Source organism: Leptinotarsa decemlineata, unplaced genomic scaffold (genome assembly GCF_025532065.1).
Source record: "Leptinotarsa decemlineata unplaced genomic scaffold, Ldec_3_MD MMD2_tig00000199_RagTag_RagTag, whole genome shotgun sequence".
Classification (NCBI taxonomy): domain Eukaryota; kingdom Metazoa; phylum Arthropoda; class Insecta; order Coleoptera; family Chrysomelidae; genus Leptinotarsa; species Leptinotarsa decemlineata.
Genome location: NW_027412544.1, coordinates 7,006,197 through 7,150,375, shown reverse-complemented (window position 1 = coordinate 7,150,375; position 144,179 = coordinate 7,006,197). Strand labels below are relative to the sequence as shown.

At 34.5% G+C, this 144,179-nt stretch overlaps 2 protein-coding genes and 1 long non-coding RNA gene across 3 annotated transcripts; 1 reads left to right on the top strand and 2 right to left on the bottom strand.

Annotated features, from left to right (window-relative positions):
- Nucleotides 1–76,515: 76,515 nt before the first annotated feature.
- LOC141481399 (zinc finger MYM-type protein 1-like) lies at nucleotides 76,516–80,548 on the bottom strand. The gene is made up of 2 exons (XM_074172866.1): nucleotides 80,038–80,548; nucleotides 76,516–79,621 (listed from the first exon to the last, which is right to left on the bottom strand). Exon 2 carries the CDS (start codon nucleotides 79,606–79,608, stop codon nucleotides 76,684–76,686), a length of 2,925 nt encoding a protein of 974 aa, XP_074028967.1. The 5' UTR covers nucleotides 79,609–79,621; nucleotides 80,038–80,548; the 3' UTR covers nucleotides 76,516–76,683.
- Nucleotides 80,549–99,450: 18,902 nt separating this feature from the next.
- Nucleotides 99,451–137,963, top strand: LOC141481401 (uncharacterized). Its single transcript, XR_012464937.1, has 4 exons — nucleotides 99,451–99,594; nucleotides 112,464–112,614; nucleotides 137,688–137,801; nucleotides 137,863–137,963. It is a non-coding gene; the product is annotated as an uncharacterized lncRNA (long non-coding RNA).
- Nucleotides 102,346–108,099, bottom strand: LOC141481507 (uncharacterized). Its single transcript, XM_074173130.1, has 2 exons — nucleotides 107,886–108,099; nucleotides 102,346–107,827 (listed from the first exon to the last, which is right to left on the bottom strand). The coding sequence occupies exon 2, from the start codon at nucleotides 107,779–107,781 to the stop codon at nucleotides 102,346–102,348; it is 5,436 nt and encodes a 1,811-aa protein (XP_074029231.1). The 5' UTR covers nucleotides 107,782–107,827; nucleotides 107,886–108,099.
- Nucleotides 137,964–144,179: the final 6,216 nt, after the last annotated feature.

The window sequence follows — 144,179 nt, the reverse complement described above, 5'->3', positions numbered from 1 at the left end:
ATATATAGCCTACTATTAGCAAAATTTAAGCGCGCCACTCTTTCATTAATGTTTTTGGCAAAATTATCAATTATAAATAAATTCAGTCTGTTGACGTATCAATTTTCTAGTCTCAAACTCAACTCAGTTTTTATTAAATAATTCAATCGCATAATATATATGTACTTTCCAGCTGTAAATATCATTATCAGTATTTCATATTTTCAATTCATCCAATGTCAATTTTCTGAATTGCTATCATTTTAAAATGGCGTCGTTCTATAAAATGATTTGGTATAAGTAGCAAGCATTTGAACGTATTTCAGCTACTGTTACTCCTATAAAACTGTTAAAATACACTTAGTCCGATAGGTTTTCTTACGTTTTGGTTGAATAAATATTATCTGGCGACATGTTTTGTCTAAGAAGATTCTTCCATCGATTATAAAACACTTTAGTTTTACAGTTGTAAGTTAGTTGTAATAAGTTAGTTGTATAAACGTTTCTGTGATGATTTCTCGTTTCTGTGATGATTTCTCAACTATTTAATAATGGTTTCTGATTTTATTTTATAAATGTTTCTATGCCAAATTTATAAAATACTTTCATTGCCTATTTATTTGTGTTAACGGCTCGTCTAAAATAATCAATCATAATTTCCAAAGTAATTATAAAATACCAAGAACATGAAACTGAAAAACAAAGAAATTGAAAAACGATTTTGCTGGTTGGGCATTATCTGTGTGTCTGAACTCAAAAATTATCATAGGGATTTTCATACGGTTTTCATCATGGCGGAGTGATTAAAAAAAAGGCAGATTCATGTGTACATTTTGATTATATTATTTGTGAATTGGTTGAAATATGACGATGTTATCTGTGCGAAGTAGAGGCGGTGATGCTTTCCATGCAAATCCGGGAGCTTTCATCGAGAACGCTGCTAAATCTTTTCAGATATAATTCTACAGGAAAGTCTGCGATAGTATATATGTCTGTCTTTCATTTAGATGTTTGAAAAAATGGTCACTTATGATGAAGTATTTGGAACGCTATTTAGACGGATACGATAATAATTCCTATCAAATCAAATACTTACGTTACCTTGAACATTCTATGCACATGATAATTAACGTTTCTGTCTTCCTGATATTTCATGAATAAATGAAAACACACATTGTATTTGGTAGTTCAAATAATAGTACCAATTATAGAAAATTTTCAATTAGGAGGTTATTCTACAGTTTTCTGATATTTTTCATCAACTGAAACTGGTAGAAACATATATTTTACAAGTAGAAATACCTGAAGATTATTGATAGATATCAATAGATGTGAGGTCTGAAAAAATCAAAATTACCAATTTGACTTGAACTCATCGGCCGTAAATGAGTTACGGCCATTTTGTCCTGTGAATTGATTCACAGGACAAAATGCCATAAAGTACATTTACATAACGATGTGACACGCGTTATGAAAAAAATTCGCAATAGCGTTAATTTGGTTCCATGTATTGCATAATTTCTGTGGACAATTTTTCGATTTATCTTGATGGTATTGAACATATTTATTCGCTAATGGATTTCATCACAGATAATTATTATCAGTTATAGGTGGATTTACTATGACAGTAAAATTAATGAAGATACATAAGCTTCTCTACCCCTGCGAACCAAGGCATATATTGTTATAACGGAATATATAATTACACACAATTAGTCCGCAGTCGACCCCTGATGATGAATGCACTCGTTTTTTTTATCCTCTTTGGCAACCAAATGATGCTTATCCTTCACACTTGGCTGTACCGTACTGACGAAGGCTAAATAGCGAGAAACACGTGTCTGTGGTTTGCTCACATTCCTACGAGTGCTAGTCCAATAGTTACTTTCCATCGATTTATAACATATCACTCAATATCCACCATCTATATTTGTTTAATGTTGGACCTGGATATCATGCACCCGTGGCTGAGTTGGGAGTTGTCCTAGTAGTCACAATGTCTTTCGACGATGTCCCTCTTTCTATTTGGTAGATTCGTCTCAAATAATTTCTTATATAAAATAGCTGAAATTAATTTCTTTTGGTCGGGACGACCAAATGAAACGACGAGAACCGACAGGTTCTCCACTCTTTCAATTCCGTCACGTTAATTTCATCGAAGAAGATGAGATAAAAAGTAGTAACAAGAATAGGAATCGAAAAGCATAAAAACGAAATTAGTCAATCGGAATCACATAAAAAAACTACTAGAATTCATTCGCTTGATGGCTTTGTTAGCTTCCTCATGAGCATTAATTTAGGTTACATTCAGGTTCGCTTTCATTCAGTAGTTGAATCTGTACTTTGTGTGGATTGTGCTTTTCTGCTTGTAAAAAGTATCTAGTGAAGAGATATGTTATTGTCTGCTGCAGTTTATCGTGATTATTATCTACAATCTACGCATCTACAAATGAATAAATCATTTCTTCGTAATTTCCTGGGTTGAATTCTACTTTTATATTTAATGAAAATGAAATATTTATGAACTGTTTTTCATTTATAGCAGCTTCAATCAACTTTCGAATCCTGTTTCATTTGAAATATATTTCGGAAAATGTCTCTTGCCGATACTCAGTCTACATACTTATTTTACGATACTAATTCTATACAAATGTCTTGAATGAATTGCTATTGTGTTTTTCTCTCATTATTTTGTTTCGCTTGGCATATTTTTAGAAAAATGCTCGGATTACCAAGTATCTGGGAACCGTTCTGAATATTGTAACAAAGTGAGTAGTAGTACTTATAATTATATAACTCATATTTCAATTTGGAAAAAAAAAAACATTGATCAGGTCACACCACGTTAGAAGCTGTAGGTATATTCAAATATACAGTTTGTAAAAGCCAAATCGTAACTGTACATATGTAAAAAAAACGAGACACTCCAAATGTAAATTATAAATTGACATTTCTCAACGTGAAAATGCAAGCCCATTCAACCCTCTTCGAATGACAGGTACAAGGTGATATATCGTTTGGAATGTATCTTCATTCTCTATTCAAAAATGTTATCGCTTTCGAATTGATTGCAACAATTAAGATAAAATACACTCAAAACTTATTGCAATGTACTCTAAACTTATTTCATGTTGGGGTATTGATAATAAGAAAGAAAGCAAAAACCATACCAATGTTTTTTTAGATGGTATCCTTCAAAAAACTAAATAATTTCCGTGACAATGGTTAGATTAACGGAAATGCATAAAATAACAGTTTTACAAATGATGGGTTACGGAGAAATTTTCTAATTTACCGCCCATATCTCGAAGAACAATAAGCAAAATAGAGAAGCAGTTTCGCGAGCTTGTTCATGTGGGGCAGACAAAAAGAGCAGCTGCCAATGCAATGAGTGATGAACTCAAATTAGATGTGATGTTTGAGTTTGAAGAAAACTCACATACATCGAGTAAACAGGCATACACTACATTCAATATAAGCCATACATCGATAGTAAACATATTAAAAGAGAATAAAATGTATCCCTATAAAATGGTACCTACTCAGGGGCTCATGGAAACGATTTTTAAAGAAGAACTTACTTTTGTCAGAAAATAATGGACATGTTGGATAACAGTATCATCCAATTAGAAAACGTTTTGTTTTCTGATGACTGTACTTTGTCTCTTAACGGTCATGCTAATCGGAAAAATTGCCGCTGCTGGTCAACGGAAAATCCTCACTGGTTGAGAGAAGAACACACGCAATACCCTCGAAAAGTTGATGTTTGAACAGGGATTGTAGGATACCATATCAGTGGTCCTTTTTATTGAGGGCAACTCAAATGGCTATAATTATTTGGCACTACTTCAGAATGATGTTATTTCAAGTTTAGCAAATTTATATCCTGATCCAGGAAACTCTCAGGTTCCAGTGAATACGATATGGTTTCAGCAGACTGGAACCACCACATCACCAAGTTAATGTCCGGCAATACCTCGATACGACATTTCCCAATCGGTGGATAGGGGAGCGAGGATTGATTGAATGGTTGGCGCGATCACCTGATCTTTCATCATTAGATTTCTTTTTATGGGGATTTGTAGAGAATGTGTACAAAACTGAACCTTCGGATTTGAATGACTTAAAAGAACGAATAACGTTTGCGATTAGGTCGGTCACGCCTGATATGTTAAATACTGTTAGAAGGCAGTTTTATTTGAGATAAGGATGTTGCCAAGACGTTCGCGGTGAAAATTTTGATCATCTACTTCGTTAACATACATAGTTCTTTTTTGTATTCTATATTTCATTGCGTTTTGTATTACATTTCAGTTTTTGAATGTATTTTATCAAATTTCGGTAATCATATGATTTCAATTTATTTTATCCTAATTGTAGTAAAAAATTTGAAAGCGATAACATTTTTTAATAGGGAATGAAGAGATCTTTCAAACGAAATACATGATAATATAGAATATTTGTGGGTCGAAATTAAATACAACTCATCTGTTTATATTATTGGTGTTATATATAGGCCTCCAAACACGAATATTTCTGACTTCATAAATGACCTTGAAGAGAACCTAACCATAGTCGCGCCGCAGCCTGACAATATAATTTGCATGGGAGACATTACAGATAGAAATTATATCCATCTCACAGACATCTTAGATACTTACGAATTGAAACAAATTATAAATTCGCCAACAAGAGTAACACAATCATCATGTTCTCTGTTGGACTACATTATCGTTCACGTTAATTTCAAATGGTCTGATTGTGGCACAATGGACTCACATCACGTTTCAGATCATTTTCTAGTTTATTGTTATGCTCCTGAAATCATTGTAAAACACAACCCTGTTACGCGAGCTTTCGAAATTTTAAAAATTTCAACTATGTTCATTTTACAAATGAGTTAGAATCAATCTGCTGGAATCCCTTGTATATTTCAGAAAACATTGATGAAAGAATCAGTTTTTTTTGTTTTCAAATCCACACGTTGTTCAATAATCATGCACCATATGTCACAAGAATTTTTACCAAACCTTATACACTTCTCATTATCTGTAAGTTTATGATGAAAATGAGAGATAAAGCCATAAACAAATTCAAAAAAAACCGGTAAAGCTGAAGATTGGAATTATTATAAAACTCTTAGAAACTTCACTAAATCTTCTATTGAGCGAGAAAATAACTCTAGAGACCTATGGTTGAAGCTAAAAAAACTCGATATTCATAATAAAAAACCTATATTGAATCTTCCCTCCCATTTATGTGATCCTAACAACATGAATGATTTTTTTATTGCTTCGCAACAACGGTGTAATAAGGTTGACCCAAATCTAGAACAATTTCACAGTAATAATGTGAATGATTCTATCACATCATTTCTTGAATTGGCATTGATTACCGGAAATGAACTGTTAACCTTCATGTCACAAATAAAAAGTAGATCAAAAGGAATAGATGATCTCGATAATTCTCTCTTAAATCTCTGTTGTCCACCTATAGTGCCCGTTATTTAACATATTATAAACTTTTGCTTGGCGAAGAAAGTTTTCCCAAGTATGTGGAAGCAGTCTATCGTGGTACCAATACCCAAAATTAAAGAACCTAAGGAATTCAAAGACTTGCGTCCTATAAGTCTTCTTCCATTTCTTTCCAAAATTTTGGAAAAGGCTATTGCTCAACAGCTGAGAAACCACCTTCACAACAACAATGTACTTCCAATTATGCAATCTGGTTTCAGACCAAACTATAGCTGTGCTACAGCAGTAGTAGATTTGAGCCGGTTCTAAGCCTCCCCCCACCACTATGACGTCACGTGGGGTGGATGACCTAGACCGACTCATGTGACCCTGAGAAATATGTCGGTGCATGCCACCTTGAAAAATATGTATGGTGTATATGACCTTGAAAAATATGTCTGGTGCATAGGTGGTATGTGTACATCACAGATTACAGCAGGTTCTGGGCCTCCCCCCACCACTATGACGTATTAATTGTTTTTTTTTGTTGTTATTTAGTAACATCAAGGCGATGTGACCTTGAAGGGTCTGGTGCATGGATCGTTCAGAATTTTTTTCATATGAGATTTTGTGTGTGTGTGTGTGTGTGTGACATAGTGACGTAATTACATTTGATTGGTGTGTGTGTGAGAATGCACGGTACAGGCTTTCATCATGTGCTTGTCTATGTACAAACATACGTCTGCATACTTCGAAGATCCTTCAAGTAATAAATGTTCCATCGATGTGATCCCACCAAGTTAGTAGTGGTGTGACGTCACAGCATCAACCGTTCAACGGTAAGAGAGCGAGATGTTCACTCCACGACGTGCGGCTGAGTAATGCGTATTCATCGGCGTGCCCTCACCCCTATCGCTGCAGTGAAAGATGTGACGTAACGCATCGCTCTAGCCTCGCTATCGATGGTGACACGCAGACGGCCGAGGACTGTGCTAACATCTGCCCTCTCCGAGAGCGGAACGATCACTGCCTGTTGGTATGGACATTCAGTTGGGAGGTGGGCTTGGCTGTGACGTCAGGCATCTCTAGTGGGTAGCGAAGTAGGGTGAACTGAAGAGAGTTAAATAACGTGCATTTGTATAGATAATATTGTAGAATCTCGTGAAGTATTAATCTGAAAATTTCTCGTGAAGTAATAATCTGAAAATTATCAACTTGAGCTGTGCCAAGGTATGGTTAGGGCGAATTGGATACATATAACAATTGACAGAAATTCTCTCTATTATAGCAAAATTTGATCTCACATTTTCGCTTTGAAACCTCATTGAACTATTGAGGCCCGCGTCGGACTGCAAAGTTAAAGGTTATAAAATAATTGGAGATAAGTAATGAGAAGAGTTCATTGCATGTATTCAAATGATTCAACATGGAACAAACCAATGAAGCACAAGTGATAAGAAATGAGAGTTCAGAGAGTGGATTCTTGTTCCTTGTAACTATCCAATGGAATTTAAGATCTGAATCTTGTGCAATGTTATATTCATGATGACGAATGAAAGAACAGTTATTATTTAGGTCTATTTTATGTACGGAAAACACTGAAGAGAGTGAAATTGAATTACAGAATACATATTCGGAAGAGAAATAAATATAGTAGGATTTGGAAAAATCTTGAGGTTTAGTTAGAATTTAAAAATTGTCGAAAGAGATAACTGCTTTGATGAGCCGATTTTCTATAGTTTGTGCCTGTATTTCTTGGTCCCGCATGACAAAAACTTGTCGATTTTGATATTGCACGTAGCTTTTGCATTCTGTTTCGACCTTCACAGCATATGACATCAGCGTAACTATAACTGAAAAGTAGGCTGTGCCATCACTTTGATCGAAAATAAATTCATTCACCTGTCATTGCCAGATTTACCCGGCAAGTTTGGTTTGACTTTGAAATGAATTCAAGGTTATTATCTGCCCCAAAACAGATGCGTAGACTCAACACATAACATTTTACAGGAGAACAGACTGCCATTTCTCACGCATATGCATGTCTAACATGAACTAGGTACCGCATACTTAATGATGATTCAAAATGCTACACTATATTTTTTCTTGAAATATGATTACATTACAATTTGAACCAACATAGTGGATGATATTGACGTAACTTCAACTGAAACGTGGGTACCGCCTCACTTTGGTCTCTTTTTTTCCACACATTGGCAAATCTGATGGTGAAGTTTGGTTTAACTTCGAAACTAAATACTAGAATTTTCTCGAGGGTCGAGTTTTCATGTATGCCGATGACACAACATTGTGACGTCCCCAGATCTGAATGAAATTGAAAATGAAACGAAACTAGTAATCAATGAATTCGAATGTTGGTATAGAAACAATCATTTAATAAATAATGGAAATAAAAAGACATTTATCCAGTTCTCAAGTAAGTATCAGCGCCCTTTCCCAATAAATCTAAGTTTCGAAACTGAATTGTCTTTCAATAATCACATCGAATACTTGTGCACTTCTCTGAAGAACGTATTTTGCCTTCCTAACAATGAAATTAAATTGTTTGAGACATAATCTCTTGGATATATACTATGGTCTCGTGTATTCTAAGCTTAATATAGATATTACCATTTGGGGACACTCATCAGAAATAAATAGAATCTTTATAAGGCAAAAACGCTTCATTAGACTAATTTTTGATCTCAAATACAGAGAATCTTGTAAGGAAACATTCCAAGACACAAATTTTTTTCACATTACCATGCATTTATCGTTACAAAATATTGAGCTACGTTCATGTACATTCCCATTTGCTAACAAGAAATGAGGAAACTCACTGTCATTAAACGAGACGGAGAAACGATTTCCATCGGGAAAAATAAACCATATTGAAAGAAATTTTCTCATATTCAAGACAAAAGTCAAAGACTTCTTGGTAACAAGTTGTTTTTACTTCCTGATAGAGTATGAAAATAATACTTTTGTGTAACATGTGCTGTTATTGATATAAGTGCTATAAGATGAAATATCTTTTGTAAAATGTGACGTGTCATATATACATCCATGTATCAAAAAAGATGACTGAAATTTGTCTTTGACTTCTCCGTCAATGTCATGCTAGACGGAGATTTGTAGACATGTAGTGTCAACACTTGACATTTTACAGGAGAACAGACTGATATTTCTCACACATATGCATGCCTACATGAACTTCCGCATGCTTAAAAATGATGTAATAATTTAAAATGTCACACTACGTTTTTCTTTTCGAAACATGATTGATTACAAATCTGAAGTCATACAGTAGATGATTATGATATGATTTCCACTGAAAAGCAGGTTTGTTCTCACTTTGGTCTGTTTCTCCCCCACCATGTCAAGATCTGACAGAGCAGTTTAATTCACTGTCATTAAACGAGACGGAGACACGATTTCCATCAGGAAAAAATAAACCATAATGAAAGAAATTTTCTCATATTCAAGACAAAAGTCAAAGACTTTTTGGTAACAAGTTGTTTTTACTTCCTGATAGAGTATGAAAATAATATTTTTGTGTAACATGTGCTGTTATTGATATAAGTGCTAAAAGATAAAATATCTTTTGTAAAATGTGACGTGTCATATTTACATTCATGTATCAAAAATGATGACTAAAATTTGACTTTGACTTCTCCGTCAATGTCATGCTAGACGGAGATTTGTAGACATGTAGTGTCAACACTTGACATTTTACAGGAGAACAGACTGATATTTCTCACATATATGCATGCCCTACATGAACTTCCGCATGCTTAAAAATGATGTAATAATTTAAAATGTCACACTACGTTTTTCTTTTCGAAACATGATTGATTACAAATCTGAAGCCATACAGTAGATGATTATGATATGATTTCCACTGAAAAGCAGGTTTGTTCTCACTTTGATCTGTTTCTCCCCCACCATGTCAAGATCTGACAGAGCAGTTTAATTCACTGTCATTAAACGAGACGGAGACACGATTTCCATCAGGAAAAAATAAACCATAATGGAAGAAATTTTCTCATAATCAAGAAAAAAGTGAAAGACTTTTTGGTAACAAGTTGTTTTTACTTTCTGATAAAGTATGAAAATAATATTTTTGTCTAACATGTGCTGTTATTGATTTTAGTGCTATAAGATAAAATATCTTTTGTAAAATGTGACGTGTCATATATACATTCATGTATCAAAAATGATGACTAAAATTTGACTTTGACTTCTCCGTCAATGTCATGCTAGACGGAGATTTGTAGACATGTAGTGTCAACACTTGACATTTTACAGGAGAACAGACTGATATTTCTCACATATATGCATGCCCTACATGAACTTCCGCATGCTTAAAAATGATGTAATAATTTAAAATGTCACACTACGTTTTTCTTTTCGAAACATGATTGATTACATATCTGAAGCCATACAGTAGATGATTTTGATATGATTTCCACTGAAAAACAGGTTTGTTCTCACTTTCATCTGTTTCTCCCCCACCATGTCAAGATCTGACAAAGCAGTTTGGTTTGAGCTTGAAACTGAACGCCCAGGTTATGCTAGCAGGAGATTTGCGGAGTTTTCAAAAGAGATGCGTAGGGTCATGCCGTTTTGCAGTAGAATTGATTGATTTTTCTCACACATGCATATGCTCGCCTAACAAGAACTTTCACGTATTGCAGTACAATCTAATCATTTGAAATTCAACACTATATTGCAGTATCTGACGGTGGAGTGTGGTTTGACTGTGAAAATGAATACAAAGTTCATTCTTAGCGAAAATCATGCTAAACGGGGTTTGGAAGTTCTTCAAAACAATGTATACAGTCACAACACACCATTTTGCAGCGAAAAAGACATATTTTTCCCACCTAAATATATTCTCGACATGAACTTTTACATGTCGCAATACACATGTTTCAATTTGAAATGTATTACTATCTTCTTCTTAAAACCCAATATTATCCAAGATTCAAGCCAATATACCATATGACGTAAGCGTGTATTCAACTGAAAAGGAGGTATTTCCACACTTCAACCTGAAAACTGATTCCTCCCCTCCACCATTTCATGATCTGACCTTGAAGTTGAGTTTGATCTTCAACTTGACTACGTGGTCATTTTCTGTCGATGTCCTGCTATACTGGTTTGTGAGTCCCCAAATATTACATAATGCACACATTTTTCGTACATACACACGCATGCTTCACACCATGCATCCTTATGTTTATGTTGTAGTATTTTTCTCGAGAGAATTTATATGGTTCAAGCTGCGATGATTCTGCAACCGTATTAGGAATCACACGTTAAAAGGTAAGACCTCGTTAGTCCTTAGCTCGCAACTTCTCAACTTCTGAGAGTTGTCGTTCGTATGGGGGCGACAACTGATTAACGGAAAAACAGACTTTAAACAGAAACAGAACATTTACTTGCTGCATGATAAAGATACAGTAATGCAACTTGTCGCTATCGATTTGGGTACTGTAATAGCGGTATCAACATTTTTGTCAACATTTTTACTGTTGTTCCTGTGAATATAGTGTTTAAGACTAATATATCATCATAGAAATTCAGTTTTCTGATATACTATGATTCCATAAGACATGTGTCTCAATAGCAGATTTTATTCATATTCATATTTGGTCACATTACTTCTACCGCAAAGTTTTCCCCGCTAGGTAGTGCTGTTTCTAATTTACTGTTCGAGGAATATTTTCTGGCTCTCCATTTCGGTCAATCAGTTATTGTTGAACCTGCTTCTGCAATTTTGAACAATGTTTGTGCTGATTTGATGAAATATATCGCATCTATCTTGAGCCTCATAATAGATGAATACAAGGAGAAAACGGTGAAGGATAGACTTGAAGAGTGTTATAAGGCTTCTAAACGAATGAAAAAAGATCTGAAAAATACTACTACTATGGGTGGGAAACAAAATCTACTAGCATTCTTAATCAGATGAAATTTTAGATGAAGAAAGGAGCAGGCCTGATTAGCCGGAAAGGGACATCCTCTAATCGAGGACATCGGCTTTTAATTCGCGTATCCGGACTGAAGTGATTAGTAATCCCAAGCATAAGAACCCTACCTCATTTTTGATCGACTATAAGACCCTTTTTGTGAGTATAATTCAAAATGCATTGAAAAAGGATGCATTTTTAAAGGTTAATATTGTGGAGAATTTGAGGTTGTCAAAGGCGATCGAATCTTCAACGAATATAAGTATTTCTCAATATTTAACGCATCCATCCATAGTAACACTGAAATGAATATGTGGTTTGAGGATCATGTTATGGAGTCAATCATGATAAAGTTGGAAGAGTTTCAGGAACGTGACAGAGGTTAGACGTTGAAAGCAGTAGTGAATTTGGGGGTTACCGTAAACAAATTTGTGCCGCAGAGAGGTTCATCATACATTGAACTGCCTTCTCAAATCAAACGAAAAATCATGATAATGCCTGCTTCGCTTGGGCCATTGTTTCGGCGTTGTATCCAGTTCCCCATGAACAACATTCAGATCACATTCTATCTTATCCTGACTATTCAAAAGTTCTGAAGTTGTGAGGTATTCACTTTCCGATGAAAATTATTCAGATAAATAGTTTCGAAGAGCAGAATGATCTCTCAGTCAATGTTTACACGTTGAAACTTTTTAAATCCAAGTATACTGTAATATCGCTAAGATTGAGCATAGCAAAAAATAAAAGCAAACATCTGAATCTACTCATGATTCAAGACATGTATTACGATGAAAGATGTAAGGATTCAATAAATGTCTATGATGTTAGGTCACCAACCAGAAAACACTTTGTTTGAATGAAAGATCTATCTAGTTTGGTGAGTAATCAACTCGACAACAATAATAGAAAAAAATATTTTTGCCATAGGTGTTTTCACTGTTTTTCCATGCAAGCAATGTTAGATAAACACCTTGAAGACTGCTCGAAGACACTTTTTGTTATAGAAAATATTGCATTGGATCTCAATGGAAGTGAAGATCTATCTAGTTTGGTGAGTAATCAACTCGACAACCATAATTGAAAAAAATATTTTTGCCATAGGTGTTTTCACTGTTTTTCCACACATGCAATGTTAGATAAACACCTTGAAGACTGCTCGAAGACACTTTTTGTTATAGAAAATATTGCATTAGATCTCAATGGAAGTGTCGCCGTAAGGCCGATAACAAAGAAAAAGTATATCTCCTTCATTAAAAATATTTCTGGTAGCAAGAGCCACTTCAGATTTTTTTACTCATTCAGATTCATGAGTTTTTCGCTGGATACGTTAGTATCATATCTATCAGATTTCCAAATCTCATATCACAGTTCTTCAACCGCTCGAATGATGAAGAGTAGATTTTGACAAAAAAGGGTGTAATGCGGTATGACTATATCGATTCTTTCAAAAAATTCAATGAAGATTGTTTACCCCCTATCGAAACCTTTTACAACATATTGGAGGAAAAACCTTGTCCTAGGAGATCTTACTTACGTGCCAAGCTGATATGGGCTACTTTTAATATAAACACATCGGGAAAATATACGAATCTGTATTTGAAGACGAATGTTATGCTTCTGGCTATGTATTCGAGCAGTTCCGCTCAAGTTTTCATAAAACTTACGGTTTGGATCCTGCCCATTATTTCACTCTGCCTGGCTATACATGGAATGCTATGTTATTCAAAACGAAACAGCAACTTGAACTTCTCACCGATGTAGATCAGTTGATGTTTTTCGAAAAGGGAACAAGAGGTGGACTGAGTCAAGTTTGCTCCAAGCGAAGAGTCACAGCTAATAACAAATACATGGGTGATATCTTATGATAAAGCCAAAGCTGACTCATTCCTAATGTATTTCGATGTTAATAATCAATATGGTTGGGCAATGTCTCAATATCTACCATACGGCTGGTTTGAGTAGATGGACACCACCATTGATATCACAACTGTACCTGATGATGCCTCGGAAGGTTATATACTAGAAGTTGATATGGAGTATCCAAATAACCTTCACGATATGCATAAGGATTTACCGTTTTGCCCCGATCATGTGGATCCTAAGACAAAAAAATTTCGAACCGAAAGTACATCGGATGTGAAACAATTTAAATTGATGGCTACTCTACAGTCGAAGAAATAGTATGTGAATCATTACAGAAATCTCAAGCAGGCCTTAGAAAATGGTCTCATTTTGAACAAGATTCATCGTGTTCTAAAGTTCAAGCAGTCCACACGTGGCTGAAGCCCTACAAAGGCTTGAACACACGTTTGCGAACTGCTGCCTCGAATGATATTGAAAAGAACCTATTCAAACTAATGCCGTATTTGATATGTACTGCTATCTTCAAAACTCAATTTTTGTCCCATATATATAAATATTTGTTTCAGGGAAAACTATGGAAAATCTGAGAAAGCACTCTGATGTTCGCCTTGTAACGAGTTGGGATGGGCGATATGGTGCCGAAGCCAGAATCTCCAATCCTCGGTTCAAGAGTTTGACTGTTTTCGATGAAAACTTGACTGCCATTGAATTGGGAAAATCCAAAATATTCTTCAACAAACCTATATATGTTGGAATCGTAGTACTGGATTTGGCAAAGTTGACCACATATAATTTCCATTATGAATACATGGCTCCTAGGTATAGAGAAATTTTTTGCGTAGTTTATACTGACACGGACAGTTTGATTTATGAAATTATAAATTATGATCTATATGAGATGATAAAAAAATTATTGTCATCAGTATTTCGATACTAGCGATTATCAATCAGATATCATTTATAATATTCCCCGAGCGAATAAGAAAGTGATTGGATTGATGAAGGATGAGAACAACAGAAAGCTTATGTTCGACTTTATTGGACTCAGTTCTAAATTATACTCAACTAAAACTGCAACGTCAGAAGATCAAATCACTGATCTGAAAAAAAAATTGAAGCAGGAGAATTATGAAAATGATGAAATGAAACAAATTGTGGCCAATTTCGGAGTATCCAAGAAAGCGAAGGGCGTTAAACATAATGTTGTCAAAAAAAATCGCTTTCGAAGGTTACGTGGCCAGTTTGGAAAATTATACCGAAAAAGCAATCACACAAAAAAAAAATTATAAAATCCTATAAGCATAGGGTGTATTCAACAGAACAAATGAAGATTGCTCTGAATGCTAACGATGATAAACGCTATCTAATTCCTGAAACCTACCATACTCTTCGATGGGAACATTACTCAATTCAAAATCTATGAATATTGATTAATAACAATATCAACTACAAATTATTCTCGTCTCACATGAACGGTTCTATGTACGAGTGAAAATCACATATCACATTGAAAGTTTTTGTTAACATATTATCTTGTTGCTGATATACAGGTGTATTTTTGTGAGTCAAAGCAAAACTATTGGAAAAATGAACCCTAATGTCATTTATTTCGAATTGAACCACACACCTATTTTCTTTCGAAAGAGGTTTATATAGGGCTATTGGCATAAAAATTCAGTTTTGATCAAATTGCAGTATATTTCATAGCAAAGCACTCCATTAATTATGAATCTCGATATTATAGAAAATGCCAAATCGAACAAACATGTTATTATCAGCATATACCCTTTTCAATATTAGTCCTTATTGAGATTAAAATCTTTCATAATTACCAATCAACCACATCTATCCTTCCGCTATTCTAGACAAATATCTGCAATTTCATCAAAAGTCAAATATGGAGCTACATAATCGAAAATTGGTATGATGGAGATTGCGATCATACTGTTGGAATGGAACAATCACATTACAATTGTAGCGAATCAATTGTTTTGCTATTCGTCTGTAGTTTTGATCTAAATACATAACATCGATATCTTTATGTCTACACATTGAAAACATTTTCTCAAATTTGTACCAATATATTTCAAATACGCACTTGGTGTTATGAGAGTTTACTTGATTTTGAGATTTACTGGTGTGTAATTTTTCTGCGTATCAGTAGAATGGCATTCAGTTTCAACCATTCTTAGCTGGAAATGAAGCCCAAACATAACGCATTTATGGTTCAATACCGGACAGCCCTGTTTCGACCCGCCATAGCTCTCATCAGTGGTGTTACGCTGAACCACAAATTCATTGCTAGAATCAACTGTAATTGAAGAACAAGCTATAGTAGAGAAGCGGGTTTACATCTCTGCCCACGGCGGGGGTGGAGTTTGCAGACCGGTTTCGAGTCTATAATGAACGTAAAGTCGAGTGGCCAAACTGCCCGAAACCGGTCTGCAAACTCCACCCCCGCCGTGGGCAGAGATGTAAACCCGCTTCTTTACTATAGCTTGTTCTTCAATTACAGTTGATTCTAGCAATGAATTTGTGGTTCAGCGTAACACCACTGATGAGAGCTATGGCGGGTCGAAACAGGGCTGTCCGGTATTGAATCATAAATGCGTTATGTTTGGGCTTCATTTCCAGCTAAGAATGGTTGAAACTGAATGCCATTCTACTGATACGCAGAAAAATTACACACCAGTAAATCTCAAAATCAAGTAAACTCTCATAACACCAAGTGCGTATTTGAAATATATTGGTACAAATTTGAGAAAATGTTTTCAATGTGTAGACATAAAGATATCGATGTTATGTATTTAGATCAAAACTACAGACGAATAGCAAAACAATTGATTCGCTACAATTGTAATGTGATTGTTCCATTCCAACAGTATGATCGCAATCTCCATCATACCAATTTTCGACTATGTAGCTCCATATTTGACTTTTGATGAAATTGCAGATATTTGTCTAGAATAGCGGAAGGATAGATGTGGTTGATTGGTAATTATGAAAGATTTTAATCTCAATAAGGACTAATATTGAAAAGGGTATATGCTGATAATAACATGTTTGTTCGACTTGGCATTTTCTATAATATCGAGATTCATAATTAATGGAGTGCTTTGCTATGAAATATACTGCAATTTGATCAAAACTGAATTTTTATGCCAATAGCCCTATATAAACCTCTTTCGAAAGAAAATAGGTGTGTGGTTCAATTCGAAATAAATGACATTAGGGTTCATTTTTCCAATAGTTTTGCTTTGACTCACAAAAATACACCTGTATATCAGCAACAAGATAATATGTTAACAAAAACTTTCAATGTGATATGTGATTTTCACTCGTACATAGAACCGTTCATGTGAGACGAGAATAATTTGTAGTTGATATTGTTATTAATCAATATTCATAGATTTTGAATTGAGTAATGTTCCCATCGAAGAGTATGGTAGGTTTCAGGAATTAGATAGCGTTTATCATCGTTAGCATTCAGAGCAATCTTCATTTGTTCTGTTGAATACACCCTAAGCTTATAGGATTTTATAATTTTTTTTTTGTGTGATTGCTTTTTCGGTATAATTTTCCAAACTGGCCACGTAACCTTCGAAAGCGATTTTTTTTGACAACATTATGTTTAACGCCCTTCGCTTTCTTGGATACTCCGAAATTGGCCACAATTTGTTTCATTTCATCATTTTCATAATTCTCCTGCTTCAATTTTTTTTTCAGATCAGTGATTTGATCTTCTGACGTTGCAGTTTTAGTTGAGTATAATTTAGAACTGAGTCCAATAAAGTCGAACATAAGCTTTCTGTTGTTCTCATCCTTCATCAATCCAATCACTTTCTTATTCGCTCGGGGAATATTATAAATGATATCTGATTGATAATCGCTAGTATCGAAATACTGATGACAATAATTTTTTTATCATCTCATATAGATCATAATTTATAATTTCATAAATCAAACTGTCCGTGTCAGTATAAACTACGCAAAAAATTTCTCTATACCTAGGAGCCATGTATTCATAATGGAAATTATATGTGGTCAACTTTGCCAAATCCAGTACTACGATTCCAACATATATAGGTTTGTTGAAGAATATTTTGGATTTTCCCAATTCAATGGCAGTCAAGTTTTCATCGAAAACAGTCAAACTCTTGAACCGAGGATTGGAGATTCTGGCTTCGGCACCATATCGCCCATCCCAACTCGTTACAAGGCGAACATCAGAGTGCTTTCTCAGATTTTCCATAGTTTTCCCTGAAACAAATATTTATATATATGGGACAAAAATTGAGTTTTGAAGATAGCAGTACATATCAAATACGGCATTAGTTTGAATAGGTTCTTTTCAATATCATTCGAGGCAGCAGTTCGCAAACGTGTGTTCAAGCCTTTGTAGGGCTTCAGCCACGTGTGGACTGCTTGAACTTTAGAACACGATGAATCTTGTTCAAAATGAGACCATTTTCTAAGGCCTGCTTGAGATTTCTGTAATGATTCACATACTATTTCTTCGACTGTAGAGTAGCCATCAATTTAAATTGTTTCACATCCGATGTACTTTCGGTTCGAAATTTTTTTGTCTTAGGATCCACATGATCGGGGCAAAACGGTAAATCCTTATGCATATCGTGAAGGTTATTTGGATACTCCATATCAACTTCTAGTATATAACCTTCCGAGGCATCATCAGGTACAGTTGTGATATCAATGTTGGTGTCCATCTACTCAAACCAGCCGTATGGTAGATATTGAGACATTGCCCAACCATATTGATTATTAACATCGAAATACATTAGGAATGAGTCAGCTTTGGCTTTATCATAAGATATCACCCATGTATTTGTTATTAGCTGTGACTCTTCGCTTGGAGCAAACTTGACTCAGTCCACCTCTTGTTCCCTTTTCGAAAAACATCAACTGATCTACATCGGTGAGAAGTTCAAGTTGCTGTTTCGTTTTGAATAACATAGCATTCCATGTATAGCCAGGCAGAGTGAAATAATGGGCAGGATCCAAACCGTAAGTTTTATGAAAACTTGAGCGGAACTGCTCGAATACATAGCCAGAAGCATAACATTCGTCTTCAAATACAGATTCGTATATTTTCCCGATGTGTTTATATTAAAAGTAGCCCATATCAGCTTGGCACGTAAGTAAGATCTCCTAGGACAAGGTTTTTCCTCCAATATGTTGTAAAAGGTTTCGATAGGGGGTAAACAATCTTCATTGAATTTTTTGAAAGAATCGATATAGTCATACCGCATTACACCCTTTTTTGTCAAAATCTACTCTTCATCATTCGAGCGGTTGAAGAACTGTGATATGAGATTTGGAAATCTGATAGATATGATACTAACGTATCCAGCGAAAAACTCATGAATCTGAATGAGTAAAAAAATCTGAAGTGGCTCTTGCTACCAGAAATATTTTTAATGAAGGAGATATACTTTTTCTTTGTTATCGGCCTTACGGCGACACTTCCATTGAGATCTAATGCAATATTTTCTATAACAAAAAGTGTCTTCGAGCAGTCTTCAAGGTGTTTATCTAACATTGCATGTGTGGAAAAACAGTGAAAACACCTATGGCAAAATATTTTTTTCAATTATGGTTGTCGAGTTGATTACTCACCAAACTAGATAGATCTTCACTTCCATTGAGATCCAATGCAATATTTTCTATAACAAAAAGTGTCTTCGAGCAGTCTTCAAGGTGTTTATCTAACATTGCTTGCATGGAAAAACAGTGAAAACACCTATGGCAAAAATATTTTTTTCTATTATTGTTGTCGAGTTGATTACTCACCAAACTAGATAGATCTTTCATTCAAACAAAGTGTTTTCTGGTTGGTGACCTAACATCATAGACATTTATTGAATCCTTACATCTTTCATCGTAATACATGTCTTGAATCATGAGTAGATTCAGATGTTTGCTTTTATTTTTTGCTATGCTCAATCTTAGCGATATTACAGTATACTTGGATTTAAAAAGTTTCAACGTGTAAACATTGACTGAGAGATCATTCTGCTCTTCGAAACTATTTATCTGAATAATTTTCATCGGAAAGTGAATACCTCACAACTTCAGAACTTTTGAATAGTCAGGATAAGATAGAATGTGATCTGAATGTTGTTCATGGGGAACTGGATACAACGCCGAAACAATGGCCCAAGCGAAGCAGGCATTATCATGATTTTTCGTTTGATTTGAGAAGGCAGTTCAATGTATGATGAACCTCTCTGCGGCACAAATTTGTTTACGGTAACCCCCAAATTCACTACTGCTTTCAACGTCTAACCTCTGTCACGTTCCTGAAACTCTTCCAACTTTATCATGATTGACTCCATAACATGATCCTCAAACCACATATTCATTTCAGTGTTACTATGGATGGATGCGTTAAATATTGAGAAATACTTATATTCGTTGAAGATTCGATCGCCTTTGACAACCTCAAATTCTCCACAATATTAACCTTTAAAAATGCATCCTTTTTCAATGCATTTTGAATTATACTCACAAAAAGGGTCTTATAGTCGATCAAAAATGAGGTAGGGTTCTTATGCTTGGGATTACTAATCACTTCAGTCCGGATACGCGAATTAAAAGCCGATGTCCTCGATTAGAGGATGTCCCTTTCCGGCTAATCAGGCCTGCTCCTTTCTTCATCTAAAATTTCATCTGATTAAGAATGCTAGTAGATTTTGTTTCCCACCCATAGTAGTAGTATTTTTCAGATCTTTTTTCATTCGTTTAGAAGCCTTATAACACTCTTCAAGTCTATCCTTCACCGTTTTCTCCTTGTATTCATCTATTATGAGGCTCAAGATAGATGCGATATATTTCATCAAATCAGCACAAACATTGTTCAAAATTGCAGAAGCAGGTTCAACAATAACTGATTGACCGAAATGGAGAGCCAGAAAATATTCCTCGAACAGTAAATTAGAAACAGCACTACCTAGCGGGGAAAACTTTGCGGTAGAAGTAATGTGACCAAATATGAATATGAATAAAATCTGCTATTGAGACACATGTCTTATGGAATCATAGTATATCAGAAAACTGAATTTCTATGATGATATATTAGTCTTAAACACTATATTCACAGGAACAACAGTAAAAATGTTGACAAAAATGTTGATACCGCTATTACAGTACCCAAATCGATAGCGACAAGTTGCATTACTGTATCTTTATCATGCAGCAAGTAAATGTTCTGTTTCTGTTTAAAGTCTGTTTTTCCGTTAATCAGTTGTCGCCCCCATACGAACGACAACTCTCAGAAGTTGAGAAGTTGCGAGCTAAGGACTAACGAGGTCTTACCTTTTAACGTGTGATTCCTAATACGGTTGCAGAATCATCGCAGCTTGAACCATATAAATTCTCTCGAGAAAAATACTACAACATAAACATAAGGATGCATGGTGTGAAGCATGCGTGTGTATGTACGAAAAATGTGTGCATTATGTAATATTTGGGGACTCACAAACCAGTATAGCAGGACATCGACAGAAAATGACCACGTAGTCAAGTTGAAGATCAAACTCAACTTCAAGGTCAGATCATGAAATGGTGGAGGGGAGGAATCAGTTTTCAGGTTGAAGTGTGGAAATACCTCCTTTTCAGTTGAATACACGCTTACGTCATATGGTATATTGGCTTGAATCTTGGATAATATTGGGTTTTAAGAAGAAGATAGTAATACATTTCAAATTGAAACATGTGTATTGCGACATGTAAAAGTTCATGTCGAGAATATATTTAGGTGGGAAAAATATGTCTTTTTCGCTGCAAAATGGTGTGTTGTGACTGTATACATTGTTTTGAAGAACTTCCAAACCCCGTTTAGCATGATTTTCGCTAAGAATGAACTTTGTATTCATTTTCACAGTCAAACCACACTCCACCGTCAGATACTGCAATATAGTGTTGAATTTCAAATGATTAGATTGTACTGCAATACGTGAAAGTTCTTGTTAGGCGAGCATATGCATGTGTGAGAAAAATCAATCAATTCTACTGCAAAACGGCATGACCCTACGCATCTCTTTTGAAAACTCCGCAAATCTCCTGCTAGCATAACCTGGGCGTTCAGTTTCAAGCTCAAACCAAACTGCTTTGTCAGATCTTGACATGGTGGGGGAGAAACAAATGAAAGTGAGAACAAACCTGTTTTTCAGTGGAAATCATATCAAAATCATCTACTGTATGGCTTCAGATATGTAATCAATCATGTTTCGAAAAGAAAAACGTAGTGTGACATTTTAAATTATTACATCATTTTTAAGCATGCGGAAGTTCATGTAGGGCATGCATATATGTGAGAAATATCAGTCTGTTCTCCTGTAAAATGTCAAGTGTTGACACTACATGTCTACAAATCTCCGTCTAGCATGACATTGACGGAGAAGTCAAAGTCAAATTTTAGTCATCATTTTTGATACATGAATGTATATATGACACGTCACATTTTACAAAAGATATTTTATCTTATAGCACTAAAATCAATAACAGCACATGTTAGACAAAAATATTATTTTCATACTTTATCAGAAAGTAAAAACAACTTGTTACCAAAAAGTCTTTCACTTTTTTCTTGATTATGAGAAAATTTCTTCATTATGGTTTATTTTTTCCTGATGGAAATCGTGTCTCCGTCTCGTTTAATGACAGTGAATTAAACTGCTCTGTCAGATCTTGACATGGTGGGGGAGAAACAGATCAAAGTGAGAACAAACCTGCTTTTCAGTGGAAATCATATCATAATCATCTACTGTATGGCTTCAGATTTGTAATCAATCATGTTTCGAAAAGAAAAACGTAGTGTGACATTTTAAATTATTACATCATTTTTAAGCATGCGGAAGTTCATGTAGGGCATGCATATATGTGAGAAATATCAGTCTGTTCTCCTGTAAAATGTCAAGTGTTGACACTACATGTCTACAAATCTCCGTCTAGCATGACATTGACGGAGAAGTCAAAGTCAAATTTTAGTCATCATTTTTGATACATGAATGTAAATATGACACGTCACATTTTACAAAAGATATTTTATCTTTTAGCACTTATATCAATAACAGCACATGTTACACAAAAATATTATTTTCATACTCTATCAGGAAGTAAAAACAACTTGTTACCAAAAAGTCTTTGACTTTTGTCTTGAATATGAGAAAATTTCTTTCATTATGGTTTATTTTTTCCTGATGGAAATCGTGTCTCCGTCTCGTTTAATGACAGTGAATTAAACTGCTCTGTCAGATCTTGACATGGTGGGGGAGAAACAGACCAAAGTGAGAACAAACCTGCTTTTCAGTGGAAATCATATCATAATCATCTACTGTATGACTTCAGATTTGTAATCAATCATGTTTCGAAAAGAAAAACGTAGTGTGACATTTTAAATTATTACATCATTTTTAAGCATGCGGAAGTTCATGTAGGCATGCATATGTGTGAGAAATATCAGTCTGTTCTCCTGTAAAATGTCAAGTGTTGACACTACATGTCTACAAATCTCCGTCTAGCATGACATTGACGGAGAAGTCAAAGACAAATTTCAGTCATCTTTTTTGATACATGGATGTATATATGACACGTCACATTTTACAAAAGATATTTTATCTTATAGCACTTATATCAATAACAGCACATGTTACACAAAAGTATTATTTTCATACTCTATCAGGAAGTAAAAACAACTTGTTACCAAGAAGTCTTTGACTTTTGTCTTGAATATGAGAAAATTTCTTTCAATATGGTTTATTTTTCCCGATGGAAATCGTTTCTCCGTCTCGTTTAATGACAGTGAGTTTCCTCATTTCTTGTTAGCAAATGGGAATGTACATGAACGTAGCTCAATATTTTGTAACGATAAATGCATGGTAATGTGAAAAAAATTTGTGTCTTGGAATGTTTCCTTACAAGATTCTCTGTATTTGAGATCAAAAATTAGTCTAATGAAGCGTTTTTGCCTTATAAAGATTCTATTTATTTCTGATGAGTGTCCCCAAATGGTAATATCTATATTAAGCTTAGAATACACGAGACCATAGTATATATCCAAGAGATTATGTCTCAAACAATTTAATTTCATTGTTAGGAAGGCAAAATACGTTCTTCAGAGAAGTGCACAAGTATTCGATGTGATTATTGAAAGACAATTCAGTTTCGAAACTTAGATTTATTGGGAAAGGGCGCTGATACTTACTTGAGAACTGGATAAATGTCTTTTTATTTCCATTATTTATTAAATGATTGTTTCTATACCAACATTCGAATTCATTGATTACTAGTTTCGTTTCATTTTCAATTTCATTCAGATCTGGGGACGTCACAATGTTGTGTCATCGGCATACATGAAAACTCGACCCTCGAGAAAATTCTAGTATTTAGTTTCGAAGTTAAACCAAACTTCACCATCAGATTTGCCAATGTGTGGAAAAAAAGAGACCAAAGTGAGGCGGTACCCACGTTTCAGTTGAAGTTACGTCAATATCATCCACTATGTTGGTTCAAATTGTAATGTAATCATATTTCAAGAAAAAATATAGTGTAGCATTTTGAATCATCATTAAGTATGCGGTACCTAGTTCATGTTAGACATGCATATGCGTGAGAAATGGCAGTCTGTTCTCCTGTAAAATGTTATGTGTTGAGTCTACGCATCTGTTTTGGGGCAGATAATAACCTTGAATTCATTTCAAAGTCAAACCAAACTTGCCGGGTAAATCTGGCAATGACAGGTGAATGAATTTATTTTCGATCAAAGTGATGGCACAGCCTACTTTTCAGTTATAGTTACGCTGATGTCATATGCTGTGAAGGTCGAAACAGAATGCAAAAGCTACGTGCAATATCAAAATCGACAAGTTTTTGTCATGCGGGACCAAGAAATACAGGCACAAACTATAGAAAATCGGCTCATCAAAGCAGTTATCTCTTTCGACAATTTTTAAATTCTAACTAAACCTCAAGATTTTTCCAAATCCTACTATATTTATTTCTCTTCCGAATATGTATTCTGTAATTCAATTTCACTCTCTTCAGTGTTTTCCGTACATAAAATAGACCTAAATAATAACTGTTCTTTCATTCGTCATCATGAATATAACATTGCACAAGATTCAGATCTTAAATTCCATTGGATAGTTACAAGGAACAAGAATCCACTCTCTGAACTCTCATTTCTTATCACTTGTGCTTCATTGGTTTGTTCCATGTTGAATCATTTGAATACATGCAATGAACTCTTCTCATTACTTATCTCCAATTATTTTATAACCTTTAACTTTGCAGTCCGACGCGGGCCTCAATAGTTCAATGAGGTTTCAAAGCGAAAATGTGAGATCAAATTTTGCTATAATAGAGAGAATTTCTGTCAATTGTTATATGTATCCAATTCGCCCTAACCATACCTTGGCACAGCTCAAGTTGATAATTTTCAGATTATTACTTCACGAGAAATTTTCAGATTAATACTTCACGAGATTCTACAATATTATCTATACAAATGCACGTTATTTAACTCTCTTCAGTTCACCCTACTTCGCTACCCACTAGAGATGCCTGACGTCACAGCCAAGCCCACCTCCCAACTGAATGTCCATACCAACAGGCAGTGATCGTTCCGCTCTCGGAGAGGGCAGATGTTAGCACAGTCCTCGGCCGTCTGCGTGTCACCATCGATAGCGAGGCTAGAGCGATGCGTTACGTCACATCTTTCACTGCAGCGATAGGGGTGAGGGCACGCCGATGAATACGCATTACTCAGCCGCACGTCGTGGAGTGAACATCTCGCTCTCTTACCGTTGAACGGTTGATGCTGTGACGTCACACCACTACTAACTTGGTGGGATCACATCGATGGAACATTTATTACTTGAAGGATCTTCGAAGTATGCAGACGTATGTTTGTACATAGACAAGCACATGATGAAAGCCTGTACCGTGCATTCTCACACACACACCAATCAAATGTAATTACGTCACTATGTCACACACACACACACACACACAAAATCTCATATGAAAAAAATTCTGAACGATCCATGCACCAGACCCTTCAAGGTCACATCGCCTTGATGTTACTAAATAACAACAAAAAAAAACAATTAATACGTCATAGTGGTGGGGGGAGGCCCAGAACCTGCTGTAATCTGTGATGTACACATACCACCTATGCACCAGACATATTTTTCAAGGTCATATACACCATACATATTTTTCAAGGTGGCATGCACCGACATATTTCTCAGGGTCACATGAGTCGGTCTAGGTCATCCACCCCACGTGACGTCATAGTGGTGGGGGGAGGCTTAGAACCGGCTCAAATCTACTACTTACAGCTTTATTGAATATCTTAGATGATATCGTCGCAGCATCGGATAAAGACGAAATCACTGTCCTACTATTGATCGACTTTAGCAAAGCTAAAGTCGATGATACATTGATGATACATTGAATCATCAACTACTTCGATCTATATTACATTATAATGGACTTTGTCAAAGCACTTTGAAATTTTTCGATTCATATCTTTCACATAGACAACAAATTGTTAGAGTGGAGAACCACATGTCAGTTTTCAAAAATACTTCTTCAGGTGTCCCACAGTGTTCAATCCTTGGACCTATCCTCTACATAATATACACCTCCCATTTGACAACCTGTTTGAAAAAACTCAAATATCATATGTATGCCGATGATACACAGTTGTATTATTCTTTTACTCCTGACTCTGTACAGCAAAGCGAAAATATCATTAATGACGATTTGAATCAATTCGTTAATGTATCGAGGAAACATGCCCTGGAAGTTAATAATTCCAAATGCTCTATGATTGTATTTGGAAGGAAAGTCGCAAGGTCAAAACTAATCATAAAAATTGATGACACTGTTTTACCGGTTGTAAATCAGGTTGAAAATCTAGGAGTTTGTATCGATGATGAACTCAAATTCAAAAAACATACTTCAACATTGATTCAAAGAGCATTTGGGAAAATGAAAGTATTATACCCTCACAGGCATGTCTTGAGCCTAAAAACCAAATTACTCATTTGTGATTCGTTGATATTATCTATTTTCAATCATTGTGACGAAGTGTATCATTATTTTCTGAATAAAAATGAGCAACAACGAATTCAAAGAGTTCAAAACTCTTGTTTGAGATTTTCATACGGTATCAAGAAAAGAGAACCGATTTGTCATACACTCAAAAAAGCTAGGTAGCTGAAAATGTACGATAGGCGGACTCTTCATTCTTTGACATTATTTCATAAAGTTATTGTCAATAGAACACCTCCCTACCTTTATAACAAAATAACATATCGAACTGATATTCATAATGTGAACATCAGGCACAAAATGATCCATGTTGTTAGACACTCCATAGAAGTATTCAAAAGGTCATTTACATATACGATAGCTGAATTCTATAACAACCTACCACCTTCCTTTCGGTCGAAATCTGTTTCCAGTTTCAGGTACTGCCTGAAAAAACACCTTCTGAAAAATCAATAATACACGAATATATTCTATGACACATTGGCTCTTGTAGGCCATAACTGAAATATTTGTAGTATCCTTATGTTTGTATCGATATCCGCCTCATGAACTGAATGTTGTACCCGCTTTCACAATTCAAATTTTATTTTAGGTCCTTTGTTATTTATTTATTTTTTGTTTTGTTTTTCATCTTTTTCATTTTTTTTTTGTAAGGTGCAAGAGGAAGAATGAACTCTGTTCAATCTTGTATCCTATTGACAAATTTGTATTTTGTTTTTCTCCATATTGTATCATTTTATTTCAGCTGTCAATAAATTCATTTATTATTATTATTATTATATATAACAAACCTATACTTCCTATTTAAAAAATTGGGGGTGTCATTCGACGAGGGTTGAAGGTAGGGGTGGCGAAATAATGAATTTATTCCATTTGGTTTTTACTCACTGCATATTGAATACACAGCCTATGTTGTTCAATGATCAATATGACTATACTCGTACATATTATCAGCAACTTTATTTTCCTGATTTGAAACACACAATTTCCCTTATACTTAACTTCATATGAAAATCTAGGGAATCGGTGCTTCATTTTGTCAGGGTATAGTTTCTTAACTGAAATTTTATTCGAAACAACACATCCACTCACATTCCTCTAAAACCACTTACATCTCAAATTATTTCAATCAATGATCTCTCGGAATAAGCCTTAATGAGAAATATATCAAACGTTTTCACCAAAATACCTAACAATTTCGGTTGAGTGTAACCTAGCTGTGATTAGCTTTAATCACCCTAATTAATCATACGTCGTGAAGCAAAATTCATGAATTGTTGAAAATGTATGGCTAACTTCTAGAAAGCTAATCAGTCGGATGTAGTTGAAGAGATTCTGTTAGAAATGAATGTCTGCATTTAATTAATACCAATGAAGAATATGGAAATATGATGAATACATCTGTAGACTGTAGAAACTTCTGATGGCAATTCGTGTTCCATTTGGGTGATATAACTCTATCAAAGTTCTGGAAATTTATTACGAGCACATTATCGCCGGTTTCTTTTTGATAATATGTTCTTGCCTTTGTGTTCTGCGATACCGAAGATTCCACAAAATATGAGGAGCTTGATTGGCTTATACGTTCTGATAGGTTTTGTAGTACAAGACATGATTTTTTTCCATCTCAACGGGATAATTTCAGCAGATTTGAAGGATTTTGGATTATTGACAAAACTTTGATGGAATAAATGAAAAGATATAACTAGATGCAGCTTTCAGGGTCAACTTAGAAGGTAATCTTTGAACGAGGTTTTACTTCATTCACAATGTTTCATCTCACAGTAAAATTTACTTAACAGTGTTTCGGTTTGACATTGACAGAGGATTAAAAACCTCATTTAAGTACTGCAAACTGCTTGCGAAGTGATTTTTTTTTCAATTTTGATAAACATTTCTGTTGTACATTATGACCTTTTTTTATGTTCTTCGTCCTGAGAAATCCAAATGTGATAGAAGTGGTATTCAATATTTATAGTTTACATTCGGAACATACTTCTGCCAAAGGTTTTCAAATGAAAAAAAAACTGAATTCCGATTGCAAGTCGACAGAAAGAAGGTTTGTTTTGTTTTTTGATGACATTTCTGAGAAACAGAAATTATATTTTTCTGGGAACAACTTTGAAGTTTTGACTTCACGTGCAATATGTGATGTAATGTTATGTTTATATATTGGGTAAAAACTCAACACGCGAAATTCTACTTTTCCTACTTCAACATATATTGAGGAAGACGATATTCTGAAGCATTTCTTGTGTAAGTACTCGACACTTAGCTATAATTTTTTTATTTCAAAAAATTCTAGTCCAAGTAATACTTTATTGTAAGATTTCTACTGCACAGTTCACAAAACCACCACTACCACAACACATGTTTTGTCATACAGTACCGTTATCAACATCATATGTTTCCCACCTATCACGAAAGTCTGTTCTTCAGAAATATATAACATAATAACCTACCAAATGAAATTTTGTTTGGGCTTTTTATCTCTGAAACAGTACTCTGTTGATATTCCATCAGGTAGCCAGTTCAAACAATTCTTCATTCGAAATACTACCAATTTTTAATACTTTGATATTGTTCTGTTGAAAAAACCTGTTTAAAATCTGTTTTTCCGTTAATCAGCTGTCACCCCCTGTTTATATTTACCTAGAAATGTGCACTATTAGTATATCCGCTCGAAGACCGGCACAATGTTTATCGTTTCTGAATATACTGCTATAAATAAAACGCAAACTTTTTCTTCTTCCTTCAAAAGCGTTTTTTATTCTTCTTGTTTACCAAAACTGTCATTCAACTATTTTTTCACACATGTCAAAAACAAATACAAAGTGATTCTTATTCAAAATAAAACTCAACATTTTCCCCTCTGTATTCAAACAATGAACTAGTTTTGAATACTTCCTTCTAATAACTGAATTAGACACAGCTCGGCAACAGGGCGGCGATAAATATTGTCTTGAATCTTGATATCTACGACTCTTACTCTTCCATCTTTACCGGGGTGTATGTCAACAATTTTTCCTACTGGCCAATTGTTTCTTGGTAGCTTATTATCCATGAGTATGACAATATCACCCTTTGCTACATTTTTCTTTTCTTGAAACCATTTGCATCTCTTTGTGTGTGCAAGTTGTTGTGAAAACTGCCAACGTTTTTTCAAATCGTAGTTGATTTCATTTGCATCAAAAGTTATAGGTGGCTTTGCTATGCTAGATGTACCTATGAGGAAATGATTTGGTGTAAGACTTTCAAACCCTCTCCATCAGAAAATACATATGTCAAAGGTCTACTGTTTACTATATGTTCCACTTCTACTAGCAAAGTTAAAAGAACTTCTTGCTTAGGTGCTTTTTCGTTCAGAATCTTTTTCAGTCCATCTTTCACCGATCGTACCATGCGCTCCCATATTCCACCCATATGTGGGCTTGCTGGTGGAATAAACTCCCAATCAATTTCCTGAGATACCATCTTCCTCTTGATTAAATCTTGGTCTAAATTTCTGATTATCTCCTTCAATTCTCGGTTTGCTGAAGTGAGATTCGAACCATTGTCGCTTCAAATTGATAAAGGCTGTCCCCTCCTAGAAATGAATCTCCTTATTGCTAAAATCGCTGAATCTGTGGTGAGAAATTCTGCGATCTGTATATGGATAGCTCTAATTGAAAGACATGTGAAGATTATCTCATATCTTTTTTCTTTTCTTCGTCCAATTGAAACTTCCATGGGCCCAGAATAATCCATTCCTAGGTGGTTTCTACAATCGTTGTTCTGGAAGTTGTCCCATTGCAGGAACCTGAGTAGGGTAACCACCAGATTTGATACATCTTCCGCAAAATGTGTTAGAGACCTGAAATCATTATTTTTCATTATAGGAAAGTTCTTGGCCTTATTGACCAGACTTTTCACAATCAAATCTGCTCGACCGTATCTACTAATCAAAATGTCGATAATCGGTTTGATTGATGAAATAGATAACAACAATCCCTCCACTGATCGTCTAGCATCCCCCTTTCACAGCTTTCCTCAACCTACACATATTTTCTTCATCTGTTAAACCCAATAAGTTAGTTGTTGAAAGAAATTGTTGATAAAAACTTGGTCATTCAATAGTTTCTTCAGAAAAAATTGGTAAATCTTTGTCAATTGATTGTCTCGCCAACAACCGCCTAATTTCTGCACCTGAAGCTTCTTCATTTTTTCTCTAATGTGTATGTCTTGCCCCTGTATTATTTTCGAACGAAGCCCTTGTACTATTATGAGTATTGTCAATTTGACTTTTGTGGAACGACCTCTTACCTGTCATATTCTTGACGTCCGTATTTTGCAACCAATTACGCACTTTCACTTCAGAATCAACAGAAGAAATCTCGTCATCTTTTGAATAATGTGAATTTCTGAAAGAAATGTTTTCACCTTCCGAACGGTATGTATTACTTACTCCCAAATCAAATTTCTCACTTAGTCTAGCTTTTTCTAATGCCAACCTATTTTCAATCATTTGCTTTTCCATTTCAAACTGCTTATGCAACAATATAGCCATTTTTTCATCAGCTTTTACCTGGACTTCCATGAGTTTTCTCATATAAATACTTGCATTGGATCTCACAGATAAAGATACTGAAACCAATTTAGACTGTGCACCATCATTTCTACTGCTTCTACTGGACGAGACTACAGATAACTTGTCTTCTGTGGCATCGCGTTCAGCATTGTCAACTTTCCTAACTTCGCTGATGGTGACATCCTTTTTTTGACTCTCGCTTTTTGCTTTGGCAGTCTTGATACGTGTTTCCATTTTGCCATTCTCTGTGTTGAAGGACCAGCACAATGTTTATTTTTACCTAGAAATGTGCACTATTAGTATATAAGCTCGAAGACCGGCACAATGTTTATATTTACCTAGAAATGTGCACTATTAGTATATCCGCTCGAAGACCGGCACAATGTTTATCGTTTCTGAATATACTGCTATAGATAAAACGCAAACTTTTTTTTTCTTCAATAGCGTTTTTTATTCTTCTTGTTTACCAAAACTGTCATTCAACTATTTTTTCACATGTAAAAAACAAATACAAAGTGATTCTTATTTAAAATAAAACTCAACACCCCCATACGAACGACAACACTCAACTCCTTTGATCACAAGGAGTCCCAAGCTCTTCTAGATTTGATGCCTTAGTTTCCAAAGGCATCAAATCTCTCATAATACTGTCCATTAAGGAACTGTCAGATGTTCATGAGAATTTATGGTTTCTTACACTTTGGATGATTTTATTCTACCAAATCGTATCACATAGCACATCTTAGTGTATTTCATCAATTCGGACTTCCATTGTCTAATATAATATAAATTGATTTGATAACCCTGAAAAAAATCAAGAAGATCAACCGAAAATAACAATTTTATTAAACAAAAAACTGAAATTACAAAGAAATAACATACAACAACAACCAAACAAATAAAAATTGAACTAGGTATTAATAAAAGCTGAAAATATTGAAAAAATTAAAAATATTATTAACAAAAAATTCAGATCTGGGAACACTATCCGTAGCAGCCTCACAAAAACCAGGACACCAAACGCAGACTGCGATTCCAAGAATTGCATTTACCGGATACCCTGCGAGTACGGAGAATCATACATACATTATATTAGACAATGGAAGTCTGAAATGATGAAATACACCACGAAACATTGTCAATCACCTTCAAACATAGCTCATCTTGTTTAATTACTTTACTTGTGATCTCAAAATACACTCCCAACAAAACCAAAATCAGGAATTCATTATGATATGTATTATATATGATTTTACATTAGATGCCAACTATAAATGAGATAAATCTTACGCTGAGAAATATTGGAATATTTCTAGGAAGCAATGAACTGAAATTAGATGCAAATAAAAGTGAAGCCATGATTATAAGTACCAGATTATTGAAAATATATAAAATGAGTGACTATAAATCGAAATTTAAAATCATTTGGTTTATTTTTTGAAAACTTTCAAATATTGAGGTTTCATCAGTGATGATAGTCTCGATCTAACCGCTCATTGTGAATATATTTGTGAAAGAATTTCTGGAAAACTATTTTCGTCAAGGTTAGCACCACCCTTATATTTATTCAACTTGAATTCTCAATTTCGTGGGATGATAGTCGGTTGGCTTGACGTGTGAAACGGTTGTTTGAACCGCAAGGCCGAACGATCGATTTTCACTTCCTATCGCCCAACCCGTGCTAGGAATCACACGTTAAAAGTTAAGACCTCCTTAGTCTTCAGCTCGCGCAAGTTTCAACTTTTGAGAGTTATCATACGTAGAGGTGCGACAGCTAGTTAATGCAAGCATCGAATTGAATTGTGAACAAGATATCTAGTGAACGTACTATTCACAAAATATGATCGAAATATTTTAACCTTTAAATGAAACTAGATGAGTCCGAGTGAATATTTTTTTAAGGTCATTTTTGAGAAATCAATATCAATATGTTTCTGGCCTGCTATGTATAAAACAAAACTTCAGAATATGATTGCAGTTACTGGATTCTGAGTCTAACAAGAAATATATTGAGAACAAAAAAATTGTAGAATTTCATTTTTTACTTTAAAAACATTCACTGTTATGCAGCTGTAAAAATGTTTCATTTGGAATTGTGTACTGAAAAGGTACACCAATCTATTTCAATCATACCGCAATAATGTGCTTCCTATGTTAGCTTAGATGAAGCTCATTCTATACTTTCAAGAATATTTCCCTTTCTGCTGAGGAAAACCAAAAGCTGCCTGAAATGTTTCTCTCCAAAGAAATAAATTCGTTCGTTCGGAAAGAGACAATAAAAATGTATTTCCCCAAATAAGATCCTAATCTAAGCATTCGTTCAAGCGCTCTCAGTACGTCAGGATAAATTTAAAGTTGCATTTAATTTAATTATTATTTCTGAAGCGAGAAAAAAGAATTTTCTTTGTGTGAGAGCCGAAGGGTGGAATGAATATAAAAGACCCTAATACAATTCCTAGTCATTATCTCACTTACGTATAAAGATACCACACCTAGTTGGTTATCGACGTAGTGGTTGGCAGAAGAAACGAAACACGATGGTTTGAAAAGAATTTAAATGTTGAGTTTTTATTATTATTCATGAAAAAATTGCAAAATATCCCGGAGAGAGAAAATCAATTATTCACTGTCTGATACCAAGAAAACGCAACCAATACGAGTAGAATGAGCGAGAATACTGATTTCTGGATATATGTAAACACCTCCAGATCAGTGGAAAGAGTGATGTTTATTTAAAAAATTTTGAATTACATGAATATCCCAAAATAAATTTCCATTGGAGTTTTGGAGCCAGGGATCTTACGTCACAAAAACTAGACCATCTTCAAAAACACTTGAAAATTGATTGATCAATGAGCGCATTCGGAATTGAATTGAAAAGAATTTAGCCCCATTTCGGTCCATTTCACATGCTTTTGAAATATACGAGTGAAGTTTCCATACTTCTACCACAATTTCTCATCCCATGGGTGGTATTACCCCTTCAATTATTGATTAATATTTAAAAAATATATGAATTTTAGGAATGTTAATGTTACTGACTTGAAACAGTCGTTAGATTGTTTTCATAAAAATGCAGGTGGTGGAAGACCAGAAACTGTAACAACACCTGAACTAGAAAAAGCTATACTTGATGCGAAGATCCTTCAAATAATACCAAGAGGATTACACCGCAGCTGAAAGTCAGCCCAAAAAACCATATGGACAGTTCTAAAAAGAAACCTCCTATACCCATATCACATACAGCGGGCCCAAGTTCTACTCCATCGGCATTTTTACCATATATTGTTTTGCAGGTCCTTACAATAGCACACAATAATAATTTTTTAACAAATATTTTATTTTCGGACGGAGCAAATTATTCATGAGATGCTATTATGGATTCTAACAATGACCATTCTTGAGCTAACAAAAATTTCCACGTTAACAGAGAAAGTGATTTTCAGCAACAATGTTCACAACGTTTGGGTAGGAATGACTGGTGACTACCTAATTAACGACCTAATAAACGACGAAAGAGTTGTATTTTTAGTTGCCTTATATGAAAAAAAACACAAAAAAGTCAGTGGCGTTTTTTTTTTCGATATTGTTGGCTGTCGTCCCCACTAAGACGCCACTGGACCAAATAATTTCAATTTGTTCGGGCTGAAAAAGCGCCTTGTTACTTCAAATAACTGTAGCAAATTCCAACCAAATCCGTGTGAGGATATTCATGATATATATAAAAAAAATTTGTTTTTCCAGAAAATTCTCCTTTCTATCCATTTGAAACTTGCTTTTCGATCTATCAAATTTGTGTATATACTATTCATTCCTAATCGGGTTACAGTTATTCCACTTTTCACAATGAAAAATTTGTTTTCGTTTTGTAAGTACATTATTTTGTGATGACCTTTACAGAATATCTGATTTACCTGATATAAATTTCAAAACTGTAATGTTTCTATAGAGAAACTTGAACTCTGTTTGAATTTAAGGACTTATATTTCTAGGAGTGATTAATTTTTGGGAAAGAAAGTTTTTGGCTTTCTACTACTCCGTCTTGATACAAAAAAAGATGAGGGAATCTTCAAAAGAAAGGAAGGAGGTAATCAATTTGAAAATAAGTAACTCTACAGCGTACTCACGGTCGATTGTAGGTTAGACGTTTCTGGAAAACGCAAAGCATGATTTTTCTGAAAATTTCACCTCTCATATTTCCTTACCTGTTCTATCGATCTAAAATATTTTCAGCATTGCGGCATTGCCACTTCTATCAAAAAGTCCTAGCAATTTTTTTTAATAGAACACCCCGTATATTAATACATTTTTGGAATCGCTCTAGCATTTCAATACTTTTTTGTTTATAATGTCCTATACCAATCTCTATCTGTTTTCGAGATAAAAAATAAATTGTGCCATATATGGTCCAAAACATGAAATTAAGTACATCAGTACTCTCAATTCATGAAAAGTTGATATTTTGATGATAGTTTGGACAAACTCGAAATATTCAAATAACACCAAGAAAATGACTCCATATCATACAGGGCGTGCTAAAATTACTGTTATTTCCATTGTGCATAAAAGTAGTCGAAAGTTCATTTTTTCAAATGAAGCCCCCTGTATATCATTCGATAAATTGAAAGATGGTGAAAAATGCTTCGAGATGACATAAAGAATTTGATTTCTAGGCCTTAGATTGAGGTGAGCACTTCTGTCCTGCCGCGGGATTGGTTTTTGTTTTTGTTGTTACTGTTTTCGTGTTCGATTCATTCATGTGGGTTTCCACGAGTAGCAAGGGAAGGGTTGATCACCTCTGGCAGAGCACCGCATTACCAGAGGTAGGCTGATTACAATAAGGTTTCGCCCAGTTCCCCAAGGAGATCGTTCGTAACCGCATATCACCCTGCGACCATTCAGCTGTCGGCACGATTCCTTACACCTTACCTTGGGTAGGCTGGTCCACGGTGTCATGTTTTGCAAAGGCTTTTGGGGAGTTTCAGTTACCCTCACCTTACTTATTTCTGCCACTGTCCAGGAGTCCGGCGACTCCGTTCGTAAGGCCACATTGGCTTCGCGGACAAGGTCTCCAGTCCCCTGGCCGTTCCCCTATCAGCCAACTGGGGACGCGCCCGATAGGTAGCCCAACCCACGGGTCTCTGGATTCTATCCAAAATGCTTCAGAATATTGAGTAGAACCAAAAAAGTAATTTCAATTTGGGAAGAAGTCGCTTCCAACTGCATTGTTCCAGGAAGCATTTAGTTATATTTCAGGAGGCTGATAGACTTCAGATGTTTCATGTGAATAGGATTATTCAACTCAGGTAGAGTAATTACAAGTGAAATTTTCTATCAATCAGATAAATACACTATCAATAGAACACAATCATTTTTAGACTAATACACTGTTCTGAAATGGATTTCGATAAAGTAGATAGTTCGATGTCATTAGATTTCAGTCACTCTATAGAGTAACTGTCTGTTTTCTTTCTTTTCTAATACGATGATCATATATTTTACAAATTTATCCAAGTTTGTTTGGTAACTCACTGATCCTAATGCAAAGTCTCATAATTTTTTAAATATTGTAATTGTTCAGTGACTCAAAGGACGGATTAATGGATACTGAACGATTCGATGATTGCAATGAAGTGAGATTTTAAATAAGTTTTCATGTATTTTCACTTGTGAATTGAACAACATTGGTTGTGAAGATGCAAATTCGGGACTAATTTGCAATGATTTCAATGAGATGGATTTTTGATTTTCAATAACGCGCCTATTTCTGAGCCTTCAAATCCAACTCAATTTGTCATGTTCGCACAAACACCAACATCAGATTGTATTGGGGATTTTCTTATATGAATAATAAATCTTCCTGCAGAACAGCCTCTGGATCATTCACCTCATTTCTTTCAATCATTAAGCTATTATATCGCCAAAACTTCAAGATTCATAGGAATATCTGAATCTTAATCACAGAAAAAATTGATGTTCATCTATGTTTCGAAGTCGAGTGAATTTCAAAATAGCCTGACCTCCTTCTTTCTCTACTACTGTTGATGATATCAAATTCAAGGAATATAAATGCAATAAATTGACAATATCCATAAGATTATCAGCATCTTACAGTCTTTCGAGTGCACAATATCAATCCATTTCTGTTTCAATGAATAAAATATCTTCCAACATAAAAATAATTTCAAAGGTGCCATACATAAACACTGTATGGAAGATGATTTATTGAAATGCCATTTTCAAATACTTCAAAAGCGTTTTTCAGTATTCCAGAATGTTTTCAAAAACACGGCAAGTAATGTTTCATTGATCTTCAAAAATGAATTCGAATATCCAATAAAATCAGTTCCATTTTAACGGCACATAAAAATCGTGACTGATTCCACATCATTCATTCTCCAATAAAAACTCAAACGGAATCCTGCATATATTCAAAGAAATCAATTCATATAATGCTTTCCACAAAAGAACACTTTGCTCTTGACTTCTTGTGAAAACTCAACCCCAATGTCTCAGCGGGCGTATGTAACAAAAACATTCGAGTCTTGCCGATTTGCTAGCGCAAAAACGAGATTTTGAGTTAACCACAAATCTGGCAGGCAAATAAACGTACTTCTCTTATTCCACAAAAACTCGTTATAGACTAGGCAGAGTAGAAATTCGGTTATCCAAGACGTTATGTGGTCATTTCATTTGAATACGAATATCTTTGCAATTTCAGTTAATCGGTCGAGAAAGTTTTGCGACTATAGGTCAAATCCGAAATGGAATCTTTATTATTTGAAAATGATTGGAAAATTAGGTTGTTTCAAAGGTTTCGTCTGTTTTAATGAGTCTACTTCAAACTGTAATATCTCAGTGAATACTAATTCCATTTAATCAAAATGAGCGCCATCTGAATCAGTGCTCTTTCGTCAACGTAATACTACTCGATCGATTTCGTCAGCATAAAATTTTAATTCTCGGGATTCGATGAAGTCGACGAAGGCCGTTTTTTCCTGGAGCTGATTGGCGAAGGTTCCACCAGTGAGTTTTCTGGAACATGGTAGTCGGGTAGATAGTAAGTGAGGCAAAATTTCGACGCTTGGTTCGTTCAATTTTCGTACGGTGATTTGTAAAATGTGCGGAGAGGCGTTATCGTGGAGTAGAATTGGACCTCCTCTGTTGACCACTGCCGGCTTCTGACGCAATTTTTGGTGAATTTCATCTAATTCCCCACGATGGGACTCTGCTTGGAAGATATGGCACGGTTGCAGAAATTTATAGTGAATTACATCAGCCCCTGACCACCATACAGTAACCATGGTATTTTCTAGTGGTTTCCGACTTTGGGAAGTGCCTCATGTCATGGGTGGTTCATCGGTGTCCAACCACTGTCCTGAACATCTCCTGTTGTCGTAGATGATCCACGCGTAACGATCCAATCTAAAAAACGATCGTTTTGGTCGAGCAAAGGCAATGAAGACCAGATTTCGAAGAGTGCCAATTTCTTTCCATAGTTCAAATCGTGGGGTACCTCTTTTTAAGCTCTTTGACTTCCAATACCTTTCAAACCATCAAAAACGACATGATAGCTGACGCCCAGTTTTTCCGCCATACCACACACCATTTGTAATGGGTCAGTCTCCAACAAGGTCATCAAATCTACGTTTTCGATTACTGTAGGTTGACTACTTCATGGCTCATCTTCGAAACTAAAATCTTCGGAGAGAAATTTCGCAAACCAACGCTGAAGAATGCTTTCATTAACATCATTGCCAAATGCCTGGGTAATTTTTCGGGCTGTTTTGGCAGCGCTTTGGTTCAATTTGAATTCGTAGAAAAAAATTGGCCGACGATTGCCCAACGACATCATATAGTGATAAGCTAAAAAAGAGTTAGAAACCAAAATTTGGAAAAAAATAACAGTTTATATCACGACACAACACAATGAATATTTATCGAGATATGGAGCAATATGCATCATCGACGCTGACGACTCATGTTTCTCAAGCTCCCTTTTCAATATATCAAAGGCAACTATTGTACAAAAAACTCTCGCTTATCGAACGCAAACGTTCTTTTGTCATTGCTTTCTGCACTTGTAGAAAGTAGAAATATATCAGTATGAGTTTTATAGTGTATTGAATTCAAATCTGTTAACACCTTCTGCAGACAATGGAAGTCCGGATTTGAAACATTCGCATTTTTCATCAGTGACAAATGTATAGTCTTTTGTTGCACCAACTGTTAAAGACGGATTCGATAGCAGAACTGAAGTGGAGTCACTTGTATTGTATGGAGTATTTACTGGACTATTGGAGCGGAAAGTTCAGAAAACATTTTCGAGACATTTTTCGCCAACAGAAGTTTCACAAAGAACATTGGTAGCAACAGTGACCGATTTATAGTTTCTATCGGCTTGCACTCAACCAAAGTGAATGCAGAACATAAATTTTCAACTTTTTATACTCCAAAGAGTAAACTATGGTGCTGCAGTGAATATCTAGGATTGTGTATATTGAAATTTAGTGCGGAAGCTGTAAATAATATTCAATGAACTCTGAGTACCTAGTAGAAAGTTATAACGCCAACGGATTGGGTGAACTCATATTTTTTTACGTGCCACTGGACAATAAAGCAGGTGGGGTTATTCACCGAATTGTAAGCCACACATCTCATGTGGTAATGAATGAATCCTTTGTCACACAAATTATATCTACACTTGGGTTGAATATTACTGGAGTTTTATCCTAACACTACGTTATTTTCAACACCTTCACACGTGTTTCAATCACCAAATGCTCATATTCAAGAGGAATACTATACTAATAGTATGAAAACAACGTTTTGATGTTGGGATGTAGACGTTACTACGTGGTAGGAAATCATAATGAAGAAAAAAAAATTGATAATTTATGTTTTTTATCACTTTCATTTGTAATAGACTTTACTGCAATTTCGTCCTATAAGGACATTTTCAAACTTGTACATGTATGTATGAGTTTGAAAATTTCCCTATAGGTTGAAACCTCAGTAACGTTAGTTACAAATGAAAGTGGTGAAAAACATAGTGGACACACCCCAGAAACATATGCCATATCTTAATCGAGAGGCTACTTGTGCATGATATAATACTATCAATTGTTCACATAACAACATGTTTTTAAGATTTCGGAACATAAAACATAATGAGTTCAATTTTGAAATCAAGTTGGTACAATGTTCTCTCCAATTTAAACCAGAGCCTATAGTAATTCCAAGAAATTTAACTGATAAAGTAAACTATTGAAACAGAGAGACTTCTGATCACACCATAAAATGAGGTCACCAACCGCAGTTGCACACTTTTGTTTCCAGGTATTTTCACATTTGTCAGAGACAAATATATTGGTGTCATCTGCATATCTAATAAAGCTGGCAGAAGATTCGATATTATACATGTCATTCGTGTAGAATAAAAATAAAATTGGCCCCAAAACAGAGCCTTGGAGAACGCCCATAGAGATATTCTGATATGCAGATTTAGTGGAAGATATACTGACAAACTGTTTTCTGTGGATCGAAAAAATCCGTATCCAGTCGTGTGAAACTCCACGAATACCATATTTGTACAATTTAGACAAGAGTACCTAATGCTGAACGCAGTCAAATGCCCAGCGGAGTTCACAGAAGGTGTGACAGTAATGGGCCTATAATTGTCAAGATTGCTGGATTTTGCTTTTTGTATACTGGGCCCAACGAGGCTTCATTCTTCAATTTATTCGGCATTAACTGCAATAATTCAGGTTCTGAAAAGGGTGCTCTGGATCTTCAACAGATTCATTTTCATGCGAGATAGAGATATTATTAAAGAAATGTTTTTTCGTATGATTACTCAAACCAGATACTACATTCCAAGCCATTTTTGCAGGATTATTTGCATTAAATATTTTACTTTCGTAGTAGGAGCGCTTAGTTTCTGTTAATAACAATTCATGTTGCTTCTTTGCAGATGCATAAGCTTCGTTCAGGACGAGAAAACTACATTTCAATAGGAATAAATCATTCAGTTTGATGCTCGACTTCCTAACATTATCATCAATACACAATTTATTGGAATTTTTTGAACCATAATGCCTTTTGAGCGGAAAACAAATGTTGAAGTGATAAACAAAAATGTCGTGGATAGTATTATATGCGTCTTCGACATTGGAAAAATTGTACACGTCATTCCAAGACTCTCTCTCCAATGATTGAATGAAACTACGTTATTAGCACTGAAATAAGTATTCACTATGATATTACAGTCTGAAGTTGTCTCATGAAAACGGCCAAAACTTTCTAAACAACCTGATATTTTATTTCTTTCCTGATGTTAGATAGTGAACTCAGTAGGTCAATTCTTTCTCGAACTGGAGAGGCAAAATTGATATCTCTCGTTACCTGCCCTATAATCCTCAAAGGTATTTCGTAACAAAATACATTATTTTTATGTTTTTTTTATTTCATCTTTCGATACAATTTAGGGTAACCTTTGGAAAACTCTACGGGAAATCACTTTCACCGATAGAAAAAGCTTAATTCTGTCAATCGAAAAAGATCGAGTTGTATTTTGGAGACGATATTGTTTTATGAATACTGAAGATTTTAACTGTCATAATGAGAACATGTAGTATTTCCGATGTTATCTAGTTGAAAAATTTAGAAGAAAACTGAGATAACATATTTTCTCTCTAATCGTTTAGAAATGGATCACTCATTCCAAACGAATGACCTCAGACCAGGTAGTTTCTTTGAAAAAAGAATCCTCATCATTTTAGTTATCTCATGCCGGTGACCTCTAAAATTCGTATATTTTTTAATTAAACTTTGGAAAGATTATAAAATAATCTTGATTTTTCTTAGAAGAACGTTCCGTATTTCTCACGAGGATCTGCAGAATTATCTAAAAGTGCTCCATGAAATAGTACAAATAGTTTCGTTTTTTCAGAGATGATTTCGTGAAAAAACAGTTGCTGGCGATAGTCAGTGTACACAAACATCGTTTGTGTACACTGTACGAAAATATGTTGTTGAGCAGATGACGAAGATATGTGATATATAGTAACTTCGACATCATAACATTGCGATGTGAACTAAGGCTCCATCCACACTAAGATGCTGTTCTCGGTCCGATTTCGCTCCGGTCTCGGTCCGATCAAATCTCGCTGTGTCTACACTACTAGTTCCACACTCAGTCTGTCTCGATCCATGGTCGACATAGGACGTTTCTCGAAATAATTCGATAAATTATACTCCCCAAAAATGGCATTTAATTTTTCAATCGAAGAATTAGCGATAATGGCTATTAGTTTGGACGAACAGAATACAAATGAAAAAAAATTACAACATAAAATGAAAAGAAGAAGAATGTGAGTACATCCCAGTTTACTAACGAGAATAGAAGAAGGTGAATATCACACGTTATATCGTCATTTGATAGACGACGAAGAAAAGTTTATTATTTATGATCAAATGTTATAAATATCTGAAATAAAGTATCCCACGATTTATTACTAGCCATGACTAGAAGAAAAATGTAACGTCTCCTTGCAAGACCGAAGAAAGACTGGAATTGAAACAAAAACGTATTTACACTGTCGGTACACGTCACGACAGGTCCGATGTCGCTCCAGTCTCGCTCCAGTCAAATATTATTTTCGACCAACCGGTACCGGCGCGATGCCGGATCGGAACCAGAGCAATACGAAAGGGAGTATACTCTGATTCTTTCTTGTTTGAGAATACCTTACCGGACCAGGAACGGACAAAAACCGGAGAGAGATCGGACCGAGAACGGCATCATAGTGTGGATCGAGCCTAATTGGTCGATTATCAGTCAGTTGGTTAGTTGAGGTCCATTCAATAAATATCCACTTTATTAAATGAATGTTGAATACCTGAACTGGAAATCGATAGGTGACACGTGACTCTAGGCACGTGACTCTTATGTAGGCGAATGAACGGAATATTATTTTCGATTGTTTTCATTATTTTAAATTATTCAAAATCAGAAACTTTTTGATTCGAGGATGGAATTATTTATATTGTTTGAACAATATGTATGATATCCATATGAAAAATCGGTTCTGGGTGAGTTTTTTCGAACGAATCATTGGTATAATCATCAATATAACAGTACATCATATATTTATATAATAACTATGACATCAACGTTAAAGTTGTTGTTGATGGAGATAATTAGTATGGAATCAAAGCATCTTATAGAAATAGCAGATATATAAATTACACTACAATAGATTTTTCATTTGGGCAATGAATGTCTCTAAATATTAAAAATAAAAGTTTAGGAAACATCAAAATAAAAAAATTGACTATTTGTTTCCTCTGCAAAAAATGTCCGGGAATAATATTAACCGGCATCAAGAAGAAAGTGATGAGGATCATTTTATCGTCTAGTCACCTTCATATGGCAACTTTTTAATATATTTGGTATTTCAGTGGACACTAATGTGGGTGGTATTGATGGTTTTATTGCCTGATGATAAATAGATGTTTCGAGTCAAAAGTAATACCTCACCACGGGTTTATTCCAAAATGTTAATGAAATTCATTAATATCACAAATCATCTGTTTTTAATTCTTACATTCTTTAAATAACAGATAGGTATATAGATGTTTATTGACTACGGTATATGAAGGTACATTAGTAGCAAGTCGGAGGTACAGACTTGTAAACAAAGTGAATGAACCGTAATACTGAACAGAAAAATTATCAAATAAAATATACAGAAGAGTGTAATTGAATACAATGAATAAACAATTTCACAAGGGAAGTGAACATAGAATGTGTATGATATTATAAAAAGTTCAACACTGCTGAACATATTCCTCCGTACTCTAAAAACTTTTTTTGTTGTGCTTTCTGAAACTTGGCGAGGGTTAATTTATGATACTGTATAGTAGAATATTATATAGTTTGAAATCGAGTGAGTCCTTTGAAAGTTTTTGTAAATTGAACCGTTGAGGTCCCACCGGTTTAATGTTTTATCACATCCGCTTCATTAGAATTTTATGTAAAGATTTTATTGATCATTGAAATCAACTAAAACAGGTATGTCCTTTCACTCTTCTGATGTTCGTCAAAGTTAATATACCTGTTTCCGTTGGAGTCATTTTTGGTAAGAACGAAAAGGGAGTATTTTCCGAAATGTAACCTATCTAAAGGAAGCTATCTATGAATTTCGTCTTTTCATTATTTATTCAATTTGTTGGTGAAATTTTTAAAAACAGGTTACTAACTAATTTGTTTCGCCAGTGGTAGAAAAGCAGCAAAATATTCAAAAACTGTTCAATATTCTATTGTGATACTAATTGGTGAACTGAAAATCTTTGTCAGAAAAACGCGTAATTAGTAATCCTCATGTGGATATCAGGCATATTATTCAAACAATTCGAATATTTTCAAGTTTGGAAAAGATAATGATTCAAAATTTTCTTAAATTAATTGAGACACATCAATATCAAAGTGTAGAACTGAATTTGTACATTTTGTTCAACTTCATAGAACCCTCATGGACTCAAATGAAAGGCAATTAAAAAAATGAACACCCAGCTGAAACATTTTCGAGTATGTTATACAAAAGTTCAACCACCGGATTACTCGACATGGAGTACACGAACAAACATTTTAAAAATGAACGTGTGAGCTGATACGTTTGAAAAATCCCATTCAACGGATGATATAATCCTAGATCTATCCCAAAATGCTATTAACTCAGTTCTTACAGAATAGAAAATGATCCTGAATAAATTAAAGGAAATTGTGTTTTTTCAACAAGATAGCAAGTGATATAGTAGTATATACAAGTATATAGTAGCAAGTAATCAATGTTTTTGTATCTGTTCTGATTTGTCTTTTAGTAGTTCGTTTTGGGTTAGGTTAGGTTAGGTCTGCATCTTTCGGTGCCGTTTGCCATCCTGAATCTCGCCCATTTACTTTTTTCAGTTCACATGTATGAATATAACCGAAAATTATTGGAGATCTTTATTATTATCATTATTATTATTATACCTATTGCACACAAAGTGTGTGTAATTATTCAAATAACTGATTCCGACTTCGATGAATTGAATGAATGTGTATAATTTGGACGGTTTTCATGTTCAAAGCAGTAGTCAAACTTGACGTAGTTTTGATTTTTTTCTAATTTTTCCTTGCATTAAGTTTTTAACGTCCCATCCTGTATGAAGAATCAACTATACTTTTAAAGTAACTTTCGCATTTACTGACTATTCGTGGTCGTCAATTTGAATGATTGATGATCATATCAATGAAGTCGAAAATGCAATCTCACTCCTCTTACTACAAAATTCGCAATATTAAATCAAATAGCGCCAGCGATAAACTGACTGAAATTGCCCTGCTCGAGGTTAAATTGCAGATTAGATCGGAGTCATTTTGAGATGCCCATTTACAAACTAATATATGTGTTGATATTCCCCAGTGAGTGATATTCATTCTGACCATGCTTTTCAATCTTGAAAAATTGCATCCATAGGGCACAAGTTGAAATGAATAATAAAATATATGCATGTGGGTCTTATCCATATTGTCTGGAATGACATACGGGCCCGGACCTTAGTTCTCGACACGAATATATAGTCGAAGTAACCGATACAGTAATCTTGAAGCTGTCGGCGAACTCAAAAGCCAAAAAAAAACAACACAAAGAACTAATGCCGCTAGGAATTAGTCCAAGTGGAATGAAGAATTGGCGGTTCGTATTGGATACTTTTTACTAACCGAGTTTTATGATTGGCTTCACGTTATGGTGACGAATAGAATGCGAGTCGTCGCGTTGTCAGTGTTCAGTTCAGGAACTGATCGCGATTTGAGTTTTGAAATTCGTTATTGGTGAAGTTATAATTACTTGAAATTTTTGTTATTTATTTAAAATGTGGCATCCTTGGACAAGTACTAATAGTAATAACGAGTGTGATAACAACGCAGACTTTTTCCTGTGTAGTGATTCCAATAGCGTGAACAATGCGAAAAAGAGATACCAGTGAATAAGATTCGGATGCATTCGAATATTGAAACACAGGGAGTACGTTTCAATGTATATAAGAATCTACATATTAAGTTTGGTTTCAACGGTAAAAGTTATTACAAGCAACATCAGGTTTGACCGAAATTCCTTTCTCAACTGTACATAAAATAGTCAAAAACAAACCTTATGAACGCAAAACGCGATTTGATGCGGGATTACCAAAACCTTCAGATGTTCATCTGATAAAATCATTTAAAAAAACAATATACGACTATTACAAAAGCAATGAGATTCCTACAATTGAAATCATAAGAAATAAATTGAATACTAATGACGTGAGCTGCTGTGAGAAGACTCTCCAGAATTGGATAAAGAACAGTTTGTATTTTGAAGATAACTATACCAAAAACTAACTACTTGAAGTTGAGAAAAAAACATTTGAAATAGTGTATGCCCTTGAGAGTATTGCTGAAAAGTATGGACACACCATATTGAGACTTCCCCCATATTTTTGTCTTTTCAATCCCATCGAGTTGATTTAGGGAAAATTGAAACAAAGCATCAGGCGTAAAATAATTTTCCAAAATTTGATAAGAAGGTGATAGAGCTAGTTAAAGAAGAAGTTTCTAATATTACCGAAGAAGACTGGCAGAAAAGGATTAAAAAAGTAATTTTACTTGAAAAAGACTATATGGAGATTGGACACTTCCATATCGATGGTGTTAATGAATTTATTATTGATTCAAATGACGACAGTGATAGAGTGATGTGAGTAATTAGTTAGGTTAGGTTAGATCATAATGAGTGGGTCTATTCGACCTTCCATCGTAACCCGCAAGGGTTACATATATATATATATATATATATATATATATATATATATATATATATATATATGAAATCTAGAAAGCTTAATGCAGTCAAGCTGCTGGAAAATAATACCATGAGAATCAAAAAATAAATATATAAGTACTTTTTGATCATTCCCATATTGACTTCAATTTAAGAGCTACCGGTAGACAGCTGTTTTAGCAGGCAGACGGTCCTCAATTGAAGACAAAATGAGAAAAACCAAGAAAGTACTTGGTAAAAATAGCTGCGTAAACGCAATAGGTGGATCCACTTATGTTTCACTTGCGTTTACGCATCTATTTTTATCAAGTACTTTCTTGGTTTTTCTCATTTTGTCTTCAATTGAGGACCGCCTGCCTGGTACTGACGATGCCCAATAGGCTGAAACAGCTGTCTACCGGTGGCTCTTGAATTGAAGTCAATATGTCAAATTAGTTTTTCGGGGATTCGGTCTGATTTGAATAAAAATTACTCTTTTTAGCTAATAAACATTAGCGAAAGCTCGGGCAGCTAAAAAGAGTAATATTTATTCTAATCAGACCGAATCTCCGAAACACTGCTCTTCTACATATACATACGGTCGTTACACTATCAATTATATATATATATATATATATATATATATATATATATATATATATATATACATATACATATATATATATATATATATACATATATATATATATATGTATATATATATATATATATATATATATATATATTTATATTTATATATATATATATATATATATATATATATATATATATATTTATATTTATATATATATATATATATATATATATATATATATATATATATATATATATATATATATATATAAAATCTAGAAAGGTTAATGCAGTCAAGCTGCTGGAAAATAATTCCATATATATAATATATATATATATATATATATATATATATATATATATATATATATATATATATATATATATATATTGTTGTTGTTGAGAACAAACGTTTTAGAAATCAACAAAATAATAAAGATGATAAAAAACTGTTTGGTACATTAATTACAATAAACTCAATACCATCTTAGAAAGCTATGAACAAAAAATTCCTAATGTAGTCGCAAATATATTCACTAATAGCCTTAATGAAATTATAAAATCGAGCACAGTCATGAAAAAACCATTCAGAAGAAACACAAAAATTGAATCAAGAATGACATAGTCGCTATTGAAATTGATAAATGATAAAAACTGAATTTTTGACGAAACTTTAGAAGAACCACATAACATTTCATCCAAAACTAATTATACTAATTTTTAAAATGAATTAACGAATTAAATATCTAGAACCAAACAAAATTATCACAAAAACAACATTCAAATGAATGTACAGGACCCAAAACCGTTGTGGAATATTGTCCAAAAGCTTACCGGTAAAAAATGAAAACTAAAGTCATAGGGCCAATGAAAAATAATTGCGGCTAAATATTGACAAATAAAACGGAAATTGCCAATGAGTTCAACTCTATATTTATTGAAGTGGGTTACATTGTAGTAGAAAAAAATAATAATTTTCAAATGAAATCGGTGACGATACCAAATTCAGTTGTATTGAGAGAACCTGATAGTGAGGAAATTCTGAATATCATTCATCAACTCAAAAATACCAAGTGCCGGGGCCCGACGGAATCAGGGCCGAAGTGATAAAGTCAATTGAAAACTATATATTTGAACCTCTGAAATATCTAATTCACACCTTCCTTAGGGAAGAAGTTTCTCCTGATGTGTACAAGGAGTCAACAGTGTTCCAATATATAAAAACGGGGACGAAAACTCCGTTTCTAATTACAGACCAATATCGCTGATCAACCATTCATCGAAAATTCTGAGAACAAGATTGATAAACTCTATTAACACATATCATTTAATTTTTGAAAAACAATTTGGTTTCAATGAAAGAACTTCCACAGAAAATGTTCTTTCGGAGTTAGCAAATGAAATTCATAAAGCCCTTGAAAATGAAAATCCTTGTTAATGTCTCTTTATTGACCTAAGCATGGCCTTCAATACTTTGGACCATTAGTACAAATATTAGAAAGGAAGGAAATTCGAGGAAAATGTTTCAATATTCTGAGTACTTATTCAGAAAAAAACAAGTTGTTAAAATAGGTGATGACCTAAGTGAACTGCAATATATTAGATATGGTGTACCTCAAGGTAGTCTTCTTGGTCCTGTTCATTTCAACCTCCATGTCAACGATATGTTTGAACTAAACAGTGCAGGAAAAATAATTGGATGCGCCGATGATACTACAATATTCTATAAGGCGGATATTTGGAACGAACTATAAAACATGGTGGAAAAAGATTTCATTTTCCTAAATGACTGCCAAAAACTTTCAACTGTCAATCCGGAAAAAACTGAACTTATCACCTTCAGTCAATAAATCTGGAGCTGCACCACTCCATCAAATCGTATTCAACTTACCTGAAAAAACATCATTTATTAAATCTGTAGAATTCATTAAATATCTAGTAGATGTGTATATCAATGAAACCTTGGGATGGAACTCATATCCACGTCATGATTAAAAAACGGTGTGAAATTATTTATCAATTCAAAATTCATAAAAAATGTTTACCCATCATCGAATTGAAAAATCTGTTTTATTCTTTTGTTGAAAGTCATTTGGAATACGCCATTACGGTTTGGAGAAAATATATCTAAATCCTTTGGAAATAAACCAAAAAAGATTCATTCGGCTGATTCTCAACAAAGCCCTCAGATTATCTTCCGATAGCCTATCCGTACATTCTAAAGAAATCAATTTCTGAAGGAGCATTTTCATATGTTTTGTTAAAAAAAATGCTGGGATTGTACAAATGCTAAACTAGGACTTCAAATACTTACCTGAACTTGACACAACTTTTACGACAGAGTTTAATGCATATTCGACAGATGAAATTCTCGTTTCTCATTGCTTGTTTATTACATTACTTTATGGAAATTGTATTGAAATGTTTATATACCTACCTGTTAATTTATTTTATTTTATTACTATATTGAAAATTCACTATAATTTTTTCAGATCTATTTAAAATTAATTTCATATACTTATGTGTATTTTTATAATGCAACAAGAACTTGGTTACTTATCGTTTTATTGTTTTATTGATTTATTAATTATTTCAAAATGTATTTATATTTTATATTCTGTACAGCTATTTGTTGAGTAAATGGAGTTATATTATTTATTTATTTATTATTTAATTCCCAAGTAAGACCTACTTCATAATTGTTCTCAAGTGCCATTCTTGATCATCAAAGTGACAGTTTGTTTTGACCAATTTAGTTTCGAACGAACTCGGAAAGTGAAAACGAATATACCTCATCCGAAATGGGTGAAGAAATTTATATCACTCAATGATAAAATGGAAATAGACAGGACCCTAATAGCTTCATGTCATTGATCGTAAGTTCAAATCACACTGACTGCAGTTTTTTCCCTCCAACCACTCAATTTTCAATCTGTTCACATTTGAGTAAATAGACATGAAATATATAATATTGATGAATACTTTTCAAGTTTGCTCTTATGAAATTTGTTAATATCACTTGCGCCATTCACAAATGAATATCATTTAAAAATTTTCCTGATATGTCATGGAAAGTCATGAAAACTGTCAGTTCGCGCTTGAGGAAGCTAATGTGTAGCGAAACACGTGTCGCGATTTTTGTGAAACCCTTCATACTGAAAATCATACAATAAACTGTATTAATTAGTTTTGATATGAATTTTCATCTCACAAATTATAACTCTTCATAAGGCTATCACATCAGCTTCTGGCTGCAGTTCTGACATTATCATAATATTATGAGTCTTTTTTGTAGATAATAATAACTCATTCTTCATAGCAGTTATAATTAGGAAAAATACAAAAATAAATTGTTGATTAACAACTATGGAAAACGCCGAAGATTGGATGATTGATGTACTTCATACAAAGTACATCGATATACTCAAAAAACTTTCAGGAATTGAATTTTAGTGTTACTAATTTTCATCAAGTAACGAGTGAGTCGATTCATTAATTCAAATAACAATTCATACACCGGTTTTGCTAGTTCAGGCCGGATGTTTTTTTATGATTTTCTTATAAATGAAATATTAAACAATTTTTGGAGAATTGATTACTTAAACGAAACACTTCTGCTTATACTATTTATTAAAATATATTCGGAATTTGAAAAAAAACATTTTTGACTTTATTTCAAACTCAATAACTTCCTTTCGTTCTTCGGAATTTTTTTTTACAAAATATCGTTCTATCCTTCTGAAAATATACCCCTTTCAATGTTTGGACTCTTCAGAGAGCTACGGAAATACTGATAAGAGCGAGCATAATAATCATAATGGAGTTTTAATCCTTCATTATTTTAATCAAATACTGATTCAAATCACGTTCATGGCGTGACATTAGAGGTTAGTTACCTACTGAGACCCCAGACTGAAACCATCAGTGCATGTCAGTTATAATAACAGTGTCGATGAACATTAACTAGAAGGTAATGGAAGGATCATACTCGTATGTTCGCGGAAAATAGACCCTCGAGAGCTTCAATAACCGCAAAATGTAATTGACGGGTGGATTTACGAGACTTCTATGTGAAAATCTTATTAAAAGGTCTTTCTTAGGAGACGGTTAGTAATTCGCCCCAAGATTTTCATATCCAGATCGTGTGATTCGTTTTAACGTCATGCTTTTTTATGATTGAATCTCGCCTGAATAGTTTGGGAGCGATGGTGACACCTTCGAAATTGGAATTTCAGTTGAGTTGCTTTCCCTCAACTGGACGTAGAAATCGGTCGTCTTGACGAAATATTTCCCTCTGAAAGATCGATCAATCTGTGAAATGGTATAGAGCAGGAGCGAGCAACCTTTTTAATCAACGGGCCAATTTAAATTTTAAAATTTTTTGGCGGGCCGCACATAAAATAACACTCATTATAATAACATTTTGAAAAAAGTAAAGATTTCATATACAAATTTTAATGGGAAATAAAAACATATACGAGAATAACAGAAAAACGAATGTTGACATGATGAATTTCATTAGTTCGGACTTTCATTGTCTGATCTAATATATAAAAATGGATAAAAATGGATGAATGTTGTGATGAAACTTATATGTATAGGTAATTTTTCATAGATAAGGTTGTTAGGCTATCAATTTTTCTCTAACTCGCCACTAGATGGCGCTGTAGAACAACTACAGAGATACATCGTCATAAATGTGAACTGGATTTATTGTTTATTATCATTTATTATCAATAACAAAACACACAACATGTAGAAATCATAGCAAATGTTCAATATGTCTACCTTCAGACATTACGCATGCGTCTAGACGCGTCGGCGCACTGAGCCACGTATTCGTTCAAATATTCCTGGAGTCTCTCTGATTACCCTGTACGCAATTTTTCTGTAACTCGCCACTAGATGGCGCTGTAGAACAATTTTTTGAAAGCACTGTTCTATAACGCTGCGCACGCCTAAGTTCGTTGATTCTGATTCTATCAAAACATTGGAACAGCAGCGATACAGCATTACAGCAACATAGTACTAGTATTATATAAAATGATTTAAATCCTCCAATAACTTGGTGAAGTAACTTGGCTTGGAATCTCAACTTTTATATTTTCATTTTTTGTTCAATTGTTCTATTTTAACTTATATTTTATTTCACTATTATTCAATTTCAGTGTTTTTTGACTTAATATAATTGTTTTTTTCAGTTATTCATTTTTAATTCTTCTTAGTTCTTTCAGGGATTTCAAATTATTTTCTGTTGAGATTCATCAGAAAATGGAATATATTTGAAATTTCAATGAGAAATTTGGTACTGTTTTTTTAACATTTGGAATCGTAATTGGAATTTGTTGATCAAAATGTCTATACAAGGTGTAACTGAATAAGTGTAAAACATTTAAGAAGGTGATTCCTCATCGAAAAAAAGATAGGATCTTCCATATAAAGAAACTTCATTGGTGCATCCCTTGTTAAGATACAGCCCCTTGAAGGGGGTACATAAAATTTGTATAACAATTTTTTTCAAAAGCACTGAGAAAATTTCAATATTGAGATTAACCTGACGTTTTGTACTACCAAAAAGACACTCAGATTTGTTTACCATTTGAAAATGTATTTCCGATAGCCTGTTTCATTCTAAACAAAAAATATCTCTTGGGTTTTTTTGCCCAAAAGAAACCAGTTCGCAGCAAACAATTATTTTACGAACAACTACAGAGATACATCGTCATAAATGTGAACTGGATTTATTGTTTATTATCATTTATTATCAATAACAAAACACACAACATGTTGTGCACACAACATAGTAAATGTTCAATATGTCTACCTTCAGACATTACGCATGCGTCTAGACGCGTCGGCGCACTGAGCCACGTATTCGTTCAAATATTCCTGGAGTCTCTCTGATTACCCTGCACGCATCGATGATGCGGTTTTTTAAGTCCTTTACATCGCGAACAGGAGTACGATAAACCAAATGCTGTAAATGGCCCCAAATAGAGAAATGAAGAGAATTGAGATCCGGTGATCGAGCGGGCCAGTTCTGTGGTCCTCCTCGACCTATCCACTGATTTGCATATGTTTCAGTTAAATGCTGACGTGCTACTTGACTAAAATAGGCGGGAGCCCCATCATGCATAAAAAACATATCCCTTCTGACGTCCAAAGGAACTTCCTTCAGCAGTACTGGATGCACTTCTCTTAAAAATTGAACGTATGCCTCACCATTTAATCGAGGAAGTAGAAAATGAGGCCCAATTAAATCATTCCCAATAACTCCGAGCCACACGTTAAGAGAAAACTATTCTTGATGGTTAGTTTCGACAATAGCCTGAGAGTTTTCATCAGCCCATATGTCGTAATTATGAAAATTAATAATCTTGTCCCGAGAAAAACTTCATTCATCTGTGAATTCTATCATCTTCAGAAAGTCACAATTTCTTCTAATCATTTCCAGCATCCAATTGCAGAATTCGAGACGTTTCAGAAAATCTTGCTGTATCAGTGCCTGTACTCGTTGCAGATGGTAAGGTTATTAGAGTTGTTTCTTTAAAATTCGAATTACCGTCATATGCTCAACATTTAGCTGAAAAGCAATCTTTCTAGTACTGGTAGTAGGTTGTTTTTCAATCAAATTAAGTAAGACCACAATCCTGCGTTCTTTTGTCGAATGAACCATATTCTCCTAATCGTTGATGAAGTCGAGCAAATATTATATGTGAAGGATACTGCCGTTGAGAATACATTTCAGCATATCTTCTAGAAGCTTTCAACCCATTCCCGTGCGACAGACCGTAAATGTAATGTAAATCAGCCATACCATTTTAATAACAAGAGAATTATTGAAGTAACAAATTAAGAACAGAACAACAACATACAATTTGTATTAATTCAATCTCGAAAATTCACAAACTGACAGCATCATACCAATTTAATTGTCACTATCGCTAAAAGCGACCTACTAGATAGATTAGTTTCGTATTTTCGCATTTATGACGATGTATCTCTGTAATTGTTCGTAAAATAATGTTTTGCTGCGAACTGGTTTATTTTGGGCAAAAAACCCATGGGACATTTTTTGTTTAGAATGAAATAGGCTATCGGAAATACTTTTTTAAATGGTAAACAAATAATAAGACATGAAGCTACATTGGAAATAAATATTAGGGGTTGCGTTTTCCACCCATTACATCCCCCTTCAAGGGGATATATCTCAACAAGGGAATCTCCAATGAAATTTCTTTATATGAAAGATCTTTTTTTTGATGAGGAATCACCTCCTCAAATGTTTTTTACTTATTTAGTTACACCCTGTATATTGTAGGTGTTTTTGAGAAGTAGTAACGTTTTCTGTTAATGAAGTGGAATGTGAGACACATTATTCTGCACCTCCATTCTTTATTACCAAAATGAGAAAAGTCATATCCCTTCATATCCAAGAACAATTGTATACTTCTACTAAGCCAACGTAGTTTGGTATTAAAAACCACATCGACATATTCAGTTTCTAAATCATTCAGGAATTCTTTAAGTTCACGGTGATTTAACGCATGCGACTTTATAAAATTTATTGGTTTAATTACTGGTACTGTGACATTTGGCGAACTCAATCTTTTCTGTAAGAAGGTAAGATTTTGGTTTCCTTTGATGTTAGTTCTTTATTTCCTAGCGTTCTAATTACGCAGACCTTACGATACCTAAAGGAATCACTAGAGAAAAATAATTTCAATAATAACGAAATTGATGAATTCGTTTCTCTTACTGATTTGTGTATAAAACAAAACCGTTTCCAGGTAGAAGGTTGCTTTTATGAACAACAGGAGGTAATGGCTATGGGTAACCCCTTGTTCCCCTATCTGGCAAACCTGTTCATGAGCAAATTCGAATTGGAAACCAAAGAAAAATCAGAGAATTTTTCTAGCATATGACAGAGGTATGTGGATGATGTTTTTGCGATATTCAATAACAAAAAATCGAATATTGAGGATTTTGTTTCCTATTTAAATAACAGATTTCCATCAATGAAATTCACGTATAAGGAACCAATTTGAAAAGCTAGAATACGATGAATTCAGGAAGAAAACAAGCACTTACCTACAGGTATGTTCCTGATAGTTCAAGTCACTGTGGACAGCACGAACGTGCTGTGCTGAATTTCCTAGTACATCGTCTTTTGACATTTCCTCTTACGCACAAGAGGTTCACAAAAGAAAAACGGACAAACAGGAAATTGCAGTCAGTAACGGTTTCTCGAAGGCTATTGTAGATGATATGACGACGAGAAAGTTTAAGTTAGGTTAGGTTAGGTCCAAAGTGAGTGGATCTATTCGACCCTCTACCGTAACCCGCGAGGGTTTATTGTGGCTCACACCTATTCACATTCAACTAAATAAAACCAGCTTCTTAACGAATCCGATTAGTTTGTATGGTGAGTGGTCTTTCAGGTCAGATGGTAAAAGTACGGTTTTGCCGAACTCTAAAAACCTGATTCAATCAGCAGCAGGGCAGGCACAAAGTATGTGCTGCCTTCCGACAGTCCGAGTCTCTGCATATGATGATTCAAATAACAGTGACCTGTAAGAAGGCCTGTTAGACATCGTAGTTCAACCCCACTGTAGTCCAACAACGGTTTGGTATCAAGCTTCGAAGGGTGGAGTGAACCAATCTTGAAAGATTCTGCCAGACGTCTATGAATCTTCTTGCCATCCAGGTGTTCAATCTTTGTTTGGCAAAGCCTAAAGCGATGCCAATGACAGGTTCTGGTCTAATGAAGCTGCTTGCAGCACCCGTCTTTGCTAGGGAGTCAGCAGCTTCCTTGCCTTCCAGGCCAATATGGCCAGGAATCCGGACCACAGACAATCTGTTATGGCTTCCTATCGAGGATAGTCGTTTTTGGCAATTTGCTACCAATTTAAACGTTGCTCGGTAGGAGCCAAGAGCTTCCAACGTTGCTTGACTGTCCGAAAATATATTTATTGATTTCTGTATGAGGTTGAATTCTTCCAATCTCTCCGCACACAATTCAATAGCGTAAATTTTCGCTTGAATTACAGTCGCATAGGTTCCTAGGCAGGTTGACATCCCTGTCCCGGTCTGCGACTGAAAACACCTGCACCAGAACCGGAAGGGGGTTTTGATCCATCTATGAACCAACAACTGTCTGCTCTCAATATTTCCTTCTCCCGGAGGATACAGTTCTCTCAACTCGTGAACAGTACTTTATAACGTGGTTTGTAGTTGACAGTTGAAGGCATGAAGTCAGAGGTCACTTCCAGAATGCTGTGACATTGAGTGTCAACCAAAAGTCTGTTTGAAGGTGATTGACAATGTTTCGTGATGAATTTCACTAGTTCGGACTTCCATTGTCTACTATAAAAAATGATTTGAAATCCCTGAAACAAGTAAAAAAGAATAATTAAAAAGGATAGTTGAAAATAACAATTATATTAAGCAACAATAAACCTGAAATGAAATGATAGTTAAATAACCTACAAGTAAAAATATAATAATTGAATAATTAAAAATTGAAGGAATGCAAAAAGAAAATAATAAAAATAAAAAAGTGTCGAGATTCCAAGTCACGTTAGTTCACGACGTTTCGATTGTTGGTATCTACAATCGTCTTCGGGTGATGACTGGACTGATTCCTCCGAGAGATGACTATTTTATAGGTCGTTGAAATACTTTCACTTTCTCTACTTTCCATTTTCCGCTTCACTGATTCCGTGAGAGATGACCGATTTGGCGGGAGTTGGTCATTTTCCGTTTGATGATGGGTTTCCATATGTTTCGTATATCTACGCTGGCCTGGCTGAATACGTTGTTGGACAACATGTATGCGGCTTCCTTAAATTTTCTCCTGAACCAATGTTCCTCTCTGTGCAGGATCTCAGCTTGGGACCACTCGATGTTGTGTTGATGGGTCCAAACATGGTCTGCTATTCCTGATTTGCTGGTTTCTCCTCGCTGTGTGTACTTCTTGTGCTCGGCAATGCGAACATTCAATGGCCTTTTAGTTTCACCAATATAGGATTTTCCGCACTCACAGGGTATCCGGTAAATGCAATTCTTGGAATCGCAGTCCGCGTTTGGGGGCCTGGTTTTCGTGAGGCTGCTACGGATAGTGTTACCGGATCTGAAACAGGTTCTAATGTTGTACTTGGAACCAATTCTTCTTATCCTCTCCGATAATCCTCTGATGTAGGGAAGTGCAAGCACTGGTTGTGACGGCTTCTCTTCCTTGCGAGGCTCCTGCTGTCTTTTAGTCAAAGTCTTTTCTACCATCGCTTTGGAGTATCCATTCCGCTGAAGATCATTTTTGATGATGTCTAGTTCCTTCTCGAGACCTTCCTTTGTATTACAGAGCCCAAAAGCACGGTCCAATAGAGTCTTGATGATTCCTCTTTTTGTCGATTGATGGTGGTTGGATTCGTGGTTCAGATACTGTCCCGTATGAGTGGGTTTTCGGTATACAGATGTTTCCCACTTAGTGTCGGTCTTCTTCACCAAAACGTGTAAGAATGGCAATTCATTGTGGATTTCCTTCTCCATTGTGAAAGTGATGGAAGGTCTCACGCTGTTGATGTGTTTCAGAAAGGCGTCTAGTTCAGTATTCCCATGGTTCCATATTATGAAGGTGTCGTCAACATATCTCAACCAGACTCGAGGTTTCTTGTGGGCTTCTTCAATGGCCAGAGTTTCAAACCACTCCATATATATGTTGGCTATGACTGGTGAAAGTGGCGATCCCATTGGCAGTCCCTCATCTTGTGTGAAGAATTCGTCCTTCAGTTGGAAATAACAGTTTCGTACACAGCATCCTAGTAATTCCATAATTACTTCTATAGGTAGATTCGTTCTCTCTTTCAGGTTCCCGTCTTCGGATAGCTTTCTGTGTATGATTTGGAGTGCTTCTTCGACCGGCACGTTGGTGTAAAGGCTTTCCACGTCGAAACTAATTAGTTGATCTTCCTGTGTGACTTCAATTGACCCTAGTAGTTCGATAAAATGTCTTGAATTCTTCACAAAAGACGATGTTTTTCCTTGTAATGGTTGTATTAAGGGAAGTAAAAATCTAGACAAGTTTTGAGTAGCCGAATCTCTGGAGCTGATGATCGGTCTAAGCGGAACGTCCTTCTTGTGGATTTTGGGTAGACCATACAAGTGAGGGGGCTTACTGTGGTGCGGTGTTAGCCAAACCAAAAGTCTATTGCACTCTGCAATAATTTGATTTGTGTAATTGACAATGAGCACAAGTCTACATGCAGTCCATCTAGCCACTCTCTCCACAAAAATGTGGAGAGAAGGTAGATCTAGAAGGATCTCTATGGCCGCTGACGGTGTGGTACTGTTGACACCACTGATGGTATGATAAATAAGGGCAATATTGTATGTAATTAAGTGTATTCTTCCTCTTTAAGATGATCACTTGGTGATTGAAATACGTATCGAGGTGTTAAAAATAACGGTTTGATGTTGGGATAGAACTCCAGTAATATTCATTACTACACCAAAGGTTCCAAACAGTGCATCACAATTACACTTCCAATTTCTCAAATCCAACATGGGAAAGTTTATTTTGTGTTAAATATTATCCGATTCTGAATATAACTTTCATAATTATACAACATTGACATGGATCAATCAGTTTCTCAGTGGCATGATCACTCCACTAAAAATGATGACATCACCAGCTCATCATTATATGAAAAAAGCCTCTCGAACCTGAGAGAGCTACGGAATAAAAACTCCTCCAATCAAAAATTGAATGGATATTGGCAATATAAGTGTTATCATAATGTCGAAGAATTTATTGATGTGAAATGAAGATGTGTTTGCTTGGAATAAAGGTTTGTATGTATATGTGTACAAATATGTTACATGGTGATATTTGTCTCTTGGTAATTAGGAATGTGTCTACCATCTCATGGATTTTATTAGTGATGTATGCTATATTATGCTGTATGTGATCTGAAAGTATTGAATGAAGATTATTATCATTATTATAAAAGTAAGGAAGAGTTATTTTGACATGCTGATATTTGTCTCTTGGTTATTAGGAATGTGTCCACCATCTCATGGTTTTATTAGTGATGTACTATATATCATGCTGTATGTGATCTGAAGGGATTGAATGAAGATTATTATTATTATTATGAAACTAAGGAAGCGTTATTTCGACATATTTTGACATGGTGATATTTGTCTCTTGGTGATTAGGAATATGTCTACTGTCTCATAGATTTTATTAGTGATGTATTCTATATCATGCTGTATGTGATCTGAATGGATTGAATGAAGATTATTATCAACATTACAAAACTAAGGAAGAGTTATTTTGACATATTTTGACATGATGATATTTGTCTCTTGATGATTAGGAATGTGTCTACCATCTCATGGATTTTATTAGTGATGTATTCTATATCATGTTGAATGTGATCTGAAAGGATTGAATGAAGATTATTATCATTACTATAAAACTAACGAAGAGTTATTTTGACATATTACTCAATCTCGATTATTTTAATTAATTTGACGACACGCTATATGTCAAAAATTCATTGAGTATTTAAGATGAATATTCTATTCAGACTGAATATTTCAAATCTTTTCAAATCTACATATTCTCTAATCCAGAGAATTTCCAATCTCAGGCAAGCGATAGATCAAAATTTATAAGTTTTGGCGGAGAAACACCGGTTATAGCTTTTCTTTCCCTTTCATGAACGTGTGCGTCCTCTCAGAGCAAAAACAATTTTCTTTTGAATTGACTTAGTCAAAAACAATCATCAATAACGATCCACACTATGAATTGACAACCCTCAATTCGAAGATAAAATAGGCGTCCACTGTGTTCGATGTTTGTAAAAATTGTGTCGTGACTATTGTTACGTCATGATTGTAGTATTCCTCAACAATTTTATCAAAATATAATAAACTCATTCAAACATTTTGGTATATATTCAGTGGAAATATTTTTTCTTACAAAAACAATATGAAAATAATTTCAATTAATGTGCATTGCTAGAGGACTCATTCAAAAAACATTTCATTTTTCATTGAACAATTATGGGCCCAAAAAAAACATTTCTACAACATACCAAAACTGTTTTACTACCTACTCAGATTATCAGAAGAAACAATTTGCAAAAATGTATACATTTCTAGCTACTTTCTAATTAAACGGTTTTATTCAGCTTGCCCCGTTTGTTTATTTGTTTGGCTCAAACTTAGTAATTGAAGTTTTACCCTCTTCCTGTTGTCAGATTGATCTGAAATTTGGTGCACACATTACGTTTTGATAGCAATACAATTCAATAAATTCTGTATTCATCGAAGATGGCCACAGCTACAAAATGGCGTATTTCATATTGTTTCACAACTACCTCATTATGGGTATTAAATGACAGGGCTTGACTAGTAGAATAGTAGTGCACTTTGAAGAAGATGCAAATTCAAGATGGCCGCAGCTACAAAATGGCGGATTATATTTTTTCCTACAACTACTCCAATATGGGTATCAAATGACAGGGCTTGACTAGTACAATAGTAGTACAATTTGAAAAAAATGCAAATTCAAGATGGCCGAAGCTACAAAATGGTGGATTACATATTTTTTTTCACAACTGCCTCAATATGGGTATCAAATTACAGGGCTTTATTAGTAGAATAATAGTACAAACACTTAGTATTCACATTTCTACTCGGGTTATGCTACGACCAAGGATTTTATTATTTTTCATCTGATCAATATCGTAGATATTGATATCGTTGATATGAGGGGAGTGGTGTGATGATTGCTACCTAGGACCTTCAGAATTATGTTTCAATTTTAAATACCTCACATCATTATTATTTTTTCAATAAAACCGAACATAATTCATTTTTTACTTATTTTATTTCGATTTCAACATAATCAGTGACAACTCGATGAATTTGGTGTATGACCTGACAAAAAAGTCTGTATGGCTGAGACATAAAAAATGTTGAACAAAATGAACGAACAAATGAAATCGTTCCAAAATATTCTATTCATTGCATTTTCACTCTGATTCTATAGTATTTTACGTAAGATGACTTATTACAGTAAGAGAATATAAACGAGTACTGTACGAGTACGAATACACCTAACGGACATGTATTTTATAGTATGTTATTTCATTGCTATAGGGCAAAGGGCGGCGCTATTTATAGTCACGTGCCGCCGGCCCCCCGGCCGTTACCGGCGCAACCGCTATGTATTTTGAATATGTGATATATCTCCGAAAATATCTATTTAAATCACAAACTCTAAGAAACCATATTGATCTATATCAAATGCGCAATGTAATAATAATAATAATCTTTATTCAATCCTTACAGATCACATACAGCATGATATAGGATCACAAATGAAAACACCGTGTGATGATAGACAAATTTACAATCAACAATAATAAAATATCACAATTCAATAGATTTGTTCACATATACCTGAAAACATGTATAACATTTATATTCATACATACGAGCAAACCTATTTTCATTTTGCATCAAGAAATTTTTTGATATTATAGTAACATTTGTCTTGCAGATATACTTTCAATTTTGATTTGAAGAAGTTTTAATTCCGTTGCTCTCTCAGGTTTGCGGGAAGATGATTGAAAAACTTTATACCTCTATATGAGAGTCTTTTTTCATAGAAGGATGACATGTGTGCAGGAATCCTGATGATGTCTCCGTTTCTAGTTGGGTAACCATGGTAATGAGAAACTGTTTGATACATCTCAACATGTTGCATAAATAACATTATACATTTGAAGTACTTAATTGGATGAGGATTAATGCTGTGTTGCTTGAAATCGCTTCGTAAAAAAGTAGAGTATAAAAAATGATTATTGTGGACATAATATAGACCTATATTATCGCGGACTTCTTTATAGATATTTTGAAGATGTACAATACTGTTGTAGATTTTTTGAACCATCTCGTAGAATTCAGCCAGCGTTTGCAATGTTAGCGCAAAAAATGTGTTAATTTACGACATCACATCAGAAACCTCAAAAAATTATTATTGTTTCTCTACTATATTATGCATATTATGTACATATAAACTTTCCTCTTGAATCGCTCTATCTATTTAAAAAATCCGCATCGAAATTCGTTTCGTAGATTTCAAGATCTAAGCATACATAGGGACACATAGCGGGAAGCGACTTTGTTTTTTACTATGTAGTGATTATCATCATCTACGGCAATGATACATGCTAAATGAACATCAGAGTAAGACAATATTGTCCGAGAAAATTGAATAAATGTTGGAAATATCAAAATGTCCTCTTAAAACTCTATAAACACAAACTCCAACAACATCTGTTGGAGTTTGTGTTGATATCTCCAGTCAAGCCAATGGGAGGTAGAGCTATCACTTTCAGCCCTTCGATATTTCGTTAGAAACGCTACACAAAGAAGATGATATGTTCATGGGCAAGTAGTTGTTTTGAAAGTATTTTGTATTTCGTATAATTCAATGTTCATGTGAAAGTAGATGTTTTACAAGGGTTGTTAAAAGTAACTTCTATGTATGATTTACAGTTTGTGAAGAGCCAATTTTGAACTTGATTGCTTTCTTCTTTCATTTGGAAGTTTCCCACAATGTATGAAGATGTGAAAGTGAAAGCCCAAGAGACTTTCTGACATATCATAAACAAATAGAGCACATCACCTGGTAAAATAGTATTTTACTGACAAGGTCGACTTGTTTTTTGAATCTGAAAATTATTTAATTTTTCAATTGCTCGTGTTTTCATATTGAAATTAAATTGAAAGATTTATACGGTGTCTTCTGAAACGTCAATCCCAGGATATACTTTTTATGGTAAAACTACTGAACTTAAACTACTGGACTTAACCATTACGAAAAATAACAATAAACATGAGTTTGCAATTTTCCACAAACCATCGTACACGGACATTATCATACATAATTCCTCCACACACCCGTACCAGCATAAAGTTGCTGCATTCAATAGTATGCTTCACAGATTATTGAATATTCCACTGTCTGATAGGGATTTCCAGAAAGAACTGAATTTGATCAAACAAATCGCGATTAATAACGGTTATAAGGTAGATATTGTAAACTCCATTCTTTCCAAAAAACGACAAAAGCAAGCCATGTATCTGGTCTACCCATATTCAAGATGCGATAACGTTAGTTATAAGACATTGACATATGTGGGTGAACCAAACAGGAATATTGCCCGTTTTTTAAAGAAAGAAGGCGTAAACGTAGCTTATAGAACGAATAATAATCTAAGTAAATTTATTAATGACAATAAGGACAAAACTTTGGTGTCGGATAGATCAGGAGTATATAAGCTGACTTGTGGCTCTTGTCCAAAACTGTATATTGGCCAAACAGGTAGAACATTTTTCCAACGAATTAAAGAACATAGGAGCAGTTTTGTAAATAGAAAGACCAATTCCACATTTGCAAACCATCTTTTAGCAGAAGAACATGAGTTCAGTCATGAGTACGATGTGTTACATTTAGAAGAGAAGAGTTTGAAACTTAATCTTCTAGAATGTTTAGAAATCAATAGATTCAGGAATTCGGGTAATTTACTGAATGATCAATTAGAACTCAATAACTCTCCGTTACTGAATATTTTTTCAAATGTGGAAAATGGAACATAAGTGCAGGTAATTTAATTCGTTAGAAACTCAGGTAAAATATCAGCTACTTAAAATTCAGGTACTTCGTTTACAGGTACTTTGATTTTAGGTACTCCATAAACTATATATATATTTAGTATCGAATGTGTAGAATTAGTTGAAAGACACGCCAGATGAAGCCATTGTATGGCGAAACACGTGTTGCGTTTTTGTAAAACAATTTAGTGAAAATCTCACAATGAAATGTTTTTGGAATACGTTACTGAAAGTGTTGTGAAAGTCATTGAAATATTGTTATATTTTATTTTTTCAATTAGATGGTACTTTCAATTCCATTCATCACTGTTGGGAGGGATCGAATAATTGTTTGATGGATGGACCATTGTGGACCTATCAGGGAAACATAAAATATGTTATGATATATTAATTCAGTAAACATCAATGTTGTTGTCTTTGTAATCGATTTGGTTGGTAATTATATTCGAAACCTATTCAATAATCAAATGTATTTTGGTGTTGCAGAAAACCATTTCAAAGGAACAATTAGTGTTTTTAAATGATAATGGAAATATAATCAAGTATTATTTTCTATTGACAAAAATGAAAGCAAGAGAACAATTTGGAATGGCTTCCCATGAAATATAATGATTTTATATATGCATTATTATTTCATATTTTTCATATTGGAAAAAAAGTCAACATTTGAAAATTCATATATTTATATAGGTGGTTACACATTATATCATCTATTCGTTTTGAGTAAAATCAGTGAATTTTTTGAATATACTTAGAATCAAGAAAACAACTTTTGTCTAATTTATACTAAGTTTAATTAGACAAAAGTTATTTTAGTAATTTTATATTCAATATGAATTTCTACTGAATAAATAGGTCATCAGTCGAACAAGTGATTTTTTTAATGATGATCAATGTGATTGTTGTATGATATATTGGAGAAATTATTCAGAATAATTGGTGTTTCACGATCAAGTTTTTTTATATATTTCAAATGTAGACGATATATACCTGTAGTGTTATTCACTGAAGAAAGTGAAGATTGGGGTGGGCCCAGGCTATTAAAATATTCAGAAATTTCATAAAAAAATCCTGACATTTGGGAATCAACTTCATTTTTCAATTCGAAAAAAGACAAAATAATCACCATCTTGTAAACTGAAGCTGCTGCTGGAAATTTCTACACAAAATATAACTGGTACAATAACTGGTACAACATTTTCTGCGAAATTCTATCATGAACTATACAATAAAGTCAGATTTTTTTTGATCATCCAGTCACATTATTTATAGACACCACATAATATTAATCTGGAACTTCATCAAAAAAATTGAGAAGATTCCTCACTATAAACAATTTTTGTGAATAATTTTTCTATTACTTCAAAAAAATAAATCACAATGTAAATTTTTTTCACTGTCACTTCTTTTGTCTCCATTTTTAACTCCCCCATTTCTATTTCCAATTTACTTTTCTTTTTTTCTTATTGTAATTTTTCATTTCATCGTCTTTCTTTCCTCCCTTGTATCCACACTTCACTTTTACCCCTCTCTGAGTAATTGGAGCAACTTTTTAATCATTGAATTTCATAATAAGTATGTTTTGCTGCTTCATTCTAGCCTTTTCCAATAGTTCAACTTCAAGAAAAAGTTAATACTTCTTTTGGGAGATTAAAACTTCACCTCCGAGAAATATGTTGAAAACTTATGAAAATGGATAAACTAGTCGATCCCGAAATGAACCAAATAAATTTTTTGTAACTGTTACGAAGAATGAAAAAGTTAACAAAGCCTCTACCCGGCCACTCTCATATAGTTTTGAAGCTTATCGCCCACTTGTCCGGCACAGCACAGCACGACCCGTCCCGTCAAAATACGGATAGCCCGGCACAGCCAAGAGCGTCCGTCGCCGGCCAGCGTTTGCCAGATTCAACTTGTCCAAAAGTGCCTGGGAAGTTTCAGTCTTTCTGTTTTGCTATTCCATCAGTTGACAGCAGACGGTACCTATGAAAATGGGCGAGAAAAAATGAGTTGGTTATTAAGGCAAGCTCTAGAATATCCAGAATTTCTGAAAATTTTATCCACGTCTTCTTTCAGATCGTTGAAAAGATGATGAAACTCTCCTAGATTTGCCCGGCAGGACTTTAGTATTTGGGATAACGCCCACCAGGGGGAGTGGCATATCAATCGAAAGGGGACGATGAAAGGAACACAATGGTATGTGTTTCATCGCGAGGAAATGACAAAAAATATTTTTTATTCATATTATTCTATTGCATATATTTTGGTTTGAACTGACTTTTTATACATTTAATGAGTTCTAAGAAGGAATCCAACTTATTGTGACGGACTTCCCGACGCCAGAGATATTCGCACATGTGCATGGCCAGGTCATCACCACTGTAACCACGCTCTTCCAAATCGTGTTTCAACCATTTCCAACTTCCTTCTATTGTCTGAGTGTGTGCACCGGTTTGTTGATCGACGAACCGTCCTTTGGGTTAGGTCAGGTTAGGTTAGGTTAGGTTAGGTTGGGTTAGGGTAGGTTAGGTTAGGTTAGGTTAGTTCATGTCAGAAAATTTTGACATTTTTCAAATTTTGTTCCTCTTATTTCCTCGCGATAAAACCCATACCATTGTGTTCTTCTCATCGTCCCCTTTCGATTGATATGCCACTCCTCCTGGTGGGCGTTATCCCAAATACTAAAGTGCAGCCATTTGCCCGACTTCTTCGTCAGAACTGCTAGTGATATACATATTTCTGACACCGCTCGACACTCATAACTGAACAGCAACGGAGAGGGTGATTTTGCGCTTTCACTTTATTCCTGCTAATTTTAAAACATGAAAATGAATAAAGGTAAACACTTTTGTTCATACAACGTTTGTTCATGAAGCCGCAGAAGCAAATTTATCTTTGCGACTTTCATGTGGGCTTTTAATTGAACGCGTTCTATCACGGTGAGAGTTATGGTCACGTCGTCCAGTATCAAAAACTTTGTCAAGTTCATCGGTCACTAGGGTAGCTGCCTTGAAGGGAAATGCTTAGACCTCTGCTTTTTCATATTCACAAACCAAGCAGGGTTGAGGATCTGAGCTCGTAATGACTTCACAGGTTTCACTCTGATTAATTCTGTTATGTAGACATTCCAAACTTGAGAGTCCACAGTCCCCCAAAGTCCAAAGTCTTCAAAGATTGAAGTGGTATCGAAACGGCCAGAACTGTCGGAGTTTGTGCTGATACATTTCCGCAAAGTGAGTTCTTCACGGTGGGGACCTAGAAGTGGAGTTGTTCCACCTCAAGGTAAGTGTACATCTCACCCGTAACCAGATTGTGGTTGTTGGTTGGTGATACCAGTGAGCTCTTCAAGAGCCCACTGAGTGGAGACCTACATAAATCGAGTTGCTCGTTTAGGGGTATATATTTCAGGTTATTAATTGATTTATTAATTTCCATGGCTTCCAACAAATCCTTTTTTTTCCTTCATTACATATGGGTAGGATTTTGTTTTGTGTGTTTTGATTCTTGTAGATGTTCATACATTGTAGATTTTTTGTCCAAACAGACATGTACACGAAGCCTCATGTCAAAATTTTTACGATTTGGTCTGTATTTACTGCAGAGCATTCGCCACACTCTATTCTATATATTATTATAGCTATTGTTGTTTTGTATTAAGAGAAGTTATTTTGAATATTTTTTGAAAGTTCACCTGAGTAATTGATGCTACTATATACCGGGTGTCAACGAATCTATTAGACAAGTCATAATTTCTAGACTATTAGGAGAATTGAAATGAGATTTGGTATAGTTGAATGGTATGTGGAGAGGAATGTTTTCACATATTTTTCACTTTCCGGTCACTTCCGGTTTCAGCGGAAATGGCTCCGGTTCTGAATTTTTAAATGGAACACCCTGTATATTGTAAAATTTTTGGATTTCTGAGACAATTCTGGATCAGAAACTGACATTTTCGGAAGTTTTTCAGCCTACTTGATTTTTTCAGAGTCACTTTTAAAATTGCATCTAGGTGGCCATGATCGGACGTAAACTAATCTATGGACCTCAGGTGATATCAGAAAATTGCAATAGCGGAGTTTTAGTGACTAGTGTGTTGAATATGAATGAGACAAGTTTACAAAATAACATTTTCGTGTCTAACTATTATTTTTCAAATGGCGACAATTTTTTGACAAGCAATTTCCGAAAAAAGGATTTTTTGACGAATCTAACGTTACTAATTTATTTGCGATTGGATCAACAAATTCAACAAATTTAACTAATAATTTCAGCGTTGCACTTAGATTTTTTGCAATATCCTAAGTTCTTGAAAATTCCACTATAGTAAATTTTCAAAGTGCATCCCTCCTTGTTCAAGACACATTTCAGCTCGTTCAATTGTTTCTCTCAACACGTTTTGTAACATTTGAGGCGATATACTTCTAAATGCCTGTTGAATCCTTTCTTCTAAGATTTCGAGAGTGGCTGGGGCTGTTGCATAGTAGACCCTTTTTTTTACATATCCCCAAATGAAGAAATCTAACACAGTCAGATCCGGTGAGCGGGCAGGCCACCGTACTGGACCGTTGGTTGCAATAACTCTATTATTAAAATGCTCTATTAAAAAATCAAGTACGTCTCTGCTATTATGGGGTGGTGCTCCATCTTGCTGGAAGTAAATTTGCCGTAAAACTTCTAAAGGCATATCATTAAGATGATCCTCGATTTCATTTTGAAGAAAACCCAAGTATCTAACCCTTGTTAACTGACCTTGAAACAATATTGGACCAATTATTCTGTTTCCAACGATACCAGCCCAGACATTGACGCCAAACCTTTCTTGAAAATTGCCCTCTCTCATTGCATGTTGATTTTGTTGGGCCCAGTACCGACAATTCTGCTTATTAAACATGCCATTATTTGTAAACCGTGATTCGTCGGAAAATAGAATGAAGTTGATAAAATTTGGGTTAACTCTATGATTTTGAAGCAACCAATCACAAAATACTACTCTTCTATTGCCGTCGTCAGCATACAAATGTTGATGTAACTGATATTTAAATGCTCGATATCCGTGCTTTTTCAGTATTTTTCTTGCTGATTCGTGACTTATCTGCATTTCTCTACTAATTTCTCTTAAAGAAACCGATTTGTCAACTTCTACCATAGCAAGAACGTTAATCTCAGTCTCCTCATTTATGACAAACCTCTGTTCTGCGTCTCGATTTCCCTCTTGCCTAAAACGACTCTCAACATAGGGAAAATACTGATGAGATGGGTGTTGCCGATTGGGATATCTCTGAGCATACAACTCAGCAGCTTTCCTTGAATTTCTGTGGCATTCTTCAAACAATAACAACATATCCACTTTTTCACTTTGAGTATACATTATTTCGACGAAAAATTAAACTAAAATTAACGAAAATCAAGAGAAACTTCTACTTTCTGCTCATAAAGCTTATGTCACTGTCATAACCTAGGTGAGCGTTTTGTTCTCCAAAGTGGACTTGATGGAAATAACCGCAAAATATTATGCATCATTCCTATCCATGGCACCCTTGACAAAAGTAAATGAATTTGTATCGAGTATTTTCCTCAGTAATATTTAATTTATGTTCTTATTTGTAATCCAATCGCAAATAAATTAGTATCGTTAGATTTGTCAAAAAATCCTTTTTTCGGAAAGTGCTTGTCAAAAAATGGTCGCCATTTGAAAAATAATAGTTAGACACGAAAATGTTATTTTGTGAACTTGTCTCATTCATATTCAACACACTAGTCACTAAAACTCCGCTATTGCAATTTTCTGATATCACCTGAGGTCCATAGATTAGTTTACGTCCGATCATGGCCACCTAGATGCAATTTTAAAAGTGACTCTGAAAAAATCAAGTAGGCTGAAAAACTTCCGGAAATGTCAGTTTCTGATCCAGAATTGTCTCAGAAATCCAAAAATGTTACAATATACAGGGTGTTCCATTTAAAAATTCAGAACCGGAGCCATTTCCGCTGAAACCGAAAGTGACCGGAAAGTGAAAAATATGTGAAAACTCTCCTCTCCACATACCATTTATCTGTACCAAATCTCGTTTTGATACACCTAATAGTCTAGAAGTTATGACTTGTCTAATAGATTCGTTGACACCCGGTATACATGTATTGTATTCTCTGCTGTTTGGGTATAGTTTACTTATAAGTATTTTTGAAGTTTTATTTGATATTATATTTTTCATTCGAGAAACACTGGTACCTGATTGTTTGCTACAATTTTTTAAATTATTTTCAGTTCATCCTGGAAATTATTTTCAGGTAAAGGTATTGCAAAAGCTCTGTGTATCATTGACCAAAATGCGGATAATTTATGCGAGAGTATACTGAAAGAGTCAAAGGGAATTGTACAGTCTGTTTATGTGTTTTTCCGCTAGATAATAAATTGAAAACCATTATTGACTCATGAAATATTCAAATCTAAAAAGTAAAGCTCCTTGTTTTATTTGATATCCACTATGAATTTAATTTTGTTATGCAAACTATTGGGGAAGTTTGAAAATTGATTCATTTGTCTGTTTGAACCATCAAAACCAACCAGTACGTCATCAACGTATTCAAACCAAAACAGAATATGTTTTTGAGAAAGGGTGTTATTAAGTATGTGGGTATTTTCTAGGGTGACCATGAAAACGTCTGCCAAAATGGAACTTAATGGTGAGCCCATAGGGAGACCTGAGTTTGTAGATGAAAATTATTATTATATTTGAAGAAATATTGTTTCAGGCATGTATTCAAGAGATTGCAAAATTCGTTAGTTATATACATATGAATTTGTTTTACACTTATCTAATATGTCATTCACGAGGAGAAGGCATTCGTCTGTTGGAATGTTGTGAAACATGTTTTTTACGTCGTTTTCAGATTTCACATGTTAGTTTCATATTTGATAACTGGGTAAAACCTGAAACCGGTTGTAAAAATAAAATAAAAATATTCATTTCATCATGAATTTCCAAAAAATAAACAAGTAATCAATCACACCTATTTGGAATATGATTCTACAAATTTTTAATTCTCGAAAACTTCGCTATCTTGTATAAAGTATCAAACTTACACCTTCAAATGAAATAAGTTTTGCAAAATAAAGAGTCCAATTTAGTTTTGTACACTTTGTATCACTTAATCATGATTTGCATTCATTACTCAATATTTACGATTTATTGACTACTAAGCCGAGTTACTTTATTCAGCAATGTTTAATGCGCATTTTTAGTCAACCAATGGTAATCAAACATTTTTTATTAAACGATTCAATGAGAAAGTTCACAGCTGATATCGCTGAATGAACTTACTCACCTAACGAAGACCTTATTCTCATTGAAATATTCTATAAACATGAATAAATCCATCTGTGGTAAATAACCTGAGTCTGCTAAACCAAACGACTTCTTATTGTCAACTTTTATTTCGTTTATTATATTGAAAATGAGTAATTTATTTATTTGGAATGCAAAAAATGTCTCTCAAAATTTTGGACCGTTCGGTAGAAGGAAACAGAAGGGCTATGATTCATTGTTTTACCAAACACTGCACTTACCTTAAGTTAACACATAAAGGCAAGTTATATCCGCTGATAGCCATGTCAGAACCCCTTTGCCCATACGACAAGCTTGTCCAAAGGATCCATTGAATCGTCTAATTGACGTACAGATTAATGCATCGTGCTGATTCAACTAATTCAATTGCATTCGATATGATCGGTTCTGGTTTGAATCTCAATTATAGCTTCTACAAACAAACTGGAAGTCCAAAGTACTAATTGGCAGTTAAAGGGGTGATTTCAATTGATTGCTTTCAGGATTCGAAAATTGAGATAAGCGACTAGTGCTTGTTTACCAATCATGAAACTTGAATCGACAAAGAACGTGGGTTACCGACAATGTGAGCTCACGTTATTCATTAAGTGGTCGTGAATAGATATTATTTGTGAATACTGTTAAATAAAACTCGTACCTAACGAGTATAAGTATCTTTTATATCAGGCGGAATAAACTTATGATGATGTTTATATTTCGTTCAAATATTACAAGCATGATGAATATTCTTACTTGCGATCAATGGGATTTCAACAGTTTCATTTAGCATATACAAGTACGATTTGAAACTTTTTCATGGTTTCTGATAATAATGAAGTCAGAGAGGTCACAATAACACTGCTATTAAAAAATCACTACTCTTGTACTCATTTACTCAATAAAGGGATGATATAATTATTTTTGTGAATGTTTCTAATTGAATCGAAAATCTTAATATTTCAGACAGAATTTAGTTTACATTTGGAAAATTAGGGTGTTGCAACTGTCACTCGGAAGGTATCTACTTATAAATGCGAAAGTCACTGACAAAATGGTTTAGACTTTCACGGCTGAGGTTTTCAGTGTCATTCTTTTTCGAGTTTGAAAGCCGTGGATTTTTTTAATTTCTTCCTGACGTTTCGCTGGCGCGAGTGGCTAGCTTCTTCAGAGGTTTAACCATCATGGCTTGCTGTCCGATGACTACCTTTTAGGCTTCGTAAAGCGTATTTATGCCTTGTCAGGTAATCAGTTGTATTTGTACCTGTATTTGTACCTGCACTTGAACCTGGAACATTACCAATCTTGCTGCCTGTTGTCCTGTTAGTTATTCTCGAATTCCTCGAAATGGGGTTCCATATTCGATTGAGGTTCACCGCTTCTTTTTTTCTGTTGAAATTCTTCGTGTGTTTGTGGATCTCTATTGCCTCCCGTACCAGTCGACTATGGTATCCCTGATTGGGGCAATTCGTTCTGTGTTTTCAAACAAAATTCTGTGGTCTCCTTCACTAAGTGCGTGTTCTGCCACAGCTAACTTGTCCGTTTGGCCCAGTCTGCAGTTCTTATTCCCATGGATCGTTTGGTGGTTCCGATATATACCTTTCCACAAATGCACGGAATGCGATAGACCCCTCACTGGGTCTCTTTTGTCTTTAGCCGACCTGAGGCTTTGTTGTATCTTCCTCGTGGGTTTGAAGATTGTTTCGATGTCGTGTTTGCCCAATAGTTTTTCAATTCTGTCCGTGACCCTAGGGATAAACGGTAGATATGCGCGTGCAACCATCTGATCCTTTTTCGCTTTCTGAACCGTGGTGCTCTTCGGTTTCATGGCTTTTCTGGTTTCGGAGGTACTGTATCCATTCGATCTCAAGGTCAATTCGAAGTATTTCAGTTCCCTCTCCAGATGTTCTGGTTCACATATTCTCTGAGCCCGTTCCGTTAGAGTGGACATGAATCCTCTCTTTTGGCTAGGATGGTGGTTCGATAGTGCGTGCAAGTATCTATCTGTGTGTATGAGTTTTCGATACACTTTGTGGGTTAGTTTGGTACCACATCGAATATGTGAACCAGAACATCTGGAGAGGAAACTGAAATACCTTGAAGTGACCTTGAGATCAAATGGATACAGTGCCTCCAAGACTAGAAAAGCCATGAAACCGAAAGGCACCACGGTTCAGAAAGCGAAAAAGGATCAGATGGTTGCACGCGCATATTAACCGTTTATCCCTAGGGTCACGGTCATATGTTGTAGATATGCCAACTGGGACACCCATCCTGGGGATAAAAGGGGAGAGTTTACACATGCAAATCACATTTTCAACATTTTCTCCGTACCGCTATAATTTCGGAGGCTGAAATTTCAAATGTAGATTTGTTTTATGTTTGAGGTGTGCAATAAAAATGGATTTCTGAATATTCCAACTGGAGAGCCAGCCCCGCGTCCATAAAATAAAATTACCTTTATCACTTTTTCTCTGTGCCGCTATATTTTCCAAGGCTGAAATTTTGTATGTGGGTATGTTATATGTCGTAGATGTGCAATGTGGAAGGATTTTCTAGATATTACAACTGGAACACCCTTCCTGGGGATAAAAGGGGAGCGTTTACACATGAAAATCACCTTTTCAGTATTATTTCTCCGCACCGCTATGATTTCGGTGGTTGAAATTTCAAATGTAGATTTGTTTTATGTTTTAGGTGTGCAATAAAAAAGAAGTTTTGAATATTCCAACTGGAGAGCCAGCCGCAGGGGAAAAAGGCGCGTTATTAAAATAAAATTACCTTTATCACTCTTTCTCTGTACCGCTATATTTTCGGAGGCTGGAATTTTGTATGTGAATTCGTTTTATGTAGATGTGCAAAAAGGAAGAATTTTCAAATATTTACATAGGAGCGCCTTCCCTGGGCATAAAAGGAGTGCGTTTACACTTGAAAATCATTTTTCATAAAAATGAAGTTACCTTCATCACTATTTCTCCATGCTTATAAATTTCTGGTGTGTGAATTCGATATCAGCATTGCACCCGCTCGAATTCGGGACGGACCGCCAGTTCAAAATAAAGGTGGGATTTATATGTTGCAGAATGACATTCTATATTCCAAAATTGACCTGCTTCTAAATTTTTCATAAATGTGCGCAGTTATTAGAATATTTGATCCATTCCAATAGAGTGTTCCACACTGTACGAATGCAATGTCGTGAATAAATCAAACGGATGGGTAGTCTTAATTTTACCACAGTATACGGTTGTAAAAAATATTCCCCGGTCTCTCATCACTGTGATTTTAAACATCGAGGAGAGAATCAGTCGAGATTGAACTTTTTCATGTTCATAAACCATGATGCCTAGTACGTATGTTTCATGTCTCAAAGAGTCACTAACGCCCTCGTGAACTTTCGCAATGAATACATGTTCGCATCCAACTTTGAAGTTGTTTGTTACAGAAAGTTAAAAAAATGTTGCTGTGTGAAGTAGGAAATTCCATCTTTTTTTTATGAAAACTTTGATATCCTTTGTCTTTCTATCAATTCGTTCAAGGAAAAGATAATTAAATCATTCATCTCAGTCGAAGAAAATTTACGTTCGCTTCAAATTAATTGCGTTTCGATGCAGTAGATCATATTTCGCCCCAAATTTGAAAAATCGAGAGAACCATATGATATAGGAGTAATATAAATGGGAGAAAACTAAGTTTGGGCTGGTAGGCAGTGGTAGAATAGAATTTGTACTACCGAACGATTCGTCTACTATACTGCGGCAGATATCATCAGTGATATGTGCATTGACTGCGATGACTAAACGTTTGATACTACAAGTTCCACGGCCTACTAAATATAAATACTCGTCGGAATTTTGAAGGCATGCAAAATTTCAGCCTCCGGAAATATAGCGATACGAATAAAAATACAATAAAATCCAAATACAATGTAAATGTGATTTCTATATGTAAATGCGCCCCGATTATCCCCAGGATGGTGCCCCAGTTGAAATATTTGAGAATCCTCTCTTATTGCACATTAACAACATGAAACGAACCTACACACAAAATTTCAGCCTTCAAAAATGTAGCAGTATGGAGAAACATAGATAAAAAAGTAGTTTTCATATGTTAACGCACCCCTTTCACCCCCACGGGGGGCTCCTCAGTTGGAATAATTAAAAATAATTTTTTAGGGCGCATCTAAGACCTAAGAAGAACTCACATACCAAATTTTAGCTGTTTCGGAAAATTCAAAAACATTTGTCTTGATGAAAATGGTAATACTAAAGATGAAATATATGATTTTTAATCATACGGAGAAGTGTAAAATGAAATCAAATATGCGCTTTGAAAATTGAAATGAATCATGGGAAAAAATAAAGTCAAATTGGTGTGAGAGAGATCTTACAGATAACTCTTCAATTTTTCGATTATTTCCACTATCATTCTTCAGGTCAATTATATCGATATTCAGCATTCTATAGACCAGACCGTCTATCAATTGAAAAAGTTATAATATACTTTAATTGATATTGGATCACAGAGGTACAATATTTTTGTCAGATTGTAAGCAAGAGGGTATTCAATTAATGAGGGAAATAAGAATCAAAAAAAGAAAAAAGGAAGTGTATGGTCAGTTTGTATATTTCTATATGAAAAGTAATGATGAACCTCTTTTAATAGAAATAGCATGATAGTGAACAAATAATTTCATTTCGTTTATTTGCGGTTACTTTCTTCTTCTTCTTCTCTCTACTTCACATAGTATAATCATAAAGTTTGTGGAATTGTAGTATTCAGGTTCATCAAGCTCAGGCCCGTGCTGGACCCTTTCTTAGGGCGGTGGACGGCCATAGCCAAAGGGCGCCAACACCCCCCCCCCTCCACCATTCCTAACCTCTGTTTTTTTAGCGTGTTGATCGCTCATGACGCTGGGTTCAATTTGCTATTCTGGCATCTGGTCACCGTACGAGCGAACGATCACACTTACACAATCGTACCAGTATTTGTCAAACAAAATGGCCATTTATTGTTTGCTCAAGAATAACGGTAATTTTAAATATTTGCAATGCGGAATGGGAAAATAACTGTCGTACTTATATCGTTTGAAGAAATGTTTAAGCTTAAGCTTTTAAGCTAAAATAAAATAATTAAAAGAGAAAGTAGGAGTTGAAACGTAATAAGTGTAATTTTCGGTAAACATTTCACATATAACATGCAATATATACATTTAAAAAAAAGTTACCACTTATTACATAATTTTTAAGGAAATAAAAAAATATATATAATTCACAAATGTAGGTCTTCTTTGAGTCAATTTGCAAACTGAATCTAAACCTGAAGAAGTCTTTTAAGTTCGGAGCTGGAGTTGCAAAGATAGTCAATAACGCTGTCTGGATCTATGGAGTTCAAAATATCAGCTTCTGATTGCATCAACAGTAATGATTCTAAATTGTCATTTGTCAAAGACGATCTTAATCTGGTTTTGATAAGTTTCAACTTTGAAAATGCTCGTTCGCAAGAGACTTGAGTCAATGGGATAGTTAGAAGAAACTTATACACTTTTGAAAGTTCTGGGTATTGTAAACAGTACATGTTATATTCTAATATAACTTTATATGCACACTTGATACAGCTATTGCATGATGCCGACTCTTTGCACTGGACCTCGTGGTCTTCATCATCTTCTTCTTCTTGCGCATCGATTTTCTCGTCTGAGACATCTTCATTCTCATAGTCGGCGTTCAAACTTGCATTTGAAATCTGGGGCCATACATTTACGAATGAGATAAGTTCTTCTTTCAGCTTTTCTTCATCAACGTTCAAAACTAATTCTCCTATTTTCTTCAATGCTTTAGGTGGAAGAGATTCTTGGGATTTGAATGTTTTTGGGTCAAAACATGCCAGATCCAAGTATAGCGATTTGTGCTGCACAAAACGGCTTTCCATAGTTTGGACAGCTCTCTCTACAATTACGAAGAAGATCTTTATTTTGAATTCTTCTTCCGGAGAAGTTCCAACACTGTCGTCTTCAGCAAGTTCTCCTGCCATTTTCTTTACTTTCTTCTTTCTTTTCTCAGTTATTGCTTTGCCAATAACAATCTCATTAAGAGTTTCATCGGCCTTTGCTCTTTCTTCGAGTTTCTGCGTCATTTTCAAAACAAAGCGTTGTGCTGCATTCAAAGTCTCATCAAACTTCTCCCTTAGGTGTTTTAGCCTACTAAGAGAAGACTCAATATTCCTCCACGCTTGGGCGTAGTCCAGATTCTTTGTTTGGAGGTAATCCGATAGTGGCGTAGTGATTTTGAACAATTGCAAGAATATCATGCCAACAAGTACTGTTTCAAAATCCAGATACTTCTTAAGTAAAGCAGTTGCTTCATGTCTCACTTTGGCGTTGAAATCAGCTGAATGTGAAATTTTGAACAGAGCCAATACCAACTCCAGATAAATGTGTTTGTTAGGTTTAGCTGTGTTTGAAGACTGTTCTTCAGAAGAGGTCCACATGTCTATTCTGCCGAATATTTTCGTTGCTGCATTGCTGCGGCTTCGCCATCTGGTAGCCCCAATGGCTTCCAACTTGTACTCAGGATTTTGCTTCCTAAACATATCCAGTCTTTTAATTGAATCCTTCAAAAAAACCTGGGTCTCTTGCATTATGCTGAAAAATGAGATTGTTACAGTGAGGCATTGAGCTGTATCAGATATTACGAGATTCAAAACGTGCGCGTAGCACCACGTGTGAATGTGATTTGGGATTTTGCTGGCCATTTGTGCAGTCAAACCATTATACTGACCGCTCATGTTAGACGCACCATCAAACGCATTTGCGACGCAATCACTCAAAGGTATTTCAAGTTCTGTCAATACACCAGAGAGAGTGTCAAATAATGCCTCTCCTGTAGTAGAAACCACACTTTTTAATGCCAGTAGTCTCTCGCACACTTCATGACCTTTAACATACCTGGCAACTATTGCACATTGATCATTGCTACTTATGTCTATCGTCGTGTCCATCAAAACTGAGTATTTGCCGGCCGATTTGATTTCATTTGCCACGACAGATTTGATTTCTTTTGTCATACAGATCATTATTTTTGCTACCGTGTTGTTACTTAGAAATGTCACGGCACTTCCTCTGCCCACCCTTTTGTTTTTGCCTTTTTTTTCGTGTTCCACGTCTGTTTTTTTTGTTGACCTCTTAGACATGCGCGTATCACTTTCTTCAATAGCCTTTTTCAAGTGTTTCTCTAACTGTGGATCATACTTGGACATTAACATAATAATTTCTAAGAAGTTGCCATGGTTGATTGTGTCATCTTTAAGAGAGTAAGCAGCTTCCTTTGATGCACGAAAAGCCAATCCTTGCTTTCCTATAAGCTTCAAGACATCTATTACAATTTTCACCACATGTCTCCTTTCTAAGACTTCTTGTTTCCTCTTATCTAGTTGATCACAAAAAAGAAGGTCACGAGTACTTTTCTTACGTTTGGCTACCATAAAAGCCTCGACGGATTGAAAATGAGCTTTGGACATTTCATGTTCATTAACTCTTTGGTGGACATGTTTCCAGTCTTCAAACCCTGTACAAAAGGTTGAATTGGAGTTGCTGCTGTAAACGATGCAAATAAAACAGAACAGTTTCTTTGAATTTTCGTCATATGAAATCCAATGTCTCTGAAAGGTTTCTCCATCGTTTCGTTTTACAGTGTATAAGGGTTTTTTGTCATTAAAAGGCAACTCTCTTTCATCAGGTTGTATTGGATGATAATCAAGATATGCCGATAAATGTCTTTCGCTTGGTTTTTCGAAGTAATTGATTATATGTACTTGAGATTCTTCTACTGAAGAATAACATCTTCGAGCCGAATTTCCTGTGTCAAGTGAAGGTGCTTCCAGTTTACGAGGACTAAGATAATTCGGGTCTTGCTCTTCAGTTTGTAAATTTTCAACTAATTTGAACCCCTGAAATCTATCAGAACTGAGATCGGAAAACTGATTATCATAAATCATTTTGGAACAATCAAGATTTGATGAGCTTGATGGTGAAGACAAGTTGAAGCTAACAAATTCTGCTTCCTCAAACGTTTTGTTTTGTGCATGTGATTCAAGATTTTCATCTTCAGATGGGCCGTCTGGTTTTTTAAACAAAGCTGTTATTTTTGAACATGATATTGCAGACTCGAGTAGAAGTTTGTTTTTCTTTTCTTGACGAAATTCATGTCCACTTTTTTTCCTTTTATTTTTCTTGTCCATGATTTGTAACCCGCTAAAAAAAATTTAACTGATCACTTTATGTATTTAAAAAAACAAGATTTAGTTTTAAATAAATGCAAGATTAAAAGAGCATACTTTGACAACATGTGGCTATTTGACAGTTCGAGTAAAAGATAAACAAACATAGTATGTTACCAATAATAATTTTAATGTGATCTGTATAAAATATTTTGATGAGATGATTAGTAAAAGTAAATGCTTTGGCCAACTTAGACGCCCCTTATATATACTCTGTTTTTTTCTCAAATTTACCAGCCACTGTTCCACTGTTGTGAGAAAAGGCTTAGGTCTATGCTATGCAGAAAAGGCTTAGGTCTATGCCTAGTATTTTGCTTTAGGTTATCTATATCTATGTGCTTTTTCCACCTCAAACCTCAACTCACTAATAAGAATAATAACAACACTTACCTTTAACATTAAGGGTTTGAAACTTGCACGGGAAGAACAGTAACAGCACCGAATAACTTGAAATAAAACACTAATACAATACTACACAAGTACAAGTTACAATCAGGCCGACTGCATGAGTTTACTGACTAGTGAGTAACATGTAACATACAAGCATGAACAGGTAGACGAAATTGGGACTCTCGTACCGCCCCCACTCCCCACACTTCCTGAGGGCGCTGTCGTAGTTCATTCTGTGTAGCCTACAGCCGCAACACTCAACCCGGCCGCTCGGCAATATCGACGATAAGCTTCGTCTTATAATGATCCAAATTTAATTATATTTATTATTTAAATTTTCTGTTTACTTAAACGGTGTTAATTATGCTGTTAAACATTTAATGTTGGCATTCTAAATGTAAAATTTGTAAGGTTCGGGGCCGGAGGGTGCCAGAAAGGTCCGGCCAAAGGGCGCATCCGGCCAAAGGGCGCACCGGGACACGTTCCGGTGTCCCGGCGGCCCAGCACGGGCCTGATCAAGCTACAAGTACTGTTTCCATAGGCAATAATGAACATTAACTACGACTGAAATATTCTAGTCTAGAGCAAATATGAATATATTTATAGTAAATGATTGTATATATTGAAGTGAATGAACATCACCACTAACTTACCAGGTGCAAAGGTGCAAAACCTAGGTTGTGTGTGCCAGGATCAATGAAAATCACTCCTATAGCGACATTGTTGGTACTCTTGAATCTATATCTCTTTTGCTTCTTGTAATAACTTGGGTGGCAATAGTGGACCAGATTAAATTGGAGAATCTACTAATCTACAAAAAATAGGGCGAAGCGAACCACATGAAACAGCAGTACATTTTTCACATAAACTTATAGGTTAAAACCATGAACCATCAGAAATTGATGATAATAATATACAATGATGATGATAATATACAAAATTGAATACGTTCAGTAGAAATATCTGGTTATTGATGCATCAAGAACTTGATTTGAAATATATTGTGTGTGTGACAATTGATTTCACATCTCCTGGTCTCTCAATACACATTCGTCTTTCAGGCGGAAGCATATGCAATTTGCAATGTAAAAAAATGAGTAGATAGCCAGACCGTACTTAGGGTTATTATGAACCCGATAATGAGATCGAGATTAGTTTGGAAATGCTGCTTGAATATCTGCTGAATAGAAACTGAATGACACTATACTAAATACCAATAAACACAGGTATCATAAAAAAAGGCCCCCAGCTGAAGTATCAAAATCATTGTTATGGAACCAGGTCAGAAAATTGTTCAATGAGAAGCATAGAGATTACTAGAAAAATATGCCGAATAATACAACACTACTCTTATCTGCACAATATAAAAAAGTAATACAGACACCTCTCATTTGAATCTGAACCACAGATCAGAGAATGCAAACAATTCGTGAACATCCACAATTAAGAATATGCAAACACAACAGGGTACTTCTTGCAATTAACTTTTTTATCATGACACTAAATCTAACACCTTCCCAAATGGAATCTGATCATACAATGTAGTAGCACAATCATCCAACAAGTGAAACTACAGTTTATTCACACAAATTTGCTTGTATGATGCAGATTAGTTCGAACTCAAATATAAATATCACATGAGTGTAATCTTCTAAACACAACCTCCGAAATTATTCCGATATAGCTGCATTACTTTTTTCAGATAATTCGACATAAAAAATCCAGTGAAAGTTCACTTCGCTTCCCATTAGGTTTACGTATATTTTTATTAGGTATTATGGTTGAACGTCAAAGGCAATTTATCTCATGAATGAAACCCGTGTTAGGCCTTTCTCGCCGGATTCAAGAGAAAAACTGGGGAAAGGGATGTTTCTGAAGGCTAAAACGTGGTCAGCGAAATTCCAGTTAGACGCATTTTAGTGTGGGGACATTTTGATGAACCTTGCTGACAAGATTAATTGGTAATCTACACTTTCTAGAAGAAATGTAAAATTGATTACTTTTTCAGAAATTTTCTGTATGTTCATAAAGGCATACAGCATTTCAAATATAAAAAAAACTCAAACATTATTTTGGTCATTGAATATGGAAATAAGAATAATTTCATTCAGTAATGTTTAGACTAGTTTAGAAGTAGTTCAGTGAATCAATCAGTCAGTATTTATTTCCATTTTTCGATTTGGCTTACATGTGTTGGAATTGTCCATTAGTGGGTGAAGTAGTACATTGAAATAAAATGGTTGAAATACACTAACACTAATATTTACATCACACATAGATGATTATAAAGTATGAATTTCTATAAAATCACGTACAGGCCGTTTCTTTTATCATGTGGTAACATCGCTATACAGCGTGACTGACGGTCGATGGTAGGTTAGACGTTTGTAATAATATGGTCCTCTTCTCAGGACAAGAGAAAACGAAAGAAACTGAAGGTTTCAAAGTTTCGAGTATAGTAGCTTTCTAGCTCGTTTCTCCTTCATTTATTTTCTAAAATGTGCAGCGCTGCCACCAGATGCAGATTTCTCCGCATCAAATTTTGAATATCAACGCAGGTCCGAAAAAGCTGTAGAGTTCGTGCCGATCGCACGAAGGCCGGTCTTTTTTAAATCTGATCATTTGGTATACTTACTTATATTCTCTCTCATTGTGTGTTCCAGAACTGAATTTTAATCTTAATTGAAATGCTTTTCACTCACTATTCTCTTCTCGATAGATTGACAAAAGGTCAATAAAATAAAAAATGTTGAATTCCAATAAAACAAGAGAAAATAGAACAAATAATTCGCCGCAAATGTTTACTGTGCTATTCACTATTTAATTCAAACTCTTAAACAACTATAAACATACCAACTCGGTAGAAAAAACTTTTAGTTTTACTTTTACTTCAGGAGAGTGGTGTATAACTTCAAATTTTCACCATTTTTTTTGTAATTGTACTCTAGCTTAACTATCAACACTAGGAACCCCACAATATGTAACCTCTTTGTAAATAGGAAGTGGACTCAAATAAAATATTATGTGAACTCTCTCTAAATATCAACTGGTTAGTAGAAAAAAATAACAAACACTTACATAACGCCTCTTTGTGTGGTTCGTGGTCAACCATAGATTTCGTTGACCCGGTGTGTCTTCTACATCAACACTTTTAATTTAAACACCCCTGTACCCCATACCGGCTTGAAATTTCACTATCGTGTTTACTTAAATTTCGCCCCACGCGCTTACAAACAAAATATCTCCCCTATTTAGGCCACCTCCCTCAGCCTCAAAGACTGAGGGATGAGACCACCGATCTCGTCTCGACGAGATCCGGTGACCGACCTTTTCTGTCTATCTCGTAAGAAACTCCCAAGCCCTCGCGTCAGCTACACTATCCACAAAAACCTCATATCAGCGTTTTTTCAACCTTCCCAAGTGTATGATCATCGGCAGGATGCAATACATTTATTTGTTTAGTCTAAGTAAATTTTAATATGACCACAACGACGCTCGAAGGTTCGACAGTCATAAAGTAATTCAGCGCTTTTTCAACTGGAAAAATATCGACACCGAAGAAACGGGTGATCGACCTCGATCTCAATGAATAAAATAATATTTTATGTTACTCTCGCAATGGCCGTTATTACACTACTCCCCCCTTCGTAAAAGTTCTGGGCACACAGTGCCACAACTTTTCAATCAAATAAAACAACAATATGATACCAAAATGAAAATTCGTAATGTATCCTAATGCTAACAAAAATTCTGTCACTTTTCGGCGAACGAGGGTTTCGCATCTGATCCACGCACTGCACTCGCAAACACTCGCGTTTGTGCGTGATTCACTTCTGCAGTCAGCGAGGCTCCCTTGCCTGCTGTAACCTGATTTGGTGTGGTGTGATGCGGGAAGTAACCTTTTTCACGATTCCGGGAAGTCCCAGAACTTTCCGCAACTCTGCTACTCTGAAACGCTGCTACTACTAGACTCGAGAGTTAGCGAGTATAAGCTTCGCAACCCTTACCAAATGATGCTTACATTAATATTCACATGATTCTCGCTAAAAGTTCTCTCGCGCTATGGCGACAAATTCAGTCCATCGCACTGTGTCTTACTATGGCTTGGGCACTACAGCTCGCGATAACTGGTTCTCTATACTTGGCCGAATGCGTTGGCCACGGTTCATACATTTTTTCGAAGAGCCCACTTGCTCTTCTAGATTCCCTCGCAATATATTAATTTGGGGTTGATCCTGACTTTTTCTACCCTGGTGCAATTATACTAGCACCTCTATAGTGGGGTTTGTCCCTGAACAGTCAAGGCGTTACTATTACACCTCAATCAAATTTGAGTGTACGCCACTCCTGCTTCCTGATACAACGTCAGCGACGCTACTGGTTCATTATATATAAAAATCCCTAACCTTTTTGCCTTCATCCTGGGCTGGGTATAGCACTGTGCAAATACCCTCGTGGCACTCATACTGCAATTCATCTGCCGCTCGCAGTTTACACTGCAATTCATTAAAAGTCTAAAGTCTATTCATCGCGAACTATTATTTGTCGCACTCCGATACTGTCGTGGTCTTCACCTGGGTGATGAAGCCAGACATCATGAGCAAGGTTACTTCCACAATCTGCTAGATTGGCAGCTCCCTGTTACCTTCTCCCATAAGCAAGGCGATTGCCTCACTCCGGTTGCTCCTTCTTCACCATAATTGTTCATATTATCCACAAAAGTCCAAATAAAATGTTCACAATTATTCAAAATGATACAAAATAGTGCAGAACATCATATGTCAACCAATTAATCAATTCTATCGAATCAAATTCCTATCAAATCAATTGTCCAACAAAACATAGAAAAATTCAATCATACTACGCATGGTTTCAATCCACAACTCAAGTCGCTAACTAATCCTACTCTTATACAATCTAATATAAGCGGTTCAGGCAGACTTCATGACCAACAAAAATGTCTTTATAGGAATATGATTCTGCCTACCCATATCTACGATAGATCATTTTCTCGCGATATCCAATATCGGGAGTTCAGACCCTTTCGCGACCTTTCCTTTATTATAACCTTTCCCTTTATTTTCGCGCCCTCCTTTTTCGGTATTCCCTACTTCTAATCTCATGCCCTATTGATATGATCATCCATTTTCGCTATGAAACTAGCGGTTTATAAATCGTGGGACACGATTTCCTGCACTTCTCAGGGTCGCTCATAGATGAGCACAAGTACTTCATCCGTAAATCTCCTCTAACAGACACTATGTGCCTTTTCCTAGCAGCACGTCTCCAAGCCATAATCTCATTACACTTGACTCTGAGGTCTATACTTCGTTGTAGCAATGGGTTACCAATCACCCGTTTCTGAGGCTCCTAGCCACAATCTCTTTCTAGGATGGAGGGAATATAACGTCCTCACATCATATTCCTCTAAGATCAATGCCTCGCTGTAGTCCGAGACTACTATTTACTCAATTCCATATCTCTGCACGTCTCCTAGCCATAATTTCATTCCATTTGGCTCTGAGGAGTATACTTCGCTGTAGCAATAGGCTACCAATCACCTGCTTCTGTGGCTCCTAGCCATGAATCATATTTTAATCCACTTCCCAAACTAATAAGAATGCAGATACTTCCAAAATACAAAACGGAAATACAGTGTGTTACTTAATTAACCACTGCTTCTTCACTAACTACATTGTCCACTATCTATTCAACACAGAATCAAAGTTATTTAAAAAAAAATATTTAACCTCTCAGTTAACCAATGTGATCAGATTTATAGACAAAATAAATCATCTATTTATCCCACCCCGCTGTCAACAGTGTAATAATATGGTCCTCTTCTCAGGACAAGAGAAAACGAAAGAAACTGAAGGTTTCAAAGTTTCGAGTATAGTAGCTTTCTAGCTCGTTTCTCTTTCATTTATTTTCTGAAATGAATTTTAGCAGCGCTGTCATCAGATGCAGATTTCTCCGCATCAAATTTTGAATATCAAGGCAGGTCCGAAAAAGCTGGTAGAATTCGTGCCGATCGCACGAAGGCCGGTCTTTTTTAAATCTGATCATTTGGTATACTTACTTATATTCTCTCTCATTGTGTGGTTCCAGAACTGAATTTTAATCTTAATTGAAATGCTTTTCACTCACTATTCTCTTCTCGATAGATTGACAAAAGGTCTCTTATTTGTTTGTGTTCTCTTAACTTCATATTACTCTACTAGGATGGTATTTTTCTCAGTCCAAGAGAAAATGAAAGTCCAAAGTTTCAAATATAAAGTATAATAAGTAGAATACGACTCTATGGACAAAATAATAGAAAACAACGTGTAAAATCTTATATAAAAAATGTTGAATTGCAATAAAACAAGAGACTGTGCTATTCACTATTTGATTCAAACTCTTAAACAACTATAAACATACCAACTCGGTACAAAATACTTTTAGTTTTACTTTTACTTCAGGGAGTGTGTAACTTCAAATTTTCACCATTTTGTTTGTAATTGTACTCTAGCTTAACTATCAGCACTAGGAACCCAACAATATGTAACCTCTTTGTAAATAGGAAGTGGACTCAGATAAAATATTATGTGAACTCTCTCTAAATATCAACTGGTTAGTAGAAAAAAAAAAAACAAACACTTACATAACGCCTCTTTGTGTGGTTCGTGGTCAACCATAGGTTTCGTTGACCCGGTGTGTCTTCTACACCAACACGTTTAATTTAAACTCCCCTGTACCGCATACCGGCTTAAGATTTCACTATCGTTTTTACTTAAATTTCGCCCCACGCGCTTACAAACAAAATATCTCCCCTATTTAGGCCACCTCCCTCAGCCTCAAAGACTGAGGGATGAGACCCCCCATCTCGTCTCGACGAGATCCGGTGACCGACCTTTTCTGTCTATCTCGTAAGAAACTCCCAAGCCCTGGCGTCAGCTACGCTATCCACAAAAACCTCATATCAGCGTTTTTTCAACCTTCCCAAGTGTATGATCATCAGCAGGATGCAATACATGTATTTGTTTAGTCTAAGTAAATTTTAACATGACCACAACGACGCTCGAAGGTTCGACAGTCATAAAGTAATTCAGCGCTTTTTCAACTGGAAAAATATCGACACCGAAGAAACGGGTGATCAACCTCGATCTCAATGAATAAAATAGTATTTTATGTTACTCTCGCAATGGCCGTTATTACACGTTTCTGGAAAACGCAAAGCATGATTCTTCTGAAAATTTCACCTCTCATATTTCCTTACCTGTTCTATCGATCTAAAATATTTTCAGCATTGCGGCGTTGCCACTTCTATCAAAAAGTCCTAGCAATTATATTTTTTTGAATGGAACACACCATACAGGCTGGTTCACGGTGGATGTCACATTAGACGTTTCTGGTGAACCAGACAACGGATCACTTTGAAAATTTGATGGAGGGCATATTCGGACATTCTCTAGCCAACTAAAATATTTTCGACAATGCGGTGTTGCCGCTTCTATTAGAAAGCAGTAGCAACTTTGATTTTTCAAATGGAACACTCTGTATATAATATTATTTTTGGAATCTCCAACAATTGCCTGACAACTTTTCTTGATATTTCCCTATACATATCTGTTACCGTTTTCGAAATAATAATTAATTTCAATTTTTTTCTTCGAAAATTATGACTTCTAAAAATGCCGATATCTTTCAGTTAAGAAGTACTATGATATCGAAATTTGGTTTGGAGTTAGGTGATACTTGGACACTTCCCACACGTCAGCCTAATCTCCGTTACTTCAATACAGGGTGGTAAAAAAATACAGTTTTTTCGTTTGCTTGAAAAAGTTGCTGAAATTTGATTATTTTAAATGGAACACCCTGTATATTATTGAAAATTCGGAAAGCTGCTGAAATTTGCTTTCTTTCTATGTATATCATACTTATACCTAACTAGTCAAGTTTCGGACTTATGAACATTTATTTGTGAAAATGTCTCTTCAGAATGGTATTTCCATTCGGTATTTGGTAAGCAGGCCATGATTACTATTTGACAGTAGCGTTGTGACATTCTCCTGATAATATTGACATTTTCGTCACTTCAGAAGTTGCAAATACCTTCAAAACGATGGAACAAAACTATTCAAACGAAGTTCTTATGAATTTGTTTATTATTTTTGGACAGTGTGACAAAATTATCAGCAGAACATGTAGAAAGTTCAATGAAATGTATCCGAATCTACCGAATATGAACCTCAAGAAATTTATACGAATTCAGAACAATTTCAATATGTTTGGATAAACTTTAAAAAAGCACCAAGAAACTTGAAATTGGAAATATTGATATGAATAATTATAAAAAAGTAAAACAATCATGTGGAATATTTCAAAATATGTTTGAATCGCTGGCCGTTCACTTCCAAGCACTTTAAAATGTGGGTGTTAACTGCTTTCGTGGTGGCAGATCTGATTTCATTGGGATCCAAATCTTCAAATGTTTGGGCAATCCTTTCTAACAATTCATCTCTCGAACGCACGGGTATTTCGTAAACTTTTTCTTTAAACATTCCCCACAAATAAAAATCTAATGGATTAAGATCGGTTGATCTCGCTGGCCAATTCCATGGTCTCAAGCGCCTCATCCACCGATCGTCAAATTGTCTATCCAGTTCTGCGCTCACTTCTCTTGTGCAATGTGCAGGAGCTCCGTCTAGTTGGTACCAACAGTTTCGATAATCTTCGAGTGGCAGATTATCCACGAAACTGTCTACAGTATTCTCCAAAATATTCAGGTAGCTTCTGGATGTTAATGATGTATGTCACGTACCTCAATTTGTCGTCCATCAACATGCAGAAGACATTAAAACTAATTTTTTCTTGAAATCCGGCTTCTTTTGTGACGTGAGGATTTTCACTGGACCAATAATGACGATTTTTTCTATTGAAAATCCCTTCTCTCGAAAATTTCGATTCATCAGTCCAAATAATTTTATTTAAAAAAAGTGGATCTTCTTGAATGCGTGTCAACAACATTTCACAAAATTCTACTCTCTGTTGAGGATCTTGAGGCTTCATTGCTTGAATTTTGGTGAATTTATAATCATGCATTTTATGTCTTCGCAAGATTCTTTGAACCGATGAATATTTTATACCCAAATCTTCTTCAGCACTTCTTATCGATGACTCGGGAAATGCGTGAAAATATGCTAAGACATTAATCTGGTTGTCTTCGAAAGTTACGGGTCGAGGCAAGTTTCTTGGTGCTTTTAAAGTTGATCCAAATGCATTGAAATTGTTCTGAATTCGTATAAATTTCTTGAGGTTCATTGGCGGTAGATTCGGATACATTTCATTGAACTTTCTACATGTTCTGCTGATAATTTTGTCACACTGTCCAAAAATAATAAACAAATTCATAAGAACTTTGTTTGAATAGTTTTGTTCCATCGTTTTGAAGGTATTTGCAACTTCTGAAGTGACGAAAATGTCGATATTATTAGGAGAATGTCACAACGCTACTGTCAAATAGTAATCATGGCCTGCTTACCAAATACCGAATGGAAATACCATTCTGAAGGGACATTTTCACAAATAAATGTTCATAAGTCCGAAACTTGACTAGTTAGGTATAGGTATGATATACATAGAAAGAGAGCAAATTTCAGCAGCTTTCCGAATTTTTAATAATATATAGGGTGTTTTATTTAAAATAATCAAATTTTAGCAACTTTTTCAAGCAAACGAAAAAACTGTATTTTTTTACCACCCTGTATTGAAGTAACGGAGATTAGGCTGACGTGTGGGAAGTGTCCAAGTATCTCCTAACTTCAAACCAAATTTCGATATCATAGTACTTCTTAACTAAAAGATATCGGCATTTTTAGAAGTTATGATTTTCGAAGAAAAAAATTGAAATTAATTTTTATTTCGAAAACGGTAAACGATAGGTATAGAAAAATATCAAGAAAAGTTGTCGGGCAATTGTTGGAGATTCCAAAAATAATATTATATACAGAGTGTTCCATTTGAAAAATCAAAGTTGCTACTGCTTTCTAATAGAAGTGGCAACACCGCATTGTCGAAAATATTTTAGTTGGCTAGAGAATGTCCGAATATGCCCTCCATTGAATTTTCAAAGTGATCCGTTGTCTGGTTCACCAGAAACGTCTAATGTGCCATCCACCATGAATCAGCCTGTATACTAATACATTTTTGGAATCGCACTAGTATTTTAATACTTTTTTGTTGATAATGTCCTAAACCTATCTCTATCTGTTTTCGAGATGAAAAAATAAATTGTGCTAAATGTGGTCCAAAACATTACCTTAATTGAAATTAAGTACATCAGTACTCTCAATTCATGAAAAGTTGATATTTTGATGATAGTTTGGACAAACTCAAAATATTCAATTAACACTAAGAAATTGATTCCATATCATACAGGGCGTGCTAAAATTACTATTATTTCCATTGTGCATAAAAGTAGTCGAAAGTTCATTTTTTCAAATGGAACCCCCCTGTATATTACTCGATAAATTGAAAGATGGTGAAAAATGCTTCAAGATAATATACATATCCCTGTAAATATTTTAGATCGATAGAGCAGGTAAGGAAATGTGAGAGGTGAAATTTTCAGAAGAATCATGCTTTGCGTTTTCCAGAAACGTCTAACCAACCATCGAGCGTGAGTCACGCTGTATTCTAAACCGTAACAGATACGAAGACGATTAAATGGAAAAAAAGGTAATTGTCATCGGGAACAATACAATGGTCGAAAAAAATTTACCGGGACCCTCGTCTTTCTCGAGTTATACAGGAAAAACCAAAAATGCTGATTTTTTCTAATGGAATTGTTATTTCGGAGAATATCATAAAATGTAAAAAAAATGTTATTGTATTCGAAGTGTACTATGACGATGTGATAATGAATATTCGATGAAAGGTTTCATGACAACATGGCCACCATCAACTTTTTTTAAATACGGACCTGTCTTTTCATTTATCTACACTTTGTGTTGAAAAAACTTCATTCTTCATTTATCCCCAGGAGGAAGGAGATCTGGGGATCGAGCTGACCAGTTAATTGGTCCATTGTTTCCAATCCATTTTCTTGGGAATATTGCATCTAAATATTCTATTACTATTGCTGCATTATGGGAAGGCGCGCCGTCCTGTTGAAAATACATTTATTTCGAACCTTTTTTGGAAATTGTTCTCCCTGTGTAAATGTTAATTTGTATCATTCCACCTATAATGAATATTTCTGCTAAACCAACCATTGTTGGTGAATTTTGATTCGTCTGTTCATATTAATTTTTCACAAATATATCCTACTTCCCTATTTTTACGTCTTAACCACTTCGCAAATCGTACTCTCCTCCTTTTGTTGAGGTGATGAACTTAACGTATCCTGTAGCATTTATTTTTTTCTTTTCAAAATGTTTCTCGTGAATTTTACAGAAATCCCCATTTCGTGGGCAATTTCTCGTAAAGAACAATTTTGATTAGCATAATTTTTGTAACTGTTTTAACTATGTAAAATTTTATTTGGTAAACTTTGCTCACCCATAACATTTATTTGATTTCTTACACTTCCAATAACCACACATTTTTTTGTTTTCTTTCTGTCAAATTTACCATAGTCTCTCAAATTTCTTTCTAATCGTCTAAACTTTGGATGTTCGGAATACAACGATTCGGGTATAACTCAACATACATATTCCTTGTCAGAAGAGGATTTCTATTTGATTTTGCATAACTAAATAGCATATCAGTCCTTTCATCATTTTAATACATTTTTGATATGTTTATTAACGTCTGACAGTTCTCAACAGATATCAACAACGCATTCAGTTTTCCTGCCATAGAAACCAAGCAAAACCTACGCATGAATGAATTGAGATGCTATTTGATCATACCACATTATACTACAATCAAGTTTTGACCAAAAACTGATATTTTTGTTACTTCCAGGATTGAGAATTATAAAAATATTGATTAGGAAGAAATAAGTCTTTAAAGAAGGATTACGGCAACAAAAAAATTTACAAAACGAAAAATTACGAAGTACTTGTCGAATTCATTGAGTTTTCTAAATTATATTTTCAAGAAATCGAAACAATCTACAAAAGAAGTAACGACAGGACCGTAATTTGAAATTGTTGTCACTGTTGTTATTTCAAATGAAACGCAATAAAAATATCAGATGTGATATACCCTTGGATTGTGAATTCATTGCTTTATCAATATCTGTTATACAAAAGACAGGTCCGTATTTAAAAAAAATATGAAGATTGAATTATGCAATGAATTGCGTGAATTATCTTGTGATGTAAAGATTTGAAATTAAAATCCATCAGACAGAAGAAGAGAAGGTTTTTCAAAAAGAAAAGCAGCAAAAGCTCTGAAGTTGAATGCATCTATTGTGGTTACTTGTGGTCAGAGTCACCGGAGGGATGGATACTTTGTTTGAAATGTTCTCGATGGGCTCACTACTCTTGTGCTGGAGAGGATGAAATAGATGAAGAGGCTACTCATTTATGTGCATTGTAAACTAACTTTGTAAAATGCTAAAAAAAATTTTTTTGGAGCTAGTATGTTCAAGTAAGAAGATTTAAATATGCATAGGAGTAGTTACAACCTTAGTTGATATTTGTTATCTCGATTGAAATTTAAAAATAGATATTAATAACTAGCTGTAATTACTCAACTGTAACAAAGTTCTTTCATTCAAAATAACAATAATAAAGAGAAGTTTATTGTGATTTGTATTGAATTCATTATGCTGAAGTGTGGTAGTGATTTTTATTTTATTGAAACTATCGTTATGTTGTCAAGAAATAAAACTACTTCGTTTGAAAGTTGTGGTTCGTTATTTATTATGACCAACTCACAATACCCCAGAGGGGACCGCACTTCAACCATATTTATGAGAAATAGCGGGTCAAATACTTTTTTCATTTGAGTATTCACATCAATAACGTATCAACAGTTATTCACAATGAATTGAGCTGTGTTTCTTAGTTGAAATTCTGCTCATCTATATCATTGATCTATAGTTTGAAAGGTCATTCCCAATTTTTTATGATATTTCGTTTCAATTGAATACACCGCTTTATCGCATATTAATGAATATTCATTCCATATTATTCATTATCCATCGTGATTCAACTATTCATTGTTGAGTTGAATTGAATTAGTCATTCTGCGTCTGCCACAATCATCCAACCACCCTTTCATCTCCATGCGTGTTTTGTTCAAGCAGAACCTCTTTGTATTGATATCGTAAGCAGAACAGGCTGAACCGACTTTACGCAGAGGACAATTCCTTTGAATTATTAATTTCCAACCACACTTACGTTTACGTCTAGACACTTATTAAAAGAATACAAGGGCAATGGCATCGAGGGAATTGTGATTATTCGGTAAATTGTTACTTGCAACCTGTGACTTGAATGAATCAGTTCAAGGACTAGTAAAAAATATGTTGAATAGCCTGATACGAGTTGAAAATTGTGAATTGAAATCGATATTCGTATGTTGACAAACTCAAATATATATTCAATGAAAGTCATTTTTTGTGGAGGAAAAAATCAGTTTTTTTATCGACCTTTTTGGGTAATTGTTACCTTCCACAATCTGAAAAAATATAAAAATTATAATGGAGAACTTCATACAAGTGTAGAAGGGCAAACTTTTTAGTTTACCCCGATAAGTTACTGCGTAAAAATCAAAGTATTTTTCACAAAGAAAAATCTTCTATTTATCAGTAACTTGTCGTATTTAACAATTTTACCTATCAAAAAAATGATTAAGAAATAATAATTATCTTTTACGTTTCTTCGACATATGTCGAAGAAGTAAAGAAATAAGCTATAAAAAAAACAACTGCTAATATATTCGAATTTTTTATCCATTTCTGAAGACGGAGGCAGATTTTGGCCTCCGAAACGTAAAAGATAAGTATTATTTCTTAATAATTTTTTTGATAGGCAAAATTGTTAAATACGACAAGTTACTGATAAATTAAAGATTTTTCTTTGTGAAAAATACTTTGATTTTCACGCAGTAACTTATCGGGGTAAACTAAAAAGTTTGCCCTTCTACACTTGTATAAAGTTCTCCATTATAATTTTTATATTTTTTCTGATTGTGGAAGGTAACAATAACCCAAAAAAGGTCGATAAAAAATCAAATATATACTTTTCCATCTTTATGCGAGAAAAAATGTTAGAATCTTCCAAAGAAAAAAAGAAAGCACTTAATCTCGAAATGAACTCTTCACAAAGATGTGTTGAAAGTTACTTTCAGACACTTTCATATGACACTTTCAAACACTTCTATATGAACATTGAATTATGCAATGAATTGAGTGAATTATCTTGTGATGCTATCTAGATTGGTGCCGAAGAGGCAATAAGGTAAGTATCTTATTTCAAAACATCGATGTCCGCTATTGAGGATGAAGTATTCCATGTGTTCAACTTTATAACGAATGTTTGGTGGACAAACTGTATAGAAAAAAGTGGTTTTGTATAATTCAATTCTCAAATAAAGGTTTTATCCAATATTCAATTTGAATTTCTACAAAATCTACAAATCATCAATCAAACAAGTTATATAGAAGTAGTTGTTTCGAAAGTATCTATTTTTTTGTGTAATTCAATGTTTATATAAAAGTGTTTGTGTGTCCAGTTTGTGAATGACAGTAACTTTCATGCACGATCTACACATTTTGTTAAGAATTCATTTCGACATCAATTGCTTTCGTCCTTCCTTCGAAAGATTCCCACTTTTTTTGTACAAATATGGAGAAGTTGAAATATCTACCATTACCATATCGTAAAATATATGTAGGTGCAAATTCAAATACGTTCCGTTTCATAGTTCGCTTTAATGGAAAAACATCACGCACTATTCCCTTTGTACAATCTATAAAGCCGGTATTAATTTTTCGAATGAGTAACGAGAAGAATGTTTTGAATGCAGAAAAGATCATTGTTCAATATTTTGAAATCACGGATGGATATGTTCAATAACAATTACACAGGTCTGCGATGAAAAAATTGTAGGACATGCAACTAGTGATTTTAACAGTATTTTGTGTGCAGATTACGGAAAAAATAGTAAAAAATTCTATTATCTATAGATAAGTCACAAATTTCAGCTGAAATTTTCTTAATAAATGGGTTTCTAGGTTCGGTATGGATTCGATGTTTCTGTATTATATAGCCTATGTAAGCGGTAAATTGAGTCTGAACTTTGGAGTTTTTATGATGAACAAGTTACTACACAATGTGAGTGTATATCTAAAATAAAATACGGTTTAAATCTATTTATTTAAATAACAAAACGAATGAAAACTGGAAAAATCCAGTTCCTACTGGAACAAGGCATGTATGTGTTTCATTTTCATTGTACTGATTTAGAGAAAGGCAATTTGTCCCTTTTTTTACACAGAAGGGTGACCTAGTTTTCTGCAACAATTTACTCGGCGTTATGGGAATGTTCAACATTACGTATGAAGAAATGGAGACTTTTCATCAATTCATCAAAAAGAAGTTTGAAACCTGTACTTCTTCAGAATGGGAACCAATATGCTTCCTTGCCTGTTGGACACTCAGTCCATTTGAGAGAATGCTACGAACGAAAATCTTGTATCTGTTCTCAATAAGCTCAGCTACTCTGATCATAAGTGGACTATTTGTGAAGACTTGAAAGTTATTTCAATATCAATGGGTCAACAAAGTGGTTACACTAAGTTTACATGTTTCCTATGTGAATGGGATAGTCGTGACAAGAAACAACACTATGTCAAGCAGGTGTGGCCAATAAGAAAGGATCTTATTCCTGATGTTGAAAATGTTGAAAAACAAAGTTTAGTAGATCCTAAAAAAACTTACTCCCATCACTCCGTATCAAATTGGGGCTAATGAAACAGTTTGTGAAAGCATTATACAAAAAGGAAGATTGTTTCAAGTATCTTTCTGAAAAGTTTCCTGGTCTATCCGATGCTAAACTAAAAGGAGTCTTCGTTGAGCCTGACATAAGAAAACTTTTTAAAGATGAAAGTTTCGTCACTAAAATGGAAATGAAAGAAAAAAATGCCTGGAATTCATTTAAACTTGTTATAACAGGCTTTCTACCAAACTACAAAAATTTGGTTGCTGAATTGATAAAAAACTACAAAATGTTGGGCTGCAATATGAGTGTCAAAGTCCATTTCCTTCACTCATATTTGGACTACTTTCCCGAAAATCTAGGGGCTGTGAGAAACAAGGAGAACGGTTCCATCAAAATATAAAAGAAATGAAACGGTGGAATGTTAACATGAAGGCAGACTAATGTTGGATGTTAAAATGGAAAAATTCACAAGAACACAGTCGAAAAAGTACCAAAAGAAACTTTGACGGAAAAAGAAAACGTTTTCACAAAGACTTATAATCACTTTGCAAACAATTGTGTATCACTATTATGCTTAGTTTAGCTATGTAGCATTGTTTTTTTGCTTTTACTTCATGTTAAAATAATGAAAGTGAATCCACAGTTCCTCGTTTTGTTGTACTTATTCAATTATTTCATAATCATTTTGTAGGCAAACCTCACGTGATAGACAAATTAATTTGCAGGTAGTGGTTCTACTAGTTAATTACCGAAAAATCAATTAGAATAATCATCATTCAACAAACAAAGTCCACATCGGACCAAAAATCTTTAGGTATATAAACAGCTAACCCTTGTCTTTAGATTCAGTATCAATTTGCTTCTCCTGAAGATGCTAACCTTGTTAGCGAAACGCGTGTCGAGTGAAAAAATATCAGTTTGGTGTTAGGGTAATTGATCTCTAGAAAAAGTTTTCAACTTTTATACCAAAGGTTCCAATCTCATCGTTTAAACCGATTTTTGTGAAAGTCTTAGTGTTTTTGGGTACTTTCATCAATATGGCTTTTTGGAGACCTTTTGAAACAAATCATAACATTACGTGTGAGAAATCTGTGTCAATCGACAGGGATCCGGAATTTGAAAATGAGGATTAACATGTTCAAGTTCAGCAAGTAATTTTAAATATTCATGAATGCTTGAAGAAGGAAAACTGTCACACTTCACAGAATGCTATTGTGAATAGAATATGCGAGTTAATGAAACTATCTCGTTCGACAGTTCTTCGAGTCATTAAAATAGGGGATGTCATTGACCATGCAATGAAACTAAAACAAAGGAATAAAAAATTCGCTACAAAGGATGTGATTCGGCGAACAATTTATGGTATATACCAAAAAAAATAAGTACCAACCTTGGAAATGATTTGGTATAAATTACTCGACTATCACGATTACAATTATAAATCTACAGAAACTCTACGAGGTGTCTTATTGTTTTGTGGTTTCAAATATGAAAAATTGAACAATCTGATGGTTATAATGGAATCGACACGCATTGTTCAACTCCGACAAGAATATTTGAGGCGAATGAAAAGCTACTGAGAATCCAGCAGATATAATCTACCTCGACGAAACTTGGTTAGACAACCATGATGTTGTCAAATATGGCTGGGTAGACGAAACCAAGTATTGTGCTTTGAACACACCTTCTTCAAGGGGAAAACGTGTTATAATTTTGCATTCCGGGAATGAAAGTGGTTTCGTACCTGACGCTTTGCTTCTGTCGGCCAAAAATATAAAAGATTCGTCTGCTGATTACCACGAAGATATGACTACGCTTTTATTCGAAACCTGGTTCAGTGAGCAGCTTTTCCCAAATATTTCTCCAAACTCGGTTATTGTTATGGAATACGCTTCGTATCATTCTTGGTTAATGACTACAATACCAAAAAATAACACAAAAAATCAGATATTGTTGATTTCATACGAAATCATGACATGGAAATACCTGAAAAGATTCCAACGAAAAAGGTATTACTGGCGACCATAGAACAACGTAATTTCAAAAAAGAGTATATTATTGATTCGATGTGTGAAACACGTGGTCATATTCTCTTACGTTTGCCTCCATACTATTGTGTGTTCAATCCAATTGAAATGGTTTGGGCCACAATGAAAGAAAGCTTGCGGAAATGTTATCTATCACCGACTTTGAATGCTGTGGTGCTTGACAATATATGGCGAGTGGTGAATGAAGTAGGTAATAGTGATGTGTGGAAGAACTGTGTGACCCACGTCATAAAAGAAGAGAACACATATTATGTGCAAAGTTCCATAAATCCGATCGTTATTCAACCCGATGATGATTTCACCTCATCCGAATATAGCGAAGAAGAATTTTGATTTTTCTAGCAATTTTGTTGGCTTCTATTATTTTGTAAATATATGTTTGACGAGAATTCGGTGTGATTATTTGGGTTTTCATTGTATTTTAGAGTTTTTGAAAACTACCACTGAAAAGTAATATGCCGACGCCTATGTCGAGGCGGGAATTCCTTCTCTGTGCTGTTCCAATTGGTATTGGAAATACTATAAATATCGACCAGGGGGAAAAATATCAACATAAATTAGGATTCAGAAAATTGAATATTGTTATATTTTCTCCATTTCACCTCTGAAAAGCAATAATAAATGATTTTGGAAAAATTTTATTGGTTCAGATTCAACCAATTTATTGATGTGATGTGAAAAACCCGTGAATAACCAATTCGAATTCAAACTCAGTATCAAGAATAATATCTAAGACACAAGAAGCAAAAAATTGTGGATAACACCAATTATAACCAGGAGAATGTTACAAATATCCATGAAACTGGTGAAGAGAACATAAATATTGTTGCACGAAAAGAGAGAACTGAAACAAAATCAGTACATTACTGTGCACTGTTTTCCGGAGACTTTGGAGAAATGTCTTACATTTCTGGGTCTGCGAAAAATCACTAAGTTAATAAAATTAGATTCAACTTTTTTCCGAAGAATGGATAAATACTTTATCTGGAGATCCGATGATAATGCTAATTGCTGCTCTCAGAGCGTTCAAAAGATTTTGCTGTAATCTGTTATCTCCATAAAGAAAATTGTAAATGATGAAAAGAATATTGCATGTAAGCCATAAATTTCAGTTGGAAAAAAGATGTGAAGAATCGTTTTCTCCAAGTTCTTGATTTTGTTTTTTTTTTAATTTTCATATATCAATGAATTTGCAATCGTTCGTAAAAATTATATTTTAGCATATCCATAATCCTATATTTCATTAATTTTTTTTTCGTTTCTATATTTCATTACCAAACTCATTTCACGTTGTTTATGCTGGTAGTTAAGTCCGTGAAAAATAATGTAAATTTGTTTTCCCGTGGTTATTTTAAATGATATCATGCTGCTCTTGGAATTTGTCGGCGTAATATGGGATTTTATGAGAATATATTGCGTCACTTAATCACGATGTTCACCTTGACCCGCTCATATTTCATAACGATTACATTTAGAGTTTGATCGGGATCATTTATTTCTGGTCAAAATTGAGATCCAGCTGATTCATTTTGTAAATTGAAATAGCATCAATGATTGTGTAGTTTGTCATCCATTCAGACAAGTTTCCGTTCTGTCCTCATAAATTTTTACCTTCATTGCAGATAATCAGGTAATTAGCACCATTTCAAGTATTCTGATATTGCTACAAAAACATAGGCTTTCACGACCAGAGTTACGACTGGAAAAAAACAAAACTCAGGTAGGTAGGTTATGATCGAATGAAACTTATAGAACCTAACGTTTCGTCTGCTACTGCGACATACGTCATCAGTGACATGTGTGTTAACTGCGCGGATGAATGTTATATTTTGAAGTCCCAGCAATGACTGACTGGCAAGCACTTTTGCTAGACACCCATCAAAAGTGCATACTAATCAGGAGCGAACATTTGCATGGGAGTCCTCAAAAATTATAGATACTAGTGAAAACGAAGCTCGCCAATCAGTCGTTGCTGGGATTTCGTGATATAATCTCCGTCCTCGCAGTCAACGCATATACTGCTGATGATGTATGCCGCATTGACAGATGAATCGTTTGGTATCACAATTTCATTCACCCACGGCCCATCAGCCTGGATTATGTTCTCTCTTTGAACACTTTGAACATTTTCAATAATGATGATTCTATAATTGCGAGATCATTTCACATAATTGTGGAGAATTCATATGAATTTTAGATCGTTCGTGGTTCATTTACTTAGAAAATGTTTGTGATCTATATTCAGACGAAAACATGTTAATATATTTTATGTTATCAACTTCTACCTATCCAGGATGTACAAATCTATAGCTTGAAAACTCAACACTAAAATTTTTGACCTCAAATTCGAAATGAACTCCTTTTGAAGAAGTATAGATCATGCACATATTTATGTGAAAGTTATTATTTTCAATTGTTTTTTTTTCCACTTCGAAAGAATCTTCTGTACACGAGCTACACATCTTTCGGAAGAGTTTGTTTCGAAGTTAATTGTTTCACTTCTTTTCTTTCGGAAATTTCTGTAATTTTTATATTATAATGGAAAAATAGAAAGCCAATGAGTTTTTCCCAAAAATATTTTTATAAATCTTTATATATATATATATATATATATATATATATATATATATATATATATATATTTCTGGCTAATTAGTCTTCGTCAGTACGGTACATACTTACAGTAAGTATGATTTGCGAAAAAACTCACAACTCAATAAATTATAGGCCCTGAAGAAGAATCCCATTAACAAATAAGTAACAACGAGGATCCTCATATTTGTATGTCAAGATTAAAATTGGTTTATATATATAATATATATATATATATATATATATATATATATATATATATATATATATATATATATATATATATACATAAGATGTAATAAACCGTTCCCTTTCTAATCACACCATAAATTTGGATCATGCTTTTTCCTTCGAGAATGTTGAAATTTTAGACTCAGAAAATAATACTCAAAAAAGAACTTTTTTAGAAATGTGTCACATAGTTAAAAATTCAAATACTATTAATTCCAGGTCAGACATTGAAAGTCTCAGCCTGATTTATACCTATTTCCTTTGCTTAAACAAAGAAAACAAATTTGATAATACTTAATAATTTCAGAACAGAAACCCCGTACCTTCACTCTCTGTGATTCATCATTTTACAGTTCTATGAAATATCATTGGCAGCAATGCATTGGTCAGAACAAGAAATTCTGCCAAACTTAATGTTTCGTGTCAATCATGTCTGACTACCTGTTGAGTTCAATTTTCAAATTCATTATTTCATATTATTCGTGCAATCATCTCACATTATTGCAAAATTCTGAATGAATATTACATGTTTTTGACCAATTTTAATCTTGACATACATATATGAGGATCCTCTTTGTTACTTATGTGTTATATATATATATATATATATATATATATATATATATATATATATATATATATATATATATATATATATATATATATATATATATATATATATATATATATATATATATTTATACATTCATTCAGGCCAGTCTCTAGTCCCTACACTATAGGTTGATGGACTGACTCCTATCAGAAAACAAATGCTCCCCTGGCTAATACCACGAAGGGCGTTGTATTATATCTGAAAGGTGTCACTGCAGGAATCTTCCTGCTTATGCTGTTGGCGAAACAACTGCCAGAAGCGATTTTCAATTATTGAGTCGATGATAGATATTTTTGTTTGGTGTTCGCTTCAGCTTAGTTCGAGGAATCATACACTGAAAGGAATTCGAACTTCAATTATGGAATATCATCGACTCTGTGTTGATGATGACCACTACCTTGTACTGACGAGAGGTCAAATAGCCAGAAAACGGTCTGCAAGTGTGCCCGTTCAATAATTGAAAATCAATTGCGGCAGTTGTATCGCCAACAACATATACGCAGGAAATACTCCAGTGAAAATTCCTGCACTGACACCTGTCAGATATAATACAACGCCCTTCGTGGTATTAGCCAGGGGAGTAGTTGTTTTCTGATAGGTGTCTGTTTATATTTACCTAGAAATGTGCACTATTAGTATATCCGCTCGAAGACCGGCACAATGTTTATCGTTTCTGAATATACTGCTATAAATAAACGCAAACTTTTCCCTTTTTCTTCAAAAGCGGTTTTTTATTCTTCTTGTTTACAAAAACTGTCATTCAACTATTTTTCAAAATGTCAAAACAAATACAAAGTGATTCTTATTCAAATAAAACTCAACATTCTCCCCCCTGTATTCAAACAATGAACTAGTTTTGAATACTTCCTTCTAATAACTGAATTGGACACAGCTTGGCAACAGGGCGGCGATAAATATTGTCTTGAATCTTGATATCTACGACTCTTACTCTTCCATCTTTACGGGGTGTACGTCAACAATTTTTCCTAATGGCCAATTGTTTCTTGGTAGCTTATTATCCATGAGTATGACGATATCACCCTTTGCTACATTTTTCTTTTCTTGAAACCATTTGCATCTCTTTGTGAGTGTGGGTATGTATTCCCTTATCCAACGATTCCAGAAATGTTCTGCAAGTTGTTGTGAAAACTGCCAACGTTTTTTCAAATCGTAGTTGATTTCATTTACATCAAAAGTTGTAGGTGGCTTTGCTATGCTAGATGTACCTATGAGGAAATGATTTGGTGTAAGACTTTCGAAATCCTCTCCATCGGAAGATACATATGTCAGAGGTCTACTGTTTACTATATGTTCCACTTCTGCTAGCAAAGTTAAAAGAACTTCTTGCTTAGGTGCTTTTTCGTTCAGAATCTTTTTCAGTCCATCTTTCACCGATCGTACCATGCGCTCCCATATTCCACCCATATGTGGGCTTGCTAGTGGAATAAACTTCCAATCAATTTCCTGAGATACCATCTTCCTCTTGATTAAATCTTCGTCTAAATTTCTGATTATCTCCTTCAATTCTCGGTTTGCTGAAGTAAGATTTGAACCATTGTCGCTCCAAATTGATGAAGGCTGTCCCCTCCTAGAAATGAATCTCCTTATTGCTAAAATCGCTGAATCTGTGGTGAGAGATTCTGCGATCTCTATATGGATAGCTCTAATTGAAAGACATGTGAAGATTACTCCATATCTTTTTTCTTTTCTTCGTCCAATAGAAACTTCCATGGGTCCAAAATAATCCATTCCAGTATAGGTGAATGCTCTAGGTGGTTTCTGCAGTCGTTGCTCTGGAAGTTGTCCCATTGCAGGAACCTGAGGTTTTGTTCTTATTATGCTATAGAAATTGCAAAACCTTATTGTTTTAGTTGCCAGTTTTCTGGCCTGCAGTATCCAAAATCTTTGCCTTATTTCATTTAGAGTTTGTTGTAGACCTGCATGATTATTTTTTGAATGATAAAATTGAACAAGTAATCTAGTGAATGTGTGTTTATTGTCTAGTATGATTGGCCTCTTTGCTTGAGGAGAGAGCTCTGTAGAGTTATCTGTTCTTCCTCCCAAACAAATAATATCATCTTCCATATATGGTGACAATTGATAAAGTTTGCTTGATTTTTGTATAGGTCTATTTTTCATCAGAAGATGGTATTCTTGTGAAAAACAATCCTCTTGCACTTTCCTATTCCAAATTCTTTCTGCTCTCTTCAATTCTTCAATTGTCAATTCTTGTTTTTGGAGATTTTTGCCAAGTTGTTTGATATTATGTTGAAATCTGAAAACATAGGCTGTGCTTCTTATCAATTTCATGTAGTCAGAAAATCTTGTGATGTCTGGTAAATATTCAATTCTATGTGAAACTGTCAATAATATGAATTCATGTTTAAGTTCGAAGGTTTCTGGATTTTCTTGAATTTCTTCGTCCTTGTCTATTCTTTTATGTTCCATTGGCCAAAATTCTTGTTTATTGTATAAAAATTCCGGACCTTGAAACCACTGACTGTTTTCTTGTAGATTTATGTCTTTTGTATCTCGAGTAGCTTCATCTGCTATATTCAGATTGGAAGGAATCCAATGCCAGTCAGGAATTTTCGTGTTCTCCTGAATCTCGCCCACTCGATGCGTAATAAAAGTTTTGAACATTCTTGGTTCTGATCTCAACCAACACAAAACCGTTTTCGAGTCTGTCCAAAAGTGTGTTTGATTCACTTCGAATGAATGTTCTTTCCTTATTGTTATTGCCAATCTGGAACCCATTACAGCGGCTTGAAGTTCCAAACGTGGAATTGTTATTGGCTTTAGAGGTGCTACTTGCGTCCTTGCCATCACCAAAGAGACATGAATGTTTTCGTTCTTCTCAAATCTGAAATAACCTACTGCCGAAAACGCTTGCTCACTCGCGTCACAGAAGATGTGAAGCTGTAAATCAAAATCATAAATGAAGTTCAATGCATAACACCTAGGTATCTTGAGATCTTCAATTTTTGAAAATACATCAATCCATTTCTCGCATTTAATATTCTGATTATGAGTTATCTCATCATCCCAACCTATGCCACTTCTCCATATATCCTGTAAAAGAATTTTTGCTCTAATGACATAGTGTGCGAGGAGTCCTAGAGGATCATAAAGAGACATCACTATTTTGAGGATCTGCCTCTTTGTTGGATTTTTTCCTTTCGAAATTATTTTTTTCATTCTTGAAGAATTCAAAGAAAACGCCAAATGATCGGATGATGGAATCCATTTCAAACCGAGAATTCTCTGCGACAAATTGTTTCTCTCTTGCAGAAGTTTTTCATCACCCCTAAGTTCTTCTGGAATATGTCTATAAACTTCTTTCGAATTGCATACCCAACCTCTCAGTTCAAATCCTCCTTGTCTGTGGATGAAAATGACTTCCTTTATGAGGCGAATAGCTTCTTCCTCTGTGTACACACTGTCCAGATAATCATCCATATAATGCCTATTTATTATTCCATTTACAGCTTGAGGATACTTATTCTGGAACTCTAATGCATTTCGATTTTTAATATATTGTGCCGAAAAAGGCGAGCCCACAGAACCAAAAATTAGCACCTTCATTTCATAGGTGCTAGGTTCTTCATTGGAATTATTTCTCCAGAGAAATCGTTGTCCAGCACGATCTTCTTTTCTGATAACTATTCTGTGGAACATATCTCGAATATCTGCTGAGAAAGCTACATCTTTCTCTCTGTATTTGAAAATAACTCCAACAAGAGAATTCAATAAATCAGGTCCTCTCAATAAAAAATCATTCAAACATTTTCCTTCCACCTTGGCAGCCGCATCAAAGACGAACCTCAATTTGCCGGGTTTATTTTCATTTACGACTCCAAAATGTGGCAAATACCATACCTTACTAGATTCTTCATTTCCTTCTATCACTTTCTCTGCATAGTCTTTCTCTAAATATTCTTCTATTTTCTGTTTGTAGGTCATAGCGATTTCCAAATCTCTAGTCATTCTTCTTTCAAGATACTGAAGTCTTTGAAGAGCTTTATACTTACTTTCTGGTAAAGTTGAACTATCATCTCTCCATAACAAACCAGTTTCCCAACGGTCTCCATCCCCTATTCTTCTTGAAACTGATTCTATTATTTGAACTGCTTTTTTGTCTTCTGAATTCATTGATCTATCTTCAGAAATTTTGACGCCAAATGACTCCGTGGAAAAATAATTCTTGATTTCTTCATGTAATTTTTCATCGTAGTTCATCTGATTATGGAAAATATGAAGAACAGTATTGCTATCTTGTCTACCTCTGAATTCTCTCAAATTTCCATGTGCTATCCATCCCAATTTAGTTTTTGATAACGCTGGCGAGTTCTTAGGACCTTCAATTACTTCTCGACTAGTGATTAGATCCCAGTTATCTTGTCCTATCAACAATTGCGGTTTTGCTTGAGTCATACTAGCAAAATCTATATATTCCAGATGGCTCCATTTTTCTTTTAGTCTTTTTCCATCAACCGTTTGCCTAGGAAGATCCATGTCTTTCACTGTATATGCATTTTCCATCTGATAAAATGTGGTCCTATTTTTGTCAGCTATTTCAAAACTTACTTTTTTTGAAAATAATCTCTTGCAAGTGTCTTCGTGTGTCCACTTCAAACCTAACTCTGTTTCTTCGCCAACGAGGTTCATCTTGTCTGCTAAATCTTGATCAAGAAGAGTTACCGTTGAAGCTTCGTCAAATAATGCATAAATTTCAAGTTCATTCTGAGAAGATCTTATTATAACCGGAGCGATTTTCAATAAAATTTCTGTACTGAATGATTTTGTGGTATGAGCAACTATTTCTAGACTAACAGTATCATTTTTCTCCTTATTTTTATCAAATGCGTCATTATGAAGACTTTTATGATGTATTTTTTCACAGTTGTTTACCCCACATTTCTTTTTGTTACGACAAAATTTTATTCTGTGAGATGTTCCCAAACAAGAAAAACATATACCATCACTTTTTACGAAATCCCATTTTTTGTCTATCGAGAGATCCAAAAAAGTTTTGCATTTATCTATTATATGTTTCTCTTCACACATGATACATTTGCGAACTGAAGTACTCTTCTCTTGAGAAGTAACAAGAGTTGTTTTGAATCTCTCTTTATGAGGCTGATTTTGAGAGAACTTACCAGATACCTGATTTGTAGAAGGCTTACCCACATTCATAGATTGAGCGTAGCTTGCTGCTTCCGACTTTCTCCACAGCCACTTTTTAAATTCTTGTAAAGTGCTCTTACCATTCTTCTCAAGTACTTTTTCACCCCATGAAAGCTGCATGTTGTAGGGTAACTTTTGTAAAATTTCCTCCAGAATTTGAGGGCAATCCAAATAGTTCTGCATGTTCATGGTTTCTAGGGTAACCACCAGATTTGATACATCTTCCGCAAAATGTGTCAGAGACCTGAAATCATTATTTTTCATTATAGGAAAATTCTTGGCTTTATTGACCAGACTTTTCACAATCAAATCTGCTCGACCGTATCTACTAATCAAAATGTCGATAATCGGTTTGATTGATGAAATAGATAACAACAATCTCTCCACTGATCGTCTAGCATCCCCTTTCAAAGCTTTCCTCAACCTACACATATTTTCTTCATCTGTTAAACCCAATAAGTTAGTTGTTGAAAGGAATTGTTGATAAAAACTTGGCCATTCAATAGTTTCTCCAGAAAAAATTGGTAAATCTTTGTCAATTGATTGTCTCGCCAACAACTGCCTAATTTCTGCACCTGAAGCTTCTTCATTTTTTCTATAATGTGTATGTCTTGCCCCTGTATTATTTTCGAACGAAGCCCTTGTACTATTATGAGTATTGTCAATTTGACTTTTGTGGAACGACCTCTTACCTGTCATATTCTTGACGTCCGTATTTTGCAACCAATTACGCACTTTCACTTCAGAATCAACAGAAGAAATCTCGTCATCTTTTGAATGATGTGAATTTCTGAACGAAATGTTGTCATTTTCCGAACGGTATGTATTACTTACTCCCAAATCAAATTTCTCACTTAGTCTAGCTTTTTCTAATGCCAACCTATTTTCAATCATTTGCTTTTCCATTTCGAACTGCTTAGACAACAATATAGCCATTTTTTCGTCAGCTTTTACCTGGACTTCCATGAGTTTTCTCATATAAATACTTGCATTGGATCTCACAGATAAAGATACTGAAACCGATTTAGACTGTGCACCATCATTTCTACTGCTTCTACTGGACGAGACTACAGATAACTTGTCTTCTGTGGCATCGCGTTCAGCATTGTCAACTTTTCTAACTTCGCTAATGGTGGTGACATCCTTTTTATGACTCTCGCTTTTTGCTTTGGCAGTCTTGCTACGTGTTTCCATTTTGCCGTTCTCTAGGCTGAAGGACCAGCACAATGTTTATATTTACCTAGAAATGTGCACTATTAGTATATCCGCTCGAAGACCGGCACAATGTTTATATTTACCTAGAAATGTGCACTATTAGTATATCCGCTCGAAGACCGGCACAATGTTTATCGTTTCTGAATATACTGCTATAAATAAACGCAAACTTTTCCCTTTTTCTTCAAAAGCGGTTTTTTATTCTTCTTGTTTACAAAAACTGTCATTCAACTATTTTTCAAAATGTCAAAACAAATACAAAGTGATTCTTATTCAAATAAAACTCAACAGTGTCAGACCCTCAACCTACAGTGTAGGGAGTTGAGACTGGCCTGAACGAATTGTTCCTTTAGATGTTCTTCTAGCACAATTCAATAACATGTATCAGATTACAAATAATACACAGCGAAAGTAGTATTATATTACCAAAACAAAATAATAATAGCATGAAATCACTTCAAACTAGCCAAATTGAAAAACTTTATGATATCGGTTCATACAAAAAAGAATTTGTGCGTGATCTCTGTAAATAGTTCATTTCGAATTCAATTGCTTTCTTGCTTTCGTCGGCGTTTATCATTATTTTTGTTCGGAGAAGTGTAAGTGAAAGTGTAAATGTAGAAGTGTAATCATCTTGTTATTCATGGCTTATGGGAAAGATTTCAAATTAATAATATTATTTCGAATTTTTTTCCGCCGAATTGAGACCCGATATCAATTAACACGACAAAAGTTTGTAAAAAAGTTTTGAAACTGAAGGAATCAAGGTAACCAGTGAATCAGTTCTGCCGTCGTCTTACGAAAAATTTAATATTCAACATTCAAGAAACTTGAGAACATCTATTATGATTAGACAGCTGACCACAAGAAAACAATTCAAATCATTCAAGAATGATCCAACTCATTTTGATGAATTATTCTGGGCGTTGAATGAGCTTATTTATGTAGACAAGGTGAGAAAAAATTTTCAAGATTTGAATCCGATTTTAACAAATTATCAATAGACTCATGGATTCAAATAACGAAGAACGTAAACTGGAGCTGACTGAAAGTAACCTCACTTACTTGTTCGTAAGGCATCATCATTCATCAAGGAACAATTGATGACAAAAATGAATAGAAATATTGACAATTGGTAGCCTCTTGTGGCAACGTCATAACTACAACAAATTTTGAAACAAAAGCACATCCCAGCATTCACCAGTTAAAAGATAATCTGGTTTCAAATATTCTGAACTTTTTGGGAAAAAACTCATTTCTATATTGGTATGTTCACTGCCCCTCATTACCAATTTCCCCCTGTTTTACATATTCATTTCATTCAGAATTGTATTTAGTCCAACATTGTGAATCGCATCTCTCATCTGACAATGTTGGCCGCCTCTAAATATAACATAATGAAATATCACCCATCTATAGTCACATTCTGATCAACTGTTATCATCGTTGCTGATAAACAAAGTCACAGATCCATAATTATGCTCTCCTGTTGGTTTATTCATCAAATCACTAGAATCCAATTACACGGGTTCAATTTTCTCTGCTACATTTTTCTGTTAATTATGACCTACAAATTACCATAGAAATGGCCTCGTAAAAATATGTCAACAATATTATTCCGCAACAGTAGCAGATGAAATTTGAATCACCACGAAGATGGCCTCGTTATTATCATAAAACATGAAACCATTAAAGGCAATCTACCAACGGGGGAGGAGAATCTAGAAACATTTGTCACTGGATGACATTATATGAATTTAACGATGCAAACATGTAGATTACGTTTACAATGGAAGTGAGAAAGTGTATCTTCTCGCAGATTAATTTTCACCGAAATGTAGGGAAGAATATTTATTTATAAAGTACCTTAAAACTTTCTGAGATATCAACAGAAATACTGTGTAGGCAAATGATAATTTGCTTGTTTGTTTCATCCAGCTAGTTGCATGAGTATTTTGGTTAAAAATTTGAAAGATCCCATTCGGATTTTTCTGCTGTAATCTATCAGCTTGATATTTCAATGTTAGCTTCAAATAACTCATTTCAAATAACTCAGAAATATATTCTTATGAAAATTCCACTCTTGATTGTGATAGTAAACGAAATCTCATACACAACCTACGGCTAGTTTAATAATTCATCACTTTTGATAATACATTTTTCAATAACTTTTACAGTTCAACATAGAAAACTTTTGAATTGGCCATATAGGGACTATCATTAAGAGCTTTCTATCTTTAAATTTAAATGAAACAAAGTGTGTGTGAGGTATCATCGTTTTTTTTTTGTTTGAAAGAAGTACTGATGACCTTATTTGTGGAATATAATATCATTCAAATGTCCGCCACGGCTTCTCTGGGTGAAGCGCATTCGAAACGTCCAATTTTCAATGGCTCTGGCGCATAAGTTTGACCAATGACTCGAGTATGTTGGCTTTGAGGACCGTTGTGGTTTGTGACTTCTTCGCATACACCTACGACTTAAGAAAACCACACAAGAAAAAGTCTCACGGGGTCAAATCGTGCGATCTCGGTAGCCAATTTACATCACCCCCATGTGAGATAACCTTGCCCTCAAATGGCTTGTGCGGAATATCCAATCTGGCATCAGCTTTGTGGCACATAGCGCTGTCCTGTTGAAACCATATGTCGTTGGTGTACAGATTATCCAATTCAGGCCAAAAGAAGTTGCTAATCGTCGACCTATAGTGTTCTCCGTTGACAGTAACGGTCTCGCCAACATCGGTCTCATAGAAATATGGACCGATGATGCCGCCAGCCCATAATCCACACGAATCAATGATTTTTTCGGGATGCATTGGACGAATTTGGATCTCTTGTGGTTTGGTATCGTCCCAAATCCGATAATTTTGTTTTTTCACATATCTATTCAAAGTCCCCAAAAGTGGGACTCATTGCCCAAGTTGATTCTTTGACGAAAATTAGGGTCAGTTGTCAACTGCTCCAGAGCCCATTCAACGAACACACGTCGTTGTCTATGGCAATTTGCTTTCAGTATCCGGATCAATTGAATTTTTTACGGGTGTAAGCCCAAGTCATGGCACGGTTTCTCCTGCACACTGTCACAGATAGCGGCGATGTTTTCGGCAGATCTTGCATTTCGTCGACGTACGGGTGTTGGTTGATTATTCACTGAACCAGTGGACTCAAATTCATCCACCACATTGCAGATAGTCTTCTGTAGGACGATTATGGCAACCGTAAAATGAGATATAACTGATATACAATCATCATACGAGACGAGACCAAAAATGTATTCTGCTGAAATCGTATCAGTTTGATAACTGTATCAATGGAAAGATACATATGACAAAATGATCTGGCCATAATATTCCTAGCTAACACTACCACTGGATTACATTCGACAAAAATTTCCTTCACAGAGAAAATTCTTGTAGATGTTTCTCCAGCAGCAGAATCTCAGTGGCATCAAATGATATTTCGCTCCAATATAATAATAATAATAATAATAAGAATAATATAATAATAGTCTTTCTCGATCACCAGAGCAAGACGATATTTGTCGTGGAGTTTTCAGCTCCTGGTGAGACGAATATCGTCAGAAACGAATAAAATATCGAGATTTTCTCTTCGAACTCTGTAGACTATCCAGATCATTCTGTTGAGATGATCTGATTATTGGAGTCCTTGGTGAAATGATGCGCTCTCTACTCTCGAATCTTTATATCATACCTGCCTGCCGCACTAAGGCAGAAATCTTAGCCGGACATATGCAGAAGGGTGTCATTCTTGGCTCACTACGCTTGCTCAGGGTACATGATTCTCAGACCCAATGATCACTTACCCCACGGTGTGGGGAGTGATCGTTGGTTGATAATGCTGGCGCGATAATGTATCGGGGCTTCGGGTGATAGGGTCTGACCAGCGCATACTTCAGTATGAATTCATAAGTACATTTTTTTAGATTCATACAGTACTTCCAAATAAACAGACATACTCGCGAAGGTACTACCTGAGCACGGATTTTAATGGTTATTCCAGAAGTAACAGTTAATTGAAAGTATTCGAGCAAAAAACAAAAGAAAAAGAAAAATTGAGTTGTTACATGTTCGATGAAAAAGTAAAGCTGATCTTTGTTAAGATGGAGTTGTGATGAACAAAGTGTTCTCAAATAATAATATGAATGATTATTAATCAGACTATTCTAAACCTGAAATCTGTATTTATATAGAACAAAACAAGACATATATAACTTATACGTTCACACGAATATGAGCATAATAAGCAACCAAATATACAATTGAAAATTATTATTTGCATATGAAAAGTACATGGGAAGGAACAACAGCCTGTCACTGTTTGGTAAGTATATCATGATTATTCAACCATCATTTTGAAGTATTTTTGGAATGTATTATGTTGTCTTATCTTCATCGATATCGTTGGCTACATAACTGTATTAAATTTTTTTGGTTGGTTATCTCTGATGAAGTTATATATTTCCGATACTGATGGAATTATACGTGATCCTTTTTATAACAACATACAAATAATTCAAAACCAGAAGGGAAGAAAACAACTTATAATCTGAACTCAAAAAATTTTGTAGAAAAATTATGATCATATGCTCTTCCAACTTATTTGCAACAATATTCAGTATATTATTTGCTTCTTTTGTAGCCCTTAGTACCAATATTCTTCACGGTATCCGTATCTTTGGTAGATGAATCGAGGAGTTTTCTTCTCGTTCCCGAATCGCTATTCGTCCTGTCCCAGTTAGCAGTGATCTTTGAAGAGTTACCATGGTTTCTGTCATACAAGTTTTCCCATGGTAAGTCGCTGTTTGATTCAGGCGATCATAACTGTATTGACGATGAGAGTATCACTTCCATTTCAATTGAATCGTATTTAGTTTTTGCTACCTTGAGATGATTGTATATGAATTTTCTATATCGTACATTTTTTTTAGTAGTCAAGGGAAATGAATATTTTTTTTGAGTTGGACACAGTTTCCATCCGTGCTGAATAATATTTTCATTTTAAGTTAATAGTTTACAACTTCAGCTGTCACTGGGCGCAATTTCTGTTTAAAATCTGTTTTTCCGTTAATCAGCTGTCGCCCCCATACGAACGACAACTCTCAGAAATTGCGAAACTTGTGCGAACTAAGGACTAACGAGATCTTACCTTTTAACGTGTGATTCCTAACACGGAATTTTCCTTGTGTAAAAGGTCCAATCCTGTATACACTGTGTGAAATCAAGTTCTGAGATTTGTCTTTCAGTTCCACGTCGTTTTATTCATTCTATATTACAAATTTTAAATATATCATATACGCTTCGTACCATATTCAAGAAACACTTCATTCTGAGATTTTCACTGCATAGTTTACGAATCCGCAACAAGTGTTTTGTTCTCAAGTATGAGAGTGCTTGAGAAAACTATTGTATAGCGAAACACGTGTTGCAATTGTTTTCTGAACTGTCCAGTGAGAGTCTCATAATGAAATATCACTTGCATACATACATCATGGATTTTTATCAAGCATCGGCCAATTCCATCATATACCCTTCACATTATTTCAAACAAATTACTTCACTTCATCACAGTTCGAAAAACATTCTAGGCTATTATGTAAATACAGGCTGATTCACGGTGGATTGCACATTAGACGTTTCTGGTGGACCAGACAACGGATCACTTTGAAAATTTAATGGAGAGCATATTCGGACATTCTCTAGCCAACTAAAATATTTTCGACAATGCGGTGTTGCCGCTTCTATTAGAAAGCAGTAACAACTTTGATTTTTCAAATGGAATACTCTGTATATAATATTATTTTTGGAATCTCCAACAATTGCCCGACAACTTTTCCTGATATTTCCCTATACCTATCTGTTACCGTTTTCGAAATAAAAATTAATTTCAATTTTTTTCTTCGAAAATCATGACTTCTAAAAATGCCGATATCTTTTAGTTGAGAAGTACTATGATATCGAAATTTGGTTTGGAGTTAGGTGATACTTGGACACTTCCCACACGTCAGCCTAATCTCCGTTACTTCAATACAGGGTGGTCAAAAAATACAGTTTTTTCGTTTGCTTGAAAAAGATGCTGAAATTTGATTATTTTAAAAGGAACACCCTATATATTATTGAAAATTCGGAAAGCTGCTGAAATTTACTTTCTTTCTATGTATATCATACCTATACCTAACTAGTCAAGTTTCGGACTTATGAATATTTATTTGTGAAAATGTCCCTTCAGAATGGTATTTTCATTCGGTATTTGGTAAGCAGGCCATGATTACTATTTGACAGTAGCGTTGTGACATTCTCCTAATAATATCGACATTTTCGTCACTTCAGAAGTTGCAAATACCTTCAAAACGATGGAACAAAACTATTCAAACGAAGTTCTTATGAATTTGTTTATTATTTTTGGACAGTGTGACAAAATTATCAGCAGAACATGTAGAAAGTTCAATGAAATGTATCCGAATCTACCGCCAATGAACCTCAAGAAATTTATACGAATTCAGAACAATTTCAATATGTTTGGATAAACTTTAAAAAAGCACCAAGAAACTTGAAATTGGAAATATTGATATGAATAATTATAAAAAAGTAAAACAATCATGTGAAATATTTCAAAATATGTTCGAATCGCTGGCCGTTCACTTCCAAGCACTTTAAAATGCGGGTGTGGCTGCTTTCGTGGTGGCAGATCTGATTTCATTGGGATCCAAATCTTCAAATGTTTGGGCAATCCTTTCTAACAATTCATCTCTCGAACGCACGGGTATTTTGTAAACTTTTTCTTTAAACATTCCCCACAAATAAAAATCTAATGGATTAAGATCGGGTGATCTCGCTGGCCAATTCCATGGTCCCAAGCGCCTCATCCACCGATCGTCAAATAGTCTATCCAGTTCTGCGCTCACTTCTCTTGTGCAATGTGCAGGAGCTCCGTCTAGTTGGTACCAACAGTTTCGATAATCTTCGAGTGGCAGATTATCCACGAAACTGTCTACAGTATTCTCCAAAATATTCAGGTAGCTTCTAGATGTTAATGACTCCTCGTATATCACGTACCTCAATTTGTTGTCCATCAACATGCAGAAGACATTAAAACTAAATTTTTCTTGAAATCCGGCTTCTTTTGTGACGTGAGGATTTTCACTGGACCAATAATGACGATTTTTTTTATTGAAAATCCCTTCTCTCGAAAATTTCGATTCATCAGTCCAAATAATTTTATTTAAAAAAAGTGGATCTTCTTGAATGCGTGTCAACAACATTTCACAAAATTCTACTCTCTGTTGAGGATCTTGAGGCTTCATTGCTTGAATTTTGGTGAATTTATAATCATCCATTTTATGTCTTCGCAAGATTCTTTGAACCGTTGAATATTTTATACCCAAATCTTCTTCAGCACTTCTTATTGATGACTCGGGAAATGCGTGAAAATATGCTAAGACATTAATCTGGTTGTCTTCGAAAGTTACGGGTCGAGGCAAGTTTCTTGGTGCTTTTAAAGTTGATCCAAATGCATTGAAATTGTTCTGAATTCGTATAAATTTCTTGAGGTTCATTGGCGGTAGATTCGGATACATTTCATTGAACTTTCTACATGTTCTGCTGATAATTTTGTCACACTGTCCAAAAATAATAAACAAATTCATAAGAACTTCGTTTGAATAGTTTTGTTCCATCGTTTTGAAGGTATTTGCAACTTCTGAAGTGACGAAAATGTCGATATTATTAGGAGAATGTCACAACGCTACTGTCAAATAGTAATCATGGCCTGCTTACCAAATACCGAATGGAAATACCATTCTGAAGGAATATTTTCACAAATAAATGTTCATAAGTCCGAAACTTGACTAGTTAGGTATGAGTATGATATACATAGAAAGAAAGCAAATTTCAGCAGCTTTCCAAATTTTCAATAATATACAGGGTGTTCCATTTAAAATAATCAAATTTTAGCAACTTTTTCAAGCAAACGAAAAAACTGTATTTTTTTACCACCCTGTATTGAAGTAACGGAGATTAGGCTGACGAGTGGGAAGTGTCCAAGTATCACCTAACTCCAAACCAAATTTCGATATCATAGTACTTCTCAACTAAAAGATATCGGCAATTTTAGAAGTCATGATTTTCGAAGAAAAAAATTAAAATTAATTTTCATTTCAAAAACGGTAACAGATAGGTATAGGGAAATATCAAGAAAAAATGTCGGGCAATTGTTGGAGATTCCAAAAATAATATTATATACAGAGTGTTCCATTTGAAAAATCAAAGTTGCTACTGCTTTCTAATAGAAGCGGCAACACCGCATTGTCGAAAATATTTTAGTTGGCTAGAGAATGTCCGAATATGCTCTCCATTAAATTTTCAAAGTGATCCGTTGTCTGGTTCACCAGAAACGTCTAATGTGCCATCCACCGTGAATCAGAATTCATCCTTAGCTTCTGAAAGCTAGAATGAGTCCAAAACAAGCACAGCCCCCAAAACTACTAAAACTAAAACACTCGTTCCTTGAAAAAAAATTTGCGGTTCTGGTGTTTTGACGGAGTAGTAATGTTTGTTTTGGATCGCAAAGCTCACTCATCATTCATTCATGTTTATTGTTCAATAATTGAGAAATTTTTTCTGAAGTCGGGTTTTCTCATTTTTGATCGCTGTTTCATCTGTGGAAATTCTTCAAGCACTTTGATAAAACACATTCCAGGTCAATGATATTGTCAAATATAGAAAATAATCATGAAATAATTGAAATTCATTTAAGTAAATACATGAATTGAAAGATATTCCAACCTCACTTCAATATTTCAACACAAGAACACTCAGTACTCAGAATTCCATCTTTTAATATTTCAAGTTCATAGACATCGAAATTGATCCGATCACAGGATATAGAATATAATACAATCTCCAAATACGCAAACTTGGCACAGATTGCATGCTGTGCATTTTACCTCAGTACAGTGACCTGATCAAAGTCGCAATGTCAGCGTATAATTCTTTATAAATATTGAGGGAGGTCAAGATCATGGACAGTTAACAGTCAACAGACAGTATTCAGTATTCATTTGAGTATTGATTAATCATCAGCAATGCAGCACATCTCCTTCTCTTCGATCCTGCGGGGTGGCAGTATAATGTAAGTTTTTGATTGTTTTAATGTATTATTTTTATTAACATTTTGAGTGTGAGTTTATTTTTTCTGTTTCTTCACAATAAATATTTAATTTAGTTTCAAATGAGTTTTTTCATTATTTTGGATGAATGAATGAATGGGTGAAACAGCAAATAAAAATCCTCTCGTAAATAGCCAAGCGAGAACTGAGTTGCGACAATATCGAGCTATGGAAATCCAGTGTCACTAGTTGACTATACCATAATTAGAAAATTTGAAGAATACTTATGCTCTGGCTACTTCTGTTTGGTGGATCATTTCAAAAAGTCTGGGAATATGAATTCTCAATTGACAATTCATTTCATTTTTTTTGGAGGCTCTCAGCTCGTTTCCTCTAAACCGGTAAATACAGCAAACACTTTCATGAGGAAAAAGAGTTTATTGAAAGGTTACTGTTTCACAGAAAAATTATTGGTCTTTGAAATGACAGCTTACACTTCAGATATTGAAAAATATTTGCTGTACACTCATTTCTATATGAAATTCAGATATACCGTTAGAAATTACGAAAATAAAATGCAGATGAATGATTCAGAACATTATTCCCGAGCTTGTCTTTCACAAAAACAGAGTAAGGGTTGAATATTTCTGGAAGTGGTAGACATAAGAGCATTCAACGGTACATAGAAGAACTTTTCGTATGTCCAGAACTGATATGGAATGTGTTTTCTCTGGTTAAAGCGATGATATACCCTCTTAGAAAAACGTCATCCAATGGATCGACAGATCCATTCGTATGGTGAGGAAACATGTCATCACCTTCACTCACTCAGGATTATCCTGAATTTATAGTTCAGCCTAACACTTTTGATGAGTTTTTTGTTGTGTGGAAATAGCGCTGTCTGGTGTTTGATCACGAATAGTTTGCTCGTGGGATCTAAATTCAACAAGTTTCCTCTGATCTTAGAATACGACTGACATGGGAAATTTTCCCAAATTTTGAAATTCATAAGAGATCTTTGGTATTTGAGAGCATCAGTGGCTATCGAATGATCACTTCGTTTTTGATTTCTATATTTAAAACAGCGACATGAGACGAAAAAATATGGAAGCCTGGCGGATTACATGAAAACAAGAATTGAATCGATCCAACGAAAGAATCGCTAAAGTGAACTGGAATCAAAGATACCGTTTTAAACTAACAGCCTTCCTTTTCGAATCAAATGGTGAAGAAATATGATATCGACCTATTTTTTAACTAAGCGAAAATTTTTGTACCAGATAACCCCATCAACTTCTTTATTTATCAATTTGCACTAACTTGAATTCATTCATGAAAGTAGAATAAATGCTCGGAAATACCGACTGGTATGCAACCTTTTTTGTCCTAGCGAATAATATGAAATACCTGCCGCATTATTTTATGAATTCTATAAAGGACACGTTATAAAACTCATCTCACTGGAATGACGAAAAATTTTCTAATGTTCTTTGGTATTCATTTCCATTCCATTCAGACATCTCAACAAATATACTATATTGAAAACCGTATACTTCAGTTTTGCTCGAGTTATATAAATATCCCAACCCAGTCAAGCAGACACAACTCTCCCGGAAAATAAATATAAGCCAAATCGTCGTCATGAAAAGACAACTCTTATTTCCATCGAGTGGAAAGCGGAAGTGCGCTACTCTGTATTCAGTGTGCACCCACGAATACACAGACAGACGTATGGTGAATCAAAATAAATGAAATGGATACGGGCTTTGTTGCCTCAAAAGAATAACTGGAAAGAATATTGGACATTTTTCTCTTCGTTACGTTGAAACTGAGAGTAATGAACAGAGATGTAGAGGATACTACAAATTTCTTCATTTTGAAATTTGTGTGATTACATCTGAAGAACCGTATAAAAAACGGTTTCATAAGATGTATTATTATTTGGAACCAGTAAACGCACTTACTGTTATGGAAGAGCTACACGAGCTACAGGTACCTAAACGATGGTCGGCAGGCTCGTCCATTTCTTTTAAATCTCCTTAAAATACTGCAGCCTTCGGGCTTATTGTAATTTCGATGTACTAGTTCAAACTTTGTCAAAAATTCCTCACCTGTGATTCAGTGCCTCACATTCGAAAGGAAAATGGCCCTAACTTGAATTACCTGGTCTTTTGTCGAATCACTTGCAGCTAAGTTTCTCGTCATACAGCACTATATTGAGCAGGAGTTCTATCGATAGACAGTAGAATCAGCTGCGATCGCCTGGCTGTTCAGCCTTCCATCAATTGAAACTTCCGGTCTAACTTCTCCAGTCCCCAAGAAACCCCTATTCCATTCTTTTTATCAAGTTAACATGAGTTCACAGTTTATTATAACAAAATTTTCCCCGGTCTACAATTCAACCCAGATCTAAATCTCGTATCTAATAATATGAGATGGTCGGTTATGAACATTGGGTGGCCGAAAGACCACGCCAATTTACGATTCTACTCTAATCTGTTCAGTCTATTATAGCCTACTCACGCATCCCTCACCACTCTTACTGCCGCCACGTCTCAACTTCCCTATTCTACTTTCCTAAACTACTACAATCTCACCCGTTCTCCATCCAGACACCTGTGTTACACATGTATCGCTGTTTCCGACTTCCCTCATCCGCAGGAGCACGAGATCTTAAGCCCTTGTACAAAAATCGCCAGGTTCGAAAGAAACTCTTTGTATGAAGATGTGAATATCATGCACAAAATATTTATTCAGATATAAATTGGAAGAAATGCCCTATCGAAATACGTAGTTCCACAATAACATTGAATTACATGAAAGAAAAAGTTCTGTCCAAACATAGAATAACAAACTATCCAGTTTATACTCAAAACATTCGTTTTGGAATTGACGTAATGCATGAAAGAGTATATAGATATAAACTTTAACTTACAACTCCTACTTTCATATGAATATTAAATTACACGAAAGAAAAGTTCTTTTGAAATATCTTCTGTTTGAATAAAAAACTGCTTTTTCTTATTGGGTTTCTGTTCCGAACATTCGTCATGGAATTGAAACATATATCAACCACAAGCAACTAGAGCTCGAGGGTTGCTGATAGCAAATCCCCACCGAATCTCTATCAGAAGAGTCGCCTATATCTTGGCCACAAACTATATAACAAGCTAGATGTTTCTATTAAGGACTCAATGAATATCTGCATATTCAAGACAATTGGAAAAATATCTCATTGGAAGAAACTGCTACACCGTTGACGAGTATTAATAGTTACTTTCGATAAATAATTGTTAATTACCTTTACATGTCCAAATTAGTATCTGTCATGTTTTGTTGTTTTGTGTTGTTTGAACAAAGTTCAAATTTTATGCTAGTCTCGTCCATGAGTATACCTCCAGATAAGATTCGAAATTATTGCAAGAAATGAATCAAGTGGTAGCATTCTGAAGTGAGAATAGATTCGTCTAGAAGTAGTAGATTTGCAGTTACAGTGTTGAAAGTGAAGTAAAGTAAAGTTTTAAGTGGAAAGTAAATAATTTAGTAAACTTTAACATACAAGTCGATAGTCATCTTCATTTATATCAGGTTGGAAACTTTTCCGTTACCCTTTCAACTGTCCCTCGAAAGGAGGACGAGTGGTTCATAACTAAGGGTGTTTTGGTGGCGGCATAAAGGTCAATGACATCTATATCGCTCTGGCCTTGTGTACCCCTTCCTGACTGGGGTATTGATGAACAAACTGTTCATTTCAACAGACGTCGTGGGGTCTTCACTCAACCGAGCGACGGGGCCTTCTGAATCGAGTGGGGTCGTCTATAGTGTAATCTACAGCTTCCCTAACTAATGGGTTATCATGAGATTCCGCTGACTCGAAAACTCTCTGATTCCTCAACTGAATGGACTGCTGTATAGTTAACAGCTTCAAATCTCTGCGGATGGCTTCATCCCGCACGAACCATGGAGCATTCACCAGCATCCTGAGAAGTTTGTTTTGCAATCTCTCCAGAATGAAGAGGTTTGTCGGAGCGGTTTGTCCCCAAGCGCCTGAAGCATACATAATGACAGGCTTGAACATCGTGTTATATAGTAAAATATTATTCCTAAGATTGAGTTTGGACTTTTGGTTGATCAGAGGATAGAGTTTGGCAATCCTCATTTGTACTCTGTCCTCGATGTAATCAACGTGATTTACCCAGGTGAGTCAGCGGTCTACCCAAAGACCTAGGTATTTGACTCGCGTTTGCCATTCGATCTCCCTGCCTGAAATCGTGACTTTTGTATCTGGAGAAACGTTGCGCCTCCCCAAATCTATCGCCTGAGTTTTTCCTGGGTTCACCCGAATCTTCCATTCCAGGTACCAGCGTTCGAGGTCGTCCAATGCGCGTTGCATATAGACGACCGCCAACCCCCGTCCCATGGAAGAAGCGAGGAGAGCCGTATCATCGGCGTATAGGGAAACCTTCACGTGATCGAACCTCGGAAGGTCGCTCACGTAAAGGCTGTACAATAGTAGAGACAGAACAGCTCCTTGAGGCACTCCAGCTTGGATTTCCCTGACGGGAGACAGGGTTCCTTCAACTTGGATCTGGAATGATCTGCCCTTCAGAAAGGACCTAATCCACCGGATCAGGCCCCGAGGCAGGTCGAAATCGAGCATTTTGTGTAATAAGCCTTCGTGACATACTCGGTCGAAGGCTTTTGAAATGTCCAGGAGGACGAGATGGACTGTCTTCCTGTTATTTAGCTCTGAGATGGAGTTTTCGACCAGTCTCAAGGCCTGCAGCTCGGTGGAGTGTGCCCTCCTGAAACCGAATTGTTCATCAGGCAGAACATTTCGGTCTTCAACTTCTTCAGTTAGCCTTTGTAGAGCACAACACGTTCAGCCAGCTTAGCCATTGAGCAAAGCAGATTAATTGGATGATGATTCTGGGGAAACAGCGGGTTCTGGCCATGTTTCGGAATCATGACAACTACGGCATGCTTCCATCTTCGGGGGAAGTATCTGAGGACGATTAAGCTGTTTATGATGTCCAACAGATATCTGATAAAGTTCTCCGGGAGCTGCATCAGCAACCTATTGTTGATTGAATCAATTCCCGGTGCCTTCTTTAACATACAAGTGGAAGATATGAAGTTGATTGACAGTAATAGACAGTTTTGGCAGTTGAATCGTTAGATACAAATGAAATTTAGCAAGTAGCTCCCACCATGTAATGTTAAAATATAATTTTTCGAAAAATATCACCGTTTTCAAGGTGTGAATATTCAGATTTCATCAAATTAGAAAATAAAATAAACCATCATTTTAATTGGTTATAAGAAACCCAACAACCTATTCGTGACGCATAAGTTATAAAAGTTTGAATATGGAAAAGACATACTTTCGAACAGTAAATCTATTTATGAATATTACGAAATGAAGTTCTTCGCCACGTCTGTCTGTCTGAATGCGTTAAACTCGAAAACTAACAAGCGGATTTTCATAGGGCTGTTTATAATTGACGGAGTGATTTAAAAGAAAGATTCAGATAGGTATATCAAAATTACAGTTTATCGTTCATAGGTCTACTGGAAAATTCACGATGACATATATGTCTATCTTCAAAGGATAGATTAAAATGGACATAGTAATATCCATTTATAGTTGAAAATAATGATCAAATGTAATCCGGTATTTGGAAATTTATTTAAACGAAAATTTTTGAACCTATTGAATGAATAAACATAAACATTTCGAGCACATTAAAATTTTCCTTCACATCATACAATTCAACTCGATATCTAAGGATTTATCACAAAACTGAAACTATCGCGCGGAAAAATCCATTCAAACGGCTGACAAACCAATGCGACACGGGTGATGAAGAAAGGATGCAATAATTGCGTTGACGTTGTTTCACATACTGAATAATTTCATAGTACCAGGTCATATTTTTGTTTTGTGTTATCTTCAGGTAGAAACGTGAATTTGCGAGATGGGAAGATTCTAGTATCTCCTGAAGTATCTTCGGAAGGAACCGAATAATTGAGTGATCTTTTGGAAAAGAAGAAGCTATAAAGTGAAATTATCGAAGAGTACATCAAGCTCACGCAGATTTGTTCAGAACAGAATTGCTATCAGTTCAGCAACTGTGGATGATGCAATAGGGTTTACGTATGAAAATGACGGAAAGTAACTATTCCTAGATGTACTTGTTACGAGAAATGCCGATAAGGGTTGAAAATTTGATTATACAAGGTGGGGCACACGACACGGTTCCTGTAAATCAAACCAATGATTTTATGAAGATTTTTTGCATTTCATTCTATGTAAGTATGTTGATCAAGGATGCAGAAGGAAATTACAGGGTGGCTCAAAAAAGTAACATACCAAAGTTGTGTTTTTTAATGAAACGCCCTGTATTTCATTATACTTTTGAATAAACCAGGAAGGAATAATATGAAATCTAAAAAAAAAGAACTTTAAACTTTAATATGATTTTATTTGAGGTACTATATACCTAACTATAACCTTTCTCGAGTCATTGATTTTTTTATGAAAATGCTAGGTACACTTGGAATGTTAATATCATCGAAATGTATTCAAATCGTCCCTTCAAATTGTGATCAAAAAGCATAAAAAAGTTTTGAGCTAGCAATTTCGATGAAATCTATTTCTCGATATTATACAGAGTGTTCAAAAATCATTGTCACTTTTTTATTTGAAACACAGAAAACTTTGTTATTTCAAATAGAACACCCTGTATTCAATTGGTCTGAACAATATATAATTCAATTTTTTTCCATTTCATCATGTGGTCCCCTATATCTAACCTGAATAATTTTTTTAATATTGACATTTTCAAATAGTAGTTCTTATATTTCAAAGCATTATTTGAATCAAGATAGCTTTGAAACGACCATCATTTGATTTGCTCACAGAATTCTTATTGATAGTTGTTATACTTCACCATCGAAAATATTCATTGTTCACTAAACACTAAACTATACAATTTGATTTTTTATCCTTTAACTTGAACAACAACAAAATATGAAACAAATGTATTTAATTCAAAGTAGGTGCTCGAAATGACGACCGTCCGTTTAAATTTAAAAATTCAATTCCTCTATGAAAAACTGCTTAACATTTGATGATAATTGGGGCGTCAATCCTCGAAACACAGTCTTAATCCACTCTTTTATATATTCCAGTGTGGTTGGAGGAGTGTCGATAACCTCATTCTTCAAGTATTCCTATAGGAAAAATTCGAGGCTAGTTAAATCTGGTGATCTCGCTAGCCAATTTTGAGGTCCTCCTCTACAAAACCATTTATTTCAAAAGCACATATTTGACTGTCTGACATTGAATTTGAAATGTGCCGGCGCTCCATCCAATTGTGACCACATCCATTGTCTGATATTTAGCGGCACATTCTCCAGTATATAAGGCAGATCATTTCGTGAAAATTGTAAAAATTTTTGATCATTCAAATTTCCATGAAAAAGTAGGGTCCTATAAATTGTGTACCTATAATTTCTCCTCACACGTTACCAGCCCATCTATTCTGGTGATCCGAAGTACGGAAAAAAAAAAGAATTCACATCACTATAATGATGGAAGTTGTGTCAGTTCACTAAGTCATTATTATGAAAAGTAGATTCATCTGAAGAATATATTTATTGAAATAGGTACTCCTTATACACAATATTATATAAAACATATTACTAACATATAAATTGAAAATAAACATTTTTAGTTTGAAAAATAACGACATATGCTATTAAAAATACATTGCAATATAGGTGCAGCTCCAATACAATGATAAAAAGCAGAAAACAACATACAAATACTATATTTATTAATATTATCTTACCGAGTTTTATTCTATCTAGCATTGTGGATGGATTTCAATATCTGTTTTTTAAAAATACTTAATGATGGACTAGATCTAATCTCATTTGGCAATTTATTGTATGCAACAAACCCTTTGAAAAATAAAGAACTCATATTCTGCATAAATGCAAATTAGTATGATTTCTTGTGGCATATTTGTGCACTTATGAATTCAAACTAACAAATTCAGAAAAATATGAAGGTGATAAGTTATTCAGAATTTTATATATATAAATGTCATAGTTAAGTAATACAACCGTAAAGAAACTGGTAGCCACCGCAAAGTTTGTAACATAATTCCGATTTCAGTGAATCTATTCACTTTTAGAACAATTCGCATACCACGATTTTTAATTTTTTCTAATTGAGATGTTTGATTTTGAATAAACAAGAAAATAACAGAAGCACAGTAATTAAAATGTGGTTGGATAATTGCATTGTATACAGTAATTTTAGACTGAGTAGATAAATTGCCAGTAATTCTCGCAAAGAAAAATAGTTTTTTAGATATTTTTTTTACATATATAATCAAGATGATTGCCAAAAAGTAATGAATTATCTAACTGGAATCCAAGATATTTGGATACATGATACAATTTCAATGTTTTCATTATCGATTTGTAGATTTATTTCATTTAAATCAACGTTGTTCCATTTATATTTTGTTGTAATAATCATTCCTTTAGTTTTCATTTTATTCAGTTTTGATTTATTTGCCATGAGGTACTCATTTACATCCTTTATTGTGGCATTCATTTTATCAATAGCTTTATCTAAGCTTGTATCGTAGCCAGTGATATACCATCTGCAAATAAATTTATAAAATCAATATTTATAAACAAGTTTATATCATTTAAGTATAAGATGAAAAGCAGAGGTCATAAAACACTACCCTGAGGCACACCTATATATATATATATATATATATATATATATATATATATATATATATATATATATATATATATATATATATATATATCCAATCCCTGTGAGATATTATCTTGAACTCTGACTTTTTGCTTTCTATGAATAAATAGTCAGATAACCATCAGTAAACATCACCATCAATGCCATAACCTCTCAATTTTATTAGAAGAATATTACGATCAATTGTTTCAAACGCCCTCTTCAGATCAAGATAAACAGCTACTACAAGTTTATTGTTATTAACTTCTTTTTTTAATTTAGATAAAGTGAGTTGTAATGTGGATTCACATGAATACTTTTTACGAAATCCAGATATATTATTTATTTAAATTTCATTTTTTTCAACATGATCATGGTGGTAATGTATCTATGGGTCTATATTCACTGGCCTTGATGGTATTGTTTACCTTTTGAATGGAAACTATAGTACAAACTTTTAAGAATTTGGAATTTTAGAGGTTTGAAGAGAAGTATTTACAAGGTTTAAAATTATATGTCCACATGTTTCAAAAATGACTTTGAGCATTTTAGAATTTAAGATCTCATGAACATTGTTTTTGTTGTCTAAGGAGTTAACAATTAGGCGTAATTCATTCATTGTTAATATGTGAAACTTGGACAAATTAGGATATAGATTATAATTATCGAATTTCCAATCTTGAACATTATCTATACTATCAACAATTTGCTGAATACTAGTAATGAAGTAGTAGTTAAATTCGTTTACTATTTCACTTTTATTTTTGAGAATATACACCTGGTTTGTTAATTTAAATTCTGTACAGCTCGGAAAGTTTTGGCAATTCATGTTTATTAGCTTTTTTAATGTTTTACACATCACTTGAGAGTTATTTTTATAAATATCTACTCTATCGAAGAAGTATTGTTCTTTTTCCTTTTTTGATAAATTTACTACTTCATTTCTCTGTTTCTCAAATTCTTTCCATTTGACATTTTCATTCACCCCTATAGTTTTAATAAAATCCTTATATATCTGATTATGATGTTTCATTTTATTATGAATTTCGTTGTCAAATCATGGAATGTTACTTTTATAGTGACAAACTTGAATTGGTGCAACTTTATCGATAAGTGTTTGACAGTTATTAAGTAAATTGAAATATATGACACTAACATCGGTTGAATTCAAATTCCAATCACATGAAATTAAATCTAGTTTTATTTTATCCAAAAGTTTCTATAATTTTTGATAGAAGTGCTTTCAGTTCGTTTGTTATTTTTGAGACAAATAGATATCAATGAATGGTCACTTATTTTAGGAGTAGGATGGACAAAACAGTTTGCACAATTATTATCAGTTAGGACATAATCAATTAGAGTTTCACTGTTATTAGTAATTCTGGTAGGATCCAGTACTAGTTGATCAATTCCATATTGCAAAAACAAGATTTGATTTCATTCACATAAAAACTGTTATTCAAAAAATCTAAATCAATATCTCCTACAAGAATGCAACGCTTATCATTGACAAAGATATCATCAAAGATATTTTCCAGGTTTTCTATGAATATAGAATCCGAACTAGATGGAGAATGATAAAGATAACCTACTAACCATTAATACGCACCAAAATTTACTCTCATGACCTTACACCAGTAATTGTCTTTTAAAATGTAAGTCTTCTTCGTTGAACACTGTATACCATCCTTCACATAATTCACAACACCCCCTGTTTGCCGATTTGTAGAATGACATCGAATGTGACTATAACCATCCAGTTTGATCTCTGAATCTTCAATTGCACTAGTTATTCTAGCCTCACTAACTTGAATTATTTTTGGAGAGTAATATAAAATGCTTATTTGAATTTGGTTAATTTTATGCAGCAAACTTTGGACGTTCATGTATATGATATCACTAAAGAGGTGGATATAAGGGTCCTTTATCGGTTTTTTTGTTGTGAAGTAATATTTTTATTTACTATGGTTGGTTTATTGTTCATAAATTTTATTGTTTTTGAATCATCACCATTTCTTAGGAACACTTCAAGTTTGGCTTTGATACGTTTAAAATATTCTTGTTGAGCTTTGGTTTGGTCTCCGAATATTTTTATTCCTGGGATTTTTGTTGATTTATTTTTTAAAACAAGTTTGGCGTCTTCTGGAGAGCTCAGAATAACTTTAAGTGGCCTGATTTTTGCTGCATTGAATTTTCCAAGCCTGAATAGTTTAATATTGTTTTTGTTAACATTATAATCCTCTAAAATGAATTCAACTGCCTTCTTACCTTCTGAGTTACGTTCATTTTGCGTTTGCTTTCAGAAAATAATATGGAATCAAAAAATGTTCAACCTCACTAAACTTGTCGAAAACCCATAGACAAAACTCGATTTGTTGATGGCAGTCTATTTCATATAATTCCTGGTGCATCTGAATACGGTACGGGTGGCTCATCCCTGTATCTTTCTCAATCTTATGTGACTCCTATGAGTGTTTTCTATGATCGATTCCTCATTCATAATGATAGTTTTCGGTCTTTTTGATTTTTCATAAGCTACACTTCCATTGCTACGAACTTCATGTAGCAATCGCCTGAAAACCAAATTGTTTAGATGAATCCAGTCTGGATATTTTTGGGCATGCACTCTCGACGCCAGAAGGCAATTTCTCAAGGCACTCACCAATCGCGAAAATCATATCTATCCGCTCTTGAATGGGATAAGTTTTCATCTTCAACAGTAATGATTCAGTGAATGTTTTGAATAAAATGAAATACGATAACTCTTAATAGGAATCCTTTCAACAAGTTGAATGAATGTTGTTTCGAAGAATGCATTGAAATAGAAACTACTGTTTGAAAAAGTCAATATCTGAAAAACTATTTAGGTTAGTTATAGGGAACCCCATAATAATATTTGAGATGTTCAATGTTCAGACCAAAAACAGGATGTTCTATTTGAAATAACAAAGTTTGTTATCTTTGTCCGAAATTATGAAAAGTGACAATATTTTTTTTAATATTCTGTATAATAGTAAGAAACGGGTTTCATTGAAATCAATAGCCTAAAATCTCTTTCATGCTTGGTCAGAATTCGAAGGGATGATTTCTATACATTTCGATGTTTTTTTGTACCTAGCCATTTCAGAAAAAAAAAATAATAACTCGAGAACGGTTATAGTTAGCAAGTTAGCGACATAGTAACTCATATGAAATCATATTATCTTTTCTTGACCTATTCAAAAATGTAACGAAATACAAGGTGTTCTATCAAAAAAAAAACACAACTTTGATATGTCACACTTTTTTGAGCCAGCCTGTAGAATACAAAATAGTTTTCTTCTGCAGCCTTGATAGTTAAAGATATTATGCAATGGAGAAATTCCCGAAAGAAATCAATGGTTTGGTTTCAGGGACGATGTCGTTTGGGGTGCCCTACCCTGTATAGATGATAAACTAGCACTTTTGGATGTATCACTAACAATTTCCACCAGTGGCTACAATCATAAATAGCGAAGCTATATTTTCTAGTACATAAGTTGGTCGATTCCCCTAAGCAAAGAAAGTCGAGAGACTTTTAATATATCAGTTCTGGTATGGGAAACGTTTCCTTCGGGGAGAAACGATGTTCCTATAAATTAAAGAGAGACAAATATATTAGAACTTTTTCCTCTTAGAAAATTCAGAAAAACTCAATAATAAACTGAAGTTCACGTGAATTAAGTGGCGGTCATCGGTTAGTAAAAAATGAGTAACGTGTTTCAGATTCCTGATTACGATTAACGAATAAGATGAAGCCGGAACTCGACACCAAAAAACTGAAGGATTTTTGTTCTGCAGATGCTGGTAATGTAACAAAATGCTTATATCTCAGAGCAGTTTCGTAGTGTAGTGGTGGCGGAGGGGCGGGGGGGTTGGCGCTCCGGGCGGTACTTTTTAGGGGGCGGCAAAATTTCACAGTAAATAATAAAATATATTTTGTGAATATTTGAACCATTTCACATTTTAACGCAACTATAAATTCGGACCGATTGAAAAGAGCACGGAATTTTTTATTACTTATTCTGTGACGAATTCGAGGAATCCCCTTTCTTTGAATGCTATTTTATAGCGAACGGTAACACCGTCTATGCTGACTTGCGGGGATTTCCCATATTATATTTTGTGCTTGGATTGTTTATGACGTATAATCAGTGAGAATAACTCCTATTACATATATATTAAGCTCAATATTGTTTATTACGTCCCTTTAAGAAAGTACGTAATGCTTTGACAATTCTGACTGCACTAAATGTAATCTAGACGACGCATCTGTTGAAATTGACGAGCAGGATTTCAAGCTGGAACAACTTCGACTGCGGACTTTCGTTGCTGCTACAGGCAACGAAAATAAATTAATTAATACAGACTCACTTGAATTATTAGAGTTTATTGTAAAATATAAGTTGGAAGATACTGTGTCCAATATTTTAATCATGCTGCGAATATTTTTATAGTTGTCATAAGCAATGCTAGCTGTGAGAGAAGTTTTTCGAAATTGAAATTATTCAAAAATTATTCAAGGTCGACAATGAGTACTCTAAAACTTACAAATTTGGTTATCTTGTCTATTGAACAAGAGGTCTGTGATGATATGGACATTGATAGTGCAATAAAAGACTTTGCTCTCTAAAATGTAGACGTATAAATTTTTAATTGAAGCCGGAGGTTTCGTTTTTAACTCTAACAAGTAACTATTTATATTATTTTTCAAAAAGATATAAATATCACTTAATAATATCATCCTAGTTCTAATCGAAAATTGATTTCCGTTTTATATTCAATTCACTAATTATTCAATCATGTCGATTAAATAATATATATGTACCTATTATATCAATGATTGAAGTAATAATTTTTGTATTAATAAACGTGATTGTAAAACAAATACAGGTTTTTATTTAAAATCTATCCTGTATAATGCAAAATAATGATGACTATTCTTGCCGAAAGTTCTCTAGAATTAATATATATATATAGATATATATATATATATATATATATATATATATATATATATATATATATATATATATATATATATATATAATATATAATGAAAAATGAAAATGAGGTAGGACATGTGTGTCCGGAAATGAGCCGTTTCAGAAATACAGGGCGTTGAAGTTGCAAAATAAAAAGACCCTTTTCGTCGTAGCTCTCGGACTAAAAGGAATAAATTAATGAAACTCAGCAAATCGATTACGAGCTAGAATGTGCTTCCTCCAGTGGTATGTTTGCTTCAGTATCAGTAGCCAGTGGCGTTCCAGCGGGGTAATAGCTTATATTTCCCCCTTATTTTTTACGCCACTGACTTTATATCCACAACCGTCTTTTTTTTGAATTCCTTGATCAATTTTACGTAAAAACCAAATAAACATTCACTATGAAAAAACCAGTAGTTTTCGAGAAAAATTGAGTTGAACTGATACGTGCATTCTTATATGGGAATAATCGATTAAAATAATCGAAATTCCAAAACCAAAATTATTTGAACTCTTTTATGATTTTACCATTAATTTAGCGCTTGCAAGTGATGCTAATTATTGTGGGTTTTCTATCATCGTACCAATTTTTGTTATGTTTAGCATATTGTAATGACAAATCATAACTCTTGAGGCTTATTTTCGTGCTTGTCAATAGATTTCATTGTTGAAATGTTTTCATTGTTCTCAGATCTTCGAGTGACTTTGTGATCTGAAAAAAAGTGAGCCCAAATAAAATTTGCGATCATTCGGAATCTCGACTGAGTTAGGCTCCAATAATCCTAAAATAACACCATTATTCTGGATTTTGGGAAAATTATTTTTTGTTCACAATCATCCTGTCTTTCCCATTCGTGAAATCACACTTCTCTTTGTAGAATCGTAAATATCTTGAAGAATATTCATTAATAAGAAAATGAAAAACATTCTCAAAGTATACAGTGTTTTCAAATTTTCACAGATGAAGCCGAAAAACAAAATTTTACCAGTAGACTCTAATTATACGCCTGAAAAAAAGAAATGTATTTGGAAGAAGTCAATTTATTTGAATAACCATCTGATAAGATCTTCGCTAACTCTAGACAGTAAATGAAGTTTTTTAAATAAATGAAGAAATGGAAGTTGTCTATTTACAGCTAATTACATAACTCTTAGTTGGATGTCGGTACTCATGATTCATCTTTGAGTAGAAATATCATGTTCAAAATATACCTTCTCTACACATATTTTAGATAATGTGATAAACACGAATTTCTTTTTGAAATTTACATTGAAAATTCAAATGTGCTTTTGAATAATAATGAGAACATCTGATGAATAATCAATAGGGTAATTGTTCGAAATTTTTTCCGTCAACACTTATACACGATCTGCAACGGCGCAACATAGAAAATCGCACTTTTTCAAATGATTCTAAATTTTCGGCAATCGTTATCGATGCAGCTTGAATGCGGGCGACTAATTCTTCTTGGCTTTTTGGTTCTGTTTCATAAACCAGTGACTTCATATGACCCCAAAGAAAATAGTCAACAGGATTCAAATCTGGTGATCTGGCAGGCCATTTGTGGGGTCCACCTCGACCAATCCAATTGTCACCGAATTTCCGATTTAGGTACTCTCTAGCAGCTAACGAAAAATGAACAGAAGCACCGTCGTGCTAAAACCACATTCCATTCCGGATATTCAGAGGAACATCTTCTAACAATTCAGGCAATACTTCTCCCAAGAAAGTGCTATAATTGTCCCCATTCAAATTATCTGGTAAAAGATAAGGACCAACTAAACGGTTTTCTACTATTCCTGCCCAAACATTCAATGAAAATTTTGTTTGATGGCCATGAGGATGAATAGCAAAAGGATTTTCCTCGGCCCAAATATGGCTATTGCGAGAATTGAAAATACCTTCCCTTGTGAATTTTGCCTCATCAGTGTATAACACTTGCTTGATAAATTCCGGATTATTTCTCCACATACTTAAAAACCATCGAGAAAATTCAATTCGATCTGGATAGTCCTCTGGTTTCAGTGCCTGAACTTTTCTCAGTCGATATGGGTATAACTGCTGTTCATGCAAAGTCCTCCAAACAGATGATGAAGACACATGCAGCACTCTAGCGATAGATCTACTACTTTCAGACGGATGTTCAGCAGCATAGTTCAATATCGCCTCTTCTGTGATATAATTTCTTACAGTTCTTACAGTTCTCTGTATACCTGCATTCCTTCTGGTAATTAAAAAACTTCCTGTTTCCCTGAGTCTTCTGTCCACGTTTTCGAACGTTTTCCAATTAGGAATTCTATTTCTTCCAGGAAAATTTTCACGATACATTCTTTGTGCCAACCTTCCATTTCGTCCCGATTTTCCATAAATAAGGTGCATGTCCGCTAACTCTTCGAATGTAAAATTCATTTTTATTATACGAAATACACAATCAAACACTTTCTGACAGCTACGTTAACTTGGAAGTGTCATACGAATCTCATTTCATTTCCACAGTCCCCTAACAAATTTATTGTTGTCAATGAATAAAGTAATCCTCATTGCTTAGGTGGATCAAAGATTGTTATAAGTCACGTGAATGTATTCTGAAACTATTCAACCAGTGGCTGAAGAACTCGAGAATATCGGTACAGTTATCTAACAAAACTATAATAGATATGCTAGATGGCTAAGGTTGAAACAAGTAATGGTATTTTGGTTAATCGATAAAACTTGGATTTTTACCCAGTGAGAGAAGATAATTCGATAAAACATTCTGAGTTCAGTTTTGCCAACTATTCGTAATTGTCTTTGAAAATCATTTGGATGGAACATTTTATTAAAAAATAAATCTCGAGGTAAAGCCATTCAGTAGGTCTGCGGGCTCACAACATAACTGCAAAAAAAGTTGGTAAAATGGTAGAAAATCCGCAATATGTTGCCGAAGTGAATACTTTTTCAAGCACACAATGAATGGTAGAATGATGAAAGAGTTCAAATAATTTCGATTTTGGAATTTCGATTATTTTACTCGATTATTAATATTCCCATATGAGAATGCACCTATCAGTTCAACTCAATTTTTCTCGAAAACTACTGGTTTTTTCATAGTGAATGTTTATTTGGTTTTTACGTAAAATTAATCAAGGAATTCAAAAAAAAGTCGGTTGTGGATATAAAGTCAGTGGCGTAAAAAATAAGGGGGGAAATATAAGCTATTACCCCGCTGGAACTCCACTGGCTACTGATACTGAAGCAAACATACCACTGGAGGAAGCACATTCTAGCTCGTATCGATTTGCTGAGTTTCATTAATTTATTCCTTTTAGTCCGAGAGCTACGACGAAAAGGGTCTTTTTATTTTGCAACTTCACCTCCCTGTATTTCTGAAACGGCTCATTTCCGGACACACATGTCCTACCTCATTTTTCATCATTTTGCAAGAGGAATGACGTGGTATATATAAGTTTGTCCGTCGAATTCTGAAACACCCTGTATATATAATGTATATTATACACTGAATTGAAATACCTAATTAAGAGAACGGCAAATTGTCTTTCGCTCCGGGCAGCCGATACCCACGCTACGCCACTGCTCCAGAGACTGACTCTTCTAATACTACCTTACTGAAATGTAGGTAACAATTTACATATATGCTGTTCATGTATCATGAACTATCATTCATTACATTGAACATTGCACGTATAATTGCAGTCAATCAACCAATATAATTTGGATGCATCGGCCAATAAGGTCAAAGTCATCCTTGAAAACATATCAACTACATGACAGTCTTTCATAATTACACTCTATTCATAAGGCTGAAAACAAAGATTAGATGGACGTACTTGTTATATATCGCTGTAATAAGAGGAAGGCCTTCAAACCAAATCTACCCCACTAATGGGTTGATGAGACAATTCAAGAACAGACCTGATTTTGCAGCGTCACGTTGATATAATAATTATTCAAGGGATGAAGTGGATACTCATCCACAATATCTACAAACATATTATACGAAACAGTGAGGTAAATAATATCTGAATGGCCCTTGATTCAGCACCCCCTTTGTGAACGTTCATCAATTGAGTCTCGTCGGTACAGGAAATAGATGTAAAAACTGGGGTTTAATACCTTGAAATATTTTTTCATTTTTTAACCGACATACTTTTTATCGCAATCCTTACAAATTATTCGTGAAAATTAGACTTTTTCTTTTCCGTCATCCTATCGTTCGAACTGCTCAACACTTGTTTGAGTGTACAAGCAGTTTTGTGAGCCACTTTCGTAATCAATTTTTCAAAAATTTCAACCAGTTAGTTGCTCGGTTCGTATGAATGAACTATGAATTTTGAGTTTCCGTCTTTTTGAAAAGACACCCTCTAAATTCCCTTTTCAACTTATCCACTATATTCGAAAGACATCTGTATCTGTAGAGTAGGGAGGGTGAGTGTAGACCCACAGCTGCTACTTAGGCCACCCTATATATAATATCATTACCTGTGCTAAGCTCACACCATATTTGCTAAATCAATAATATTGATGAAATTGTTTTCGTGAAGTGTCCTGCTGTTATTGTCACAACAATATTTTGGAATTCTGAATTTTTGTCACTCCACCACATAAAGTACAATAGGAACATACAACTTTATACGTATAAAAATATAATATTCATCTACCCAGGTATGTCCTGAGGTAATATCATCCTTGATTCCCCTCAATCTAACAGTTGTGGTAGAAATCTTACTCTGAAAAGAAGACCTCCGGCGACAGCTGGTTAACGGTAAAACAGATTTCAAATAAGTAAGTGATTTATTCAATTTCATGTCAATCAATTATTCAGTTACATGATTTGTTTTCAATTCAATTACGATTTACAATTCAAATGTCTTATCATATAACCATATATTACACAATCTGTAGCCACCTAAGCTAGGCTTGTGTCGTGGCTACAGACTGATATAAGGTGTGTTATATAATGTATAATAAAATAAATACAAAAAAAGAAAAAACTAAAATAGGTCGTTTGGTTACATAATACTATCCACCTCACTAGGTTAAAAACCGCAGTTGGAGAATGATGGCTATAGTGAGGAAATAAGAAGAGAGAAAGAGAGAGCAGGTAATTTAGCTTAAACATTTTCAGAGATATCCATAGTTCACTGCTATGGATAAACGAATGGTTTCTACTGAAGGAATTTTCTATTCACAATCACAAAGATACATTTCGTTGATTTTCTCTACTCTATGATGTACATTACCAAAAACTAGAGTCATTCCAAGGTAGGAGAATAGCTTAAAATTCTCAATTCAATTTGTTATATTACCTATTTGTTCTGATTCACAAATGTTAATATATTTAATATATTAGTGAAAAGTGATACAATACTTGTTGAATTGATCAAATAAGTTGTTAAAACACTTAATATTTTTTGATAATGTTAAATCGCGGTTGATCGGAAAATTTCACGAACGTTCGTTGTCACCTGCAAGAATTGCTGAGCCCTAAACTAATAAAAATTCGTTACAGTTTCAAGTTACATATTTATGACATCTCGATCCATAGTTATCATTCACACACACAGTCAGTAAGATATTTTTTTGCAAGAGTGAGGTGGTGTTCCGTGGTGAGTCTAGTTTGGAGTATACTTACAAATTGTTGAGCAGTTGTTAAGTCATGTGCTAGATCGTTTGACGAGGTTAGCCGCAATAACATGGACGTAAGTAGGTACCTTTTTTCAATATTATACTTGTATGCCTACAAATTGTATTGAAATTATATTGTAGACCCCTTATGGGAATAATGAGTAGGTATATAGAAATCAAGCAATAGATATATAGAAATCAAATGAAATCAAACGATTTCCCAGTTTCATCAATTTTATATGAGATTGAGGTACCAAGGGAAACTTGAGTTGGGTGAATGTGAGACCAGAAAGTATGTCAGAGATAGGTTAGAAATTCATTTATAGTTATTCATTGGATCTTAAAAAAATGCCCGGTATGCATGTTTCTGGCGGCTGAAGCAAGTCAATGAAAACTCCATGACCAGTAGTGTATCAAAATGAATCGATATAACCACTTCACATCTATGATAATACTGAAAAAGATGTTATTTTTGCGAAAATGAACTAGCACTACAGGAACATCCTTAAGACACTCTGTGAGAGCTGTTCGAAAATGGAGATTTGAGTCATTCAGTGACCAATCGCTGGAGATGTTATTTATAAAAAAATGTTTACCTATTATGAATTGAGAGCCCATTTTTTGAAAACTGCGACTTATATAAAAAAGGGCTAGAGACGTATTTTGTAGAAAATTTCATAATGAACAGAAAAGTTTTATAGCATTTATCATTAATAGTTTCGAAAATATTTCAATTATCTAATTTTTGAAATTTATTTGTTTATGAACAATGTTGAATCAATAGAGAATCTATCAAAATGTAATAAAACTGGAAAGTTTATCCATAAAGGTTTCATCGTAATATAAACCACTGGAAAACCCATTTAAATCCAAATTTAATAAAAAAACTCCGTTTTTGATTTGTTTATTGTTGATTGCTTATGGAAAATGTCGTTTTTATTAAAACAGATTGGGCAGTATTTTTCAGAAAAATATACTTTATTTTTGTGGGCTGCTGCTATCTACTAACACCGGGATATATATACATTCTGGTGCAGTCTCTCAAATGTAGCTAATAATTTGAAATATTCCATTTTGGGACTGTTTTATTCCTGTTGATTAGTTGTTTTGTGATTTTTTTCTGCATAAAATTTGGATAAACGTTCAACTTGATAGACAAGAAGATTTCCACCTACATATTTCTAATTGAGACCATGAGTCATTATAAGTTCATGAATCAGACCATCTTCAGATCATCTTAACCGATTGCACCAGTACAGACTGTTTGTAACTATTTTTCGGCCATATCACCCTTTCATACCGATTCTGATATACGTTGTCTTTTGTCGATTTTTTGATATTTCAGAAAAACTATGTTTCCTGAAATTGGCGATGAAAAATTTCGTTTCACAGATGTACCAAAATAAATGCAGATTTCTAGGATTTTCAGAACGAGCAGTCATCTTGGAAGTTAAAAAATGTAAATTATCATTATTTTTTATATTATTATATTTTTTAATATAACATATATTAAATTTCAGGTACATCCTCACAATTTGTATTACCACAATTGACTGTACCAAGATCTCTTTATGTACCTTATTTTTGTGATTTTTGCGTTCAATAATATTTTTGTTAAAGATACATATTTCTTTATTTTTATATTTCTAAAAATTGTAGAATTCATGAAGTAAATTAAATAATTTTGAATGGCATTGTTTCATTTATTGAACCAATCTCAATAACATAAAATTCACAACTTCGTCAAAAAATTAAATGTTAATTGATACTTGAACAAGAAATTATTAATGATTCAACAACATTTTGTTTAATTGAATAAAACTGGCCAATTGATGAAAATTCATATCAAATAGTATGATTTTCATTATAAAAGTTTTATCAAAACCGCGACACGTGTTTTATTATACAATAGCTTTCTCAAGTACATATAAAATCTTTTATAGTGAAAATCATACAATTAACTGTATTGATGAGTTTTGAATTTTCTTTACATTATAACACAACTTGGTGTATAATTAAAATTTTTGAAGATTCAACAATATTTTGTTCACATTATAACACAATATTTGGTGTGATCCATAAATATTATTTGATTCATCAACACGAAATTATTAATTATTCAACATATTTCATTTGCATAGCAACATCAAAAACAATACAAATGAATAGAATATAAAACTATTCTAACAATATTATATTGAGAAATTGATAGTAATTTTATGATAAATTCATCACAACTCAGTGTTGATTCAGTAATAATGTATAATGAAAATCCTCAATAGAGTTTGCTAGTTCCACCATTTAAAGTTGTGAAAATAACAAAAAATATTGTTGGTATATCGTTGCTCCAGTTGAATTATCCATATTTTTGTTGTTGAAATAGCAACTTCTTTTGTAAACAAAGCAATTCTTAATATGTTGAATGACAAAATCTTTCAAATAAATCCACAAATGTTTATTTGTTAATAATGTCAGTGGGTTTCTTAATTTTGTTAATTTCAACAACATTTTTCTAACCGTGTAGGAAGAATACTAGCACTTTCAGATATATCCCTGACAGCATCATCACCCATTACAAAAAATGACGCGACTATATTATCTGTGTGAAAATTCGTCGGGTTTGAAGGTCGTGGATTTTTGGAGTTTCTTCCTGACGTTTCGCTGGAGCTGGAGACTGGATATTACTGCTACATAATGCGTAACTATGCTGACTCCTCAGAAAGTATGATGTGCTAATATCAGTACCTGGCTTACGTGAATTTCGTATAGTGTGTTTCTGGTGATTCAGGTAGTATGGTGTGATAATACCTGTATCTGTAAATTGTCAATAACATTCGATGACCTTTTTCTACCTGGGATTCTATATTCGATTGAGGTTCACAGCTTCTTCTCTACTGTTGAAATTTTCCATATGTTTGTGGATTTCTATTGACTTCCGTACCAGTCGGCTATGGTATCCCTAGTCAGAGGCAATAAGTTCCGTGTTTTCAAACAGAATCATATGGTTTCCCTCACTGAGTGCATGTTCTGCCACAACAGACTTGTCGTCTGCAGCCGACCTGAGGCTTTGTTGTATCTTCATCTCCTGATGATGCTCAGTTGGTGAAAGACACACGCGTCGAGGAACATTATTTTTGTTCTGGTGATGAATTATCATATTTTTAACAAGGAAAAAACTTCTTCGATTACTGAAGGTGAGTAAGACGTATACTCATCTTTCAAATAAAAATCCGTTCAAATCGTTTGTCACCCAGTATACATCAAAAAGAAGTTTGTATGCTACGAACATCATGTCAATACCAATTTCCAGTAGAAAATGATGAACCAATAAAGTTTTAAATTTATGTCAACCTCTTATTGGCGTCGTATGTCTGAGGAATACTTCCATCAAAAAACTGAATCGAGCAATGGAATTACGTAGATAGATGATTTATACTTCCAGCAAACAACGAAATGGTCCAAACTACGATAAATACTACTAAATTTCCAATTCCTGTTCAATATCGTATCGAAAAGCAATATGCGAAATATGAGCTGAAAAAGAACGAAATTTATCGACATTACGTGGCTCAATTAGATAGTTTGATTTTTTCGACTCACTTTATCAGAACTCACAAATATCAGCTGATGTGTGGGGAGTGAATATTGAATATATATTCGAATACAGTGAAATTATATTGAGAAAGATGACGAATGAATTATTTTATCACTTTCTGGTGAAAAACCCCGTCATTTCCATATGAATAATAATAATAAACTTTATTTGATCAATATACAATGGAATTAATATTAATATAAGTTAATTGTCAAATGAAGAGGGAGAATCCTCATTGAAGGTAGAACCTTCTACATGGGCGTAAGGGGTTTATTATATTCGTTAATCGAGTTGATTATTGGTGAGAACAGGCAAAGTTTAAAATATGAAATGATCTAGTTCGTCTCCTGGTGACGCCAACAGCTAATAGTACATTGAGTTTGATTATTTCAGTCTGGTCGATGTTGATCTGTTTTTCTACCATGTTCGTTGTCTTAGAGCTGCTGCTCTACGTAAATTGACATATTTCTCTTTCAATGAATGATTTACTACTTCATACTGCTTCTTATCTAATCATTAATTTTTCGATCTTGTCTTTCAGTTGCATGTTGCATTCTCTTTCACGAGTAATACGAAATAGCATACTCTCACATTAAGAGAAACGCCTGAGATAATCTCCTCTGATGAATGTTTATGACATTTTTTCTACATCCCTTATCAAAAATAATTGTTTTGAACATTCTGGCGTGTATTGAAAAAACATCAATGATTGGTTTAATTTTCAAGTAAAATATTTGTGAGAAGTAGAATTGATACATCTGCTACCAAACACAAAAAAATGTAACGATTCGCGTATCACCAACCAGGTTGGCTTCATCAGGGAACGAACTTGGGTCAGTGGAAAATTTTCTCGTAGAACTTTTCCTCAATTTCACTCAAATTCATTCATATAAGAGTAAATACTGGGCTTTTGGGTTATTGATTTTGACATAAGTTAATCTATCAGAAATATGCGAAAAATAAACGAAAACGTTTTCGTTAGCGTGTACTCAAGAACTCATTGATGTGACTGAAAGTAGAATTGTTCCCTGTTAGTTATGTGGAATTAGTTATATTCCCTTTTGAATTTATTTATAAACAACTTGTATTCCGATTTTAAAAAATTATCGACAAAATTGGAAAGTACTGTATCTAAGCACCGTTCCAAAATATATTTTGTTTTTGATTCAATGAATTGATTTCAAATATATAAAATATTTGATCCCAAAATACACAACAAATATTCCATGTATACTATTGGTATAATAATAATAATAATAATAATAATAATAATAATAATAATTTATTTAGCCACTGAGGTACAATATGTACATATGGTATGTCAACAGGTACTATTTATACTAAACATATACATTTAAAATATAGCAAGTGAGTAAGATATAAAGTTTAAAATCTCAATGAGAGTTTGTTAGTATACTAAACAAAATAAAACTCAGCTGGAGTTGCCATCCAGATACTTTTGTACATTATAAAAACATTTTTCAATAAAAAATTCCTTAGTACTTTTATAAAAAAATATTGTCTGATTTGGAGTTTTTTAAAAAGTTGGGTAGTTTATTATAAAATGTAATAGCACTATACTGGGGAGAGTTTTTAAATTTAGATGTGGTGTGGGCTGGTATTCTCAATAAGCTACCATGCCGCGTGTTATGATTGTGGGATGATGCATTGGTTGCAAAAGTGGTCAGTTTTTTTCCCGCAAAATTAACACATTTGAACAGATAAATTGATGGTGCCGATAATAATTGCATTCTGACAAATATCGGTTTACAGCTATCTCTATATTCCATATTGAAAATCAATCTTACAATACGTTTTCGTGCTACAAATATCCTATTAAAATCTCTACCAGAACCCCAAGACATTATATTGAGTGAAATATGGGAATAAGCCATAGCGAAATAGATTGCCAATAGACCTTGTTGGTCAACACAGTTTTTCATTTGCTTGATCGCAAAATATGCTTTATTTAGTTTTTTACAGACACTATCGATGTGTTGATCCCAACTTAATGTTTCATCCAAAATTGTTCCTAAAAATTTTACTTCGTTTGCTGCATTGATATTGATATTATCGCACTGAGCTAATTCACTTGTGGTACCCCTACTTCTATTATAAAATCTCATCGATACCGACTTTGAGGTATTCAGAACTAGATGATTACGATCACACCAGTTTGTGAAGTGGTCTATAATCAGTCTAACTCTTGTTAGCAAATAATCTGTAGTAGGTTCAGCGACTGTAATGGTGGTGTCGTCAGCGAACATAGTTAAATAGAAATCACTCATATATTCCGACAGATGATTGACAAAAATTAAAAACAATAGGGGACCAAGAACAGAGCCTTGGGGAACCCCCAATCCAACCTCGCGTTCATTAGACATTGAATTTATTTGCTTTACAATTATGCTACGACCACTCACACACTTAATTTGGTCAACACAAAATTAGTTGATACCGTGTCAAATGCTTTTGACAGGTCAAAAAACACACTGATAATAAAATCATTTTTATCAAGTTTTTCATAAATATGACTGAGAAAACAATAGCTAGCTGTTTCAATAGAATGATTTTTCCTAAAACCGTGTTGGCAGTGTGATAGCAGGGTATTACTTTCCAGATGGCTGATAATTCTGCTAGCCATTGATTTCTCATATAGTTTGGAAAGTTCACAAAGCAGAGAAATTTGTCTGTAGTTATCTATTTCGTATACAACATGTCTATGTGGTATACAACATGTCTATCCATGAGCTTTCCTAACCAAAATTTGAATTCAAAACCTCATTATATTTCAATTTCAGTAACCATCAATCTATTCGGTAATTGGCAGAATATTATTGGCAATTATCCGTGATATCATCAATTTGACTTTAATTGCATCTGATTCCGGGTCAGAGTTTTAATGATGCCCTCCTATTTCTCCTGAAAATATTCCATATTAATAATGGAGTAGACTTTTTATTACTTCGCGGAAGAAAATTGCCTCGGCTTACATCGATCCTTTTCTGTATTATTAATGTCGGAAATTTGGCACATTACCAATATTTTTTTCTGGGTTAGATGTTATCCTTAGACAAAGTTCCAGAAAAATGAAGTGAGGAAATCATAAGTTGAGCAATTACTTCACCTGAGATGATTTTTTTTGGTTGTAGGTATATGTTTGAATGACGAATAAATGTATTACCTCCCAAAAGACTGATTATACAGTAAATTTTTTTATTCTTTCATTTTTTGAACGGGTCAACTCAAAAAATTGATATTTGGTATAATGAAATTAATGCATGAATATTTTATTTTGAATTAGAATCGACAGATGAAACTTTCTATATGGCGACTGAGCGCCATCTGGGAAAAAAAATTAAATGGAAAGGGGGGGGTCTCGTGATACATTTCGCAACTCAGTACTCGCTTGGCTATTAACGAGAGGATTTTATTCATTCATTCATCCAAATAATGAAAAAACTCATTTAAAAACTTATTTAAATATTTATTGTGAAGAAACGGAAAAAATAAACTCACACTCAAATGCTAATAAAAAAAAATCATTGAAACACCAAAAACTTACATTATACTGCCACACAGCAGGATTGAAGAGAAAATGTGCTGCATTGCTGATGATCAATATATACTCAAAATGAAAATCTGAATACTGTCTGTTCGTGATCTTGATCTCTCTCAATATTTATGAAGAATTATACCCTGACATTGCAACTTTGATCCAAACACTGTACTAAGGTAAAATGCTCAGCATGCAATCTGTGCCAAGTTTGCGTATTTGGAGATTGTTTTACATTCTATATTCTGTGATTCTATATCCTATGTTAATAACTGCCATTGTTTAATGTGAAAACAGACATAGCTAAATATCAATTGAAAAAAAATGTTATCAACAATTTTTAGATATTTCGTTTTGCAATAGTAATAAAAAATCATAATTAACAAATTAAAGAATTTTCATGAAGTGTTAAAAAGATACTAGATTTTTTCAAATTTTTAAAATGACATTTTATGTTATAAAAACATTATTTCTTTTGATAAACTCTTTTTAGCGGCAGCGCGCGCATGCCGTAACAACCGCGCGGAATCCTATTTTCAACGTCAAATTAAAATTATAAATAATTGAGATAGAGTTTCGGGATTTGGGACTTTTTTATCAAAAATTTCCTCTTCTTTATTCCACTCAAATATTAATATTTTTTGAGTTATTAACAAAAAAATAAATACCATTTTTGTTAAATCTTA

Coding starts and splice junctions, on each gene's coding strand:
- LOC141481399 (XM_074172866.1), bottom strand. CDS start 79,608: ATGGACAAGAAAAATAAAAGGAAAAAAAGTGGACATGAATTTCGTCAA.
- LOC141481507 (XM_074173130.1), bottom strand. CDS start 107,781: ATGGAAACACGTAGCAAGACTGCCAAAGCAAAAAGCGAGAGTCATAAA.